The sequence below is a fragment of the Arvicanthis niloticus genome, chromosome 6 (genome assembly GCF_011762505.2).
Source record: "Arvicanthis niloticus isolate mArvNil1 chromosome 6, mArvNil1.pat.X, whole genome shotgun sequence".
NCBI lineage: Eukaryota > Metazoa > Chordata > Mammalia > Rodentia > Muridae > Arvicanthis > Arvicanthis niloticus.
This window is the reverse complement of record NC_047663.1, coordinates 67770797-67914522: the sequence shown is the minus strand read 5'-3', so window position 1 is coordinate 67914522 and position 143726 is coordinate 67770797. Positions and strand designations below refer to the sequence as shown.

The 143726-nt window shown below is 41.3% G+C and overlaps 5 protein-coding genes and 2 pseudogenes across 7 annotated transcripts; 4 read left to right on the top strand and 3 right to left on the bottom strand.

Annotated features, from left to right (window-relative positions):
- Positions 1-17736: 17736 nt before the first annotated feature.
- On the top strand, positions 17737-26948 carry Zcchc10 (zinc finger CCHC-type containing 10). 2 transcript variants are annotated; one of them, XM_034506417.2, is made up of 4 exons: positions 17737-17804; positions 20745-20903; positions 24302-24343; positions 25957-26948. In XM_034506417.2, exons 1-4 carry the CDS (start codon positions 17764-17766, stop codon positions 26222-26224), a joined length of 510 nt encoding a protein of 169 aa, XP_034362308.1. In that variant the 5' UTR covers positions 17737-17763; the 3' UTR covers positions 26225-26948. The 2 variants fall into 2 exon arrangements, with proteins under 2 accessions (XP_034362308.1, XP_076792975.1); XM_076936860.1 differs by having other exon boundaries at positions 17747-17798.
- A 16930-nt stretch (positions 26949-43878) lies between these two features.
- Aff4 (ALF transcription elongation factor 4) lies at positions 43879-115961 on the top strand. Its single transcript, XM_034506947.2, is given in 22 exon segments — positions 43879-44288; positions 64713-64839; positions 68486-69262; positions 72033-72077; positions 76856-76942; positions 86328-86364; positions 88458-88506; positions 91543-91597; positions 92635-92672; positions 92979-93141; positions 93756-94673; positions 96596-96684; positions 97676-97916; positions 100620-100714; positions 101782-101815; positions 101817-101846; positions 101963-102099; positions 102339-102410; positions 103919-104012; positions 105631-105674; positions 106569-106789; positions 110121-115961. Coding segments are annotated over 21 exon segments (3477 nt in total). The 5' UTR covers positions 43879-44288; positions 64713-64716; the 3' UTR covers positions 110249-115961.
- On the bottom strand, positions 47597-48753 carry LOC117710321 (small nuclear ribonucleoprotein G pseudogene; annotated as a pseudogene).
- On the top strand, positions 61976-63049 carry LOC117710320 (large ribosomal subunit protein uL16-like; annotated as a pseudogene).
- On the bottom strand, positions 108900-117946 carry Leap2 (liver enriched antimicrobial peptide 2). 2 transcript variants are annotated; one of them, XM_076936859.1, is made up of 3 exons: positions 117813-117946; positions 117504-117640; positions 108900-109120 (listed from the first exon to the last, which is right to left on the bottom strand). In XM_076936859.1, the coding sequence occupies exons 1-3, from the start codon at positions 117867-117869 to the stop codon at positions 109057-109059; spliced, it is 258 nt and encodes an 85-aa protein (XP_076792974.1). In that variant the 5' UTR covers positions 117870-117946; the 3' UTR covers positions 108900-109056. The 2 variants fall into 2 exon arrangements, with proteins under 2 accessions (XP_076792974.1, XP_034362839.1); XM_034506948.2 differs by lacking the exon at positions 108900-109120 and adding an exon at positions 116950-117218.
- Positions 117947-123217: 5271 nt separating this feature from the next.
- Uqcrq (ubiquinol-cytochrome c reductase complex III subunit VII) lies at positions 123218-125313 on the bottom strand. Its single transcript, XM_034504349.2, has 3 exons — positions 125195-125313; positions 124946-125112; positions 123218-123413 (listed from the first exon to the last, which is right to left on the bottom strand). The coding sequence occupies exons 2-3, from the start codon at positions 125097-125099 to the stop codon at positions 123319-123321; spliced, it is 249 nt and encodes an 82-aa protein (XP_034360240.1). The 5' UTR covers positions 125100-125112; positions 125195-125313; the 3' UTR covers positions 123218-123318.
- A 286-nt stretch (positions 125314-125599) lies between these two features.
- On the top strand, positions 125600-132345 carry Gdf9 (growth differentiation factor 9). The gene is made up of 2 exons (XM_034504347.2): positions 125600-128176; positions 131063-132345. Exons 1-2 carry the CDS (start codon positions 127780-127782, stop codon positions 131995-131997), a joined length of 1332 nt encoding a protein of 443 aa, XP_034360238.1. The 5' UTR covers positions 125600-127779; the 3' UTR covers positions 131998-132345.
- The last annotated feature ends 11381 nt before the right edge of the window (positions 132346-143726 follow it).

Below are 143726 nucleotides of genomic sequence, written 5' to 3'. Positions count from 1 at the left end.
TCTTTTATCCCAGCACTCAGGGACAGAGGCAGATAAATATTTGAGAGTTTAAGGCCAGCTAGGTCTACATAGTGAGAGCCTGTGCCAAAACAAACAATAAAGAATGAATGAAACTGATACAAGCAACAACATGGGTGAACACTGAAACATGACAAAGGAAAGAACCTGAACTCCACTGGAAAAATGTGCATGACTCCACTCTGTGACAAACCGAGGATGGCCTAATGGGATACTTACTGATTGCAACAGGCTGCTGAGTAGAAACCCTGAGGAGTTACTGTGTCAGAACAGTTTCCTGTATGATGAAAATTTCAGTAATGTTGGTGCAACAACACTGGTGTGAAAATTTAAGGCAGGGTCACATGTAGCCCAGGTTGGTTTTAAACTCTGGGTTTTTTGGGGAGCAAGAGAAATGTTTTGATTTTGAGTTTGGGGTTGTTGTTGTTGTTGTTGTTGTTGTTGTTGTTGTTGTTGTTGTTGTTGTTCAGAGACAGGGTTTTTCTGTTTAATAGAGCCCTGGCTGTCCTGGAACCTACTCTGTAGATCAGGCTGTCCTTAAACGCAGAGATCCACCTGCCTCTGCCTCCCTAGTGCTAAGATTAAAGGCATGTGCCACCCACCTGACTAAAATGGTAAATTGTATGTTACAGATTTCCTTAAATTTTTTCAGTTTTACTTTATGTATGTGAGTGATTTCCCTGCATTTATGTCTGTGTACCATGTGTATGCCTGGTACCCTCAAAGGTCAGAAGATGGATCCCAAGGGCTGGAGAGCTGGCTCAGGGTTAAGAGCACTGACTGCTCTTCCAGAGGTCCTGAGTTCAATTCCCAGCAACCACATGGTGGCTCACAACCATCTGTAATGAGATCTGATGCCCTCTTCTGGTGTGTGTCTGAAGACAACTACAGTGTGCTCAAATAAGGAAAAAAAAAAAAAAAAAAGATGGATCCCAAGAAACTGGCCTTGGGGACAGTTGTGAGCTACCATGTGGGCTCTGGGAGTCAAACCCAGATCTACAAGAATTCTTAACAGCAGAGCAATCTCTCCAGCCCTTACATTTTTTTTTTTCAATTTATTTGCTATGTATGGGTGTTTTACCTGCATGTATGTATATGCAGTTGTGCCTGCAGAGACCAAGAGAGGGTATCAGATTTCCAGAACTGGAGTTTAGAAATGATTGTGAGTTGCCTTTTGGGTGCTAGAAATCAAGCAATGGTCCTCTGGAAGAGTGGCCAGTGTTTTTAACCACTGAGTATTCTTTCCAACCATGTTACATACTTTGTATCACAATTTTTAGAGGTTTGAGGAAGTCAGTGTGGATGGAATCATATACCAGTTATTTGGAAAGCTAAGCAAAAAGTTTCCTTGAAAGACAATCCTGGCAAACAGCCATAATCCTGAAACTTAGAGAAAGTATCAGAATCAGAACTTCAAGATCAGTCTCAATTGCTTCAAAAATTCAAGGTCAGCCTGGTCAACAGAGATTCTGTCTTAATTTTGTTGTTTGTTTTTGGATTTGTTTATTCAGGGGGGGCAGGATTGTAATATGCAAACCCAGCTAGCTTGGAACTCACTATATAGAAAAGGCAGGCCCTGAACTCACAGATCTGGGTGCCTCTGCCACACAAGTACTGGGTTTATAAGCAAACACCACCATTCCTATGAGACCTTGTAAAACAAACAAAAAAATCCTTTGGACACAAGAGTTCAATGCTAGCCTGGTTAACATAGCAAGAAACACCTCAAAAAATAAAATCAGCTAACCTTTTTAAAGGTTGGCCTTGATTGTCCTTCCTCTGAGTTTTGTCCTGCCTGTAGGAGGAGATAAGAGCCCTTATGACTGTAGGTTTTACCTCGGACAGAGTCCTGCCTCATCTGAGTTATCAAGTGCTGGGCAGAGTCCAGGCTGCCTGGCCCAAAGTGTCCTCACAACCTGAAAGATTTAATGACCTGGTAGCAGAGATGTTTAATTCAAGCACTTGGGAGGCAGAGGCAAGGAAGGTCTTTGTGAGTCCAAGGCCAGCCTGGTCTACATGGTAAGTTGCAGTCCAATTAATCAAAGCTATGGAGTAAAACTGTTAAAATTAAAGAAGAAGGGAAAAAGCTGAGACTCTCTATCCGCCTTCTCTTGGAAGCCTTCCTCCAACCATTGGCTAAACCACTAAAAAATTATAATTTTTTTTTTTATATATCACAGCTTTGTACCCAACATTCCCTGATGGCCCTACTATTCTTTTCCATTTAGAATGTCACAGCCCAAGCTGGGCATAGTGGTGCACATCTTTAATCCCAGCACTCAGGAAGAACTCTGTGAGTTCAAGGCCATCGTGGTCTACAAATTGAGGACAGCCAGGGCTGTTACACAGAGAAACCCTGCCAGAGAAACAAAAACAAACAAAACAAAACACCTCATAGCCCTATCTTTTTAAACAATTTGTCTTTCTCAAATAAAATAGATCAGTCACAGAGTACTCATCCTGCCAAAAATAGTTTCCTGGATCATCAAACTTATAGCTCAAGAGGCTATTCTGGGATATTTAAATACACAAAGTCAAAAAAGTTATTTGAGAATTGTGAAGAATCTGAATGGCAGGGTTCCCAGAGTCTCAACTGCACAGCCGTGGAGCTTCCGGGACGTGTGGTGCTGGAGGCTCTGTGAAAACTCATGTCAGCACACAGGTTTTCATCTAGCAAGTATCCTGAAAACTTTAGAAACAGGAAGTTAACTGGTGTTTTTCTCTGGTTCAGCTTAGTTCTGGTTAAACTTAGTTCTAAGCAATCAAAAACAGTGCTTGTTTATTTTTAAACATACAGCATTCATAAGATACCCATCAAGAGACTAAAAGTTCTCAGTCACAGTCAGTTGAGAACTCATAATCCCCACCTACAGAGTGGTCACTGGAATCCTTGGCCTTCTGCCAATCACTAGTGTCCTGATGTAGCTCCGTGCTTGAGTAACATATCCTTCTGGCCTCCCCCATCTCACAGTGAGTAGAACAATGGGCTTCAGTCAAAGCAACTCCCTGTTCTTAAATTCCAGAACTCCAAGCTGGATGTGGTAGCCCACACCTGTAACCCAGCACTTTCAGAGGCCAAGCAAGAGAATGAGTGTGACAGCAGCTTAGGCTACATGGTAAATTCCAGTCCAGCCTGGGACCTACAAGAAGATTCTGTCTAAACAAACAACAAAACAACAAAAACAGGCCAGGCTGAGAAAAGGTGATTGAACAGAGTTGTTTTCACTGTAGCAGTTTCCTGTTATGCTTTTCTGATATAAACACTGGGCTGGGGGTACGGTTCAGTTGCTACAGTGCTTACAGGGCACGCACAAAGCTCCGAGTCCTATGCCCAAGTACTACATAAACTGACCTGAGGTTGCATTCATAAGCCTACCACAGGGTTGTCATCCACTACATAGTTTGAGGCCAGCCTGTGTTACATAAAACACAGACTACCACCACCACCACCACCACCACCACCAACAACAACAAACCCTATGGTTCAATTCCATCCCATACCAGTGACATCTTTAGGTCATTCTACTCAAACTGTCTACTGCCTCAGCAGCACTGTGTATCATTTAGTTCTTCCCCAAAGCCACTCACTTTTGCCCTTATTCAGGCTGCTCCTTGTATACATCTGCTCTGTAGTGTCATTAACAGTCTCAGCTCTTTGCCTCTTAATGATCCTAAAATGCCAGGTGAACTTTGCACAGACTTCTACGGGCCTTATAAGCTGATAGGATCCAATTTAACTCTAAGCCCTTTGATCACCAATAATTTTCCTGGTATGAGTCACAGTCTCTTTATCCATCCTTGCCTCAACCAGCCTCAGGCTGGGCCTTCTTCCATCTCCAGCAGCTGACATTCCAACTCTACGACTGAGTCCTGTCTGTTGGCCTTGTCAGCTGACAGCAGAACCTGCTCACTCCAGCTACCCCCAACCCCAGCAGCAGCCACTATCTAATTTCTACAATTTAAAGTTTCTGGGCCATTTTTAATTTTGATGCTCAGATTAATCAGCATCATATCCTGGGCTGGTTTCCATCCGGCCAAACCACAGGCCTCTTATCTCAGAAGGCAACACTCTTTGGTTCTTGATTAGTAAGAATGATTTTAAGGCCTTGTGACCCTTGTAATAGATTCACTTCCAGAATTCTCTCAAAGTGTGAGCAAGGGGCCTAGGTATTGTTCAGTGATAGAACATTTACACAGCATGTAGGAGGAACACAAGTCTAATCCCTAGAATTGAAGGCGAGACAGAGATGGAGACAGAGACAGAAGCACGCACACACACACACACACACACACACACACACACACGGGATGGGGGGAGGCAAGTTAGAGAGCCTGTAATCTGATACAGGATCAGAGCTATGTGGACTAGCAGCAAGTTCACATGGCTCTCAGCCCAGACATTGCTTCACAACCAAAGGGGGACCATTTATTTTCCTGTTGTCATCTGCTAATGTGCAAATGCAGTGTGAGTTCAAAATCTAAATATATCCCAGACGCTTACAGTTTGACACTTGGACAGAGCAGTGCACGCCCTAACTTGGTCTCTAGGGAATGGCACAGAAATCCAGTTGTAGCTAAAGGCAGGAGCAGAAACACTGTGCAAGGAGATTACAAGCTGGGCTCCATGGGAGTCTTCCTGCAAGTCAAAAGCAAAGCCTCAAACAGAAAACAAACAGAATCCAAAAGCAGCTTCTACTACAGAGATACTGCAAAGTAAAAAGTGCAAGAGCATCTGTGCTCTTGACATGCTTTGAAAAATAAACTCAAGAAGCTATCCAGCAAAGAGAGGAAATGTAATAGAATCATTTTTCTTCAGAAATAGGTAACTGAAGCTGGGTGTGGAGGCACAGACCTGGGATTCCAGAATTCGGGGCTGTGGAGGTTGGAGGATCAGAAGTTCAAGATCATGACCAGCTCTATAGTGAGTTCAAAGCCAGTCAGTAAAACTGGCGCACAGACAGACACACACACACAGACACACAGACACACAGACACACACACAGACAAACACATACACACAGACACACACACAGACACACACACACAGACAAACACACACACAGACACACAGACATACACACACAGACACACAGACACACACACAGACAAACACATACAGACACACACACACAGACAAACACACACACAGACACACAGACATACACACACAGACACACAGACACACACACAGACAAACACATACACACAGACACACACAGACAAACACACACAGACAAACACACACACAGACACACAGACACACAGACATACACACACAGACACAGACACACAGACAAACACACACAGACACACACACAGACAAACACACACACAGACACACAGACATATACACACAGACAAACACACACAGACACACACACACCACACACAGACAGACACACACACAGGTAATTGCCTTTTAGGAATACTTTGTAGTCCACTAAAAATGGATATTTATTTATGCCATTTCAGTCAATGTCAAAGGTTTGTTTATTTGGGAGCAGGGGAGGGCTGAAGAGTTGGCTCCATGGTTAAGAGTACTTGCTGCTCTTTCAGGCATCCTGAGTTCAGTTCCCACACACCCACCTTTAATTGCTTACAAGCACATGTAGCTATACTTCTGAGGGGTTCAGCAACTCTCTTTCGGTCTCAATGGGCTCCTGCACATATGGGGCGCACACACACATAGACATAAACACAAATAAAAAATTTTAAGTACTTATTTTTTATCTTGAAAGTGTCATAGTTCAGTTGTCAACTTGACAAGAACCTAGAGTCACTTGGAACAAAGGAATCTCAATAGAATAATTGCTCAGATCAGTTTAGGCTGTGACTTTTTCTTAAGGGCTAACTGAGGTAGGACAGCCCAGCCTAGTGTGGGTGATTCCATTGCTGGGCGTGTGGAAGGAAGCCGCTTTCTGTACATGCTGTCCACACTTAACCACATCACATCCAGAGGAAGGCTTTAACAACTCTAGAGCCTGACCCAGGGAAGACTTTGCTAACTAACAATGGGTCTGAGGCACTGGGACATTTAACAGGGCCATATCCATGTCAACAACAGGCATTCACTAAGGACAGTGATGTCTTCGTGGTACTTGCTACCTAGCTTGACAATTTGAACTGAATCCCGAGACCTACATGATGAAAAGAGAAAACTAACTCCAACAAGCTGTCCTGTAACTTCCCTGCACACACACACACACAAACACACACACACGCACTCACAGGCACACGAGGACATACACATGTTTAAAAATGCAAAAATAGTTTTTAAGAGTAATTATCGGAGTCATCTAGTTCTTCCAAGGGAATAGGTAGACAGACCCTAAACATTTGCTCCAGCATCAAGATTCCATATGCCCTGTGCTCACTAAGAGAGGCTCACCAACTCTGAATAAAGAAAGTAAAGGAATTCCAGGCTGTAATAGACCCATTGGTTGAATTACAAACTCATAGAGATACACCAGTCTTTGCTTCTAGAGTGCTGAGATTAAAGGCATGTACCACAAACTCAGCCCTGTTAGTTTTTATAATAAGGTTGTTTTTGTCAGGGTTACTACTGCTGTGACGAAAAAGCAAAACTACGAGGTCTATGTAGTTTTGGCTGTCCTGAGTTTTGATATGTAGATCAGACTGGCCTTGAACTTTCAGAGATATGTCTGCCTCTGTCTCTAAATGGAATGAAGAACTATGCCTTCATGCCCAGTTTAGCCTGCTTTCTTACAGAACCCAGAACAACCAGCCCAAAGGAGGCCCCACCCACATTAATCATTACATAAAATGCTCAGCAGACTTGCCTACAGCCCAATCTTACGGAGACAAAAGACTAAGCCCTCACTGGTTTGCAGTTTTCTATGTACCTCAGGCTTAGAGCTTGTAGTAATGGGATTACAGGTGTGCAATGCCACACCCAGCCTTCCGTTCTAATTGCCTTTCTTTAATGAATAGTGATCATAAGGAGATTAGAAAAAAAAAAAACCTTTGAGAGAAGGTTGTCACCTTCTATCCTGTGGATTCTGGAGATCAAACAAAAGTCATGAAGATGGGGAGTAATAGCCGTCTCGCCAGCTCTCTTTATGGAATACTTTCTACGTAGCTCAGGCTGACCACAAACTCATCAGTCTCCTGCAGAAGCCTAATGAACATTGGGATTGCAGCTATAGATCATCACAATCAACCAGAAACTTTGGAATCAACTACTTGTTTTGTTTCAAGACTGGGTTTCTTTGTGTTTCTTTCCTGGCTGTCATGAAACTCACTCTGTAGACCAGTCTAGCCTTGAATTTACAGAGATCCACCTGCCTCTGCCTCCAGAGTGCTAGGATTGAAGCACCATGCTGGTTAGTTATCTCTTTATAAATAAACTTGCACCACCATCACCACCACACACACTTGTGTTCTCTTTTTCCCCACCCTCACCCCTACCTCACCCCCTGGCGTGGCCCCCTTTCCCCTCATCCTATGCATTGGCTTCTCCTTGGCTCTCAAAGTGCATACAGGACTAGCTCTAAATAAGCATGGAAATCGGAGACCTGCGGTTTTTGTTTTCCTAGAAGGGGTTCTCACTCTGTTGCTGCTCTAGCTGGCCTGGAACTTGGTATGAAAAGTGCAAAAAATGTAAATCTTTGCCTCCCCCCACCCTCCCCCCCAAAACAAGTGAGTTCCAGTGAGAGAATCTGATTCATCAGCTCAGATGAGTCAAGCTGGATCAGGTGTAACTGGGGGTACAGGGAGAGCTACAAGAGGTAGAAGAAAACACCCCCAAAATGTGTGACAGTTACTTTAAGAGGAGAAAGGGTGTGCACAGGTTTCCTGCTAGCTAAGGAATCTAGACAGGCCTGGGCAGGCTTTGAAAAAGCATGGGATGGGATGGAGACAGACTCCGACTTCCCTAAGGTCTTAGGGAGCCTCAGAGGCCTGGGAAGGAGTAGGGAAGCCTTGATTGGAAGGAAGTAAAGAAGGACATTGAGACTCAGAAGCAGGGCGTAGGGGATGGCATCTGCCTTTCTCTGCAGCCCACAAATAAAAACCATGATGTTTTTGGATTTGGGAGAACAGCAAAGAAGGATCTAGCTTCCTATCTGGATGAGACACATAGGACAGAAGTAGACGCCTAAGGAAACTGACAATGAAAATGCTGGGGTGAGGGTGGGGCAGAGGCCCTAGGCTTAATTTAGGATTTTCTGTTGGAACAGGTTCCTTTTCATGCTTCTCTCTTCCTCCCCCACTCCCTGCCCCCCCCCCCTTCACAGGTTCCTGAAGACGGCCTTGAACTGATGATTGTTCTGCCTCTACCCGCTAAATTCTGGGTCACAGTCCTATGCTACCTAGCTCAGAAAAAGAAGAGGAAGAAGAGGAGGAGGAAGGTTTGCTTTCTATATAAACTTAATGTTTTAAAATAATAAATGAGAAAATAAACTTTTAAAAGTTAGACATGATAGCAAATCTTCTGCTATGTGCTGAATTTAAGGCCAGCCTGCTATACATAATGTCCTGTCTTAAAAATAATAAATAAATAAATAAATAAATAAATAAAGCAAGCCAGGGCTTCATGTTTGCTCCTATAGTCCCAGCATTTCAGGCAGAAATATTGCCAAGCTCGAGGCCAACCAGAGCTAGATTCTATGCCCATTTCAAAATAAGTTATTCCTCCCTTGGAGCCCTTTCTACTCTTGGGAATTTCTTCTCACTTTTCCTTAATAAATCTATGTTCTCTCTGTTCAAAATTAATTAGCTAATTAATTATAAATCTTCAAAGTAAACAAAGGAGGGACTGGAGAGATGGGTCAGCACTTAAGAGAGCTGCTACTCTTCCAAAGGACCAGGGCTCCATTCCAAGCTGGCAACTGTCTTCAACCTCGGTCCCAGAGGATCCAACAACGTTTTCTGGTCTCTAAAAGCACTGCACATGCATGCGCACAAACATACATTAAGGTAAAATACCCATATAAATAAAAATAATTTAAATGAAAAGTAAAACCCAAAAAAGGAAACAATAAAATAATTGATAAAAAAAAATTAAAAAACAAGTATGTTAGCTGGGCATGGCAGAGTTTGTCTCTAATCCCAGCACTCCAGAGACAGAGGCAGTCAGACCTCTAGTCAGAGGCTAGCCTGGTTTATATTAGTGAGTTCCAGGACACCCAAGGATATGTAGAGAGAGGCTGTCTCGAAAAACCAAACGTGAAACCAAGTATGATGATGATTCATACCTGTAACCCTAGCATTTGAGAGTAGGAAGTAAAGAGGTCTGTGAGTTCAAGGACAACCTCGTCTAGAAGTGAATCCCAGGCCAACCAGGGTTGCATAGTGAGACCCTTATCTGGAAACACACACTCTCTCACACACACACACACTCAGAGCATTTGACAGGAAAGGCCTCCAGTTTATTGCAAACACAAGCTCTTCCTCAGGATTAGGTCAGCCTGCCCTGGCGCTTTGTTGACCTGTGTCAGAAATTCCCTTTCCTTGTCTCATAAACTGTGTAAACCATTAGCTGAACTATTTGTCCTCTGGAACTGGCTAGACTTGAAGATAAATATTTCCTGTCTGGCTGACCAACTGAGACTCCCCCTGAGTACAAAACAGCTAAGTTGCTAATGGCTACTAAAGAAGAAGAATGTGTTAACTATCCCAGAGCCAGTTTTGAGGCTACACTGATAAGCTCCTCTTTGAACCCCAGGCCTAGCACATGCTAGGCAAGGGCTCTACCACTGAGTCAGATTAGGTGGTCCTTGCCCATCTAGAGTTAGCAGAGCTTCAGAAATCTATCTATAGTGGAAAATAATATGATCTTCCCCCAAACTAATTTCTCCAAAAACAAAGTTACGATAAAAAAAGAGATTTATTTTATTTGCATGGCTGTTTTGCCTGTATGTATCACATGCTTGCAGAAGTCCAGTAGAGGGGTTGAAAGTCTTGCATATAGAGTTACAGGGGGTTGTTGGCCACCACATGGATGCTGGGAACCAAACCCAGGGCTTCTGCAAGGGTGGAAAATACTCTTAACTGTTAAGCCATCTCTACAACCTGAGGTTTTGTTTTGTTTTGTTTTGTTTTTTAAAAAACTGTCACAGCTGGACACCGTGATGCACACTTTTAATCTCAGCACTTAGGAGGCAGAGGCAGGCAGATCTCTGTGAGTTTGAAGTTAACTTGGTCTACACAGTGAGTTCCCAGACAGCCATGCTATTTAGAGAGATTCTATCTCAAAAACCAAACAAACAAACTGTCACAGAGATGCCAATTAGAATAAAGTCATTAGATCCCCAGGCTCATTGCATCCAAGTGGGTGACCAGAGTAGTACAAAAACTGGGGACAAGATGTGGAACTTGCACATACACGTCAGTCTCTGATTTGGCAAATCAAACACCTGGATGAAGAGTACAGAGTTGGTTGTTCTTGTCAGGAAGAGTCAGTAGGGGCTTCCCTTCTGTTCAGCTGGTTTCCTCTTCTGCATGCCAGATCAAATGGTTTGACTGAGAAGCCTTTGCTGCACAGCGTCAGTTCTCTGCCCTTGTCATTTTACACACAGATTTTGCAGGAAGGTCTTCTTCCAGCATGGAGTGTGTCTCCTTGGATGTACTGAACAGCATTTTTTTCTTGGCACGTTTCTATACTTTTCTACATTGCAGTGACCTGTTACTAATGGAACCTCATGCCTCACTACAGGGTGATTGACAGTTCAAAGCAAGCCTGGTCTACCAACCTAAACTCTGTTTCCAAAAGAAAAAAATAATGATGCATACCTTTAATCTCAGTACTCAGGAGGCAGCCACAGGCAGATATCTGTGAGTTCAAGGCTACTTTGGTCCACACAGAGAGTTCCAGGCTAGCTAAGGCTACTTCTCATTTTTTTTTTTTTTCTTTAAAACAACAACAACAAAAGAACTGGGCTGGACACATAGCTCATTTGGTCAAATGCAAGACTAGCATGCAAGAAGCCCTCCTTTCAATCCCCAGCACCAAATGAATTTAAAATCATTGTTGATAAAAGCAATCTTAGCACAGACTTGGAGGAAGAGATTCAGAATTTCAAGTTTATTCTGTGCAGAGAATTGGAAACCAGTCTGGACTGTGCATATCCTTGTCTCAAGAAACAAAAGAAAGAAGGGAGAATTAATTTATTGTAAGGAAGTTGTGATAATTAACAATCAAAGGACAGGACAGCCAAGTTTGGGAAGATCTATTTCTGATTCTTTGGCATGTCAAGTTCTTTCTCTATTACTGCAGACAAGCTCCCTTGCAGAGCTATTTATTATCTATCTTTGTGGTTTTTGTTTTTTGAGACTGAGGCTCAATTAGTTTCAGCTGGCCTCAAGCTCATTATGCATTCAAAGATGACCATGGATCCCTAATCTTTTCAGACCCGTGCCACCATTCTGGCTCTGCAGACAAGCCCATCCTGAACTTGCGCTCGGAAAGCTGCATGCTCACTCACTCTGTGCAGTGCCTCACAGCAGAGGACTGCAGTATAATTTAAGGACTCTGAGGAGCATGAGCAGCTTCTTCTGAAGATGAGAGACTTGGTTACAAAGTACTTTTGTGTACTTTGCTTCCAAGGCTCTCTTAAAAGTAGAAAGCCCGCCGGGCGGTGGTGGCATACGCCTTTAATCCTAGCACTTGGGAGGCAGAGGCAGGCAGATTTCTGAGTTCGAGGCCAGCCTGGTCTACAGAGTGAGTTCCGGGACAGCCAGGGCTATACAGAGAAACCCTGTCTCAAAAAACAAAACAAAACAAAACAAAAAAAAAAAACAAAAACAAAAACAAAAAAAAAGTAGAAAGTCCAGCATGGTGCCGCATGCCTTTAGTCCAGCACCCAGGAAGCAGAGATACACAGATTTCTGTGAGTTCCAGGCCAGGGGGAGATACAGAGTGAGACACTGTCTCAAATTAAATAAGGAAGGAAGGAAGGGAAGTGTTTAAAACAAGATGTCACTCCAGGAGTTTCAGGTCCTACTCTGACCTCCTAACCCAGAGAGCCTCATCCATACCCTAAGGCCCAGGATATCTATCCATATTCCCTTTGCCTGCCACTGCTTTAAAATTAATTAATTGAACTCCTAGTTAGGGTTTTTTATTTCTATAAGGGAACACCATGACCAAAAGCAAGTTGGGGAGAAAAGAGCTTCAGGTTACACTTGCACATTGCTGTTCATCACCAAAGGAAGCCAAGATGGGGACCTCACACAGGACAAAAACCTAGAGGCAGGAGCTAATACAGAGGCCATGAGGGATGCTGCTTATTCGGTTGCTCAGCCTGCTTTCTTATAGAACCCAGGACGACCTGCTCAGGGATGGCACCATCTGCAATGGGTTAGACTCTCTCTCAAGCAGAGCTTGGAGCCAGCTGGAACTAACTGAGACCCAGCCTCAAGAAAATGCCGTACAGCTGGATCTCATGGGGACATTTTCTCAGCTGAGGTTCCCTCCGCTCTGATGACTCTAGCTTGTGTCAAGTTGACACAAAACCAACCAGTGCAATTAATTAATTATTTTTTTATTTGCTCAAATTTTATGTATACTATTTTACTTTCTTTACTTCATGTTTTTATATTTTGTTTACATGTAAGTACAAGTAAGATGGTGTGCTGGTGGAGGCCGGAGACCTATGAGATCTATGAGATCATGAGGGTAGGAGTCAAGTCTCTCCTTCCACCATATGGTTCAGGGGGCAAACTCAGGTCAGGCTTGTTGGCAGCAAGTGTCTTTAGCCTTTAAGAATTCTCCCTAGCTTGTGGTCACTGCTCTTTACAAAAACAAATGTCCAGCCTGCTCTAGTCTCTACTGTTTAACCAGGCTAGTCAGCTTCTTTCCTGCTGCTATAAAAAGGCACAAGTGATGGCACAGCAGATGTTGGATTTGGTCTCAAGAGCCAGTTTTACCAGTTACATCACTGAGGTTTCTTGAAGTTACTGTTAACTAGTTGTATAAAAGAATAAAAGGGTCAAAAAAGCCATTTAAAAACCATCCTATCAACCTCAAGGAAAGAGGTTAGTTGTGAACTCTAAAAGTTAGTTCTCTCCTTTTACCACATAGGATCTGGAAATTGAACTCGGGTCTTTAGGCAGCAAGAATCTTTATCTGCTGGGCCTTATCACCTTCTTCTGATCCTTATGGTTTACATTGTGTTCAGGATCTCACAGGGTCATCCAGAAAATTCTCAGTATTAGGAATGGCTGTATAACTTGTAGGGACTACAAAAGTCCAATGCAATGCCTCCTTCAGCACTTGGGAGGCAAAGATAGGCAGATCTCTGTAAATTTGAGGAGCCTGGTCTACAGATTGAGTTCCAAGATACTAGTGCTACACACAGTAACTCCTGTCTCAAAACAAAGCAAAAAAGTCTGAATGTGAGGTGTGGGTGGTGGTACATGCTTTAATCCCAGCACTTGGGAGGCAGAGGCAGGCAGATCTGTGCGAATTTGAAACTAGTCTACATAATAAGTTCCAGGATAGCCAGGGCTATGTAGAGAAATCCTGTCTCAAAAACAAAACAGCTAAAAACAAAACAAAGAGAATAACAAAAAGAAGATAGCATAATATCAAATAAGGTATGGGGCATTCTTACTTATGGGGCTCTCTGTGACCACATTATTTACCTCCTAAGACCAGGCACAGTGGCCATAACTCTAATCCAAAATCTTAACACTTAGGAGGGAGGCAGGAGGACCAGAAATCAAGGTCGTCCTCAGCTACACAGCAAGTGTCAGACCAGCATGGACTTTATGAGACCCTATGTAAAAATTATTAAATTAAATTAAAACCAAACCAAAACAACTACAACAAAAACTAGCCTTTTTTTCTGTTCATCTTTCATTGTAACCATGGGAATGTGTAATAAATAGGCCAGAGACGCAACTACCTGTACCCCAGGCCTTTTCGTTCTCTCTGTTTTTATTAAGGCATCTATTTTAAAAATATTATTTATTTATTTTTATCTATATGAGTACACTATAGCTGTCTTCAGAGACACCAGAAGAGTATGCATTGGATCCCATTACAGATGGTTGTGAGCCACCATTGTAGTTGCTGGGAATTGAACTCAGGACCACTAGAAGAGCAGTCAGTGCTCTTAACCACTGAGCCATCTCTCCAGCCCTTATTAAAGCACCTTATAAAACCAGAATATGCATTAGAAACCCACCCCAGAATAAAGAAAGAGTCAGCTTTATGTCTAGTTAAGTATTCACTCATGCTGCATAGAAATCGTTGGTAGCATCTTCATGGGGTTTTAATTTCTTTTTTCAGCAGTATTTACAAAATCATGGTATCCAAAATTTAGCCTCATTCTGGACCAAAGCTCTGGAAAACAGCTATATTGGGTTAGTCTTCCCCTGAGTATACACATAATTATTGTGTTTGAATACATGTGTGGTTAACCTCTAGGCTCAAGTGTCTAGGAGGGCTCTTAGTTAATTTTCATAGTCTTTCCAAACTGTACAACCCAAATATTGCAACAAAAACATCTGCCTCCTCTTTCCTATTTATTTTACATCATTCTGTCTCTTGCACTGTCATACTTGCTCTAATAGAAATCCTTTTAAAATTGGCTAACAAGGAAGGACTAGATGATCCAGTGGGCAAAGCTGCTCACAGCCAAGTCGGACAACCAGAGTTTAATCCCTGGGACTCACGGGGTGGAAGGAGAGAAATGTCTACAGTAAATTGTACTCTGATATCCACACAAGTGGCAAGGCACACTTGAGTTCACACATGTACATGCACAATAAATAAATAAATAAATAAATAAATAAATACTTTTTAGAAATTATCTAATAAGAGCAGGGTGTGATGGCACATAATTCTCCCAGTACTCAAGAGGCAGAGGCAGGCAAACGTGTGATTTTTGAGGCCAAACTGATCTACATAGTGAGTTCCAGGATAGAAAAGTCTTAATATTATTGTTAATATTAGTTGGGGTTTGTATTGCTATGAAGAGACACCATGACCACAGCAACTCTTATAAAGGAAACCATTTCATTGGGGCTGGAGAGAGTTTCAGAGGTTTAATCCATTATCATCACGGTGGGCAGTCACGGTGCTGGGGAAGGAGCAGAGTGTTCTTAAATTTGATCCACAAGCAGCAGAAGGAGACTGGCACACTAGGCCTACCTTAAACAAATGAGACCTCAAAGCCTGCCTCCACAGTAACACATTTCTTCCAACAAGGCCACATCTGCATCAGCAAGGGCACGCCTCCTAATAGTGCCACTCCCTATGGGCCAGAATTCATACATATGTCTTTGGGGGCCATTCCTTTTCAAACCATCACAATTATTTTGTAGGAACCTTGAAAGTTTTATACCGTAGTGTGTGTCTGCGGGTGCGCGCGCATGTGTGTGTAATGTGTGTGTGTGTTGCTAGGCAGATGAAGCCAGGGCTTTATACATACTGTGTAAAAACTCTACCATTGAGCTACATCTCAAGCCCCAAACTTTCACTCAAGAAATTCATCTGGAGGGGGGAAGCTTGCAAGAAGTGCGGATAAGAGGGGATGGGGAAACAAGCAGGCCTGGATGTATGATGTGAAACCCACAAAGAATCAATTAAAAGTTAAAAAAAAAAAAAAAAAGATTTTATCTAGGAAAACAAACGCCTAAAAGCAATAAATCAGGTGTGGGGTGGGGGAAGGAATAATGAGGAGTGATTTGGTTTTGTAGATATAAAAATGACTTAAGGGGCTGGAGAGATGGCTCAGTGGTTAAGAGCACTGACTGCTCTTCCAGAGGTCCTGAGTTCAAATCCCAGCAACCACATGGTGGCTCACAACCATCTGTAATGGGATCAAATGCCCTCTTCTGGTGTGTCTGAAGACAGATACAGTGTACTCACATACATAAAAATAAATAAATAGTAAAAAAAAAATGACTTAAACTCAAAATAATGAGACAGTGATGAAGGCAGCATAATTTCAAAGTTGGACAACCAGAGTTTTTTTTTTTTCTTTTTAAAAAACTTTGTGTTAATACAAGGTCTCATGTAGACCAGGCTGGCCTCAGATTTGCTATAAAGCCCAGGTTGGCCTTGACCTCCTTGTCCTCCTTTCCCTACATCTTGAATCCTGAGGTTAGAAACTTGTGTCATAACTTGGGAATTAGACTAGTCTGAGCTAAGTTTCTGGCCAGCCTGGAAAATTAAAGATGTTATTTTTAAAAATAAAAAATAAGGAAGAGGGGGCTGAGAGCTGAGCCAATGGTTAAGAGCACTTGCTGTTGCTCCTGCAGAAGATGTGGGTTCAGTTCTTTGCACATCATCCATAATTCCAGTAGCAGGTCACCTACAGCCCTGCTCTGACCCCCTCAGCACCGGCCATGCACATATGATGCACAAGCACATACATACATGCAGACAAAACATCCATACACTTTTTTTTTGTTGTTTTTTTGTTTTTTTTTTTTTTCAAGACAGGGTTTCTCTGTGTAGTCCTGGCTGTCCTGGAACTCACTCTGTAGACCAGGCTGGCCTCAAACTCAGAAATCCGTCTGCCTCTGCCTCCCAAGTGCTGGGATCAAAGGTGTGTGCCACCACTGCCCGGCTCCATCCACATTTTAAAAAAAGAGATCTAATAAATAAATACTAACAGTGAGGCAAATACTGATCCAAACAGAGCTGAAAATGTATCTTTTATTTACTAGATGTAATTGTCATCACAGAGGTTTACTGCTGAATAAAAATCCTTTCTAATTCCTTCTAACTCTGACTGGTTGGTTCAGCCTAAACTCCTCTCTGAGGCGACGGATTAACTTGCTTCTCTCATCTTCTGACAGAATTGCTCTGCTTGGCCTCAAACTAACTCTAGCAATTGGTTCTAATCTTCTGGTCCTTCTCCTCTCTGGCTCATTCTGTCTTCACTTGCAACCTGCCTCTGTGAAACTATCCTGATAAAACTGCTCACTAACTCTGTCTCCTTCTCCCCCAGTCCCCTCCTACTTTCTTAAACCACTGACTCAACCAAACTGACTAGATCTGCATGCCTTGGTCTCCTGAGTGCTGGGATTAAAGGCTTGTGCCACCACACCTGGATATATATATATATATATATATATATATATATATATATATATGTTTATGTTTATGTTTATATTTATATTTATATTTTAACCTGAAACTTGCTCACTTGCTCTGTACCATGCTAGCCTGGAACCCATATCCATATTCCAGCCAGTTATGATTCCTTTCCAGAGCATGTTGCTGGATTAAAATTCCACTACACAGATCTTTGAAGGGAGAAAAAAAAAACAAAAAAAAAACAGAATGATCCAGTCATCATGATGACACCTGTAATTTCTTGTGGGTTTTGAGTCAAGAGTTTCCGTGTGCAACTTTGGTTTTCCTGGAACTCGCTGTGTAGACGAGTTTGGCTGTGAGTCCCAGCAAGTGTTGGAATTAAAGATGTGGGCCATTACTGCCTGGCTTTGTTGTTGTTGTTTTGTTTTTGAGCTACATAGCAATCCTCTTGCCTCAGCCTCCAAAATACTGGGATTACAGGATTTTTTAGTGCTACACAATTCCACTGTATATGGATTACAGATCCCTCGTTTGAGATCACCACCCTTCAAGGCCCTATTCATGCTGAACACACTAAGACCCACATTAGAGACAACAAACCAGCTAGAGGCCACCAGTCTCTGTTGGGATGAACTCGTCTGGCCCCGCCCAGGACCGCAAAGGTTTTTAAGGACCCGCCCTCCCGTCCGAGTTTCCCAAAATCCCATGCGGCAGACTCCGGCCGCTCTAAGATGGCGACTCCCATGCATCGGCTCATAGCTCGGAGGCAAGCGTAAGTCAGACGCCTAGTGGGGTCTGCCGGTGGGCTGGGGGCGTGCAGATGCAGGTTGCAGGACTGAGCGGGATCTGAAGAGAGTCCAATGAATCCAAGAGTTGGTCGCTGGGTGGTTTGTGTCCCTCTGTCCGTTCCACACGTCAAGGGTAGCCTGGATGCATGGTTCTACATCTTCCCTCTCAAGTACCCAAACTTTTCTCTCTGCAGCGTTTCCCGCCTCCTTTCTATAACCTTTCCTAGACAGAAGCCTGTCTGCAATGCCTATTCATTTCCCATCTACCGTCTCACTTTCTGCGGTTCTCTCAGTAAATAATTATTTTAAGTACTATTACTCCTTGACAGTTTTATTGTGAAGAAAAGTGTATTCAAGACACGCAGTTTACAGTCTTACTGTGGATCCTGTTGATACTCTAAACAAGTACAGCTGGTGGTTTAAATAGCTTTGTAGGAGCACTACCGTGGTGGTGGTGGTGCTTCCAGCACTCAGGAGGCAGAGGCAGGCAGATTTCTGAATTCGGGGTCAGCCTGGTCTACAGAGTAAGTTCCAGGACAGCCAGGGCTATAGAAAGAAGCTCCGTATATCTATTAACAAAACAAAATTAAACATAGGAAATAAGACTGTGATGAGGAAAGGCAAAGGCCTGTTTCAAGTTAGTAGGACTAGAAATGCATCTGCGAGGAGATGACATTTGAAGACATACTAAAAGCCATAGAAAGGACCGGGTCACCAGAAGATTTGGGGAAAGATAGAGACAGTGGTATAATTGCTTTGAGTCTGTTAGAATTTGGGGGTAGTGGGGTGAGGTGGGCAGATTTAGGGACAGGGTTTCTCTGTGTAGCCCTGGCTGTCCTAGAACATCTGTAGACTAGGCTGGCCTTAAACTCAAGATATCTGCCTGCCTTCTGTGTGATGGGAGTAAAAACATGTGCCACCATGCCCAGCTTAAATAAAAAAAAATTTTTTTTTTGAATCTCAGTAACTATCAGTCCTGGTGGCAGATGCCTTTAATCCGAGCACTGGAGAAACAAAAGCAGGTGGAGCATTGTGAGTCAAAGCCAACCTGGTCTACATAGCAAACCACAGGCCAGCCACGGCTGTTTAGGGAGACCTTGTCTCCAAAAAGAAAAAAACAAACCAACTCAGTAACTACCCATTCAGAGGTGTAAGCTACTTAAGGGGCTGAGACCTGTTACTTGAACATGAATTTGAGTCCAGCCTGGGCAACATGATAAGACTTCATCTTAAAACAAGAACCCTCCAGCAATGTTACACTCTCTGTATGGCCGTGTATTGCTTTTCTTAACAAGCTTATCTTCATTTTTGCTAAACATTTTCTTGTTAGATTTAATACGCAGTTCCATTGTCCAGGCTTTTTGGTTTGTGGCTTGTCACCCATCATATTCCCTGTGCCATCTGTTTTGTTTACGACAGATCTCCAATCATTGTGTTCCTGGTCCTGCCTCACCCCCCGGGATCCTAGGATTACAGGAGTGCACTATGCCCAGCTTTAAAATAGCTTAACTTTCTTTATAGAATATTTTTAGAGGCTGAAACTTAGGAGTGATGTACATCAAGCAAAAGTTCCACAACAAAGCTGTCTCCCTGACATCCCTCTCTATGTGCCAGTCTTTAAAACATTTTTAAAAGATAACTGTTTTGGCTGCTTGTCATCTCTACAGTATGTGTGCCTGGTGCCCTTGGAAGTCAGAAGAGGGGGTCAGATCCCTTGGAACTGGAGTGATAGATGATTATAAGCCACCATATGGAATCTTGGAACCAAACTGTTGGTCTTTTGCAGTAGCAGCAAGTGCTCTTAACTGTTAAACCTTTTCTCCAGCTCTAAATATGCTTGTTTTTTGACTGTAGCTTGTTATATGTCAAGTATAAAATCTCCCATTTGTGGTGCTTTGGTGCTCAAAAAAAGTGTTACATTTTGAAGTATTTAGGTTTTAAATGTTTGATTAGGAATGTTCAACCTGTATTGCAAAAGGGTCTCACCCATAAAACTTATCAGTAGGCAAAAAAAATTTTTTTGGAAGCCTAAAGACTATTTTCTTAATGTACAAGCTGGGTTCGGTGGCTTACACCATTAATCCTAGTATTGTGTGACAAGTGCCTTTAACCCACTGAGCTATCTCACCACCACCATTTTTCATTAGTAAGTAAAAAAGGAATAGCCAGGCACAGTGGCCCACGCCTTTAATCCCAGTACTTGGGAGGAAGAGGCAAATCTATGAGTTTAAGGCCAACCTTGTCTACAGATTGAGTTCCAGGAAAAAAAAAAATCAAAAGCAGAATTAACCAAACAAACAAACTTTTTTATTTGTATGTGAATAGGAGTAGAGGTTAGAGGACAACTTGTTGGGGTCAGATTTTCTTTTTCCACTATACATTTCTAGGGATTCAACTCAGATCTTTGGGCTTGCAGCAAACACCCTTACCCACCCAGCCATTTCCCAGCCTTAAAAGTGTTTTAGTGGGTTAGGGGTCTGGCTCAGTAGTGGAGGATTTGTGAAGGAGGCTCTGAGTTTAATATCTAGCATTACAACAAAGAAAATCTTTATTATTCTTTGAATTCTGAGCTAAAAATGTTGGTCCAAATACATTATTACTGGAATGGAAAAACTTAAAATTTTTGTTTTTATATATCTGTTTTGCTTTGTTGAGATAGGGTCTCTCGCTCTGCGGCTCAGGCTAACTTTGAACTCAGAACCATCCTCCTACTTTGGCCTGAAAAGTGAAAGATTATAAGCATGAAATACAGTGCTGGGCTTAGAGAGGAAGACTCAACTTCTTCTGTTGAACCTCAAGATGCATCAATCACTGAAGTATACTGTTTCTACTAGAGTCAACATCACTTGATACTTATGCTCTTTCAGTCAGAATGTTTCCCAAGGCAAAACTTCTAAAGCTTATATTCTGTTTTTTCTTTGTAGTGAAGCCAATAAGCAACATGTAAGATGTCAGAAATGCTTGGAATTTGGACATTGGACTTATGAATGCAAAGGGAAAAGAAAGTACTTACATAGGCCTTCAAGAACGGCAGAGCTGAAGAAAGCTCTAAAAGAAAAAGAAAATAGATTATTGCAGCAAAGGTAGGTTTGCATGTGGTATCCAGGGGAGCTTACAAAAATATTTACAGAATCAGTTAAGGGGCTGAAACTTTCATTATAATGCTAGCTGATATTTTTGTTTATTTTGAGTTTTGTAGACCTTCTCACAATGTAGCTCAGGCTGTCCTCAAGTTTGCAGTCTTCCTGTGTCAGTCTCCTGAGTGCTGGGATTACAGGAGTGCACCGCCACATCCAGCTTACAATACTATCAGCTGATTTTTAATGAATGGTTACTCTGTGTCCAGGCCCTATCTTATGTATGCTCTTTATAAGTCTTAGCGTATTTAAACCTCAAATCTCTACTAGTAAGGTAGCTATTATTAACCTATTTGTATGCATATACATATGTGTGTGTACATATATATATGAGTGTGGACACACATACAAATTTTAAAAAATAATAGATCACCAAATTAATAATTTTTCCATTCATGCTTTTTCCAAAAAGAAATCTGTAAGAACTTGTCTCTTGGTTTTCTTTTTTGACTTCCTCCTCCCCTGCCCCTTATTATAAATTAAAAATCTGGAGAGGCCCTTAGTCTCACCCAAAGATCCTGTAGAGAACACTGAAAGATGATGTCCTGTAGGCACTGGTCCCACTCTTACAGGACAGGGGAATCCTCACATGGCCAGTGACCCGGGCCTATAAAATTAGTTACCATGCAGAATTTATAGCTTAATTTCTACACTGGACAGGAAGGAATAAGAGTGAATTGTCCTTAGATAGTCCTCCTGACTGGATTCCTATGTTTTCAAGTTCAGAAGACACAGCATTTCTGTTTCATCCACATAAGCTAAGTGTGTGTACACCTGTAATCCTAGCATTTACGGAGTCATCCTTGGCTACATAGTAAGCCAAAGCAAGCCTGGACTAGAGAAGGGTCATCCTTGGCTACACAGTAAGCCAAAGCAAGCCTGGACTATAGTGACCCTATCTCCAAAGCTGACAAATAGAGCCAGGTATGGTGGTCTGATCTTTAATATTAGCACTTGCAAGGCAGAGGCAGGTGGGTCTTTCCATTTGAGGCCAGCCAGTGTTATATAGTGACATCCTATCTTCAAAAACACTCCTCCTCTTAAATTGACAAAAAAGACATTAAAACAAAACAACCCAACCTACTAATTGGACCGGGATCTTTGACTGTTAAGAACTGATATTTAGAGTATGCAAAGAACTAAAATCACTACACAAGAAAATAGCCCAATTTTAAAATTTGGACTAAGGAATTTAATAGTTACAAAAAATACAAATGGCTAATGAATATTTTTTAAAAGTGTCCAACATCCTTAGCCATCAGGGAAATGCAAATTAAAACTAGGTTGATCCTTAGTCTCACCCGGACAGAATGGCCACCCATCAAGAAGACAAAAGCTGGCAAGGATTTGGGTAAAGGGCAGCCTTATTCACTATTGATGGGAGTGTAAGCCAGTGCTGTGGCTACTATGGAAATCAGTGTGGGCTCTAAAAGTAAAAAAAAAAAAAAAACCTAAATAGAATCTCCATGTGACCTAGTTATAGTATTCTGGGCATGTACCCAAATGGTCCTAATCCTGCCACAGAGATGCTTTAACTGCCATGTTTAATGCTACTCTATCCACCATAGCAAGCAAATAGAATCACCAATGGGGGAGAAAAAAAGAGGCTTTAAGAGAGAGAAGTAGGGCAGGTATGGAACACTTGAGATGTGAAAGGGCCATACAGGGATGAGAATGCAAAAGGACATAAGAGACAGAGCAGCAGGAAGACAGACACAGAACTAGTATTCTCACTGTAGGCTAAGGATGCAGCTAAGGAGTAAGTGCCTGCTTAGCATGCCTCAGCTCTCCACCTCCTAGCACCACACATCCTCCCTTTCCCTCTGGCCCTCCCCTTCCTCCACTCCCTGTCTTCCTCCTCCCTCTCCCTCTAACTCTCTCTATAAATAATAGATAATTGTGTGGCTTTTTTCTCTATCAAAACTTCATCTCTTTGGGCAAGTCATGTTTCTCAAGAATGAATGTCAAGATTAAAGTTAGAAACTGAGTTAATACTAAACTTTGCCAGATTCTAACAATAAATATCTACTCAGCCAGTTTGATAGCTCACACCTTTAATCTCAGCACTCAGGAGGCAGAAGCAGGTAGATTTCTATAATTTCAAGGTCCATCTGGTGTGCATAACTAAATCCATGTTACCTGGAGCTATGTAGTCATACTCTGTCTAGAATTAACTCATTATTCAGCTATACCAGGGATGGTCTAATGTCTGACATACCACTGAAAGCTTTCCTGTAGTGTGGTCTCTCACAAAATAAGGCAGTTCCTGCTCGCAGCAAATAGAATCACCTTCTGTTATTCCTCAGAAAATGGAAATGTGCACAGCTGTGCAAAGTTTGAACTAAAATTCTCTCTTGAGATTGGTTAGAATGAAACAATATGTCTGCAGGGCCTGCGGTAGCTCTGTGTGGTGAATATGTCTGTGGCAGGATTGAGCCTACTTTCCTAATCAAGGAGCAGAAACTTGTTTTGAAAACCTTTAAGGTACAAGCACAGGGTAGAAGTTGGGCTGATATGTAGCTCAGTTTGCAGAGTGCTTGCCCAGCATGCACAAGGTTCTGAGTTCCATCCATGACGCTGCATTAAAGGGAAGCGGAAGGGTCAAGAGGTCAGTGTCATCTGCAGGTAGTAGATGTGTTCAGGCTTTGCCCAGGCTGCATAAAACCTTCTCTCAAGAAAAAAGAAAAGAAAAGAAACTTCACTATTTAGAATTAATTTGAAAAAGAAAAGAGTGAAATTGTGTAAGGTAAAGAGGGCTTGCCCAGCATGTGCCAGCCCTGGATTTGAACTCTGTACCAAGTGTTGTGGTAATAGGAGCAGTTCTGTAATCTGAAAGCTGGATCAGTGGACATGCTGATGGCTCCTGCTCCACTGCCCTTTATGGTGTCAGGGAACAGTCTGCAGCATAGAGTTTTTGTGGTTTTGTTTTAAACAATAACTAAAGTTTTGGAACCTGTACAGAAATTAAATTTGCTTTTGTAAAAGTTAGAAATGGCCACGTGTAATTCTAGGAAGTCAGATCACAGCTGTTGTGCTGTTGTTGGCCTTGCTTGTTCAGTAAGTAAAGTTCTAAACAGAACAAAGAAACAAGTCTGTGTGCTCCATCATCTTAACTACTAACAGGCTTTGATGGTACAAGAGATAAAATGCGTTGTTGAAGCACAAAGTCGATCATATGCACTGTGTATAGCCTGTCCCTGGGAGGGAAGCTTTTTATTTGATTAGAGCAAGAAATTCTGTGCCCTTGAGCATATGCAATGAAGAACAGAATTGGTCTGAGGGTAGCAGAGGAGTTTGTTTTTCACTCTTGTTAAAAGGAGCTTTTGTTTCCCTTTGTATCTTAGCACCGGAGAGACCAACATAGAGAGAAAGACCAAGAAGAAGAGGTAGGTGACTTTCAGTGACACTACCTGGGGGAGGAAGGTTGATCTGAAGTCTTTGTTTGCAATCTTTTTTTTTTTTTTTAAAGATTTATTTGTTTTATACATTTGAGGACACTGTCGATGTTTTCAGACACACCAGAAAAGGGCATCAGATCCCACTACAGATGGTTGTGAGCCACCACGAGAGCTGGGAATTGAACTTAGGACCTCAGGATGAGCAGTCAGTACTCTTAACTACTAAACCATTCCTCCAGTCCCTGTTTGCAATTCTTGATTTTCATTGTGTTTTCTAGTATTTTTCTCTTAGTGTGGAATTTATTGGCTCCATTTTTCCTTTTTCCATAACATTCTAAAATCCTTATACCTGAAAATAATACTGCTACCCCGTCTTGACCTAACAGTAAAATCTTACAAGACTTTGCTAAAGGGGACTGGGAAAATGGCCCAGTTGGTAAAGTGCTTGCCAAACATGGAAGCAAATAGCTAGGTGCAGCAGCAGGGGGTTCCTGCAGCCACAGTGCTGGGGAGGTAGAGATGGGCGGATCCCAGTGAATCACTGAGCACCCAGCCCAGCTGTGTTAGTGAGCTCCTGGTTCAATGAGAATGTCTCTCTCCAAAGTGTAGAGCGATTGAGAAGAGCACCTGATGTTGACTGCTGGTCTTCATGCACAGACATACATGTCTTCCTAATGGCATGTACTTATGTATGCATGCATACCACATAAAGACATACATGAAAATACAATGTTTTGTTAAAGTCAAGGCATGGTTGTCCTCACTATGTAGCCCTGGGGCCTGGAACTGGCTGGCTATGTAGACCAGGCTGGCTTCAATCTCAGAGATCTGCCTGGCTTGTTTGGGATCTTTTATTTGGTTTTGCGCTTTTTTTTTTTATGAGGTTTTTTGTTGTTGTTGTTGTGGTTGTTTTTTTTTTTTTTTTTTTTTTTTTTTTTTTTTTTTGATTTATTTTATGTATATGTCTGTATAGGGGTGCCTCTAGATGCCAGAAGTGGACATTCTGGATCCCTTGGAGCTGAAATTATTGGTATTTTTGAGCTGCCAGGTATGGGTGCTGGGATCTGAATTCCCTGACAGGCCTCTGACAGAACAGTAAAGCCTCTAAATGCTGAGCCTTCCCTTTAGCCCTTGTTTTATTTTTGGGAGACTAGATCTCACTTTGTAGCCCAGGCAGGCCTCAAATTCATGGTGATCCTCTTACTTCAGCTTCTTAAGTGCTAGGGTTACAGCCACCATGTCCTGCTTGTGTTTATTTTTCTTTTCTTTCTTTTTTTTTTTTTTTCTTTGTGTGGGTGGGGGGGGGCGGGGGGAGACTAGCCTTGATCTTACTGTGTTGCTGAGGGTGACCTTGACCTCCTGGCCTTCATGTCTCTACTTCTTAGAATCACAGGCTTGTGCTCAGTGTATTGTAGTATGGAGGTACACCTTATGAACTCCAAAAGAATTGCTGAAATGACAGAGAGTTTGTAAAGTGTTTCAGAGTTGGGCAATCCCCAAACATTGGACCTAGGGCTAGCTGCAGGAGCTCAAGGTGAGCATTTCATGGCACTGAGTTAAATGTCAGTTTCCCATGTGTGCACTTTGTGTAACTTTAATAGGTCTAAGAGTGTCACGAGTTCCAGTACCTCTAGCAGTGACAGCTCGGCCAGTGAATCTTCATCAGACAGTGAGACATCTGCCTCATCTTCTTCAGAGGACAGTGACTCAGAAGAAAGCCTCTCTAGCTCCTCCTCCTCAGCCTATTCTTCTTCCTCTTCCTCCTCATCCTCGGACTCGGACTCAGACTCCAGCTCCTCCAGCAGCAGCAGCAGCAGCACCGAGAGCAGCTCTGAAGATGAGCCACCAAAGAAGAGGAAAAAGAAATAGAACTCTCTGTACACCGGAACAATGGATCCAAAGCATCTGTGACTCCCAGGGGAATTGAAAATTGCTCAAGCAAGCAAGTTAGCTGGTCAAACTTGTTAAAATCCAGAGCTTTCTAAGTATTCACCATTGTATAGGATATTTTAAAAATATGTTATATATATATATATATATATATATATATATATATATAAAGATGTTTATTTTAGGAATGAATATTGGATTTTTGTTGTTGGTTTTCTTTTTGTAAAAACTGGCATCTCATTTTGTAGGTCTGGCTGGCCTTCACTTCAGAGAGATCTACCTCTCTCTGCTTCTTTTAATGTTGGGACTAAAGAAAAGTTCCACCATGCTTAGCTTTTATTGTTAACATTTTTTTTTAAATATTTGAAGTCTATCTGTAGTACATAATCAAAGCTGAAAACCAGGAAGGAACTCTTTTCAGTGACAGACAAAAGTCATTTTTTTTCCTGCCTATGAAATGAATGCTCTATGTGGGTATATGTTAAGCTGTGTATGGGACAGTCTTTGACGAGACTGCATCAGAATATCAAGAAGTTTCCTGTGCTCTTTGGGCTATGTTTATTATGTGAGATTTAATGCATTGTTATTGTAAGTAGTTTTCCTACTGTTAATAAATGTACTCTATTTTTATGTTTGTATCAAAAAATTGTTTTGATTTTTTTTTATATCCTGAATATATAAATTCAAATAACCTAATACAGCACATTGGAATGATGTAAGTTACAAGTTTTTTCTTTGATTTTTTCTTTAAGATTTATTTATTTGTATATGTGTGTGCCTGTGTGAGTTCCTGTGCACTGCACTTCTCTGAGAGCATGTAGAGGCCCAAGAGAACATAGGACGCCCTGCAGTGACTGGAGCTACAGGTAGTTGGAAACTGCTATGTGGGTGCTGCAAGGCAAACCCGGGTCTTAGGCAGGAGCAGCAAGTGTTCACAACTGCTGAGACTTCTCTCCAGCAAGCTACGGCGCTTTGTCATTCCTTTCCATCTGGATTCTTAAGTTCTTTTGGGTGTATTTTTCCACATGTACTAGCTACTTTTTTATTAGATATTAGTTTTCAGTCAGGGTATATGAAGATTCAGCCTTAGTTCATGAATAGAACTGAGCATTTGGTTATTTAGAGGAGTGCAGACTCTTCTATACCGGCCCTTCTGGGACCTGCACATCACTAATGCATGTGTTTCTGCTAAGAAAGATAGCAGCTGAAGAACACATGGGTGCCAGCACCACATTAACCCAGGTGTACTCTTTTCTCTTGTTGATGGACTTGTTGGGCATAATCTCAGCGTATACTATTGGGTATAAACTCAGTGCTCCACCTTTGGGGTTGGAATGTCTCCCAGTTTAACATCCATGAGTTTCTTTGGAGTCTTGGCTGAAGAACCACACATCTTGGAGGCTTTTGGGAAGTTTTTTTGTTTTTGTTTTCAAGATTTATTTATCGCCAGCCCGTGGTGGTGCACGCCTTTAATCCCAGCACTTGGGAGGCAGAGGCAGGCAGATTTCTGAGTTCCAGGCCAGCCTGGTCTACAGAGTGAGTTCCAAGATAACCAGGGCTACACAGAGAAACCCTGTCTCGAAAAACCAAGAAAAAAAAAAGATTTATTTATCGTACGTATATGAGTACACCATTGTCGTCTTCAGACACACCAGAAAAGGGCATCAGATCTCGTTACAGATGGTTGTGAGCCACCATGTGGTTGCTGGTATTGAACTCAGTACCTCTGGAAAAGCAGCCAGTGCTCTTTACCACTGAGCCATTTCTCCAGCCCCCCCCCCCCATATTTTTATTTTTACATGCATGGGTGTGTATGTGTGTGTGTATGTGTGTGTATGTGCCTATGTGCACTACGTATGTGTGGGCCAAAGGAGGACGTGGGAACTAGAACTGGGGTTACAGGCAGTTGTGAGCTGTGGATTTGGATGCTTGGAACTGAACTCAAATCCTCTGCAAACGAGTTTGCTTAACTGCTGGACTATTCCAGCCACCAGTTACTTTATATTTAAAAGAGTTTTTTTTAAGGGTGAGAGCAATGGCTCAGTCAAGTAAAATGCTTGCTGTACAAGCATGAGGATCTGAGTTTGGTCCCCAGCACCCACATAAAAGCAGGGCACAGTCAGGTCACCTTGTAACTCTAACACCAGGAGGGATTGAGGTAGACAGATCCCTGGTGCTCGTTGGTCAGCCAACCTAGTCAGTCAGTGAGCTCCAGACTCAGTGAGACAGTGTTCTAAATGAGGTGGAGAGAAGTGCAACTGATAGCATGTGACATTGACTTCAGCCCACACATACAAGTGAACTTGTACATACAATTAGCTTCCATAAACATCAAATCTTATAAAAAAAAAAGTTTAGGGTTAGAACCTGAGGCCTGTTGAATGCTAGCAAGCCCTTAACCCATATCCCCAGCCTTGCCTCTTAATAGTTCTGTATGACAGTTTATATGATAACTGATCTTATATGACTTTATAAATATGAATAGGGAGATGGCGCTCTAGCAACAATCGGGAAATACTGTACAATATTTTAAAAAGTAAACTATAATTTCCTACAATGTCAAATTTAGCAACATTATTCTGTGGCCCTAGGCTTTTTAGAAAATCAACCATCTTGATTTGGGGACAGGGGATGTACCTCAGTGGGTGGAGTGTTTGCCTAGCATGCAGGAAGGTTTGGGTTCAATTCTTAGCAGTACATATACTGGGCATGATGGCATATGCTTGATTTCTTTGAGATAGGACCTCACTCTGTAGACCAGGCTGACCTCCATTCAAAGAGATCCTCCTGCCTTTGCCTCCCGAGTACTAGGAGTAAAGGTGTGCACTGCTATGCCCTTCTGCTGTAAGGCTGTGAGAATTCCAGCACTCCGGAGATGGAGGCAAGAAGACCAAGAATTCACAATATATCGTATCAAATTAAATATATACAGAATGTAACAATGTAGTAAGAGTTTTGGTTTCTTTTAAGATTCAGTTCTGAATTTTTTTGTTTGTCCACAGCCATTAACTGTGATTGTCTCCTGCTTTTGGGGGGGGGGGGGGTAGGTGTCAGCTGCAGATAGTTTAATTCTGGGAACTCTGGAGAAGATATACATTCAAGAGCCCTGAGCGGGCCTGTGGCAGCAGCTTTTCCCCTGGGTGCTGCCCCTCTGTTCCGGCTCTGCTCCCCCACTGCTTTTCCTCTCTCTACCCACTGCTCCCACTGCTGTCCCCTTCCTCCCCTGACTCCACTCCTTCCCCACCCTGCTATTCCCACTGTTCCCTCCAGCCCCCCACCCCTGCCCTGCTGCCCCTACTCCTCCCCCACTGCTGCTGGTTCCTTGTGTTTTCCATTGCTGGTTTGCTAGCCTGCTGGATATCCTGACACAGAGACAGGACAGGTCCTGAGGGAGGAGCCAGACAAAGCTAATCATCAGGAAATAGTAGCCTGGAAGTAGCAGCCTGTAGAGGTCTACGCCCCCTTTCCCCTCTAACCTTTTTTTCCTACCTAGTGTTGGGGGTCTGGAAGAAATTAGGGTGGGATAAGTGTTGGGAGAGAGGAAGGGGTATACGATAATAATAATTAATAATGAAATAATGAAATAAATCCACCAACAGAAGGAGGAATAAACAAGGTCATTTGTTTAGTAAAGTGGTCAGGGTCTCACTATGGAGCCCAGCCTTTGAGTGCTAGGATTAACATTCAACACCACATCCAGCTTAGAAAGTTATGTTAACTAGTGAATATGAAAGCTCCAAACATCCGTATTCCTGGGATGTCAGTAAAGGAATGTCAGTAAAGTAGGCGAAACAACGCATAACCCTGAATTTAATTTTTGGCTTTTATTGTTCTTTTTGACACAGGGACTCACCCTTCCTAGTGACAGGATGAAAACTATGAGCCACCTTACCTGGCTGTGACTCTAAATTCTAGGGGAGTGGAGGGGAATGGCTAAAACAAATGACCTCAGTTTGTATCTTTAGAAATTAGGAAAATAAGAATAAATCCTGGAATAAGCAAAAGGAAGGAATTTATTAATTCCTTAATTTATTAATTAATAAATTAATTAATTAATAATTAATTTATTTATTAATATCCTTAATTCCTTAATTTATTAATTAATAAATTAATTCCAAATTTATTAATTTGATGTTTATTAACATCAAATTAAGGCCAGGCGTGGTGGCACACACCTTTAATCTCAGCACTCCATTGGGGTGGGGGTGGGGCAGAAGCAGGTGGATCTCTGAGTTCGAGGCTAGCCTGGTCTATATGATGAGACCCTGTCTCAAAAAAAAAAAAAAAAAATTAAAAATCAGTTAAATAGAGGAACTGGAAAAATAGATCGGCAGTTAAGACTGCTCTCAGCAGACATGAGGACTAGGTGTTCTGGTCCTGGCACCCACATGGCATCCACAGGAGGAGCAAACCTGTGTTCCTGTAAGCGCCTATAAGCCTGGCTTGGTGGAGGGTACAGGGGTATAGGAGGCTCACAGGGGCATGTTGGCTCCAGCCTACCTAGGACTCTGCCTCGGGTTTAGGAAGAAAGCCTGCCTCAGAGGAACAGTTGGAGAGATGGAGGAGGACACCCTGGTCTCTGCACACACACAGCAGGAAATGCTTAAGGCCCTGGATTCAAGTGCCAGCATCACATTCATCCACTGTGATGAAGCAAACCTGTTATCCCAGCACCCTGAAAGAGGAGGGTCAGAAGTTCAAAGTCGTTCTTGGCTCTCAAGACCAGCCTCAGCCGGTGCTAGTGGCTCAAGCTTTTGAGCTACCCAGCACCCAGGAAGTGGATCTGAGACCAGCCTGGTCTACAGAGCAAGTTTCAGGACAGTCAGGGAAACAGAAAAACCCTGTCTTAAAAAGAAGAGACCATTCTGGGCTATGTGAGACTTTGTCTAAAGAGAGGGGGGGGAGAGTGAGAGAGAGAAGGAAGAAGGAGAAGAAGGAGAAGGAGGAGAAGAAGAAAAAGAAAGGATAAGTCAACAAATCTAAAGATGTTTTTATGAGATTATTTAATTAAACCAATGAACCACAGCCAAAATGCTCAATCAAAATGAAACAAATTACCAATATCAGGAATACAGGAATAACAGGTAACATTACTGCAGATACCACAGATGTTAAAAGGTGGGGTACTGATCATGAATAGCTTTACTGGTTGTTACATGACAGTACTAAATAGTTGGGGTTTTTTTGTTTTTTGTTTTTTCAAGACAGGGTTTCTCTCTTAGCCTTGACTTGGCTGTCCTGGAACTCACTCTGTAGCCCAGGCTGGCCTCAAACTCAGAAATCCACCTGCCTCCTGCCTCCCAAGTGCTGGGATTAAAGGCATGCGCCACCACCGCCCGGCCTGGTTTTGGTTTTTCAAGACTGGGTTTCTTTGTATAGTTTTGGCTGTCTTGGAACTTGCTTTGTAAACCAGACTGGCCTCTCAGATCCGCCTGCCTCTGCTTAGCAAGTGCTGGGATCAAAGGTACGCATCACCATCTCTGAAAATTTTCTTACAAGATGCCTCTGGATACTACCTACCCTATCTTGAACTGATAGGCTCAGTGACTCTCAAATTACCTGCTGTGATCTTGAACTGATATGATCAGATGCTTCTCATTCCTCACTCCCGAGTAGCTGGGGCTACAGGTGTGCACCGCTGTGCCTAGCCCTGGAAAAGTTCCTCGAAAGACAATCTACTGAGACTCACTAAAACGCAAACGGGTACTGACCTAGATTAAACTCAATCTACAGTTTAAAACCTTAGCCATCAAGAGCTCCATCTATTAAATGTGGTTTTGGAATTTCAAGTTAAGTACTTAAATATATATATACTAAGAGGAAATAAACTTTGGACTGGGGGTAATAATAATGTACATAGGATGAGCAGATGCATGTCGATAAGGAAAGAATTTGTTTTTAAATAAACCTCTTTGCTGGATCCGTGATTATGGAAGTCAATAACCAGTAGGCAATATAGTCTAACATTTCCCTCATTTGTCCATTGTCTATTTTTTGCTAATATAAAATATTCCATGTCAAGAGTCAACAATATGTTTCAAGATTTTCTTTAACTTTGTATGCTACAAGCACTCAATATTCAAGTAGTTGTGATCTGGCTTCTGCAGACATATTTGCTCTCATGCACGCGAGTGTGCACACCCACTCACACATGCACACACCAACAATGTAAAATTAATAAAAATCTTTCAGGACAAAGTGTCAAAGACTATGTGACTTTACATTCAACCAGCTCCTGAAGCAATGTAAAAGTTTGAGTGTTGTCGTTAATAGGTTCCCTGGCCCTGTGTAACAGGTTGAAATCATTCTAAAGATATGAGAGAAAATGCTGCCAAGGTGACTCTTTTTCCAAGCATACGTTATCTTGTGTAATCCCGCCTCATAATTGAATCAGGGCTAATCTATGTGGACAGACTGGAACAAAGGTCTCTTAAAACAACCTAGGATAATCCAGTCTCTTGAGATGAACAAATTCAAGGCAACCATGTGGAGATGCCTCTGGAGGAGGTGCTGAGGCCTCTGACCCAGTAACCAGCACTGACCTGTCAGAAATGTCAGAGATCATATGGGAACCAAGCCTTCCATTCTCAGTGAAGCTTTATAATAACTGTAATCTAAGACCCCCAAACCAGACCTGAATCCCTGACCCACAGAAACTACGAAATGATGAACAGTGTCTTGTTTAGTCGTTTGTTTATTTTTGAGACAAGGTTTCTTTGTAGAATCCTGGCTGTCCTAGAACTTACTCTGTAGACCAGGCTGGCTTCGAATTTGGAGATTCACCTGCCTCTGCTTCCCAAGTGTGTTCTACCACCACTGGGAAAATTCTGCTATTTTAAGCCACTAGGCTTTGAGTAATTTGTTATGCAATAATAATATTTTAAAGACCTACTGTTTCTATATTTTGAAGTCTATATTGAAAATCTACATTCAGATCTCCATTCAAAATTTGTCTGTGAAAGGTTCTCCTTGACAGCTTACCCAAATCTCTCCTCTGATTCAATTCCTTTGTTTGGTTGGTTGGTTGGTTGTTTTTTGGTTTTTGGGTTTTTTGTTTGTTTTTTTTTTTTTTTTTTTTTGGTTTTGGGGTTTTGTTTTTTGTTTTTTGTTTTTCAAGACAGGGTTTCTCTGTGTAGCCCTGGCTATCCTGGAGCTCACTCTGTAAACCAGGCTGGCCTCGAACTCAGAAATCTTCAGAAATCTGCCGCCTCTGCCTCCCAAGTGCTGGGATTAAAGGCGTGTACCACCAATGCTTTTAATTCTTTGACATGATTTTCCCTCACTTACACTTGACTGTTTGTTATGTGACTTAGTGTGTGTGTGTCGTGTGTGTGTGTGTGTGTGTGTGTGTGTGTGTGAGAGAGAGAGAGAGAGAGAGAGAGAGAGAGAGAGAGAGAGAGAGAGAGAGAATGTGTGTGTGTGGTTCACAAGTGTGTTTTCTCCTAATGGAGAAAATATAGCAATTCAATTTTACAAAGATAAGGATTTAACTTTGCTCACTCTTGTCTCTGGGGCTGGGACTGTTACCTAGCATATAAAAGGAACTCAATGAGTCAACTGTTGGCAGAAGAAATAAATGGATTAGGATAAAGCCATCAGCATTCATATTTGCCTTAGTGTTGTTTGACTTCTTAGTTGAACGAGGGAAGTATTTAGGCTGTGAGCCTGTGTGAACTGGCACTAAATGTTGACATTAAATCCTTATAACAAAATTTTACTTTTATTTTTACATTTTAATTATCTTTTAAGTATGTATGGGTATGGGTGTTCTGCTTGCACAAATGTCTATGCACAACTGATGTGCCTGCCTGGTAGGTAGCTCTAGAGGCCAAGGCAAAGTATCACATCCTCCTAGAATAGATTTACAGATGGTTTGTGAGCCTCTTCGTAGGTGCTGGGAATTGAACCCAGGTCCTTTGGAAGAGCAGCCAGTGCTCTTAACTCCTGAACCATTTTTCCAGCCCCTCCTCCATTTTTCTTTTTAAGAAATGGAAAATAGATCCTATACACCTTTTATCTGAGCAATGGGAGGCAGAGGCAGGAGGACCTCTGAGTTTGAGGCCAGCCTGGTGTACAGATTGAGTTCCAGGACAGTCACAGATACACAGAGAAACCCTGTGTGGGAGGAAAAAAAGAAAAAAAAAATGACGAATGAGACTATGGATGTGACACTGGCTAGAATGATTGCCTAGCACTCACAAGGACCTGGTTTTTGATCCCTAGCACCTCAAAAATAGAGTATAGCATTTTAGTGACAGAGGCAAAGAGTATCGGAGGCTCAGGGTCCAAGTGGACCACATGAGACAGTCTCAAAGCAACAACAGTGTTTACAAGTGCATCTTCTGTTGATTCACTTTCCCTCCTACAATATTGTGGTTGGTAGCCTGTAAACTGGCCTTTGGTGATCCCTGCCACCTGACACTTTCCATCCTCTCGCATACCAAATATGACTGACTTACACAACCAATGGGATATTGCAGAATGAAATGTGACTGAATCATAAGACCCTGAGAATTCTCATAGAATACCTCATCATAACTGAATTTCTTTACAAAAAGTAAAAAAGGAAAAGGCTACTATCTTTCTGTCTGCCTCCTCTTTTTGAGACAGGGTCTCATTATGTAGCCCAGGCTACCCTTGAACTTATTATGTAGTCCAGGCTATCTTCAAACTCTCCATCTTCCTACTTCAGCCTACCAAGTCCTGGGATGACAGGTATACACCACAGTAAGTTTCTGAATGACTCACTTGGCAGCCAAAGAATGATAGCCATTTACCGATTCAGAGTTAATCATTAAATCATATTAGATTGCAACAGCCAGAAAATACATATACAGACATGATACTCTTATTAAAGGCAGGCTAAATCCAAAAGTGTCCTGGCAGAGTAGTTAATATATTTGTTTTAAAACTGTTGCTCTTTGGCTATAGTAAATAATGTGAGATCAGAATTATTATTATTATTATTTTTTTTTTTTTTTTTTTTTTTTTTTTTTTTTTTTGGTTTTTCGAGACAGGGTTTCTCTGTGTAGCCCTGGCTGTCCTGGAACTCACTCTGTAGACCAGGCTGGCCTCGAACTCAGAAATCCGTCTGCCTCTGCCTCCCAAGTGCTGGGATTAAAGACATGTGCTACCACAGCCCAGCAAGATCTGAAATTCTTAGGAGAACTACCCAACCACTGTTACTGGATCCTAAATAATTATGCAAATTAGCTTTTGCTGAAGATGTGAAATTTGTTTAAGGAGTTTAGCCAGAAATTAAAATATTCCTCTGTGAAGCTTTTACTGGGGTAATTAATGTCAGTGTAGCAACCAATCAGTTTGAATCACAGGACTGTTGAGTTGCTGTACAAGCTTCTTGTCACAGTCAAAAGAAGAATATGTCCATGCCACACACTCACTACAGGCATATTTTCAGAACCCACACTAAGGCACACATAGCCGGTCTTAGGCATAAAGGAGGTGGTGACTCGAGAATCCGGAATCCCAGGCTGGTGGGAGCAAGGTAACAAATTCAAGGCCAACTTGGGCTATGTAAGACCTCTCACAGAACCAGAAAAAAAAATCCATTTAGCTACATAAGATTTTTTATTTTTATTATTCTTAATTATGCACAGGTGTGTACAGCTGATGCCCTTGTGTAGATACCCCAGAGCTGGAGCTGCCATTTCGAATGAGCTACCTGGTATAAGTGCTGGGAACTGAACCTGTGTCTTCTTGAAGAACAGACAGTACTTTTAACTGAGCCCCCACTCCTTTTCTTCCTGATTCTGAGACTGAACATAATGATGTGATTGCAAAGAAGACTGTAAAATGAGGTGTTACATCTAAGTGGAAATATATCAAGTGGAAATAGGTCAGATGTGGTTATATGTACTTATGAGCCCCTTAGCCAATATTTCACGCCTGTGATTGGCTGGCTGGCTGATGTCTCACTACTCTGGTAGTTCAGAGGTTTCCTGTTTGTTTTGTGTCTAACTTACTGTTTGTGTACAAGGTCAAGAACCTTTAGCTGCTTCCAGGTTACTACTAACCTCTGAGCCATCTGTTGAGCTCCCCACCCAGTGTGTACTTGGAGTTGATCACTTTGCCACGTACTATGTGCTGATAAGAAGAATCTAAGAGAGTTGGACATTTTTCTTTCAAGCAAGAGACATCCTATGCTAGCGGCTTAATAGTAGCTATCTGGTGGTTTGTTTTTGTACGTAAACCTATTTCAAAAGTGAAATGCAGAAGTTGTCTACGCTCCTGTGAATAACCACTCACCCATGCTTCTGTAAGCAACACTAAATTAAACTCATTAGGCCTCACAGCTCCCCTCCTCCCCCAGAAAAGGCCATGAAAGTAAGAGGGAGGACAGGCTGGGAAGAGAAAGGCAATTAGTGAGAGAGCAGGGAGGGTCACAAAAGAGAGTATGTGGATGAGTATGACCAGAATATACCCAGGAGTGAAATGTCATTCTCCTCATTAGATCTAATTAATGCATGCTAATAAGAGCTATGGTGCTCAGCATGCGGCTTAGTTGGTAGAATGCTAACCTAGCAGGCAGGAAGGCCTGGGTTCCAGCCCACTGTGTCAACAGGGAATAGGGGTGTGTGATATTCAGTTGTAACCCCCAGCATTCTGGAGATGGAGCAGAAATTCAAGATCTATCTTCAGGCACAGCAGGAGTTTGAGCCTGGGATACATGAGATCCTGTCTTAAAGAAAGAACAATCTCATGACAGTTCAGCTTTTGTAGAAGAAGATATAAAATCATTTTGTGTGTGTGCTAGCATGTGCTTGTGTGTGTGCTAGCATGTGCTTGTGTGTGTGCATTTGTGCGTGTGGGTGGGTGTGGGTGTACATGTGCGTGTGTGTGTGTGTGTGTGTGTGTGTATGTGGACACACATGTGCAGGTCTGTGTGGAGACAGAAGTTGATGTTGGATTTTTTTTTGATGCCTTCCCCACTTTATTTATGGAGGCAGAATTGCTTACCAAATCCAGAGCTCACCAATTCCAGCCAGTCTGACCAGCCAGTCTGCCCTGGGATCTCTTGATCAGCCAGGCCACCATGCACACCTGTTCCAGGAGTGATCTGGGATCCAAACTCTGGTTCTTACACTTGTAGAAGTAGTGTAAGTTCTTTATCCATTGAGCCATCTCTCTAGGCCTGAAATCACTTTTGATGTTGTTGCTGTTGTTGTTGTTGTTGTTGGTGGTGGTGGTGGTGTGTGTGTGTGTGTGTGTGTGTGTGTATAGGTACATGTGCAACAATAAATGAGTAGAGGTCAGAGGCCAATGTTGGGGAGTCAGTTCTTTCTGTGTTCACATGGGTGGGATCCAGGGATTAAAGTTAGCTTGCCCTGCTTTCTCAGCAAGCTCCTTTACCCACCGGGCCATTTTGTTACCCGTTCTTTTTGTTGTTGTTGGTTCTTTTGTTTGTTAGTTCTTGTTTTGAGACAGGATCTTGACAGATGACCCTGGTTGATCATTTGCTCAGTAAGTACTCTAGGATCCCTCACTCTCTGTCTCTTGAGTACTGGGATTATAGGTAGGAATGACCCACCTCACTGGTCTTAAAATCACTTTTGCTGATAGAAAACATTTCCTTGGGATTATAATTAGTGCCATATTTTCACCTGATAAAACTACTTCATCGGGGCGGTAGTGGCGCACACCTTTAATCCCAGCACTTGGGAGGCAGAGGCAGGTGGATTTCTGAGTTCAAGGCCAGCCTGGTCTACAGAGTGAGTTCCAGGACAGCCAGGGCTACACAGAGAAACCCTGTTTCGAAAAACAAAAACAAACAAATAAAACAACAACAAACTATTTCATTTTACTCAGCGGTAATACTGAATTACCAAATTTAATTGGCTGTCATATTTTGTATTTATCAATACAGGTTTTATGGAACTATTCACATTATAATTAGCTGCATAAAATCTTTGTTTTTTTTTTTTCCACTTGGCTTTAAAAGTTTAAAATATTTTAAGTAGCTTTATGTGTGTTATGTATGTGATGTGTTCACATGTCTGTGTGGCCAAAGGAGGGTGTTGTTATCATTTTCAGCCTCTTGAGAAGGGGAGTTTTTGTTCTGCTCTGAGCCTAAGTGTTTAACAGCTGAGCCATCTCTCTAGTGCTGGAGCTTGTGTTTGTTAACTAAGCTGGCAGCTAGCGTGCTTTGCCACCTCTCACCTCCTCCTGGCTCAGTGCCAGGGTTGTACACTTTGGTGGGACCATTCTTGGCTTTTTACATGAGTGCTGGGATCTGAACTTCCATCTTTACAATTGTGCCACAAGTGCTCCTAAGGTATCTCTCCAGCTCCCACAAAACATTGTAGGCCCAAATGCATGGTGATACACACCTGTGACTCTGACACTTGCCAGATTTAGTTAAGAGGATTGCCACAAGTTTGAGGTAAGCCCTGGAGTACATAATAAACATCACACCTTCCTGAGCTATAGAATGAAACCCTGTCACAGAAAGATAAAAAAATAGGGCAGACTATGCAATTCACCAGCACACATGCAAAATAAATAAGTAAATAAATTAAAAAGTTATGATAAATAAATAAATTTGGGCCTGCAAGCTGGTTCAGTGGCACTGGTTGGCAAGTCTGACAACCTGAATTCAATCCCTGGGACCTGCATGAGAGAGAACTGACACCTGCAAGCTTTTCTTCTATCTCTACAAATAAACACGCACAAACACATAAATGTGCTTTTTTAAGTTGCCCCAGATATATTGAAAATATTAATTACAGACTAGATTTAAACAGCTTCACAAGGCATTTTGAAATTCATCCCAACTGTAGGCTAAGTGACAGGCAGGTTGGAGAGCCTGCCAAAGTCATTTCAGTCGTTTCTTGGAGTCAAGATTTACCTCAGTTATCTTTTGATCTAGGGCTGGAAACCTGCAGAACATGCTTATCTCCTATCTCTTTTCCTCCTGCACTTGATCGAGCTCTCCCAGGACCTCTCTGAATCTGTTTCATCAGATGTGTGACTGCTGGTTATCTTGTTGTGGGGATGTGGTTGGGGGTGGGGTTGGGGAGGAAGCAGGACATGGTACACAGTATTAAGGTGATCTCCTCACACAGCCCTCCCCCCCCCATGGTAGGGAAGTCATTACCCAGGCTTGTTCTTGGTGATAACCCCCAGCTGCCCTCTTCACAGTCTTTGTGTGAATGTTTCTCACGTTGGTGGGTCTCAGTAAAAAAAGTGTTTTTTGTTTTGTTTTGTTTGTTTTTTAGAAAAATTGTAGAAGAAAGAGACACTACTGAGTCTCAAAGAAAAGAAGTAGTGATAGCAAAAAAAAAAAAAAAAGAACTAAAAATGTTAGGCCTTTGTAGAAAGATTTTGCTAACCCTGGTGTCTAGATAAAGATAACACAGGGAGAGAGAGAGAGAGAGAGAGAGAGAGAGAGAGAGAGAGAGAGAGAGAGAGAGAGAGAGAGAGAATGTCTGAAGATAAGTTTTGTGTCAGCTCTGAAATCAGGAACAGATGGAAGAGTGCCAGCAAATAAGAGGCAGCCAGGCAGTGGGGGAAAGCAAGCAAACAAACCCACAAGGTGTGGCGCTCAGGCCAGACAGAGACCTGGAGGGCTCAGAGGAATGAGAAGGAACAGAGGCTGGTTCACCTGAGGCTGCTTAAGCCTATCCTATCTATCATGGGCTGTGGAGAATTTTGTCACAAATAAGCAAAATTCACTACTGAGATCATCTATGTTAAGACAAGATTCTTTCTTAAATTAATGCTTTTAGTTTGGATTTCTTTGAAGCAGTATCTCACTGTGTATTCTTGGCTGACCTGGAACTCATGGTGGCAGACCAAGTTGGCCTTAAACTCCTAAGACTTTCCTGCCTCTGCCTCCTTACTGCTGGGAGGCATTCGCAAGTCTTGGCAAATAAGACTGTTAAAACAGCAGCAATTATACTTAAGGCCTACCCTCATGTAATCTTTAACTTCATTACTTTCCCAGTTGTGACCTTGTAACTTTCTTAAAAATCTCACAATCAAGATTGCAAACTTTGTTGATGGTTAAAACACATCTGAACTGTGACCTAGTATGGCAAGGATTCCTCAGATACAAGACCTGTGGATTGCTGCTTTTTTAGGTGTGTGTGTGTGTGTGTGTGTGTGTGTGTGTGTGTGTATGTTCTACATGTATGTGTATCTGTGCACCACATGCACACTGGTTCGTAAGAAGGCTAGAAAGGGGTGTCAGATCTCCTGGAACTAGAGTAACAGTAGTAAGGGGCTACATAGGTGTTTGAAATCAAACCCGTGTCCTCTAAATAGAGCACCAAGTGATCGTCATGGTTGGTTGTGTCTTTCCTGCAGCTCAGGTCTGTAGTTTTATCTCATCAGGCTCTACCCATATCTAGGGCATCACAGGAACCAATCTAGGATCTGATTAACTAAAAGAAACAAAGTTCCTTAGAAACTTTTAAAACAATGTATCTCTAGAAACTGTTGCCATTGACAAATCACTTAAAACTGGGCATGGTGGGGTGTGATTTCAATCCCAGCACTCAGGAGGTAGGGAATGGAAGTTTAGGTGTTGTAATACCTGGACTACACGACTACACGAGACTATTTCAAACAAACAAAAACCGTTTTCAATGAACTCACTAACTTGACTCTGAACTGATATCTTGAAAATCTCTTTTCTGGGGGAGGGGGTTAAGGTGTCTCTAGTGCCCTAAATGGACCTTGAACTTCCTCTGCACCTGAAAATGACCTTAAACTCCTGATCCTTTTGCTTCCACATCTGAGTGCTAAGATTATAGGCATGCAATGTCACACTTGGTTTTGCCATGTTGGGGATGGAATAAGTTACTTTCATAAGTGGGAAGCACTCTTCTATCAGCTTTCCCACTATATCTTCTCCCAGACTACCCAAGCCTATTAGAACTCAGATGAGCCATTACAAGCCCTGGATACTGAACACGAAGCTGCAAGAGTTGCTATCAGCCCTGCTGCATTTTGGTCTTGCTTTGGTCTGATCTTTTCTTGCTGTTTTCCTGTTCCCCACTTCGGGAATGTGAATGCTTTCTCTATATCCGTCGTGTAATGGAAGAACATAACTTGTTGTTCATTTTACAGGAGCATCTAGAAGACTACCCCAAGTCTCAGGTCTTTGAACAATGGTAGAATTGTTAAGCCAAGCATAAGTGTGCATATCTATAATCCCAGCAAAGAGATGCAGAGGCAGGAGGACCAGATTTTCAAGTCCATTCTCAGCTACATAGTGAGTTCTAGGCTCTCCTGAGGCTGTGTCTCCCAAGTGTTGGTACCATCACACCATGCTGTGTTAATTTTTTATTGTTAACTTGATTAGATTAAGAAATGCCTGGGACATTTTAAAGGTATTTTGTGTGTGTCTCTGCCTTGTGTTTCCAGAGATGATTAACATCCTGAATGTAGTTGGCACCATCTCATGGGCTTGGGTACCAGAGTGAATAAAAAGAGGAAAATGAGACAGTAGCTTAGTCCCAGCATTTTTTTTTTCCTTTGGTTTTTCCAGACAGGGTTTCTCTGTATAGCCTTGGCTGTCCTGAAACTCACTGGGTAGACCAGGCTGGCCTCCAGCTCAGAAATCTGCCTGCCTCTGCCTCCCAAGTGCTGGGATTAAAGGCATTCGCCACCACTGCCTGGCTGAGTCCCAGCTTTTATCTCTCTCCCTCCTGATCTGCCCAAATTGTGAACAACTGCACTAGGCTCTGGCTACCATATCTTCCTTGGCCAACACAGAAGAGTGTACTTTCTTAAGTAATAAGCCAGGTGTCTTTCATCACGTTGCTTCATCACAGCAATAAGAAAAGTAACCACAGGCAGGCAGTGGTGGTGCAGGACTTTAATCCCAGCACTAGGGAGGCAGAGGCAGGCAGATCTCTGAGTTGGAGGCCAGCCTGGTCTACAGAGGGAGTTCTAGGAAAGACAGCGAGATGAACACAGAGAAACTGTCTTGAACTCTGCCCCCTCCCCCCAATGTAATAACTAGCCCCTTCCCATGCTTTTCCCTCCCCTATTTTAGTTTGAAACAGGACTTTGTTAAATTACTCAGGTTGGCTTCAAACTTGCTATATAGCTTAGGAATATTTGTTGAATTTGCAATCCTCCTGCCTCATGCTGCTGAGTAGCTGAGGTTACATCCATGTGCCACCATCCTCAGTTTGAGATCCTTTTGTAGCATTCAAGTGGGTGTCTGTGTGTGATGTGTGGGTGCACCTGTTGAGGTAAGACATTTATGTGTGTTACAGGGATTGAATTTAGGTTGCCAAGATTGTGTGGCAAGTGCCTTTTAAGCCACTGAACTATCTCATCACCATCAATATTCTTCATAAGAAAGTAAAAAAGATGGTCAGGCACACTGACAAATGTCTTTAATCCCAGCACTTGGGAGGAAGAGGTAGAGGCAGGCAGATCTCTGAGCTCGAGGCCAGCCTGGTCTACAAAGTGAATTCCAGGACATCCAGGGCTACATAGAGAAAATTTTATGTAAAACCTAAGATTTATTTAGTGTTTTTTGAGACAGGATCTCACTATGTGGCCTTGGCTGGCCCAGAACTGGACATGTATATCAGGTTAACCTTAAAGTCACAGCCATCCCCCTGCCTCTGCCTCCAGAGTGGTGGGATTAGAGGTATTCACTGCCAGGCCATCCCTAGTTAGTGTTTTTGAGACCTGGCTTAGAACTCAAGTGTGTAGTTGAGTGGATTTCCAAGGTGTGAGATTACAAACTACAAACATAATTTAAAAATAACGAGCGAAGTGTTTCAAGATTTTAGTAGTGGAAAATCTTCATGAGGTGCCATCAAATAAAGAAAGGTAAGAGACATGTGACACCAATGACAGGATTGTATGTTTTTCAGATATAGAGGAAGAGGACATCTTTCTTGCACTACTATTACTGAGTTCTAGGAGACCTTAAAACCTTGTCTGTCTAATCACTGATTCCAATTAAATTATGGCTTGTCTCGACTAGCAGGATGTTAAGAGGCGATGGAGTGTATATATGTGTATGTGTGTTTGCCCGCGTGTGTTGTTTTGACAGTGTTTTGTTAGTAGCTCAGACTGGCCTTGAATCCACTAAGTAGCCCACAGAGGCCGAATTCATGGCGATCCTGATGGCTTTAGCCGCCCAAGTGCTGGGATTACAGGCCTGCCACGACGCCTTGCTTCACGAGTTTTTTTTTTTTTTTTTTTTTTTTTAGATGATGCAGGGCCGGCTCATCCTCCCACAGTAAGTCACACGCAGCAGTGGACGACGTGCTGCGGACATCCACGTCACCCTTCCCTCCCTACCCCTGCGGAGCGCTGCGGGACTCGGGCGGCCAGGCCCCTGCCTTCACCTGCACCCCAAAACCGGTCGGTCGGGCTGCGCCCCGCCCCACCCCACGGCGCCTCCCTAGCGGGCTGCGCAGGAGGGCGTGTGCCCCGGGTCCAGTTCTGTCCCCGGGTCTGACGCCGGTGCGGCCCCGCGGAATCCGCGGCGGCCTGCGCTTCGCATCCCCGGGCCCCGGGTCCAGGTGCCCCGCACGTCAGCCCGCACGTCAGCCCCGCGGACGCCGCCTCCGGAGCAGCAGGCCCGCAGCCCCCGCGCTGCTTGCGGGAGGGGCGCGGCCTGGTCACGTGACGCTCGCAGCAGCCCGGCCCCGGTCACATGGGCCGCGGCCACTGCGTCAGTCCCAGTCCTGGCTTTGGGAGTCGAGTCGTCGTCGCCGCCGCCGCCGCCCCCGCCCCCAGCGGACGGGGCGGGGATCTCGGTGCCAGGGCCCCGTCAGTCCGCCCCCGCCACCGCCTCAGTCACCCGTCCGGGGCTCGGCCGGGCCGTCATGGAGCGGGGCGGAACCCTGGCGTCCGCCGTGTGAGGTTCGCCGCCTCGGCTCCCCGTGGCCTCCGGATCCGCCGCTGCCCCTCGCCCTAGGCAGCCGGTCGCCGCCTCCTGGGCGGGCCCCAATGCGCGTCCGGTGAAGGTGCAGGCCGGGCGCCGCCACCGCCGCCGCCGCCGCCGCGGTCGGGAGATGGTTCGGGCCTAGCGGAGCGGGGACTGGAGGTGAGAAGCCGCCAGACTGACTGACGTCTGACTGAGGCGCGGCCGTGCCGCGGGGAAGGCGAGGCTCGGGCCGCTGACGCTGGCGGAGACCCGCGGGGAGGGGGGCCGCTCAATCCGGCTTCGCCCTCCGTCTTCTTGTCCCATTTTCTCTCCGAATAAATTTCAAACAAGAAAAAATATATATATATTTTATTTTTAAAGGCGGACCCATCCTATCCAACATTCCGGATGCCCATCATCTGGTTGTTTCTTTTTTTCCCCCAACCCTGTCGTCCCTTCCTCCATTCCTCCCTTAGATTCTGTCGGCGGATTTATCCTTTGAAAAATTTATCCTTCGCCCGACTTAAGTCATTTCTTGTTAAAGAGAAAAATAGGCCCAGATTCTGGCCATCATTTCTCAACTAGTTCTCGCCTTCCTTCTCGCGATCCTGCGCACCTCCCCCCACCCCCACTCTCCCATCTCCCCTCCACCGAAAGAAAAAAAAGGGGGGGGGGGCTGGGGGAATTTCCGTCCTTGATGGTCGATGGGGTTTGAGTGAAAAAAATGGGAACCCGGGTTGGAATACAAGAAACCCTCCTTCCCACTCGGAACCGGCCTGGTACCTGGCGATCGCAATGGCCGGGCTTTGGGTATTGATGTTTAGGCCTCCCCAGCTGCCTGTGCGCAGGGTTAATCTCGTAATTGACGTCAGTGCTTTGTTCCTTCCACTTTGCTGTTGCTTCCACTCTCTGAGAACGGATCATGGAGTACAGTAGTCCCGGGTGTTTGTGGGGTCTCCTTATTAGCCTTTTCGTCCACGGATGACACCTTTACAGGGAGTCGAGAGTCCTGATCTGAAAATGGTTGTGAGTGAAGTTCGAACCAAGAGTTCGATTCAGGGTTCTCCAGGTTTCGTCAGTTGCCAGTCAGAATTCTGCTTTTTCTTCCCCGCTGAGGTTTTAAACTGAAGCTAGCCCCCTTTCCAGTGCCGGAATCTAAGCCCTAGGTGCCCGTGAATAGGCTGTTTGTGTGACATTTAAAATGTGTGCTTTTTGTGGGGCCGAAGGGGGGGAGGTTCAAATTGTGAAAAGCATAAAGCTTTGTTTCCATATTGATTCTCCGAAGCCTTATAAAATCTTTTGTTTGGACGGTCCTTTAACTTATCAATATTGAAATGTTTGTGAGATCTTTCTTAATTCGAGATTTGATGAGAAGCTGATGTGGACCGAGAGGAAACCTAGACTCCGCCGTCTTTGGTCACATATGCATAAAGAAGTGTTGGCAAGTGGCCACTTGGTTTTTAACAAAGCTGGCTTCTTAACTTCTTAAGGTTTATGTTCCTTATCACTACTTTTCTCAGCCCTCAGTCTCCAAACAAAAAACCTCAAAAAATCATTCTTAAAAAAGTTATTTTCAAAAAGTTGCCTTTCATGATGAACTTCCTGAAAACCTAGAAGCAGTCTTTCTTTTCTTTTCTTTTTTAATTAATACCAGCAGTTGTCATTCAGTTTGTGGCCATCTACAGGCTGATTTTTTTGTTTGCTCTGTAGGAACAGTAGGCACATTTTAAGTAAAAATTTGCTTCAAGTGGAGACAAGGTAGGGTGTCTTGAGAATAGCCAAATCTCTACTATTTGGTTGGGGTGGGCTTAGCTATGTGTGATTCGAATTGAACTGGGTGTAAGGTGGCTTACAGTGCTTGAAGTTGTGTGGTTAATTCCTATGAAAAGAATGTTTTTATTTTAGTTAATGTTCTGTGTGTCATAGTTTTACATTCGGATTCATGTAGTCTCTTCTGTCTTCAGGTTACTGTATCCCTTTTGGAACAATGAATCCACTTGCATGTTGTAATTTTCTTAAAGATCTATTGTAGTGTCTTCAGAATGAGTTTATTCTCTTTATCCTCTCCAGTATTTATGTAGTTAGATTGAATTTGATAGCATTTTGAGGTTGAAATTGTTTGTCTATACGATCTAAGATTTTACAGATAACTTAAAGTTACACAAACAAGTGATCAGTATCTGAAAGGGGGAAAAACGGGGATTAGCTTCAGAAAGTGTCATGGAAAATGAAGACTGCTAAAAGCTATGGATCTACTTTTTTCTGAGGTGGTAAGGTAGAAGTCATGGTTTTGTGTGTACCTGGAAGGAACAAAGAAAACAGGTGTTTGTCAGGTATTTCTTTTTGACTACTTACTGGCTTATAATGGAGTTCAAAATGTATGGAAACTCCCCCCCCCCCCTTTTTTTTTGTAGTACCTTTCATAAAAATAAAAGAAGGTTTTTGTTTTGTTTTTGTGACAGGGACTCATTTTGTGTCCACAACTGGATTGGAACTTGGCTGTAGACCATGCTGGCCTTGAATTCATAGAGATCCACCTGCCTCTGCTTTTCAAGTGCTGAGATTAAAGGTTTGTGCCACTATGCCCAGCTTGTAATTTGGCCTCCCCAATACATTCTAGATTCCACAAACATTCTAGATAAAAACCTTTGCTGCATGTTATAAATAAGGTTTTACAGCTTTCTGTAACCCTTATATTTTTACTGTTTCCTTTTTTATTTCCTCTGATAAATTGAAACAATGAATTCATTTCTGGGAGGTGTTTGCTAGTCTGTTGCTGTGAATACATTGTAGCTAAAGGTTCAAATCTGAGTAGCTACACTTCTTGTTACTTTGTTACTCTATGAGCCATCTCCGTTCATTTGGAGCGACTGTCTAGTACATGGACTAGGAATGATAAATATTCATCTTATTAACTCTTGCCTTACCACCTGATCCATTTTGTCTTGATGTTCATTTTCAGTGGCAGTCTTTGTTTTGTTTGTTTTGTTTGATACAAGTCTGTGTCACTTTGACTGGCCTCAAAGTTTCAGCTCTCTTCCTGCTTCAGCCTCTTTCTTGAGTTCTAGAATTATAGACATGTACCATCATGCCTGACCAAACCTTGAGAATTTTAGTGATACTGACACACAGAGAGAAGGAGAGCCAAATAAATTTAGTTTAATGTTGGAATTAGCTTTTAATCTTATTTTTAAATTAAAGTTTTTTGAAACAGTGTCTTATATAGCCCAGGCTGTCCTCAAACTGGATGTATAGCTGGTGCTGGCCTTGAATTTCTCTCTCTCTTCTCTCTTCTCTCTTCTCTCTTCTCTCTTCTCTCTTCTCTCTCTCTCTCTCTCTTTCTCTCTCTTTCTCTCTTGCTCGATCTCCATTTCTTTTTGCTTTTGTTGGTTTTTTCCCCTCTCTGAGTATCACAAAAATATATTTAGCAAAGTTTCATATGAAAATGTCCATGACCCAGTTAGACAGGGCCTTTGGGGAGTCTCTTGGGGCCCTTTTGGACTCCTCCGTGAACAGCCATTGTTTAGACTCTTTCCGAGGCATCTGACATGATGCTGCTGTCTCCTTGTATGACCACCATTCTGATGTTATCCTGTTGTCTACTAGTTGTTATTTCCACACACTCAATCACAAGGTTCCTAGAAGGGCCTGATAGTATTTCTTGTACATGTCTGCCAGTGAGCGTTAACTTCAATGATAATCTCTTGTCTATAAATTTCTTCAGTTTGGGAGGGTGGCCCTTGTTTATGATAACTCATGGTTTAGCAAGATGTGGGAGGACTGATTGGTCCTGACCTTGAATTCTCATACTCTTGAATTTACCTCTTAAATGCTGGGAATACTGTGAACCTCCATGGTTTAAGATTTGTGGAATTTTTTTTTTCTTTTTAAAATTTTTAAAATTTGGGTTTTTTTTTTTTTTTTTTTTTTTTTTTTTTTTGTTTTTGTTGTTTTTTCGAGACAGGGTTTCTCTGTGTAGCCCTGGTAGCCCTGGCTGTCCTGGAACACTTACTCTGTAGACCAGGCTGGCCTCGAACTTAGAAATCCGCCTGCCTCTGCCTCCCAAGTGCTGGGATTAAAGGAGTGTGCCACCACCGCCCGGCTTTAAAATTTGTTTTATTTAGACAGGGCCTCACTATAGATTTCTGGCTGTCCTGGAACTCATGGAGATCTGCCTACCTCTCCAGTGGTGGGAATATGAAGATATTCATTACCAAGCCAGGCTTTTGAAATTTCACAGCCTGGATGTATCCCTTTGGTTTTATACAGTATGTTTTTCTGGTCCCTGTATTTTCTATATATTGTATTTATATGAATAAGCTAGATTTAGGTCACACTAGAAGTTTTTTTTTCTTGGTGGTTTTTTGAGACAGGGTCTCATGTATAACCCAGGCCAACTTGAACTCACTCTGCAGCTGAGGATGACTTTGAACCCTAATCTTCCTACCTATGTCTCCATATGTTGGAAATGACAGGTATATACCACTGATTTTACTTTTGATGGGCAAAAGAGGTAGTGTTGTGCACTTCTTCACTCCTGAATCTTCAACCTGGTTTCTCACTCATCTACCAGTTGATTACCAAGTCCTGTAATCCTATGTGCCCCAACTCTGTGGTCATTGCTTAGTCCCTTACTTCTTCCCATACTTGCTGTTCTCTTATTCCTCTGTACTGTTTCCTTCCTTAGCTTCTGAGGCCGCTGTTGTTCCTTAGTAGTCGTTCTCCTTTAAACACAGTTATTGATTTAGAGACAGGATCTCTCTATGTATCCCTGGCTGTCATAGCACTTTATGTAGATCAGGCTAGCCTCAAACTTGGAGATCTGCCTGCCTCTGTCTTCTGGTATTAAAGATATGCACCACCATGCCTACTCCTTTGCTGACTCTTCATTCTCTGATTAACCCTTTGATTTTGGTAGGTCTGGAATTTTTTTTTTAGATAGCTTTATTTATTTATTTATTTATTTATTTATTAAGTGTATATGAATACACTGTCACTGTCTTCAGACACACCAGAAGAAGGCATTGGATCACATTATAGATGGTTGTGAGCCACCATGTCATTGCTGGGAATTGAACTCAGGACCTTTGGAAGAGCAGTCAGTGCTCTTAACCACCAAGCCATCGCTCCAGCCCTGGAATTTTTTTTTTTTAATTTATTTTAACATTGGTCTTCTGCCTCCATGTATGTCTGTGTGAGGGTGTCAGATCCTCTGGAACTGGAATTATAGACAGTTTTGAACTGCCATATGAGCACTGGGATTTGAATGTGGGTCCTTTGGAAGAACAACCAGTGCCATTGAGTCCTTTCTCCAGCTCTAGTATAATCTTGGACTTCCTCATTTAGTCTTCTGAGTTGATCACTTTTTTTTTTTTTTTTTTTTTTTTTTTTAAGTTTCCTTAGTTGTTGCTAGCTTTCCATTGCTGTGACAAAATGTGTTCTGGGGCATGTTGGTAACATCTTTAATCCTAGCACTTCTGGAGGCAGTGACAAATGGATCTCTGTGAGTTTGAGGCCTGCCTAGTCTACATGAGTTCCAGGCCAGCCAAGGCTACATGGTGAGACTTTGTCTCAGAAAAATAAAAAAGAAAGAAAGAAGGAAAGGAAGGTTTGTTTTGGTTCGGGGTTTCAGAAGTTTCAGTGCTTATTTTTTTCACTGTTACTTTTGGGACTGTGGTGAGGAAATAAATCATAGTAGAGGGTCAGAGTGTCAGAAACCAATTCACCTTATGACAGCCATGAGGAAGAGAAAAGAAGGGAAAGAAATGAAAGAAAGGAGAAGGAAGGGAAGGGAGGGAGGCCCACAAAGATTTCCCTAATGACCCAGTTTGCTTTCACTAGGCCTTGCCTGCTAAAGCCGCTGCCATCCCCAGTGATACAGACTGGGGATTAGACTCTTAGCACAAGAACCTTTGGGGACTACCTAACTATATCATCTTATCAAGAACTCAAGAGTGGTTTCATCCAAGGGGTTTAAAATGTGTTCAGGAGTAGTTCTTTATCATTTGAGATGTATTCAGTTTTCTATTGTTGCAACCTGAATTTATCAACTGAATTCAAAATGTTAGATTTCCTGTTATCATAGTGAGAGTAGGCTAACTCTCAGTCCCAAATCCATTTTCACACTGTCTACTTTAGTGATCTGTCTTGTATTAACATACAGATACATCACATGAAAGAAATGGAGTAAAAGGCATTCTATACCATTTATTTCTTGTCTGTCTAATACACATATACAATCCTACTTTTTCCCATATGGAATAAATTTTTTAACATTCTGACTACATACATCAGCAAACAATTTCATTCTTTTCTAGGCTATTACCCAAATTTAACTTAAACACATTTAAAGGTTACTGTTCTCTTAGATACTGATATTAATATCCTCTTAAAAGTTTATTTTTATTATATTTTAAATTATGTGTGTTGTGTCTGTCCCCTGGAGCTGGAGTTAGAGGCAATTTGAGCTACCCAAAATGGGTGCTGAGAACCAAACTCTGGTCCTCTGGAAGAACAGGTAATCATCTCCTCAGTTCCTGATGTCTTACTTACAAGTCTGAAAACTATGAGCTAAAATGCTAAGTGTAATTATTTCTGATATAGCTGATAAGCAATAGTGGGGGGAAAAACTTGTTAGGTTGGGTTGAGTTTGGTTTTACAGTATTGAAATTGAACTCAGGATTTATATATGGTAGGTAGGTCCTCTTCTCCTGAGCTACCTCCACATTTCTAAAATAAGCTCTTTCAGGGAAGGGATTAGGTATTATTCTCGCACTGATATATATATACACTGATCTTGACGTTACTGGATACATGGTAAGAAAGCCACATGATATAAACAGCAACTTTATTGACTTTCTTGCAAATAAGTGACTTTTTTGATTAGTCAAGAAAGATTTTCTGTTCTATCAACTGAAATATTTTCCTTGCTTTTTTGTTTGCTTTTGTTTTGTTTTGTCTTACATTAAAATTAACACTGAAAGGATATTTGGAATGGTTAGGTGAGTGCAGTTCTATGTGGTTTTAGTAGTTAGCTGAAAAGGGTCAGCAAACTATGGCCAGTAGACCCAGTGTAACCTACTGCCTGCTTTTGTGCAGCCTATGAGGTAAGAATAGCTTTTATATTTTTATTTTGTTTTGTGTTTTTAAATAGTAGCAAAGAATCAAAAATTACTTGGGAAGAGAATATTATTGGGAGCTCAAATTTCAGTATCCATAAATAAGATTGTACTGGAACCCAGTCAACCCATTTGTTTATGTATTGTCTGTGGCTGAGTTTTGCTGTTCTGAGAACAGAGTTGAGTGACTATGGACTGCTAAACCTAATATACTATCTGGCCTTAAACAAGGTTGGTGATTCTTGCTTTAGCAGATCAAATAGGTTATAATGGATATATCGGAATAGCTCTGGTGTAAGTTACAAGGTCCCTAGTTTACTGTAGTGGCTGTTGGTGATTTTATTTATAGGATATATATATGCGCACACACATATACATACACTATTTGCACACATAATATGCATTATGTAATATAGTAGATATTTTACATAATATGTAATATTGAATATAATATTTTATATTGAATAGTATATATAAAATTTATAACCATATAGCATAATAGGCATTACTATACCATATACCATATAAAACAGGTAGGGGCTGAGCATTGTCTTAGCTATATGTTGTATTCTTAGGGTAAGGTCATGGTACAGATGTCTGCTTTTAGTACAGCTCTGTGAATTGGGTGCAATCCACAAAGACTGAGGTTGAGATAAGGCTAGAAGCGGTCAGATCATTATGTGCATATAGCTATACCATCTCTTTATGCCTTCACCTCCAAATTCTACTATTTGCTCTGGGGAATGCCACTGCTGTCATCATTTTTTCCTATAAATTGTCCCTCTTCTGTCTTACTTCTCACATCTGAGTGTAATCTAAGATTCTACTTCCTTAACACACTTGAATTCAACCCTTTTTTAAATTAAATTAAGGTTTTTTTTTTTGGTTTGGTTTTTTTTTTTTTTTTTTTTTTTTTTTTTTTGTCTTTCAAGACAGGGTTTCTCTGAGTAGCCCTGGCTGTCCTGGAAGTCACTCTGTAGACCAGGCTGGCCTCGAACTCAGAAATCCGCCTGCCTCTGCCTCCCAAGTGCTGGGATTAAAGGCGTGCGCCACCACCGCAAGTTTTAATTTCTTAATATTCCTTTTTGTTTTTAAAAGTTTATTTTGCCTAGCAGTAGTGGCACATGCCTTTAATCCCAGTACTTGGGAGGGGAAGCAGGAAGATCAATGAGTTGAGTCCAGCCTGGTCTACAGAGTGAGTTCCACAGCAGGCAGGGCTACACAGAGGAACCCTGTCTTGAAAAACAAAAGAAGAAAAGTTTATTTTTATATGTCTTTATTAGCATATTATCTAAGACTTTATAGCCTCATACTCCCTTGGGGGCTTTTTTTGTGTGCCATGTTTAGATTATTTATTTATTGTGTTTGTGATGTCTTAGTGTGTTAACTAATGATTTTGTAGTGGCTTCTGGGAAGGATGTTGGATAAAATTGGATTATAACATGGAATATGTTACTTATTGCAGGTAGAACAAGTCTGAAGGAACCCTGGCATAGCATTAGTGACATGCTTTTGATGTATGTGGCTATTGATGTATGTGTATCATTTTTGTAGTTAATAAACTGTGAAACTGTTTCCACAGAGTGTTAACAAACTTTAGCAGTGTACTAGAAACAGTCTGGCTCTTACTCATAAGTGAAAAAGTGGAACTCCCCAAGTCACAGGTGAAGCCTCTTTATAAATTAGTGTTTAAGAACTGCCAGCTATCCTGGCATGGTGGTGCAAGCCTATAATCGCAGAGGATGAAGTCAAGAGATTAGCAGTTTAAGGCCAAACCAGCAAAGCTGTCCCAACACCATAAGAAACCTTAGAAGCTGATATGGTACTGTCAGATTAGATTTCCATGAAGTAGTATATAAAGGCTTAAAGTTGTTATTATTTCAGTTGAGACAGGGTTTCTCTGTGTAACAGCCCAGGCTGTCCTGGAACTCACATTGTAGACTAGACTGACCTCAAACTCAAAGAGATCCACCTGCCTCTGCCTCCTGAGAGCTGGAGTTATGCACTACCATGCCTGACTGCCTGCCTGCCTGCCTGCCTAAGGCTTATAGTTACTAAACCTGTTTAATGTAACATTTATGCATGTTAAATATTAGTATTATTGAAATCAAGTTACAAATTATGGAACCCAGAGCTGGGAATATAGCTCAGTGATAAATTACTTCGCATATATATGTGTGTCTGTATGGTATATAAATATTAAAAATATACATTTAAATATAATATATATTGTATATAACATTTAAAAATATAAAATCAATCCTAAATCTACATATTTTTATACTTAAATGTTGGTCTAGTTTTTGCAAAACTCATTTGTTACATGCTTATTTTAAACTTGGGCTTGGGGTTTAGTTATATAAGCTATAATGATGAATTTATGGCTATTTGAATATGTATACTATCTTTAATCACTGAAGTCAGCACTTAGATTTTGAGATATTTCATTTTCACTGAGATAGTATCTTTCGCTGTAAGATTTGAGAGACAAACTTACTGGTCAGTTCAGGCCCTGAATGTTCTCATTCATGTCTTTTGTTTTGCATCTCTGTTCCTCAAACCTATTTTCTAACTACACTTGGTCCACATCCACTCCCTGGGTATGCCTTTCCTCCCTGTTCTTCATTTTTGTTGCACAGGTTCTTTGCCTACAACTCATATAGCCCTCTTTTTTCCTCCTGCCTTTAATCAGACTAGCTGCAACCAAAGATGAAAGGAGCTTTTATTTCTTAAATTTTTAGTCTAGTATAGTATATGGCTAGTATATGCACTAAGTAGTTGTTGAATTAAGTACAGGGTTAGCACTGCTTTATATTTCCAGGCTGGGGATGAAGCTTAGGTGGTAGAGTGCTTGATACTCACCCAGCAGCATGTAAACTAGAGTTGGTGATTATGTCTATAATCCCAGTTCTCCCACAATTTGAGAAGTGAAGGCAGGAGGATCAGAAATTCAAGGTTGTCTTAAACAATACATCTAGTTTGAAGCTAGCTTGGATTATTTGAGACCCTATCTCAAATAAACAAACAGTCCACATTTATCTGCCTATGTATGTGTGTATGCATCCATATTTATGTGTTCTATGTTCAGGTACCCTGGAGAGACAGCATTTATTTATGTTTGGTGAATTTTTGAAAACTTCATTTTACACTGTTGTTGTTTTCTTTTCCTTTTTTTTTTCTTTCCTGTTTTGAGACAGGGTCTCTCTCCATAGCCCTGGCTGTCCTAGAACTCATTTTATATGTAGGGATTAAAGACTTTCACTACTAGGGCCCAGCAAGCATAGGGCATTAAGGAAAAGTAAAAACTGTGTTTTTTTTTTTTATTATTATTATTATTTGTGTTTATTGTGTTTTATTTATTATTTGTGGTCTTTCTTTTCCCTGTAAACATAGAACCTGCTGACTTTGAACTTTTTTGTTGATTATCTTGTCTTGCTTCTTGAGTGCTGGGATTACTCATGTGTGATGTTACACCTGACAGTGCACATAGTTTTATTGTGTAGAGATGTTGGTTTTCTATTAGGTATAAACTTTAAGAAAAGTTGCCTTAAAAACAAAATTTATAAATTGTTATTGTCAGTGCTTTTATTGAATAATAATAATTTTAGGAGAAGCCTTGCCTTTCACTCTTCTCAGATGTCACGGTAGAGAAGAAGGGTGACTTGGTATTCTGAAACCAGCCTTAGTGAGTACTCCAGACATAGTCTTTTTGAGGCAGTAACCTTTCAGTTGTGACTTTTATAAAAATCACAGTTTGTTTTGAATTTCTGTATGCTGGTCACTGAGTTGAGCATTGGAGGGAAGAAAGTAGAAATTAAAATAACAGCCACGGTAGTTGTTCTCCAGAGCCTGTGATGTGAGGATGGGTTCCTACTAAGGAGATGGAGTAATAGTAAATACAGCAACTCTACTGGAGGGAAGTGCTAAGTGTCAAAGAGATACAAAGAAATGCTTTGGGAATTAAGTGATGTTAGTGACACAGAAGTCTCCGAAGGTTTGTAGAAGAAGTGGGTATGTGGTGTTTGTGGTGGATGTATTGGAAGCTGGGAGGGTGAAGGATGTTCATCTCAGTAAAGAGAACAGTCTGGGTACAGACATGGATCTGAATGTTTGTAGGGTATTTTCAGACCCATACATTTTGTTTTATTTTTTGAGACAGGGTTATTTTTTGAGACAGGGTTATTCTGTGTCACTCTGGAACTCGCCCTGTTCTCGAGCTGGTTTCGAACTTAGAAATCCACTTATCTTTGCCTCTTGAGTGCTGGGATTAAAAGTGTTCACTACCACTACCCAGCCAGATTCATAATTTTTTTTTTGTTTTGTTATGTTTTGTTGTTTTTGTTTTGTTTTTCAAGACAGGGTTTCTCTGTATAAGCCTGGATGTCCTGGAACTCACTCTGTAGACCAGGCTGGCCTCAAACTCAGAAATCCACCTGTCTCTGCCTCCCAAGTGCTGAGATTAAAGGCGTGTGCCACCACCGCTGGCCAGATTCATAAAATGTAAAGGGTTTATATAATAGGTAAAATAGGTAAAGTTGAATAATTAGAATTTTGGACTTAGGTTTTAGAGCAGAATAACTTTCTGGTTTTGAGACAAGGTCTCAAAATATCCCAAACTGGCTAAGAACTTGATCATCCTCTTTCAACCTCCCAGGTAACTACATAAATTTGTGTTATTATGAAAGCCTCAAATGAGATACCCTTTTTTGTTTGTCTGTTTGTTTTGTTTTTACTTTTGTCCTTTTGAGACAAGATCTCTCTGTGTAGCCCTGACTGGTCTGGACTTCTCTGTATAAACCAGGCTGGCCTTGAACTCATTGAAATCTGCCTGCTTCTGCCTCTCCAGTGCTCAGATTAAAGATGTGCACCACCGTAAAGAAGGAAAGTATATTTCAGTGCTGATGGATAGGATTAAAAGGGTTCAACTGAGAGGAGGAAGGTGAAGCTGTTTCATGGATGGTAGGAACTTTGGAAGATCCAGAAGATAGCAAGTTGTGGGAGATTGTTTTTGATAGAAAGAACTATTTTTCTTGTTGTTTTTTTGTAACCAGGAGGAAAGAAGAGAATGGGCTCAGATGATGACACTCTGAGAACTGATGGGAGATAAGGTATTGTTTTAAATTTTGTTGTCTTTTAAAGGCAGGGTTTCTCCATGTAGCCCTGTCATGTAACTGGCTCTGTAGACCAGGCTAATATTGAACATAGAGATTCACCTACCTTTGCCTCCTGAGTGCTGAGATCAAAGGTGTGCACTACCACACCTGACCCCTGTCTTTTATTTTTAATATTCTGTTTCTTGTTCTTTGTCTCATAAGAGAAAGTCATTTGTGGAATAAGTTAGAATCAGGGAAAATCATAGGACTCAATCGGATACTTTTTGAAATAGGAAAGAGAAAGACTATGCAACTTTGAGGAAGCCTTGAACCTAGTTGAGAATGATTTATGAGACACGCTAATAGAAAGTTGAAGTGACAGACATTTGGTTAAGAGGTGGGTGTGGTGGCACAAATCTATTTTCCCAGCAGTTGAGAAGTGGAAGCAAGAGGGTCAGGTGTTCATGATCATCCTGAGTTCTGTAGCCATTTTGAGAAAGGCCTGGGTTACATGATACCCTGACTTAAAAAAAAAAAAAAAAAAAGGAAAAGAAAAAGACAGTTTTGATTAAAAAAAAATAGAAATGACATGCTAAGGAGATAACTCAGTGGGAAAGTTTCCCAGGACTGGGGAAGGAGGAGGACAGGCAGATTTCTGTAGCTCCTCTGTTCAGTGAGACATCCTGACTCAAAAAATAATGTAAAAAGCAATTGAGAAAGTCACCCAGAATTGACCTCTGGTCTCCATAGGCACACATATCCACAAAATACAACACACACAATGGCAAAATGCTATAGAATTATTATCTTTGTTTTAATAATTTTTACTGTATTTTACATCTGAAGGTAAGAGACTAGTGGTAAGGTCAATAGTGGATTTTTTTCTTTTTTCTTTTTTCTTAGCATTACTGAAGCACTAGGTTAATTCTCCAGCACTGAGAAGACAAAAGAAACTAAAAACTACAACTTCTCAGCACTGGCTCTTGGACAAGAGCCTTTCTGTATAAAATATTGTCTTGGGACCTGATGTTTTGTTAGTTTGGCTTTGATCTCCAGGTGTGTACTGTTTCCTTACCTGGTAGGAAGTGATCTCTTCACAAGTTCTCATGGGTAGAGAAATCCTGCAAATGAGGCCAAGAGGGGTTTTGGGTCCATAAGGCTTTGTGCTTTAACATAGTACGTTGTGGTAAAGTTAAAATAGCAGTTGTTTGAAAATAATTGAAATATCAGCTCAAGTCTCATTTTGACATTTGGAGTTTAAACCATCAATAATCTGATAGTTGAATGACCTTTTTTTTTTTAAGTAGGATAATTGTTATAAGATAGTAATGGGGGTAGAGACAACAAATTCTGAACTTCACTTGAAAGGGCCCTGTTAAAGCAATACTTTACTATTTGTTTGTTTGTTTGCTTAGAGATAGGATCTTTCTAAATACCCAGCTGTCCTGAAACTATATTTGCCATGCCAGCTAAATTCACAGACATCCACCTGCCTCTGGTTTCTAAGTACTGAGGCTTGTACTGACAGGCCTGGCCCAACATTATTTTAAACTATTTTAAAATTTTAACCTAAAATTTATATTAAAAAAAAACTATAAAATTAATGTAATTATAAAAATAGATTATTTCTGATTAGTTGGGAGTGCATAGTTAGATTTTTATTTTTACCATATGCTTCTTGGATTCTTTTTAATTAAAAAAGCTTATTTTGATGGTTAGAATGATAGCTCAGTGGTTAAGAGCACTGTCTGCTCTTCCAGAGGACCCAGGTTCAATTCCCAGCACCCACATGGCAGCTTCATAACAGTCTATAATTTAGTTCCAGGGGATCAAATGCCCTCATCTGCTTCATAGGATCCTACTTAGATGTGGACACTTAAGCTCACCCCCCCCCACAGAGACACATAAAAAAAAAAAAAAGAAATAATTTATTCTCTGGTAGTTTCATACATACACACAATGTAATTCTATACATAATGTATTTGTCCCTGTTGGATTAATTATGGGAAAACACATGTAGTATAAAATGTTACTATTTTAGTCACTTTATGTATAGAACTCATGGTATATTCACAGTGTTGTATAACCATTAGCACTGTTGTTTTCTAGAGTTTTTCATCATCCCAGGCAGACATTCTGGTGTACTATAAAATGGTGTTTTCCCAGCGTCCTTACCTCTATTCTTCTGGTTTTTATGAATTTGTCCATTCTGGGTATCCTGCTAATTGGAATTATATGATATATGTCTATCAGAGTCTGCCTTATTTCACATAGCCTAATGTTTTCAGGGATCATCTTTGTTGTAGCAGAGTTTCATTTACTTTTGTGGCTGAAGATACTCTATTCTATGTAGATGTCACAGTTTGCTTATGTTGATGAACACTTACCTTGGCTTCCATCTTTTGATTACTGTGAATGAGGCTTCTGTGAATGTTGGTGTGCAAGGATCTTAGTGTTTACTTTCCATTGCTTAGAGTGTATACCTAGAAGTAAAATAACTACACCATTTGGTAATTCTGTTAAAAGTTTTTAAATTTTTAAAAAATATTTTTTATTTTATGTGCATGAGTATTTTCCCCACATGTATGTATATGTACCACAATATGTGCCTCATGTTCATGGAGGTCAGAAGAGGGATTGGATCCCCTGAACTTGGAGTTATAAATGGTTGTGGATCTCTTATGTGAGTTCTGGGAACTGAGCCTGGGTCCTCTGCAAGAGGGGCAAGTGCTCTTCACCACTGAGCTATATCTCTTGCCCTCATATTAAAGTTTTGTTTTCTTTTTGATTTTTAGATTTTACTTACTTTTATGTGTTGATCAGAATGTCCGTCTGTATATCATGTGTGTGCAGTACCTGCAGAGGCAAGAAAAGGACATTGGATCCTCTGGAACTGGAGTTATAGACATGTTAGGTGCCATGTAGGTCCTCTGGAGGAGCAGTTAGTGTTCTTAATGGCCGAGCGGTCTCTCCAGTCCGTGTGCTAAAGGTTTTGAGGGCTCACTAAACAGCTTTTCCATAGTATGTGCTCCATTTGTGTGTTCTCACAGCAGTGCACAAGGGACACCAGTTCCTCTGTATCTCACCAGCACTGTGGTGTTTGAATGAGAATGGCCTCCAGAGGCTCACAGATTTGAATGCTTGGTCTCCGGTTGGTGGAACTATTTGGGAAGAATCAGGATATATGGTTTTATTGGAAGAGGTTTGTCACTAGGGTGGTTTTTGAGGTTTCAAATGCCTAAGCATTTTCTAATTAGCACTCTTTCTCCTAATTGCGGATATGGAGAGATACAAGCTTTTAGTTATTGCCTCAGTCCCATGCCTTTCTGCTGTCATGCTTCCTACCTGATGGAACCATGAACCCCAAATGAAACCCTTCTTTTATAAGTTGTCTTGGTCATGGTGTCTCTTCATAGCATTAGAAAAGTGACTAAGACACTTAACTTTTCTCTCTCTCTTTTTTTTTTTTTTTTTTTTTTTTAAGATTTATTTTATATATTTAGTTCTTTGCTTGCATGTATGCCTACATGCCACAGGAGGGCATCAGACCACAGGAGGGCATCAGATCACAGATGGTTGTGAGCCACTGTATAGTTGCTAGGAACTAAACTCAGTGCTCTTAACCCCTGAGTCATCTCTCCAGCCTCCTTTCTGCTTTTATTTTGTAAAAAGTTTTGAGCTGGATTGCATCATGCCCAGTTTTTTTTTTTCTTAATTTTTTGTTTATTTTATGTATATATGTGCCTGTGTGTCTTGTTAATTGTACTATGCACATGCAATGCTCACAGAGGCCAGAAGAGGGCATCATAGCCCCTGGAACTGGAGTTAAGGGAGCTTGTTAATTGCCAGATGTGTGCCAGAACTGGCTGAACTCTGTCTCTCTGGCAGAGTAGTAATTACGCTTAGCCACTGAACTCTTTCCAGCCCCAATTTTTTCTTTCATGAAGTTGATGTTTAATGCATCTCACAAATTTTGCTATATTTTGTTTTTGTTTTTGTTAGTTTATAGGATACCTTATTTCCTTTGAACTTTCTTTTTAACCCCTTTGTTCTTTAGGAATGTATTAATTCCACATATTTGTGATTTCCTCAAATGTTCTTTGGCTATTGACTTTTACCTTCATTCCAATGTGGTTAGAGAATACCCTTAGATTCCTTTTAGGTTTATTGAGACTTGCTTTATTGTCTAACATGCAATTCTATACTGGAGAATGGTCTATGTGTATGTGAGAAGGTTGTGTCTTCTTTCTTTCTTTCTTTCTTTCTTTCTTTCTTTATTGGTTTTTCGAGACAGGGTTTCTCTGTGTAGTCCTGGCTGTCCTGGAACTCACTCTGTAGACCAGGCTGGCCTTGAACTCAGAAATCCGCCTGCCTCTGCCTCCCAAGTGCTGGGATTAAAGGCGTGCACCACCACTGCCTGGCTTAGGTTGTGTCTTCTTTTGTTGAAGTGTTGTTTAGTAATTATTAGATCTATTTGGCATATATAATGTTAGTTCAATATATCAATTGGGAGATTATAAGATTTTTTTCTCTTCATGACCTTTATTTCTTGAGTAATGTTAGAATATTTCAGTGATATGAGACAATAGTTGTTTCTGATAGTTTTAAGTTTAAGTAGAAGGGTTTGGGAACCTGAATTACTTTCAGTGGTTCATTGGTATAAAACCTATCAGTAAGGTCAGGAAGATGTAGAAAGAGAAATGACAGTAACTAAGGAGTCTCCTTTAAGATGATAATAACCTTTCTTTAAAAAGAAAAATAGGGGGACTGGATACCTCAGTGGTTAAGAGCATTGGCTATTTTGCCAAAGGACCTGGGTTCAATTCCCAGCATTCCAATAGCAGCTCACAGCTGTCTGTAAGTCCAGATTCAGGGGATCTAAGACATGAACATGCAGGCAGAACACTCATATACATAAACCAAACAAAGTCAGGCAGTGGCGGTGCACAGCTTTTTAATCCCAGCACTTGGGAGGCAGAGGAAGGCAGACCTCTGAGTTCGAGGCCAGCCTGGTCTACAGAGTGAATTCCAGGACAGCCAAGGCTATACAGAGTTCCTCTGTCTTGAAAAACAAAAAATAACAAACAAAACCCATAAAACATAAAGGTATTTTCTTTCTTTCTTTCTTTCTTTCTTTCTTTCTTTCTTTCCTTCTTCCTTTCTTTCTTTCTTTCCTTCTTCTTCCTCTTCCTCCTCCTCCTCCTCTTCTTCATCTTCCTCTTTTTTTCTTCTTTTCTTCTTCTTCTCCTCCTCCTCCTCCTCTTTTTTTTTCCCCCCCAAGACAGGGTTTTTTCATAAAGCTTGGCTTTCCTGGAACTACCTTTGTAGATCAAACTTGCCTTGAACTCATAGACATTCACCTGCCTGTGCCTCCCAAGTGCTGGGATTAAAGGCATACTTTACCACCGCCTGGCTCTGGTGAAATTTTTTTTAATGCTGTTTGACATTTAACATTAAGTATTTTTATTCTTTTTTCACATATTCTGACCTTTGTTTTTGTTGATGGGGATGAAACTCATAAGTGTAAGCATGATGACCATGCACTTCACTGGTGATTTCCACCCCAGCCTCATTTTTCAGGATTTGAATTTAGGAAATTGGTAGTTAGTCTGCCCTTTAGACTGCAAATAGCTTTGTATTTGAGTGGTGCCTTAATTCAAAGTCCTAACTGAAACTTGATTGTTAATGCAATAACATTTATCAATTTGTAAAAATATGCTAATGGATTTTTTCTTTGGTTTTATCCTCTGACAACAGTATTTGTCTTCTATAACAGTATTTTTGTGTACTTAAGTAGGTTGTATACTAGCTAGACCAGAATATTATACACACACATAAGAAACAATCTGAGGGCCAGGGAAATGGCTCAGTGGGTAAAAGCACTTATTCCCAAACATGACACTTTTAAGGTCAATCTCTAGAACCCACCCAGTAGGAGAAAACTGACCCCCATAAGTTGTCCTTGTGTGCACTAGCATGCATGTACACACATCACACAAATGTAAAAAAAAAAAAAAATCTTGTATTTTAAAAGAAACAACTTGTCTCTTTTCCTCCAGTGAGCCATTGAAGGTCCTATTGTCATCACGGACAGCCTTCCTACCCAGTGTTAATTGGTATTGTAAGAACAGGCCATACCCAAAGTTTCCCTTCGGATGAGGGACCCCTGATGCTAAGATCTGCATTTTTGACTTGGGACAGAAGAAGGCACAAGTTGATAAATGTCTAATTTGTGGCCACAGAGTATCAGATGAATAGAGTAATTCTCTTCTGAAGTCCTGGAGGTTGCCCATATTTGTGCCAACAAATACATGGTAAAGAGTTATTGCAAGGATGGCTTTCATATTCGAGTGAGACTCCAACCTTTCCATATCATCCAAATCAACGAGATGTTGTCCTGTGCTGGGCTGACAGGTTCCAGACAATTATGTGTAGTACCTTTGGGAAACCCCAGATCACAGTGGCCAGGGTTCACATTGACCAGGTCCTTCTGCACGCACCAAACTGCAGAATGAGGGACATATGATTGAGGCTTAATAAAACCAAGTTCAGGATCCCAGACTGCCAGAAGATCCACGTCTTAAAGAAGTGGGGCTTTACTAAGTTTAATGCAGATGAATGTGAAGACATGGCCACTGAGAAGTGGCTCATTCCTGATGCTTGTGGAGTCAGATATATCCGAGGTCCTTTGGACAAGTGGCAGCCCCTGTACTTCCTAGGGCTTCCATAGTGCTCTGCTGTACTCTACCAAATCATGTTCAGTAAGAAACCTCACATCTAGTCTGAAAAACCTAAAAGGAAATAACTTGAACACAATTTGAAACACTTAGAATCTCTCTCTCTCTCTCTCTCCATGTATTTATTATTATTCAGAAATGTTTTGTCTGCGTGTATGTATGTACACTCTGTTGCTTGTTTGGTATCTGATGAGACCAAAAGAGGGTGTCAGGTTCCCTAAGCTGAAGTTTTGTGAAACACTGGATTTTGGGAACTGAATCTTGGACCTATGTAAGAACAGTGGTGCTTTTAACCATAGAATCTTCTCTTCAGTCCCAAGAATGTATTGGTTTTACTGCTCATTGTAAATAAGTGAGACATGTTTTCTTGGTCTGACTGACTTGTTTTCCTTTTTCTCTCCCTCTCCCCCCACCTCTTCTTTGTTGTTTTGTTGTTGTTGGTTGGTTGGTTGGTTTTTGTTGTTCTTGTTTTGTTTTGAGACAGGACTTCTCTGTGTAGCCTTGGCTATTCAGTAGACCAGGCTGGCCTTCAACTCAGAGATTCACCTGCCTCTGCCCCCCAAGCATTGGGATTAAAGGAGTCTGCCAGACTTGACTTCTTTTTTCTTATTTGGTTTAAAATAGATTCCACAGATATATACTGATTTTCCCCTTTGGTTGCTCTGTTTCTTTGCACCTCTCTTTTTTCCTCTTTTAAAACAAAATCAAGATAGAGGTTTAATTCTTAATTCAACTTCAGGGACAGGAAGGAGCAGCAGAGGTCTTGGTGTCACTTACTTAGCATTTTGTAATTTCTTTTATTATTGTCTATTCAGACAAAAGTTTCTGCTGTTCATAAACAAATAAGCCATTCTTCTCGGTTTATTTTAGTGACAATATAGTACTATCAAGATCTCAGAAATGACAATCCCAATTTTTTCCTTTGACTACAAATACGTTTTCCTTTTTAATACAGTTTTAGTTTTACTTACTAACACATGCTAATTTTAGATCCTATCACTGAAAGCCTCAGTTTGCCATTGAGGCATTAATTGAAATATTAATATATTTAGAGCAGAACTGTCATTTTTTTAGGGAATCTAGAACAGCAAAGCTGAGGTCAAACTTCTATAAGGATGGACATCAAAGAAGCTGTGTTTGGGACAAAAAGAAATCAAGATAAGGTAGATGCAAAGTAGAGAAAAAAGCTGGGCATTGGGGTTTGAGAAGTAGATGGGAGTGGGTTATATGCCACCAAAGGTATGGCAGTTAGCACTGTGAAGAGGAAATACTGACAAATCCTTTCCCTCTGAATGTACCAGTTTTAGCTCACTTTCAGATAGCAGAATATTTGAAAAATTGTCATGTTTAGGGTAGGGGAGTTGAAGAATGCTTGCCTAGAATAGGCAAGGCTCTGGGTTCAATTCCTAGCACTGGGGGAAAAAAATGAGGTTTTGATGGAGTAGTGGTTTCTCATATTGTAGCGGATGTTTTCTTTCTGGGTGACTGTCGAAGATGATAGTGCTTAGTGCCAGAATCCTGCTTCAGCACTAATGCCTGTTAAGTACCCAGAAGCTGACAGAAATTGAAATCTCAATTTGGAGTGTTAAATTGACAGTCAGTACAGAATGTTCAATTTCTATTTTTGTGATGTAAAACTTGTGCTTCTCCTCATAGCAACATGAACCGTGAAGATCGGAATGTGCTGCGCATGAAAGAAAGGGAAAGGCGGAATCAGGAAATTCAGCAGGGTGAAGACGCCTTCCCACCTAGCTCTCCTCTCTTTGCTGAGCCGTACAAAGTTGTAAGTTATCTTTTTATCTTTCACCCTACTTACATGACATTTGTGCTTCTAGGATTTTTTTAAAAAAATTCATTTGTGTGTGTGTGTGTGTGTGTGTGTGTGTGTGTGTGTGTGTGTGTCTTCCAGGCATACTCTCTGGTCTCTGCAGAGGACAGAAGAGGATGTCAGGTGCCCTGAATCTGGAGTTACAGCCATCCTACATGGGTGCTGTGAATCAAATTCAGGTCTTCTGGAAGAGTAATACATGCTCTTAACCATTGGGCTATCTCTTTAGCCCAGTGCATGCCTTTAACTAAAGCATTCTGTGAGGTGGAGACAGGCTGGATTTCTTAGGTCAAGGCAAGGCAGACTACATAGAGCAACTCTGTCTCAAAAGAATTTTTTGGCCAGTAGTCTACGTTCTCTACTGTTTATTAGGTATTCTGTATTGTTTGGTAATAACATCAATCAAAGATACTTTCACAGATGCTGTGTTTCTCCCTGTTTCTTGCCTTTGCTTAGTTAGTAGGTTTTATTGACTGTTGGTATGTTGAGATTTTTTTATGAATGTTCATTTGTGTTATCAAAGATTAAATTCTCTGATATTTCTTCTAATGTATTTAATCATTATCAGTTACATTGGAGTATGTTGTTGGAGGCATTCAATAAATCGAAGAGGGGCTAAAGAGATGGCTCAGCAGTTAAGAGTATTTCATTTGTTCATTTTGTGTGGGACCCAGTTTAATTCTCAGCACCCACATGGAGGTTCATAACCATTGGGAACTCCATTTTAGGGGATCTGATGCACTCTTCTGATCTCTGCAGACACCAGGCATACATGTGGTGCACATGCATACATGTAGACAAAACACTCACACATAAAATGAATAAATAAAATAAATGAATTAAAAAAAAAAAAGAACAAAAAACCCAGGGTCTCTTTATACAGCCCTGGCTGTCCTAGAACTCACCATTTAGAATAAATCTTTTAAAAAATTAAGAAAAATAAGTTGGATCAATTGCTATTTTAATTTTAAAAATTTTTTGTTTGTTTTGTTTTTATTTTCTGTATATGAGTATTTCTACTCCCAGTATGTCTGTACACTACATGTGTGTATTGCTGGAAGAAGCCAGAAGAGAGCATTACATCTGAGACTGGAGTTCGAGACAATTATAAGCTGCCATGTGGGTGCTGGGATTTGAACTCTGGTCCTTTGGAAGAGTCAAGTACCCTTAATTACTGAGCCATCTCTTCAAACCCAATACCTATTTTTTCTTAAATTCATTTATCTATTTTATGTATATGAATATACTTTAGCTGTCTTCAGACACACCAGAAGAGGGCATCAGATCCCATTACAGATGGTTGTGAGCCACCATGTGGTTGCTGGGAATTGAACTCAGGACCTCTGGAAGAGCAGTCAGTGTTCTTAACCGCTGAGCTATCTAGCTAGCCCCCATTACTATTTTTAATTACTTTCATTGCCCTTAAATTGAAATTACTAAGAAAGAACACTAGTAATAATTCTCATGACTCTGATGTAGCTTTAGTGGAGACATCTTTCAAGCATTTCATTTGCCTTTGCGTTTTATTCGACAGTTGTTAAACTTTAAGGCTTATGCTATCTGTGGATCACAGCTTTAGTACCTATTATACACTATGCCATTAATGGCCATTGCTGGTTTATAATAAGAGATTAAGAGGGTATTTCGATTTCTCTTTTTCCTTCCTTCCTTCCTTCCTTCCTTCCTTCCTTCCTTCCTATCTGTCCTTTTGTCTGTCTGTTTTTTTCAAGACCGTATATTTTTATGTAACCCTGGCTATCCTAGAACTCAATCTGTAGACCAGGCTGGCTTTGAACTCAGAGATCCATCCACCTGCCTCTGCCTCCCAAGACTTAAAGGTGTGCACTACCACTGCCCTGTTTGATTTTATTTTTCTGATAAAATATTGACAGGCTGAAGAGATGGCTCAGGGATTAAGAGCAGTCATTGCTCTTGTAGAGAACCCAGGTTCAGTTCCTCACACTCACATGACGGCTTCAGTAATGCTGGTTTCAAGGGATCGGATTTCCTCTTATGACCCCCCCGTTTCTGACTTCTGCACATATGTAGTGCACATAAATTCGGGGAAAATACTCATACCTAAAATTTAAAAGAAAAAAGAACTATTAACACAGTAATAACATACCCTTTTTATCCCTGCATGTCTGGTATATATAGAAACCCTTTATATACTACATAAAGCCATATACCTAGAGTTTTTAAGGGATATATCAACTTAAAAACTGTCATATTAATATCATTTATTTGAGTATATCACAAAGCCTATAGTAATTTGTGATTATGGATTAAATCAGAGATGAAAAGCTTTTTGTTGGTTTTGTTTTGTTTTTTTGAGACAGGATTTCTCTGTGTAGCCTTGGTTATCCTGAAACTCAATCTGTAGACCAGGTTGGCCTTGAACTCAGATATCCTTTTGCTCCTGTCTCCAGACCACCACAACGAAAGGTATGTGCCACCACCACCCAGCTAAAAAACGCCTTTGAAATAAATCAAGAGTTATGAACCACACTACTATTCACTTCATGATTATAAAAATAGTAAATTGGACTTGTTTTTGATGTTGATGTTCTTAGCCAATAGCTATATATGTATTGTGATTCCTTAAGATTGATAGATTTTTCAAACAATATAAAGTTATTATTAATGTATTTTCATTCTCAAAATAAATAGTGGTAGTTCAGTTGGGTTTTTTGTTTTATTTTTCTTTTTAAAGATAACATTGATAGTTTTCCAGGCCTAAAACTCAATATGTGGCCAGGGATGACCTTGAACTTATCATCCTCCCTAGTGCTGGGAATATGTTACCAAGTCAATTTATTTGTTGTTGGGGATTGAACCCAACCCAGGGATATGTACATGCCATGCAAGCATCTGGGCTTCATCCCCAGCCCTAGTTATTTAGTTTTGATTTTTTAAAAATATTATTTATTTATTTTTATTTATACAAGTACACTGTAGCTGTCTTCAGACACACACCAGAAGAGTGCATCAGATCCCATTACAGATGGTTGTAAGCCATCATGTGGTTGCTGGGAATTGAACTCAGGACCTCTGGAAGAGCAGTCAGTGCTCTTAACTGCTGAGCCGTCTCTCCAGCCCTTTAAAAAAGTGTGTATCCTCGGCTGGCCTCAAACTCCAGATCCTTCTGCCTCTGCCTCCTTCAGCAAATCCTACTGGACTGCACCGCCAGTACCAGCTTGACTTCTTTTTAATACAATCTTTAGACTTTCTTTTGTATTTTAGCATGGTTATTTTCATATACTTTTTTGTGGGTTTTTAAATTTCAGATATTTTTAATAAACCTTTTTCACTGTGAGAAATATATATGTGGTAGTCAGCAGTAGAGTATTCAGTAGCGTGTGAGAGGGAATGCTCACTCTGCATGTGAAAGGTTCTAGTTTTTGCTGGTGTGTGTGTGTGTATTGGGTGATTTTTTTTGTAGATGTTAACTTTAATATAAAAAGTGAGATTTATCTTTAAAAACACATCTTCTGTCTGAAGATTATAAAGTGAGTTTGGAAGAATATTTGGCTTCACATTATACTAATTTTATATTTTACTTTTTGCTTTCCTTTTTTTTTTTTTTTTTTTTTGTTTGTAGACTAGCAAAGAAGATAAATTATCAAGTCGGATTCAGAGTATGCTTGGAAACTACGATGAGATGAAGGATTACATAGGAGACAGATCTATACCAAAGCTTGTTGCAATTCCCAAGCCTGCAGTACCAACAACAGACGAGAAAGCAAGCCCAAATTTTTTTGAACAGAGACACGGAGGATCTCATCAGAGTAGCAAATGGACTCCTGTAGGACCTGCTCCCAGCACCTCTCAGTCTCAGAAACGCTCCTCGGGCTTGCAGAGTGGACACAGTAGCCAGCGGAGCAGTGCAGGTGGGAGTGGCGCTAGCAGTAGTGGCCAGAGGCATGACCGTGACTCCTACAGCAGTAGCAGGAAAAAAGGCCAGCACAGCTCAGAGCACTCCAAATCTCGATCCTCAAGCCCTGGAAAACCCCAGGCTGTTTCTTCATTAAGTTCTAGTCATTCCAGGTCTCACGGGAATGATCACCATAGCAAGGAACATCAGCGCTCCAAATCACCTCGGGACCCTGATGCCAACTGGGATTCTCCTTCTCGCGTACCTTTTTCAAGTGGGCAACATTCAAGTCAGTCTTTCCCACCTTCTTTGATGTCAAAATCTAGTTCAATGTTACAGAAACCCACTGCCTATGTAAGGCCCATGGATGGACAGGAGTCTGTGGAACCAAAGCTGTCCTCTGAGCACTACAGCGGCCAGTCTCATGGTACTAACGTGACTGAGCTGAAGTCCAGCAGCAAAGCACACCTCACCAAGCTGAAAATACCTTCCCGACCTTTGGATGTGAGTCTCACACTTACAGTGTTTAGCAGTGTGTCTGAAAAAAGTAATTCATAGAGACTTCAGTGAGTCGCACCTGTCTTTTTGCTTTACTAGTAAGCAATATAAAACTTTTAAAAGCTTAGGAAGAAAAGGTTTAAAGAACAACTTGGGAATTGACCCCATGTGGGTCCATATTGCTGTGTACTTTCTTTCTTGGTAATAGAGAAAATATCATTCATAGTTTGTCAAGTATTAAAATGACAAATCAAAGTATAGACTAAAAGTAAGATTTATCAGTAGCTCATGCTTCCTCCTCTTGGTTTTATGGGATAGTATGTATAGCTTGTTTCTTTTTACTTAAAAAGAAAATTACCTTTGCTATTATAGCATTACAGATAAATGCAGGTCATGGTTTATGGTGACAAATGTTGGAACTTTTGAATCCACAGAAATGATAATACTGTGTAGTTCTGATGCTGCTTTCCCATGCTCACAGCTAAAAAAAAAAAAGAAAAAAAAAAAAAAGCTAAAAAAGCTGTAACTGTGTATAAAAGTTGACATTCAGAATAACCAGAGAGCCGGGCAGTGGTGGCGCACGCCTTTAATCCCAGCACTTGGGAGGCAGAGGCAGGCGGATTTCTGAGTTCGAGGCCAGCCTGGTCTACAGAGTGAGTTCCAGGACAGCCAGGACTACACAGAGAAACCCTGTCTCAAAAAAAAAAAAAAAAAAAAAAAAACAAAACCCAAAAAAACCAGAATAACCAGAGAACTAAGTTGAAATTGTTCTTCTTTTTTAACATATACTAAATTGTCAGAATAATAGGTTTCAGTAAAACATTGTCAAATAGGCAAGATTTATTTTATTTTGGTATTTTATGTGTATGAATGTCTCTCCTGTATATGATGCACCTTTGTGTATCCTGGTGTCTATAAAGGACAGAAAAGGGCCTCCGATCCCCAGGACCTGGAGTTATGAATGTTGTGAGCTGCCACTTGACTGCTTGGAATCAAACCTGGCTCCTCTGAAAGAATAGGCAATACTCTTAACCTGAGACATTTCTCTAGCGCTTCAAGGTGTATCTTTTTTTCTTCCTTCTTTTATTTATTTATTTATTTATTTATTTTGTTTGTTTGTTTGTTTGTTTGTTTTTTTGTTTTTGTTTTTTGAAACAGGGTTTCTCTGTGTAGCCCTGGCTGTCCTGGAACTCACTCTGTAGACCAGGCTGGTCTCGAACTCAGAAATCCTCCTGCCTCTGCCTCCCAAGCCCTGGGACTAAAGGCATGCACCACGACTGCCCGGCTAAGGTTTTTCTTTTAATGTAGTTTATACAGTAAAAAAGTTGAAAAGACAAAAGGCATAGCTCAGAATTCAGAATGGCAGAAGAAGGAATCAAAGTCAGCAAGATAGCTCAATGGATGAAGTATAAACCTGACAATTTGTTCAGTGCCTGGATCCCACAGGGGAAGGAGACAACCAACTCCTAAGAGTTGTTTTCTGAACCTCCGCCCCACATGGCTCACCCTTACACACACACATATACACTAATGGAATTAAATCAAAAAGAATCTTGGGGCCTGAAAAGATTGCTTACTGGTTAAGGGCACTTTCTACTCTTACAGAGGACTTGTGTTGCTTCTCAGACACAGAGAAGTGGTAATTTGTTCTTTCTTCAAACACATCAATTTTTGGGACTAAATTTGAGTTTAGTTTTTTGATTTTTTTTTTATGCCTTAAAATTATCAGTCTGCCTTCTACAGTTTATGAAATGCTAGATTAAAATGTGCATTGTAGTCCATATCACTAATCTTTCAAAAGCTCATTTTACTAAGTTTGTGAGGAACTATGTCTCTATGTCATATTATATTTTGTATATGAATAACTTTAGAAATTTTTAGGAAGTTTGATTACCTAAAAAGGTTACATTAAAAAAAAAATGTAAGAGTTGAGATGATTCAAGGGCCAAGAACAGTGGCTGTTCTTCTGGAGGATCTGAATTCAATTCCAAGCACCCATATAGTGGCTCACAGCTGTCTCTAACTCTAGTTTCAGGGGATCATATTCCTTCTTCTGGCTTCCACAGGCACTAGGTAAGCATGTAGTGCACAGACCTACATACATGCAAAGCACTATATACATAAAATAAAAATCTAGGGCCTAGAAAGAGGTCTCAGTGGTCTCAGTGGTTAGGATCACTGGCTGCTCTTCTAGAGGGAGAGGCCCACCTTCTATTCCTAGCATAAGCACAATGGTTCACTACTGTCTAATATTCCAGAACCAGAAAATTTAGTGCCTCTGCAGGACTAGGCAGGCATACAGCATGCATATATATATATATAATATAATACATAATATATAATATATAATATATAATATATAATATATAATATATAATATATAATATATAATACACATTTATATTTATTTATATATTTCTTTATATATAATATATATTTATTTATATATAATTTATATTTATAATTTATTTATAATTTATTTTATATATATATATATATATATATATATATATATACACACATATATACATATATATATAAAATCTCCAGCCAAAACTATTACATATATAAAATAAATAAAAAATTTAAAAAGCTTTGTTTAGGAAATCTATCTTAAAAATTCTAGCTAGTGTTTTGAGTGCTCTGACTTAAAATAATGAGATTATAATAATTCTTCAAATTTTATGTAATTTCTAATGTTTTTGATATGTTTAGTAAATACTAAAAATCTAACAACAAATTACTTCAAATCTAATGTCTTTTTTTTTCTCTTAAGGCATCAGTTTCTGGTGATGTAAGCTGTGTGGATGAAATACTTAAAGTAAGTTTGTTTTTAATTATTTTGATAATGTTTAGTAATGATAATAATTTAATTATGATACCTATATTACCAACTCTGTTTCATATATCTAATTCCTTTGTAGCACAGATTGCTTATATGTGTAACTTGATTATGTCATATCCATCATTAATGACTGACTCTTCTGAGGTTCTAGTCACATGCTTTGTTGACTGTGTGTAAATAAAATAAATCCTAGTTTTACTCTTGAAAACAGGAAGAAACAAATTACACCTACATTTCTTTAGACTTATCAGCTAGTAATTTAAAGGCCTTTAAAAAAAAAAAAACTCAGTAGTTACCAAGCCATTGGTGACAGTAGTTTGGTTTGTAATTCACCTGTGCTTTTTGCTCAGATGCTAAAGTAAAGCTGTCTTCTGAGTATTGATCTGGAGTTGTTATTAGACACACTTAAAATTTTTTGATAATCAAAAAAGTGCATTTCTCTGCTGGAAGAAGGAAAGAAAAGTTAGGGAATGACAGTTACTGCTTTTTTGCTCCTAAGAGAAAAACATCAGTCACACATAACTTGTACTGCTTTTTGGAAGCTACTGAATTATTGTCTGTACTTGGGTTTTATGGCATTTTCCTCTGAGACTGCCTGTCTTAGCCTGTTTCTATGATCTGTTCTCACCATTGAATCTCCCACTCCTTTCTTTAGCTGCTATAATCTCCCTTTACCATTTTGCTGAACCTGTTTTTCTCATGTCCTTCTCTTGTCCTTTGACTGGGGTATAATGCCTATAAGAAGTCATCTTCTTTCTTTCTTGTCTCTGCTGTTTGAGAGTTTTACATTTTCCTTTGGGAAACTTTGTCACTGTGCTTTGTTGTTTGGTTTCCTGTCTGCCTTTCCTACTTCCTTTGCTACTACTGTGGCTTCTCTTCTCTTTCCTTCTTTTCATACTCTTCCTCCCCTTGTCTACCATCCTTAGCTTTATCAGATGACTAGCTGCTCGGTCCTTCTCTCCTCCTTGATCTCCTATAGGTTTTGGTTTATGTCTCTTAGGAACTCCTCTTAGTCTGTCCATATTTACAAATGTAGAATCCTTGTTCTCTCTGTCTTCCACATATTCTGTCTAACTGTTAAAGTAGGCTTAGACTTAAAATTTCTCTGCAAAATCTTTATTCTTTCCATTTCTTCCAAACTTCAGTAGTTTTAAAAAATCCTCACTTGGGCCAGTAAGATGGCTCAGCAGGAAAAAGTGTTTTTCACACCAGCCTGATAATCTGAATTCAATCCTCCAGAGTCCACACTGGGAGTATCGCCCACTCTCACCTCTACATGGCACACTCTCTGACATCAAATGCGTGCCATAGCCACATGCCCACACACACTAGTTTTTCTGTTTTTGTTTTGTAGTACTTGAAGGCAAGGTTTCTGTATGCAGCCCTACCTGTCCTTGAACTCGCTCTGTAGACCAGGCTGGCCTCAACTCAAAGAGACCCGCCTGCCTCTGTCTCCAGCATGCTGGGATTAAAGGTGTGTGTCACCACTGCTCAGCTCACAAAGTAGCTCACAAAGTAGTACTAGCACTACTAATAAAAACATTATAGTAGTCTTAATTATTATAGTAGTCTTAATTATTATAGTAGTCTTAATTATTATAGTAGTCTTAATTATTTTTGTTTCTACCTTTTAAATCTCCCAACTGTCTTTTTATATTGCTTCAAGTCTTCCCTTAGTCCCTGGCCTTCATAGCTTGACTTCTTTGCTAGAGGTAATCAGTGGCTCCTCTCTCTCAAGACTGAGATGGCTAAGACCATCATTCAGAGGCAGAATGTAAGATCTCAGACATCCCATAGCCAGTCCTCAGCTCTCCTGCTGCTGACTGACCACTTTGCCAAACTAGTTTCCCTAAGCCATACCCTTTTTTTTTTTTTTTTTTTTAAATAGGCTTTCTTATAGTGGGTGCTGGCTTTGAATGAACTTCTTTCCTCCTGCTTCACATTGCACTGGTAGTAGAGGCTTGTAATTCCACAGAAGATTTTATCACTTCCTTAAAGTAAAATTCCTTGAAACACTACTCTCCTTTCTCTGTATAATAGTACATACTTAGTTGTCTTCTATAGAATCCCAGAAAAATTTTTACTTCTTCCTGTGTCAGGCCACCATTTTCTCCTTTAACTCCTCCTCTCCCCACCAAACTTATTTAATTGATGTCTTGTCTGCATATATGTTTGTGCACTATGTGTGTTTATTGCCCAAATAAGTCAGAATGAGCTGTCAGATCCACTGCAGTTGGAGATACAGACAGTTGTTAGTTGCCATATAAGTGCTGGGAATTGAACCTAGGTACTTTGTTTGGAAGAACAGCCAGTGAGTACACTTAACCACTGAGCCATCTCTTCATCCCAAGCATTCACTTTTTTAAAAGACACACACACACACACACACACACACACACACACACACACACAGAGTCTTGTGCATAAGAAATGCTAATGTGTATGTGTTTTACTGTTTTTTTTTTGGTTTGGCTAGTTTTTAGGGTGGCGTGTGTGTGTGTGTGTGTGTGTGTGTATGTGTGTGTATGTATTCTATGGGAACATACATGTTTCCCTCTGAAGTTTTAGCAGTGTATAGAACTTTAGTACCTGGAAGACTTTCTTTGTCTCCCTGTTTTCACTAAATATTTAGCCTACATTTTTTATGTATAACCTTGATACATGGCCTTGAGTGTTTTAGTGCCCAGCCAGCTTGATTGTTGAAACAATTAACAGTTGCACATATTTTGGTATTTGATTTGTGAAATGACAGTACTAGAAACCTGAGGTGCAGAAGTTTCCATGTTCCTTTCATAGGTTTTTTTTTTTTTTTTCCATTCAACTTGCAATCACAGTTTCTAGGAACTCGATTATGAACATAAGGAAGAAATCTGTCTAAAAAGAATATATATTTATTGAAAAAATTCCTTTGTCAGTTATTCACCTATTATGTGTCAAGTGTTAGTAGTGTGGCAGTGATACTAATTGTACTATTTAAGCTGACCTTCTAGAGCTGGGTATAGGAATTAATACAGGAATTTTAAGAGAATAGAGAACAATTACATGCAAGTAACTAGTGCTTTATTGTTGTTATTTGTTTTTCCACTTTTTTATTAGTTCTTTGTGTATTTTGTATAATGTATTTTGATCATGCTTACTTCGCAGCTCCCCCTTCCGTGCCCACTCAACTTCAGGTCTTTTTCTTTTCCCCAGCAAGTCCAGCTTGTGCTGCTCATATATTTTTGGGTATGTGCTGACCACTGCGGCTTAGCTGACTTACCAAGGGCCACGCCCTGAAAGAAAACTGACTCTTTTGTCAGTCGCTCCTCAGCTCAGGATGGGGCTTTGTGCCTACCTCCCTCTCTGCCCATGCAAGAGGCTGCTTATAAGAGCTTGTAGTAGACACTGTTTCTTCCCAATTTTGTCATTCTGTTGCCCAAATGTAGCCACTGTAACGCATCCTTCCAGACACTTGACTTTTCATATATAAATATTTACTAGGGTGTAGACTGTGATTTGTGTTTGACACTAATATGCTATGGATATCATTTCATATCATAGTTGAATTTCTCATTTTAATGTCTGTCTGGTGTTCCATTTTTGTATGTCTGCTTATTTGTTTAATCAATACTGTGTTGTTGCACATCAGAGTTTTTAACATTTTTTTTTAAATCTATGAGTCCTTGGAATCTTTTAATGTATGTTTATATAACTGTGGTTATAGCCACAGTATAAATTTCTAGCTATCACAAGTCAACTTTAATTTACCTAATGGCTAAGTTTGAACAAAATGCTGGAAATAAAATACACCCTTATTCTAACTGATACCTCTGATATACACATTGATCCTCTGATATACACATTGTTACCTAGATTTACTTGGCCCTTTTTTTTTCCCTCTTAGACAGGGTGTCATTAGCCCAGGCTGCCTTGAATTCTTCCTCTTAAGAGTTAAGATTAGAGGCACATGCCACCATGCTCAGATGTTTATAGCATGATTATATAGAAGGCATTAAATAAAATCAGACCCAGGGTCTTTCTTACTTGTTTTCTTCCTAATATGCTTTTGAAATCTCTCTTCTGTTTCTTCACATGACCAAAATTTTCAATCAGCTTGTGAACTCTGAGGTCAGACTTCCTCAATGAAAGGTCAGACTTTCCTATAATGAAATTCTGTGTCCATTATTTACTGAGCATGCCACCGTGAGTAAATAACGTTGACCTTGTTCTTCAGTTTCACTTTAAATAGTTAGGATAATATTTACCTCAAGACTTGAAGAAATGATTGACAAGCAAAACATTTATCATAGTTTCTGATCTATTAATAGTAAAGATTAATGTTAGCTGTTTTCCTTATTGTCATCTTCTTCCTTCCATTCCCACAGCAAGATCTTTTCTGAGTAGCATTACATAATATGAGTTTGTTAGGCATGGTGGCTCATCCTCTAATCTAGCACTTAGGAGGCAGAGGCAGGAGGATCAGCACAAATTCAAGGCTCTTGTATTTCATTACAGGCTGATTTCTATAACTGTTCACAAATTTCATCATTCTACTCACAGACCCCTTAAAGTCAGAGAGGATTTGTTACTTCCTGCCCCATTGCCCGCTGTACCACTTGCACACAGTTGTGCTTTACTAATATCCATTGGCTCACTATGCATAGTTTTGGAAGATTGATCATAAAACCAGTATTTGTAAGTAAAATCTGGTTTTTAGCTGTATAGATTTGTAACCTTGTCCTGGTTGAAAACAAACTGTAATAATTACATTTCAGGAGATGACGCATTCATGGCCTCCCCCTCTAACGGCTATTCATACACCATGCAAAACAGAACCTTCCAAATTTCCTTTTCCAACTAAGGTAAGTAAATAAAATGTGTATTTGATGTAAGAAAACTCTAAATGACTCAACTAAAATTACATGAGTTCAAAATTTTCTTGCCATTCCCTGCTGGGAAACACAATAAACAAACAAAGAAGTAATTTAAGTAGTAATGATTTCTATGAAGAAATTTTAAAATAATAATAGAATTGAGAGTATCTTTGACTAAGAGATACATAAGAAAATTTGGAAGGCACTATGGGGGGAGAGTTAGGAAAAAAGGCATTGTTATTGCAAATTCATGGTATTCTAGACTGCAGGTGGCTAGGGCTGTTCAGGTTGTTTTCTGAGTAGCCTCAGAACCTTGCCACAAACATAGTTACATCTTATGAAAAAGAGCCCTCACACAACTGTCTTCAGCCCATCTAAACTCTCCAGATTAATTTTTTAAACATGAATTTATATGTAAACAATACAAAAAATATTAAAAAAACAATATAAAATGCTGGGTGTGGAAGCTTACACTTGTGATCCCCAGAACTATGCAAGCAAAGACATGAGGATTAGAAGTTTAAGGCCAATCTGGCTACATTCAGAATTCAAAAATCCCCCTCCCCCACAAACAGCCAGACCAAAAAATACATTCTTATATAAAAGTTTGTTTAGGACTCCTAATACCAGCTCTCCCCTTTCTTATTTTATAGGTCATCCAATTTCATATGTCTTTGAAAACCTTTTCATACCATTTGCATGCATGTGTACAACTCATAAGTGTGTGCTCACTTCATATCAGTATGTTATTCCTATTTAGATAAACTGTTCTGTAGCATTAGCCGGTAAGCAGTGGTCCTGGAGCCCTTGTCATGTTGTTTACTTAGAAGGATTTAATACCTTTTTAATTCACCTAAAGTATAAATTATCTGACTTTACTTAGCCATTTCTCTTTAGTGTTTGTTACCATCAGTTTTTAGTACTATAAAAGTGTGTGTGTGTATGTGTGTGTGTGTGTGTGTGTGTGTGTGTGTGTGTGTGTGTGATGTGTGCTATGAACTGGTTCCTTCCACCATCTGGTATCAGGGATGGCACTTAGGTTGTCAGGCTTGGCAACAAGCACCTTTTCCATTGATCCATCTCATAAGTTCTCATTTAACAAAATATGGGCAAATGCTAGTTTTGAGCATATGTATACATTTGTGTGTGTGTATATGAAGAGGTGCACATCCTGTGCTTTTGGGTGTGGAAGCTGGGAACTACATCAGTGTTTTTCTCTCTTGTCCTTCTCCCCCAACCCCCCGTGAAGGTGTTTCTCTGTGTAGCCCCAGCTCTCCTGGAACTTGCTCTGTAGACCAGGTTGGTCTTGAACTCAGATATAACTGCCTCTGCCTCCCAAGTGCTGGAACATATGCCACCACTACCCAGCTGTTTTTTACTTATTGGCACAGTGTTTCGTGTAGCCCAGACTGCCTGTGAACCCTGTATAGCTTATAATGATCTTGAACTTGTTTTTAAATGTATGTTTGTGTGTGTACCCATGTATGTGCAGGTATACACACCCATTCATGTGTGTAGAAGGTAGAGGGAGACAGGTGATGTCCTCTTCCTATATGGCTTTCTGCCTTACACCCTGGACATTGGCTTTCTCTGAATCTCAAGCTCACTATTTTTCTGAGAGGCTAGTAGACAGCAAGCCTCAGTGATCTTACTGTTGTCATCACAACCATCCTTGCACATGTGTGTGTGTGTGTGTGTGTGTGTGTGTGTGTGTATGTATGTGTATCTGTGTGCATGCATGCACTGGAGATAGAACTCAGGCCCAAGAAAAGAAGCTGTCTTCCCTGTTCTTGAGTATATCAGTAAGTTTTTTTTTTTTTTCTCCTAGAAAGCTTTTAATGAAAATACCAAAATTTCTTTATCCATTAAATTGTTGAATATATAAGTTATCTTCACTTTTAGGCTGTTAAATATCTATAAACATTATTGTGTATATTGTAGACTTCTGGTTTGGTTTTTTTCTCATTGGTAAATGCTAGTGATATGGTGAAAATTATTGCTGAATTGTGTGGTAAATATATATTCCACTTATAAGATGCTGAGCACTGTTCTTTAAAATAGCTGTAACATCCTTGCTTTACCCCTCCCTACCAGTCAACAGTGTGTGATGGTCTACTTATTCTGTCTGTGCCTCCAGCTTAGAATTGTTGATCTATTTGCTTTTACTCATTTTAGCAGGTGTATTAGAGGTATGTCATTCTAAACTTAATTTATACTTTCTTTAAGACTGATGATATTGAACTATCTTTTTTCTTGTGTTTATTGGCTCTTACTCTATGGGTTGCATAATTACATATGTTTGGAGTCAGAAGTGTTTCAGACTTTAAATTTTAAATTAAAATTGCTTTACTGAAGTATGAACACAAAATTGATTTATGTTTTATATAGACCTTATACATGCAGCTTGAAAGTAATTTTGTGCATCTTTAGTTTTTTTTAAAGATTTATTTTATGTGAGTACATTGTAGTTGTCTTCAGATACACCAGAAGAGGGCGCCAGATCACATTGCAGATGGTTGTGAGCCACCCACCATGTGGTTGCTGGGAATTGAACTCAGGACCTTTGGAAGAGCGGTCAGTGCTCTTAACCACTGAGCCATCTCTCTAGCCCTGTGCATCTTTATTTCACTGGCATTTTGACTGTATCCATCATAGAAGGTTAGGTAACTGTATCTCTCTTATAAGGTTAGGCAACTGTGTCCATCATACAAGGTTAGGTAACTGTATCCCTCTTATAAGGTTAGGCAACTGTATCCCTCTTATAAGGTTAGGCAACTGTATCTCTCTTATAAGGTTAGGTGACTGTATCCATCATAGAAGGTTAGGTGGCTGTATCTATCATAGAAGGTTAGGTGACTGTATCTATCATAGAAGGTTAGGTAACTGAATCCATCATAGAAGATTAGGTGACTGTATCCATCATAGAAGGTTAGGTGGCTGTATCTATCATAGAAGGTTAGGTGACTGTATCCATCATAGAAGGTTAGGTAACTGAATCCATCATAGAAGATTAGGTGACTGTATCCATCATAGAAGGTTAGGTAACTGAATCCATCATACAAGGTTAGGTAACTGTATCCATCTTATAAGGTTAGGCAACTGTATCCATTATATAAGGTTGTGTAACTGTATCCATCATACAAGGTTAGGCAACTGTATCCATTATATAAGGTTTGGTAACTGTATCTATCATACAAGGTTAGGCAACTGTATCCATTATATAAGGTTTGGTAACTGTATCCATCATACAAGGTTAGGCAACTGTATCCATTATATAAGGTTTGGTAACTGTATCTATCATGCAAGGTTAGGTAACTGTATCCATCTTATAAGGTTAGGCGACTGTATCCATTATATAAGGTTAGCGACTGTATCCATCATAGAAGGTTAGTCGACTGTATCCATCATAGAAGGTTAGGTGACTGTATCCATCATAGAAGGTTAGGTAACTGTATCCATCTTATAAGGTTAGGCAACTGTATCCATTATATAAGGTTAGGTAACTGTATTCATCATAGAAGGCTAGGTAACTCTGTCATATAAGGTTAGGTAACTGTATCCAACATATAAGGTTAGGTGACTATTCATCATATATAGGTATGTAATTTTCCTTAAGTTGCTTTGGTCAGGAATTTTGTCACAGCAAGAAAAATCACCAGTGCCGGGCAGTGGCAGCACATGAGTTTAATCTGAACACTTGGGAGGCAGTGCAGGTGGATCCCTGTGAGTTTGAGGCCAGCCTACTCTACAGAGTGAGTTCCAGGACAGCCAGGGAGGACTACACAGAGAAACCCTGTCTAGAAAAACAAAAAACAAAAGAAAAGTCACCAATGTGATTAACAAATATGAGAATATGAAAACAAGGACTGAGGCCAACGAAATGATTTAATAGGTTAAGGTGCTTGCTACCAAGCTTGATAGCCTGAGTTTGATTTCTGGGATCTATATAGTGGAAGAAGAAAGCTGACTCCCACAGCTTTGTCCTCTGTTTAGTCCCGGCTGTCCTGAATCTCACTATGTAGACTAGACTGGACTTGAACTCAGAGATCTGTTTGCCTCTGTCTCCCAAGCACTGGGATTAAAGGTGTGCCCCACCACTGCCTGGCACAAATTGTCCTCTTATCTCCACATATGCAAGATGGTTTGTGTATATATCTGCACAAAATAAATAAATAAAAATATAAATTTTTAAAAAGGACTGTGAGGATTTATCCTTGTTTTTTACTAAAAAGTTTCAGTTTCTTCCCTTGCTAGAAGGGTACCCACTCTATAGCTTTTCATTTCTCTGTATTCACATCTTCACTGCCATAGTCTAAGCTAGCATTATCCCTCTTCTGGACCATGGAGGTCTACAATCTAAAATGTTCTAAAATATCTGCTTCAGAGCCCTTCCAACACTACTGCTTAGAACCAACAGGATGAAATAAAGAATCATGCTCCTGACTGAACACTGTCAGTGCATCTTAGTGAACTTGGTACAAACATCCAAACCCTTGTGCTCACTAAGAAGATTTCAAATCACCTGGGTCTTCTGTTGGTTTCTTCAATATTCTCAGAATCCACTTGTCTTCACACTATCTACTTATTGTTTTCTTCCTCATGCCAGTCACAGCCAACTCTCTTCATTGTCAAAACACAAGTTTCCCTTTATCTCAGGCCCCTGACTAAGGTTCCTCTTTATTGTTGCTCATTTTGTGTATTGACTGTGTCTAGGTGCTACAACTTCAGCTTTGCAAAAGCAAATGCACAGTAGCTTTTTGTTTTATTATTGTGCTCAGAGTCTGTGCTGGGATTAAAGGCGTTACATTTCTGTTTTTAACGTTGACAATTTGTCTTTTTCTGATAGCTTTCTAGAGTTTGTTTTATTAATCTCAGTTTTATTCCCTAGGTTTTTTTTCATTTCTATCATATTTTTTTTAATTTATTTTTTTAAGATTTATTTATTTATTTTATGTATATGAGTACACTGTAGCTGTCTTCAGACACACCAGAAGAGGGCATCAGATCCCATTACAGATGATTGTGAGCCTCCATGTGGTTGCTGGGAATTGAACTCAGGACCTCTGGAAGAGCAGCCAGTGCTCTTAACCACTGAGCCATCTTTCCAGGCCGCCCGTACCCCCTTTAGGGTTTTTCTTCTGCTTTCATTTTAAAAACTATTTTTTTCCATGAAGTGGAAAGTAGTAATATTAAAACGTGGTTTTCCTTACCTTTTTATATAAATATTCTTTTAAACAAAGCATCACAAATTTTAATATTTTGTACTTTAATTTTTTATGGCTTCTTTTCTTTTTTTTTTTCAGTGAGTTAAATAATTTTTATTATATTCCTATTGGAACAAATGCTTTTTTTTTTTTTTTTTTTTTTTTTTTTTTTTTTGATTTTTCTAGACAGGGTTTCTCTGTGTAGTTCTGGTTGTTCTGGAACTCACTCTGTAGACCAGGCTGGCCTCGAACTCAGAAATCTGCCTGCCTCTGCCTCCCAAGTGCTGGGATTAAAGGTGTGCGCCACCACTGCCCTGCTGGAACAAATGCTTTTTTTTTTTTTTTTTTTTTGGTTTTTTTTGAGACAGGGTTTCTCTGTGTAGTCCTGGCTGTCCTAGAACTCACTCTGTAGACCAGGCTAGCCTCGAACTCAGAAATCCGCCTGCCTCTGCCTCCCAAGTGCTGGGATTAAAGGCGTGCGCCACCACCGCCTGGCGAACAAATGCTTTTATGGCAAGGGTTACTTTTTATTTTTTATTTATTTATTTTATTTTTTTGGATATTTTATATATTTTATTTACATTTCAGATGCCATCCCCTTTCCCCCTTTCCCCTTTCTAGGAAACCCCTATCCCATGCCCCCTTATGGCTTATTTTCAAGGTTTTATTTTAATGTTTTATAGTTTTCAAGTATTTGAGAGATTTTTTTTCAAATGTTACTGATTCGTGGATTAATTCTGTTTGGGTTAGAAAGTCTAGAAATTAAGGTTTATAAATTTGTTTGTGGTACTTCTAGAAAATTTCAAGTTTATATCTGTATAAACAGTAGGGACATATTCAGAGGTCATGTATGCTCAGCCCTGAAAAATGGTTCATTGCACTGGGCAGTGGCGGTGGCGGTGGCGGTGGCGGTGGCGGTGGCGGTGGCGGTGGCGGTGGCGGTGGTGGCGGTGGCTGCAACGCATGCCTTTAATCCCAGCACTTGGGAAGCAGAGGCAGATGGATCTCTGAGTTTGAGGCCAACCTGGTCTACAGAGTAAGTTCTAGGACAGCCAAGGCTATATCGAGAATGTCTCCCACTCCCAAAAGGTTCTTTGGTATTTTTGCCACTCCCTTGAACAAGCATATACAAACCATATCACTGGGCATTTATTTATTTCATTATTTATTTAATTATTTATTTATTGAGATTGGTTGTCTCTCTATAGCTCTGGCTGGGCTGGCCTTGATCTCGAAGAGATCCTCTTAACTCTGCCTCCCAGGTCTGGAATTAAAGATGTATACCACCATCTCCCCCACTCTGTTTGGTCTTCTTAAAAACAACCAACCTCCTTTCCTCTCTTTTTCTCCTTACCCCTCCCTGCTCACTTCAGGACATGGTTTCTCTGCATAGTTCTAACTGAATTGGAACTCACTCTGTAGCCTGGCCTCAAACACAGAGATCTGCTTGCCTCTGGGACCACAGATTTAAGCTACCATTCCTGTGCATGGCAGGAGTTTCCATTTTTTAACATAATTCACAAAAAAACCTTCTTAGCTGCTTCTCTATTTACTAAGGTAGTTCATATGTAGTGAGATTTTGTTACATCTAAAAGTAATAATTTACTGACAATGTAATTAATCTATTTAGTATTATAGTTCGGTGGTTTCAACATATTTATTTACAAGTGCAGCTGTTGCCACGGAAGTGGCACAGACCATCTTTGTCACCTTTGTCATAAAGAAATTTTATTCCCTTTAACTATTTTTTTCCTTACTTCTCTGCCCTAAATAAGTGAAATCTAAGAATATGTGGTCTTTAATGGCTATAAACCTATCTAGTATAGACTTCTACAATGAAATAAATGTAGTATAGACTTCTACAATGAAATAAATGTCACTGTCTTCAGACACACCAGAAGAGGGCATCGAATCCCATTACAGATGGCTGTGAGCCATGTGGTTGCTGGGAATTGAACTCAGAACCTGTGGAAGAGCAGTCAGTGCTCTTAACCACTGAGCCATCTCTCCAGCCCTGTGCCTCAGCATCTTGACACTATAAATATATATCATTCTTTTTTCACTTTCTTGGTGTTTACGTGTGTGTGTGTGTGTGTGTGTGTGTGTGTTGTGAGTTGCATGTGTTGTGTATGTTGTGTGTTTTGAATGACTTGGTCCAGGTGCTCTTCAGTGATAGGATCTTTACCACTGCACGATATCCTTAGCTTTAAATCCTCTTGTCTCAGCCTAATTGCTAGGATGACAGACATGTGTACTATCACTTTCTTTTTTTGATGGTGTCCTTTGAAACGTAAGTTCTTAATTTTAATAAAATCCAATCCATGTGTTTTTATATGTATATGATATATTACGACAAGAATTCTCTGCTAAATGCAAAGTAAGATTTGGCACTATTTTCTTTAGCTCTTATATTAGCTTTATTCTTTTGGCTGTGGCTCTTTGTTATCTTGACACAATTTGTTGAAAAGGTTATTTCTTCATTGAATGATCATTGCATCCTTTTTGAAAATTAATTGACTTCTTTTTAACAGCAAATATATATTTAGTTTTATTATTTTGGTTGCTCTTTCCCAGAAAATTCTGCCATTAAAAGAAGATTTTTAAGTAGGCCTTTTAATGGATCTGTATATAAGTTTGGTATTATATCTTCAGCATATATTTTGTACATGAAGTTATTTGGAAAGTTATGCTTCTGTTTTGCTAAAGCGTCTCTAGTGCCAGGTTCTGTACTATCATAGAGCTTTCCTTTTCTTTCTCTCTCTTTTTTTTTTTTTTTAAAGTATGTGCTCATCATGGGGGAGGCAGAGACAGGAAGATCTCTGAATTTAAGGGCTTCCTTGTCTACATAGAGTTGCAGACCAGCCAGAGCTTCATATTAAGACCTTATCTGAAAAAGAACAAGCCAATAAATAATAAAAAGAAGTATGTGACAGTTTGTTCTTTACAATGCTATTAGCTTATAAGAAACTAGGGACAGAAAGTAGGAAGGGAGTGGAGTGACAAGGGATGGGACACCCATGTGGGAGCTGTGTTTTCTTTGTAGAGATGTAGTATATTTTGAATTTGAATGTATTATAGATTGCACAGCTATTTTTATTTAGTTTTCTTTCTTTCTTTCTTTCTTTTTTTTTTTTTTTTTTTTTTTAGACAGGCTCTTAGATAGCACAGGCTATCCTTTTTTTTTTTTTTTTTCAAGATTTATTTATGTATGTGAGTACACTGTAGCTCTCTTCAGACACACACAAGAGGGCATTGGATCCCATTACAGATGGTTGTGAGTCACCATGTGGTTGCTGGGAATTGAACTCAGGACCTCTGGAAGAGCAGTCAGTGCTCTTAACCACTGAGCCGTCTCTCCAGCTGCCAGCACAGGCTAACCTTGAATTCACAATGTAGCTCAGGGTAACCTTCAATTCCCAGTTTTTCAGCCTCTATCTATCAAGTACTGGCATTATAGTTATAAGCCACTGCTCTTGGGTTCATGCATGCTAGACAAGTACTGTATCAACTGAGCTCAATCCCTAGCTCTCTCTCTTATTTCCTTTAAGTCTTTTCTTTACTCTGGGATTGAACCCAGGACCCTGAGTATAGTTAGCAAGTGCTGTCTACTATTTACTCGCATTGTAGTCCAAGCATTTTCTCAAGACCAAGAATTAAAGATGTATTTTTATAAGTGTGTGTGTGTGTGTGTGTGTGTGTGTGTGTGTGTGTGTGTGTGTGTAAGTACGTGGTCTATGCCAGTAGGCTCAGGTACCCAAGAACGATATAAGAGGGTGTCTTATCTTTTGAAGCTGAAATTATAGTGGGATGTGATCTGTGCAACATGGGTGCCAACCAAGTACTGAACTCAGATCATCATCAAGAGCCTACTCTTAACACTGAACCATTTTTCTAAGCCCTAAGATCATACATCTTGAAAGTATGTGAACTCACTAGGTCTCTGAATTAGATTATGAGTATCGTGGATGTTGTTGAAAAGAAATGGAGACTCTTTGATGGCCTTGTGCTCTTTCCGTAAGCTCTAATAGTCTATGTAGATGGGGCCACCACATTCTTCCAGTTTTTTCTTTTTCATATGTTGAAGCATTTTTATCACTTGGAGCTTTTCTCACTAATAGATTTTTCTCTCATACCATCACTTTGAGTAACTGTATGTTCCTTTCTCTTAGGAGTCTCAGCAGTCTAACTTTGGCCCTGGAGAACAAAGTAAGTATTTCTTTTTCTTGTTGATTTTCAAATTAACCTATTTATTGGGTATTTTATCCATATAGCTATACCTTATAGTGCTTCCTAACAATTTTTATATGTGTCTTACCCTGATTTTATGATCTGGTAAATAACAATCTGAGCTCAGTCTTAAGAAAATTTAAGAACTGTAGGTCATTAAAAGTGAAAATAAGCTAGATATAGTAATGCATGCCTTTAATTCTCCTTGTACTTAGTAGCCAGAGGCAGGCTGATCTCTATGAGTTTAAGGCCAGCTTGGTCTACATAGTGAACTCCAGTCTAGCCAGGGATATGTAGAGAGACCCTGTCTCAAAAAAAGCAAGCAAACAAAAAAATCAAAATAAACTTACTTATTTGAACTAACAGTTAGAATTTCATAAAATCTATTTGGTGGGCACCAAATGAAGTAAGAACCATTTTTCTGCCTTTCCATTTCCTTCATGATATCGGTTTTGTAGTGATAAAACTGTAGGCAAGAATGGTCGTGTTAGCACTACCACAGGCTGTTTGTGCATTTCTTACTTATTCTTCCTGAGTCTCCTGGTCTGGATAGTAAGGAATGCATAAAGAGCCTGTGGGTCCTCTGCAGCCTCTTTGTCACCTCCACTCTTCATTTCTCAGACTCTTGTGGAAGATGGCTGTAGAGAATATATGCACCAGGAAGTGTGTAGATTGACACTGGTGAGGTTGGCCATTGCAGATGTTGTGAGTGTTACCATGAAGCTCTTGAACAAAAAATACCTAGGAACAACCACTTATGAGATAGATTATGCTGGCTTAAGAGTATTCTGAATGATGTAGAAAAATTTGACCTTTTGCTAGTTGTGTGTGTGATCTTAATGCAAGAGATAAAACAAGAATTTATCGTTCTATGTTTACTTATTTATTCTGTGTGTAGAAGGCATAGGAAAGCTATAGGACACAATGTGGAGGTCAGAAGACAGCTTATAGCAGCCATACTTTAAGTCTGCGTACTTACTTAGTCCTACTGTGTAGCTGTAGTTATAGATAAAGGAAAATGACCGCGAGGTTTGTTTGTGGGTTTTTGTTTTTGAGATTGGATTTCTCTGTGTAGCCCTGGCTGTCCTGGAACTTATGCTATAGACCAGGCTGCTCTTGAACTTACAGAGATCTGTCTGCCCCTGCTTTCTTCATGTTGAGATTAAAGGCATTCACCACCACTGCCTGGGTCTGACAATGGTTTTTAAAGCAGGCTCTCACTTTGCAGTCCAAGCTGGTTTGGTACTCAGAGATCCTCCTGTCTCTATGTATGATTCCTAGAATTACAGACGTGCACTACCACACTCAGCTTTGAGATGTTCACATGCTGAAATAGCTAGCTAGAAACCCTAACATTTTCTCTTAAGAATGTCTCCTTCTTACTTCTACCTACCCTCATTTACTTCCCCAGTGTTTAATTATGGCAAATGGGATCATGCGTTTCTTCTGATTGTTAATACTTGGTATTTTTTTTTTTTTAACTGGGTTTTCTCTAAGTGTTTATCAGTATGTAATTCTAGTTCACTCTTATAATATTAAACTATGTCACATGAAATAATTACAATCAATTAGTCTCCTACTAATAGACATATATTTTATTTTCTAGCTTTTGCTGTTAAAGCTATGCTATTATAATGCTGAATGTGGTGACACATTCTTGTGACTCTGACTCTGGGTCAGCCGAGCCAGAAAGATTGCAAGTTCAAGGCCAGTCCAGGCTCTGCATTGTGAATTTGAGCCAGCCCGGGCTGTATAGTAAGACTCTGTCTCCAAAAAATATACATAAAGCCATATTATTATGAGCATTATGTCTGTATTTATTTCTCCAGTTAGTGGGTAGATTCCTTTCATTGAACCAGATCAGTAGCAGCATAGTTACAGTACTGATAAAGTGATGTGAGCACATTGCTTTCTAAAATGGCTGTGGAAGATCAGTGCCTGAGGATGCCTGTGTCTTTTGTCTACCTTGTGCAATGCATTTTATTTATATATCTGAAGATAGACATTTTATATAGATATTTCATAATCTAAATAAACAACTCAGTTGCTCACTTTTATATTTTTTGTTTCAGAAAGATACAATACTTCTGCTAAAACGTCAAATGGACACCAGTCAAAATCGTAAGTTTGTTACTTAATGGATGTCTTTTTTTCCTAGAAGTTATCTGTAATAGCTGGCTATTTTAAATGCTAGAAATATTACTTTTTTGTTTTTTAAATTTAAATTACCATTTATTTTGTATGTGTTTGTGTGTATGGAGAGGCTTGTGGAGATCAGAGGACAACTTGTGGAAGTCAGTTCTCTGGTCCTAGAGATTAAGTTCAGGTTGTTAGTTGTAGTGGCAAGCCCCTTTACCCTCTGAGCCAGCTCATTGGATCTTGTGCATGCTAAACTCATATTTCACTATTGAGCTACATACATTCCCATGTAGAAACTCTAATTTTTAAGACAGATATAAGCTAACTTTGCCTGTAAAAAGGTAGAGATTATAGATTTTAAAGACCATATAGCCTGTGTCTGAAATACTCACTTCTATCATTTGATATAAAAGCTGTATAGACTACAGATATAGCTGTGTTCTATCTAATAACACTAACCTTGTTGTTTTGTTTTTTGAGACTGAGTCTCATGTAGTCTGGGCTGTCCCTCAAACTCAGCACATGTAGTCAAAGATGAGTTGGACTTGATCTTCTTGCCTCTGCCTCCCAAGTGTTCAGATTATATATAGGCACATGTTGTTATTCCTCGGTTTTCTCTCCTTTTTGGTGGTGATAGAGATTGATCACAGGATCTTGCACACGTTGAACCAGATCAGTACCATACTACTGAAAAGTATCTCCAGTCTGATAAAAATTTCTTTACAAAACAGCAGTGGAATACTGGCTATGGAAATAAGTATCTATAATCCTAGCACTCAGAAGGCTGAGTTGGGAGAATTACCATTAATTTAAAGCCAACCAGGGCTACAAAGCAAGTTGGACCAACCTGGGCTATGTATAGTAATACCCTTTCTCCAAAACAACAAGCATCTTAAAAAAATGAAAGGAAAAGAAGAAAACACTAGTAGCCTAAGTTCACCCACCCTTACTCTGAGTTCACAGTTTACAGTTAATAAAGAAACTGTGTTAAATATAGGATTCTTCTTAGTAAACCTTCCATTTAGTTACTGAGTGCTGTACACTAAAGCAACATTGTTTATACTATCTTTACATTTTTCTATTTTTTTATATTTTGTAGGTAGAATCAAAAATCTATACCACAGTAGGGGTAGGCTATTAGATATTGACAAATTACATCTAGAGAGTGAGTACCTGTACTCCTAAGATCACAGGTTAACACAGTGGTTAGAGCAAGTTCCAAAGGAACAGCCACTATGTGGCTTCCTGTGCCATAGCCACAGACTAAATAGCTTGACAGCCTCTTCGTGTAACAAAAGGAGGACTGAGGAAGAAATACACTAATAAAAACACATCCCATACACTTCTGAGAAACTCAAAGATTCCTTTTATCATATCTGTATGAAAAACTTATAATGCATGTCTGCTGTATACCATGTATACCATGGGCATACCGCTTTGGCTGCTGAGGAAACTAGAACATATGCTGAACCCAGAGCAGTGTGGTAAAGGCTCTGACAGACTCACATATGTAAGCAGGTTCATTGAGCTGCCATTATTAAATCATAAGGGCTGAGAGAATTCAGAGTAAGTACATTTTCCTTACTGGAAATCAGTCATAGAGATACACTAAGCTTTGTACAAAAGGAAACTTTCCAAAATTTTCATTTACTGAACTAATTTTAAAACCCTTCTCATATTATATAGTCATTGAGTTGCTTTATTTCCAGGTGATTTTTGTGTATGTTTTGAATTCATGGTCAGATTTAGAAATCAGATTAGTCTTTGAGGGGAGAGTGCAGGTAAAGAAAGAAGACTTCTTCCAACTGCCTGGACACTCAGAACGCTTTATAAAAAGGTAATGGAACGCCTTGTGATAAAAAAGGAAACACTGTCTAGGTACAGGTCTCCCAAACTTCATGTTAAACAACACAATGTTTTGAGTTACTTTGATTTTAAGTTTAATAATTTTAGACTTAGGGAAAACTTCAATCTTTCACATTACTTTGAAAACAAATTGTAGAAATTGTCAGCTTATTGTATTTATATATTTTAAATTCAATTTGAATTTTGGTAAAGGGAGACTTAGAAGTTGAAGTTTGAAAATTTGTACATGGTCATTTCTTACTTAAAACTCTCCTGCTTTTGTCTACTTGTCTTCTTAGCCAGGCAATCATGAACCACAAGTTTGACTCTGGAATTATGTTGTGGTTTTCAAAGTTATCTAATCTCTAGAAGTTACTCAGGTCCCTCTCTGTGGATTATTGGAGACAAAGAAGGAATTGCTTGATGCTTTGACTTTATCTTGCTTCTCTTTAGGAGTCTTATCTAGTGGACCAAAGCTCTATTAACATATATGTTACAATTAGAGACAAGGTTTTTGTAACAGGAATGTATATAAGTTTAACTAGAAAACAAACTTGAATGTTTTACCTGTGGAGCCAGCAGTCCTTCTGTTCCTACCAAGCCTATTGCTATCTTTGCAGAACACTAAATTCTGTTCTCTTTAAAAGTAATTTTTGGCTAGGCAGTGGTGGCACATGCCTTTTACCCTAGCATTTAGGAGGCAGAGGCAGGCACATCTCTGAGTCTGAGGCCAGCCTGATCTATAAAGTGATTTACAGGAGATCCAGGCCTACACAGAGAAACCCTGTCTTGAAAAAACAATAAAAAATGAAAAAAAATTTCCCCCAAGACAGGCTTTCCTTGTGTAAGGCTTGGCTGTCCTAGAAGTAGTTCTATAAACTAGGCTGACATAAAAAATTTTTTTAATGCATGGAAAGTTTAAGGCTTATAAAAATGGTTGATTTCCTTTAAAATGTTTTAGTATAATGTGAACAATTCCAAACAGAGAGAGAGAGAGAGAGAGAGAGAGAGAGAGAGAGAGAGAGTGTGTGTGTGTGTGTGTGTGTGTGTGTGTGTGTGTGTTTCAATTAAATTTTTGGCTAACACAATGATTATTCCTAGAGTTATTGGTAAATATTTAGGACTCTGGCCTGCTGTGACTAATTAATGCTTCTTTCTGCCTTTTTTCTCTAGTATGTTAAAAGATGACTTAAAACTAAGCAGCAGTGAAGATAGTGATGGGGAACAGGTATGTCAGTCCTATACGTTACTGTTTCATTGTGTCTTGGTTTAGGATCCAGTACCTTTTCTTTTTATAAGTTTTCTGACACTGAATGATTGCAGCCTTCTGTAATGTTTTTGAGCAGCTGCAGCTGCTGCTGCTGCTTCTCCTCCTTCTTCTAAATTGACATGTTTCATTAATACTTATTGTGGACCAAAACATTTTTGAAGCAGGAGATTGCTTACAAGAAATATTGATTGATTGATTGATTGATTGATTGATTGTATGTGAGTACACTGTACCTGTTTGTCTTCAGACACACCAGAAGAGGGCATCGATCCTGTTACAGATGGTTATGAGCCACCTTGTGGTTGCTGGGAACTGAATTCAGGTCTTCTGGAAGAGCAGTCAGTGCTCTTAACTGCTGAGCCATCTCTCCAGCCCCAGTTTTTTTTTTTTTTTTTTTTTTTTTTTTTTTTTAAAAAAAACAAAAAACAAAAAACATTTGTTAATATGCATGGGCTCCTTGGAACTGGAATTCCAGATGGTTGTGAGCACTATGTGGATGTTGGGAATTGAACCTGGATCCTCTGTAAGAGCAGCCTCTGCTCTTAACTGATAAGCCATCTCTCCAACCCCAATTTTTTTTTTTTTTTTAAGAATTATCCTAGAGACTCTTTTTTTTTTTTTTTTTTTTTTTAAATTTATTTTTATTTATTTATTTTTGTTAGTAGTGCTATTGGGCACTGAGCTATGCAAACTCTACTTCTTTAAGTGAAAACAGGGTCCTGGCTTGTTACTGTTTGTATGTTTGTGGAGTTTTGGTTGTTAGTTTTGTTTTGGAGCAGTCTCACCAAGGCCCAGGCTAGCCTCAGATTCATGATCCTGCTGCTTCTGCTTTCTGGGTGCTAAAAGTATTCTGTAATTTTTTTTTTAATCACTGTATTAAGTAAATATTAATTCATTTGTTAAAGGAGCCAGCTTGGTTTTATTTTTTAGTTCAGACATTTGTATTATTTAAATAGAGTATTATTCATTTATAATTTCTTATGCTTCATTTTTAGGATTGTGATAAGACAATGCCAAGGAGTACACCAGGAAGGTGGGGGATCTTTTTATTTTGTGGTTTGTGGTTGGTGGTTTGATAATTGAGGTTAGTCTGATTTATCATTGTGGGGCTGTGTCATTAGCAGCCTTATAAATAATGTCCATTGTAATGGTTGTATCATTGTAGAAATTAACAAAAATTGATTAATTTACATACTCAAACTGGGTGAATTTTAATGTTAAATCTGAGTATTATTAGCAGAGTGGTACACCAGAGACTTTTGGGGGATATCTACTTCATTTGTTTTGGATTCCTTATCTTACATCGTTAATATTGTCATTTCTCTTTTATCTCCTTCAGTAACTCTGAACCTTCACACCATAACAGTGAGGGAGCAGATAACTCCAGGGATGACTCGAGCAGCCACAGTGGATCTGAGAGCAGCTCTGGGTCTGACTCAGAGAGCGAAAGCAGCTCCAGTGACAGTGAGGCGAACGAGCCGTCCCAGAGCGCATCTCCTGAGGTGAGAGGGAAGGAGGGACACCTCGTACTTAAGCTCTGCTGACAGCTACTCCAGCCACCACTGCAGATTATCATCAAAGATACACAAGCCATGTGTCTGATAGAAAACTTAGACTTTTTTGGCTTACTTATTTTTGAAAAACTTGTTTTTAAACTTGTTTTAAAAGAGGATTTGCCTCTTAACAGGAGATTTATGCTATATAGTCACTGTGACTAAAATGAGTCTTATATCGTGTAATTGTACCATAGATTGGTACAGTGCAACTGAAAGTCTCTCCTAATACCTACATCATATGTTTACTTTCTAGAATTAAATCATTTGCAATACTGGCTTTCAAGTTGAACTCCTAACTGGAATAATGATTATTTAAAGGCCATTTGTAATAAGCTCTTCTTGTTGGTTCCATGTGTATACTCCAGCACTCAGGAGGCCAAGTGACTAGAGCCAATAATATTTTACCTGTGTTTTGATCCTGGCAGAAACATGACAAACAAATGCTTGTCACTTTAAGCATTTTTCTCTTTCCTCTTACTTGACTTTATAAAGAGGGGGAAAGCTTCAATATTGAGAAAACCCTACATCTATATATTTATCTGTTTTCTTTTCATTTTCAGCCTGAACCACCACCAACAAACAAGTGGCAACTTGATAATTGGTTGAACAAAGTGAACCCACATAAAGTATCTCCAGCTTCCTCTGTAGACAGCAACATCCCATCATCTCAAGCCTACAAGAAAGAAGGCCGGGAACAGGGCACAACCAGTAACTACACAGATCCAGGGGGCCCGAAAGAAACGAGCTCTGCCACCCCAGGACGAGACTCTAAAACCATCCAAAAGGGATCAGAAAGTGGCCGTGGGAGGCAGAAGTCTCCTGCACAGAGTGACAGCACCACACAGAGGAGAACTGTCGGCAAAAAACAACCCAAAAAACCTGAGAAGTCAGCTGCCGAAGAGCCTCGAGGAGGCCTGAAGATAGAAAGTGAGACTCCTGTAGACATGGCTACCAGCATGCCTTCTAGCAGACACAAAGCAGCCACCAAGGGCTCACGGAAACCTAACATCAAAAAGGAGTCGAAATCTTCCCCTCGACCTACAGCAGAGAAAAAGAAATATAAGTCAGCAAGTAAATCGTCCCAGAAATCTCGGGAAATCATAGAAACAGATACCTCGTCCTCAGATTCAGATGAGAGTGAGAGCCTCCCTCCCTCCTCACAGACTCCTAAGTACCCTGAAAGCAATAGGACTCCTGTCAAACCCTCCTCAGTGGAGGAAGAAGATAGCTTTTTTCGGCAACGCATGTTCTCTCCTATGGAAGAGAAGGAGCTCCTTTCCCCACTCAGTGAGCCTGATGACAGGTATCCACTTATTGTGAAGATTGACCTGAATCTTTTGACTAGAATACCCGGGAAGCCTTACAAAGAAACAGAGCCACCCAAGGGGGAAAAGAAAAATGTTCCAGAAAAACACCCGAGAGAGGTACAGAAGCAAGCCTCAGAAAAAGCTTCCAACAAAGGCAAGAGGAAACACAAGGTCTGTATCAGGTTGATGGTTCTTTTTCATTTTTAGAAATATTTTTTCTTATTTTCCATATCCTTAAGTATCTTAATATTAAAATACTAGCTATTTTTAAAATAATTTTATTTATGTGTCTATGAGTGTGTGTTTTATGTGTCTGTCTGTCTCTATCTGTTGTCTGTTTACTTGTCTGTGTCTGTGTGTATCTATGTCTGTATATTCACTCAGGCTGTTGTATGCTCCTGTGGAGGCCAGTGGAGGATGTCAAATTTTCTGGAGCCAGTTACAGCCAGTTGTAAGCTGCCTGACACTGTTACTAGTATCTTACCTTTGGTCCTGCTTGAAGAGTAACAAGTATCCTTAACTGCTGAGCCATCTTATCCCCAAGTACTTGCTATTTTGACTTTACATTACGTAGTCACTGTTGCTTTTGAATTATATTTTATTGACTTGTGTGTATATGCACATATTTACACTATAGTGCATAACTGGAAACCAGAGAAGACCTTGTGGGAGCCGATTCTTTCCTTCTGCCATGTGATCCCAGGGACTGAGCTCAGGTTGCCAGTCTTTACCCACTGAGACATCTTGCCAGTCCCTATTGTTCATTTTTAGATACCAGCATCTGAAATGCTATGGAAATATAGTTTATGGATCAGGAGCTGTAAGGGAAAATAGTGATTGAGCACAAAGCCCCATTGAGACTACATGTGGAACAGTTTCTCTTAGTGTTCTGTCTCCTTAAATAAAGCAAGTTAGTTTCTTCTTAAATAAGACCTCTGAGCAGAGTGTATGGTGGCCAGGCTAAAAGTGGACTTTAATGTAATCCATGCATCCTTTGCTGTCTTAGCCTCAAGTCAACTGACTCACTAATTTTCTGACAGATACGTTCATAAGAATTTTACCCATCCAATATTTACTTATGTGCCTAGCTTTTTTCCATTAACACAGGTCAGAACTGAGAACATTCCCCAGGGCTAAGTATGTAGCTTAATGGTAGAGCTCTTGCTGAGCATGTGTAAAACCCTGGATGCAGTTCCAAGAAGAAGGAAAAGTCTGTGAGTTCATAGCCTGCTCTCATCTTAAATACTTCCAAGATAAAAGCATGGCTTTGTATAAGATCAGCTTTATACAGAGCGTATATTTATGTATGTGCATCATCTTGTGCCAAGGGATCAAAAAAAGGTATTGGATGCCCTGGAATTTGAGTTACAGATGGTTATGAGCCACCATGTGAGTGCTTAGAACTCCTAGAGGTTTTCTCTACAAGAGCAGCCAGTGGCTTTTAACCACTATGACATCTTTCCAGCCCTCCCCTAGAATTAGAATTTTGGTAAAGTATCAGGGCCAATTCCTGGATACTATACTGATAAGTACTATGAGGAGACCCTTAGTCACAGGTGCAGTCTGTAGATGACTTTTTCTCACGTCTTCATTTATCTGAATTTAATCATTTGACAGCAAACAGACTCGTCTGTTACATTAGGAGTAGAATATTTGTTTGTATTTTTATTGCTTATTACGTAAAGCAGTTGGAAAACTTAGATTCACCTATGGAAGTAACATCAACAGTAGATAGGTTTGCCACTTATAGTTCAGCCAAGAAATTTTTCAGAGATAAAGAGTCTTATCTGTTAGCAAGTACCAGTATGTTCAAGTGCTGATGAAACTACAGAGTTGGAACTTCTTTGCAGTGCTAGCAGAACTGTGAGATGCAGCTGCTTTGGATTACAGTTTGGCAGTTTCTCAAAAAAGCTGAATATATAGTTACCTTATGATCCATCAATTATAGTCCTAGGAATATATCCAAGAAAGAAATAGAAATATATATCCACACTAAAGTATTGTAGTGCTCACAGCCACATCCTTTCACTCTATGGATCTAACATAGGACACCCTTGTCAAGCTTACAACCTACTGTTTCTGTTTTTGTCCAGAATGATGATGATAACCGAGCCAGTGAGAGCAAAAAACCCAAAACGGAGGACAAGAACTCATCAGGCCACAAGCCATCCAGCAATAGAGAGTATGTTTCCAAATCATGTTGCATGACCATATTGGCTATGTTTATTGTTTGTTGTTTGGTACTTTTTGAAATGCTTCAGAGTATTCTTTTTAGTTGACTGAATGTCATACATATATGTGCACACATCGATAGTAAGAGCTGTGCATTTAGCTAATAGAGATGGGAAGCTATTGCTCTTCTTTTTTTTAGTGAGATAAGAATATCTCCTAGTTAGGGTTTCTATTGCTGTGATGAAACACCATGACCAAAAGCAACTTGGGGAGGAAAGGGTTTATTTGGCTTATTCTTCCATATCACTTTAACTGTTCATCATAGAAGGAAGTCAGGATAGGGACTCAAACAAAGCAGGAACCTGGAGGTAGAAGTTGATGCAGAGGCCACAGAGGAGTGGTGGCTACTGGCTTGCTCCTCATGGCTTGCTCAGACTGATTTCTTATAGAACCCAGGGCCACCAGACCAGAGATGGCACCACCCACAATGGGCTGGGTCCTCTCCAATATCAACCACTATTAAGAAAATGCTCTACAGGCTTCCCTGCAAGCCCAGTCTTATGGGATCATTTTCTCACTTGAGGCTCCCATGATTCTAGCCTGTGTTGAGTTGTTATAAAACTAGCCAGCACAGAATATGAGATAAAGAGTTACAGTAAAGCTTCATCATTTTCTGGGTAGCTTATCTGCAACTTGAAAGAGACTAGTAACTTGTAAGCATTAATCTTTTCACAATTTATCTATTTACTCAATTTTATTAAGCATTTATTTTGTGGCAGATTGTTCTAGGCACTGGGCATGATTGTGGAAAAGAGAATACAGATAAATTCCTACTTGATGGAATTTCGTCTTTTTGTTTTTGTAATCAGCATATGGAGAATGTATTTGCAAATTTGTCCTATAAGAAGGTGAAAAGAGATAGAAAAATCCTTTACTCTTGTATCACTATGCAGAAATAAGAGCACTTGGGATTTTTTTATTTTTTTATTTTTTGGGATCAGGTCATCTAAGCAGAGTAGTACAAAAGAAAAGGATTTGCTGCCTTCACCTGCTGGGCCTGTTCCTTCAAAAGATTCAAAAACAGAGCATGGCTCTCGGAAGAGGACTGTGAGTCAGTCGTCGTCCTTAAAGTCTAGCAGTACCAGTAACAAAGAGAACAGTGGTAGCAGCAAGAACAGCTCCTCCACGGCAAAGCAGAAGAAGACTGAAGGGAAGGTTTCCAGCAGCTCCAAAGAGGCCAAGGTATGGTGCTGGGGCTTCAGCCTTTGAAAATCACCCTCATGTCTTCCTGAGGTGATGCTGCTGTTTGTAAACAGCTCATTAAGACTATAGGCCTGTGCAGTTTTTAAAATGAATGGGGAGGAGACTGAGTCTCTGTCTGTCTGTCTGTCTGTCTGAGAGGACAACTTTCAGGAGTCAGTTCACATCTTTCATCTTGGAGTAGGATCTCCCTATTGCTGCTGCTGCATACCCTGGGTTAGCTGGGTGATTTTCCTCTATAGGAGAGGTGAGGCTGGACATCATGCCACCACATCTGGCTTTTTTTTTTTTTTTTTTTTTTTTTTTTTTGCGGTAGAGTCTCACTGTGTAGCTTTGGCTGGCCTGGAACTCACAGAGATCCGTTTGCCTCTGCCTCTTGAGTATTTGGACTGAAAGTGTGTGCTACCAAACCTGGCTTTCAAATGGTTGCCCTTAACATAGTAATGATACAATTGAATAGTCTTGGTGTTTATAGACTGAAATTTCGATCTAAGAAGGGTTTTCAAGGGTCTGCTTTATTGTTTGTTAGTTTGTTGAGACAGAATTTCTCTGTGTAGCCTTGGCTGGCCTGGAACCTGCTCTGTAGACCAGTCCACCCTGGAGTATATTCTTAAAAACTTAAATATATTCTTAATTGTTACTTAACTACTGTAATGTCATAGACTTGCTCTGACATGAACATCTTAGAAAGCGTATGACCGATCTAGTCACTTGGGAGGCTGGGTCAGGTGGGTCAGGTTTTGTTTCATGTGCAACTTAGGCTTCATAGTGAGATTCTGTCTTAAGAAAAAAAAGCAAAAACAAACAAACAAACAAAAAAACCCAAACGATTGCCAGGCAGTGGTGGTGCATACCTTAAATCCCAGCACTCAGGAGGCAGAGAGAGGTGGATCTCTGTGAGTTTGAGCCCTTGGGAGGCAGAGTCAGGAGGATCTCTGAGTTCAAGGACAGCTTGGTCTATGGAGTGAGTTCCAGAACAGTCAGGGCTACACAGAGAAAGTCTGTCTAAAAAACATATAGATATGTGTGTATGTATATATGGTATATTTATGTATATGATATATAATATAATTGTGTATATAAAATTCACAAGATTATTAAGTAAACAAAAGTTTGGAAAATGAGTATTCTAGACTGCTACATGCTGTTACAGCCTATTAAATGTGGTAGCTAAAGATTTTAAGTTTAAGTAAGTAGAATTACGAGCCTTTCAAGCTGAGTTGTACAGATAGATCTCCCTCCAAACAAGCAGCCTATTTCTTTAGGAACTTGGGGAGCTCACCAGCATCACGGGACAGTGCTCGTTTGCCAGTCTTCATTGCTCCTCCTCTTATATGCTTACCGGCTCTTCTGCCGTTTCGCAACCTTTTTGATACAGAATTGGAGGCTTCCATGTTAATTTCTGAGCTCACATGCTCATCAGGAGCTGGAGTTATACAGCAGTTATGAGCCACTGATCAAACTCAAGTCTCCTAGATGAGCAAGAAGTGCTCTCATTCCTGAACCATCTTTCCAGCCCCTTAGACTACCTTAAAACAACAGCAAAACCTATCTAACTCTTATTTCAGAAGGTAGCTGAAGAACTAACAACCATACTAAATAGTTAACTTAGGCTTTAGTAGTGAACCTCTTTTTGTTTTTCTTTTGTTTGTTTTTTGAGACAGGATCTCACTATGTAGCCCAGAACTTACTGCATAGACCGGGCTGTTTTTGAACTTACAGTTCAGTTGAGTGTTAGAATTAAAGGCATGTGCCACCACACCCAGGACCTATTTTCGTGAGTGGTACTGTGGTACTGCCTTTTACTTCTCTGTGTGTGTGCGCATGTGCATGCGTGCAGGCGCTTACGATGCAGCAGCACTCCGCACGCCCCCAGAGTGTGCCCATGCATGTGTGCAGAGGCCAAGGGAGGGCCTTTGGTGTTGTTTCCTATTAAACTTTATCTAATTTTTTTAGTTTTTAAGTTTTTGTTTTGTTTTGTTTTTATGTATGAGTGTTTTGCATGTGTGTATGTGTGATATGTACCACTTGTACGCCTGGTGCCAGAGGTCAAAAAAGGGTATTGGATCCCTTGAGCTAGAGTTACAGATGGTTGTGAGACATGATGTGGGTGCTTGGGACCAAACTCAGGTACTCTGCAACAGCAACTAGTGCTCTTAACTGCTGAGCCCTCTCCAGCCCTTTCTCTTATTGAGACAGGTTTTTTTTGTTTTTGTTTTTTTTGGACCTGAAGCTCGCACTATTTCAGCACTGCTGCTCCCTGCCTGTCTCATCCTCACAACCCTAGTGTTGTCAGAGCATGCAGCCACATCCAGCTCTTATGCAGAAACTCGGAATTTGAACTCAGGTTCTCTTGCTTCAAAGCACATGTGCTTACCCACTCAGCCATCTCCCCAACCAGTACTGCCATTTTGATACTCAGTTCATATCTTCCTTATGTTTTAACAAGTACCTAGCCTAAATCCCTTGCACATAGTAGACTCTTAATAAGTATAAAAATAAATCTTTTGGTTTATATAAAATGGACCCAGTGTGTTTGGTTATATAAAATGAACTCAATCTTCTGTTGGGTAGAAGCAATATAAAATTTAAAACTTGTCTTAGCAGTGGCTGAAGAAGTGAGATTAGCTTCATTTTTAAACTCCTGACAATTTTCAACTTAGTTGTGTCTATTCTTTTGGTCAGGAGAAGGCTCCAAATAGCTCCTCTAATTGTCCTCCGTCCACACCAACTCCTGATTCCTCAAAGCCTCGGAGAACAAAGCTTGCCTTTGATGACAGGTGAGATACATTTTGTGGGTTTTGTTTTTTTTGGTTTTTTTTGGTTTGTTTTGGTTTGGTTTTTTTTTGTTTTTTTGTTTGTTTTTTTTTTTTTGTTTTTTTTTTTTTGAGACAGAATTTTCTACTGGCCTGGAGCTCGGTGACCATGCTGGCTTCAAACTCTTAGAGGTTGGCCTGCTTCAGCCTCCTGAGTGTTTGGATTAAAGGCATGTACCACCAAGCCAGCTGTAAAGAGGTAAATATATTTTCATGTATGCATTTTAGAAATTCCAGTCAGCATATAATAAACACACTTAAGTACATCAGGTCCTATATGATTAATACTTGTATCTGACCTATGGAATATCAGACTGTAACATAAAAGTGTCTTTAGTCCAGCTCCTCCTTTAACAGCCAGTGGCTCTCCAGAGTGACAGGAAGGATGTTCTTCCTAGAGCTGTTCCTGCACTCAGTACCACTGCTGATAACAGCAGTCTTCTCAGATAAGCAGTGTTACTTTCTTTCTTTCTCTTGCCTTCTGTCAGAATGTACTACTCATATATATATGAGGATATATAAATAGGATATATATATATATATCCTATTTATCTATCTATCTATATCTATCTATATCTATCTATCTATATCTTTTTTATCTATCTATATCTATATCTATATATCTATATATCTATATCTATATCTATATCCTATTTACTCTTGATTAAAACAAAACATACCAAAAAAAAAAAAAAAACCTTGAGTAAGCTAATGTTTAATACTAGGGAACTTGATCTCTGTGTGTGTACTTGAGTAGAAGATTTGCCATAGTAGCCCATAATCTATGTTCTTAATCTATATACATTTGTCAAGAAATTGAAATGTTTGTTAATAGTTTATTATTGTTATAAAATGTTTAGTAATCATTCACTTCTTGAGAATGTGAAAGCTGTAAGATAGTAAAGACTAAAACAATAATTTTATTTTAGTAATTTTCTTAGGAAATGTTGACTAATTTAGGAAAATTTTATTTTAGTAATTTTCTTAGGAAATGTTGACCATTTTTATTTATAAAAAAATTTATTTTGCAGAAATTATTCAGCAGACCATTATTTACAAGAAGCAAAAAAAACTCAAACACAATGCAGATGCTTTGGTATGTAAATATTCTTCCTGATGTGCTTCATCAAGCTAATATTCAAGTTTTAACTCGTGTTCCCTTCAGTTGTCTATATTTGCAGTGGATCATTAATCAGCGTTGTTTTCCTTTAGTCTGATAGGTTTGAGAAAGCCGTGTACTACCTTGATGCTGTAGTGTCTTTCATTGAGTGTGGGAATGCATTAGAGAAGAACGCTCAGGAATCCAAGTCCCCATTCCCTATGTACTCAGACACGGTGGAGCTCATTAAGTAAGTGGGGACCTTGACGCTTCATTGGAATATCTTTATCATTTATTATTGTTACTTAGTTATTTGATTAACATAGTATAGTGAACTAGGAAGATACTTAGTGTTCCGTTTTCCTTAGGAAGATTTTAGTGGGTGTTTTATTTAGGGTTGATTTTGATTATTTTGAGAACATAAGAAGTTTTAAGATCAAGGTGAAATATTTCTGTTCTACTTGGTTTGTTTTTTATCCCAACTCATAGATACACTATGAAACTAAAGAATTATTTGGCACCAGATGCTACAGCTGCAGACAAGAGACTCACAGTACTTTGGTAAGTGTTTTGTCTTCTAGCCTTTGCTGGGAGATAGGCAGTTCTTTGATGAATTGTGCTGTGTGTGCTTTTATGAGTAGTATCCTTGAATCAGTCTTCTACAACTCCTTCATAAACCTTAACAGTCAAACAGGAAAGAGCTCAAACCATACTGAAAGGTTTTAGCTCCTGTCTTTAATCCACTGCCCTCTTGATGAAAGTGCAGGAGTAGAACCCTGCATTGAATTAAGTGACCACTTTTTAAAGCTCTTCTTTCTATATATGCCCCTTTTCTTAGTTAGGGTTTTCATTGTCTGAAGAGACACCATGACCAAGACCACTCATATAAAGGAAGACATTTAATTGGGGCTAACTTACAGTTTCAGAGGTTTAGTCCATTATCATCATGGCAGGAAGAAGCATGGCAGCAACCAGGCAGGCATGGTGCTGGAGAGGGAGCTGAGAGTTCTATATCTAGTTCTTTATCAGAAGGCATCCAGAAGGAGGCTCTCTTCCCACACTGTGCAGAGCTTGAGCATAGGACCTTAAAGCCCACCCCAACATGACACACTTCCTCCAATAAGGCTACACCTCCTAGTAGTGTCATTTCCCATGGGCCAAGCATATTCAACCCACCACACCTGTTTGTTTTTTTTTTTCAGAGAGATATCTGTTCATTTGTTCGAGTTGCATACTTGACCAGGCACTGTGTTTACACTAGAAATGTACCTGTGAACTGTTTGACATTACTCTGCACGTTATGGAGTCTAAACTCCAGTAAGAAGAGACAGAAACTAATCAATCACATGAATATGCAAACAAATTATTTGAAAGAAAAGAATACCCAGGCCAGGCATGGTAGCCCATACTTTTAATCCCAGTACTCAGGAGGTAGAGGCAGGTGGATCTCTGTGAGTTTGGGGTCAGACTGGTTTACATATGGAGAGTTTCAGGATTTCTAGGAAGATAGAATAGAGAGAGACCTTGTCTCAAAAAGTAAAGAATCTCTACTCTATAAGAGTAGATGGTTGGGAGATTGAAGACTTGCTCTGGAAGTGGCAGCATAGGCAGGGGCAGGACTGTGGGGAAGAATGGAAAAGTTGGAAGGAACTGAAAGACCAGTGAATGGGAAAGTGGCCTAAAGTGGTCTTTACTGGGTGTGTGAGCAGAAACAATAATTGTGTGGGCTGAACTATATGAGCTGAGTCAGTGTTGGTATATTCCGTCTCACTCATAGTGTTCAGTTTTCTACTTTCACTTTTTAACTCTTAAAAGGTATTTGAATTATGGTATGTTGGTGTAGTCTTAATTTTGAATGTCAGTAATAATGGAATGTTAGGAGTTCCTTAGCTACTTTCCTTTCCCTATGGTGTGTTCCATATTAAGCTGACATCTTGGTTTTATTTGAGAGCTAACATTGACCCTGGGCTATGATTGCTCACATAAAGCCAGTTCTATATTCCTACACAATGGAAAGACTGCTTGTCGATGTAGCATGTCTAAATACACTGCTCTTTCCCACTACCTAGCCTGAGATGCCAGTCCTTGTTGTACCTGAGGCTGTTCAAACTGAAGAAGGAGAACGCTCTGAAGTACTCCAAGACGCTAACTGAGCACCTGAAGGTAAGTATGTATAACGAAGTCCATTGCCTACCCAACAAAATGTGCAAACCTTCCCATCCCTGTCCCAGAGATACTCTCACATTTAGGCACAACATAACAAGAGAGGAACAAACTAACTACTGCTTGGAATTCTCAGATATGTTTGTGCTTTCTTGGGAAAGCCTTCAAATGTGTCTATTGGATTACAAAATTTTCATAGCTATAAACAATAGCCATGTCTATGCTGGAAAACGTTCATTATCACCTTTCTTCAAACTGTTACCTGGTTTTGTTTTGTTTCTTACACTACTAGGGATGGAGTCCAGTGCTTGCACATTCTAAGCAAGTGCCCAACCACTGAACCACACACCCAGCCCAAAGTTATTGTAGTATCCTAAATATCTTCTTTTTTGTTGTTGTTTTTAAGTTTCAAGCTAGTACCATATAAATTCCCCCAAATCCTGTTGTAGTTAGGACTTTAAAACTCCTCCATAACTCACTGTTGCCTATAGGCTCAAGGTCTAGCCTACAAGATCCTCAAGCATCTCTTATTCCTTGTCTAAACCCCTCTGTGTACAACCTAGATGGGTCATGGGTGTTCTCTTTTCTGCCTGGTTTTGTTTGTATATGACTTGTTTCCATGTGGTTTTTTTTTTTTTCTCTTCCTTTCATTTATCTCTGTGATTCATTGTTTTCCCTCCTCCTTTTTCTTTTTCTCCCCCAATTTTTTCTGCCCAGTCTGCCCACGTGTGGAACCCCTGCTCCCTGGGAACTCACCTCCCCACTCAGGGAGAGCCTGGTTAGGGCCGAGGGAGGCCCCAGTCTCAGACCTTCCCAGGGGCCCCCGAAGAGTGAGGAGCACTCAGCACCTGGCCTGGCTGATGAGCTTCCTCTGCCCCCAATTTTTCAAGACAGGGTTTCTCTGTGTAATAGTCCTGGCTGTCCTGGACTTGCTTTGTAGACTGGGCTAGCTTTGAGCTCACAGAGACCCACCTGCTTCTGTCTTTCGAGTGCTGTGATTAAAGTCATGCACCACCAAGCCCTCCTACTTGTAGTTTCTTTGCATCGTCTTTGAATTCTTCTAGAACAACCTAGCTTTTCACTTAGTAACTTCTTTCTGTTATGCATTCACTCATTCTGTATTGTTGTTTTTAAAGATTTTTTGGGTTTAAGAGTACTGGTTGCTATTCCAAAAAACCATATTCAATTCCCAGCATTCACATGACCACTTAGAACTCCCTGTGTACCATAGGCTCTGACATCCTCTGCCCTCTGATGACATCAGGACTGCATGTGATGCACTGATATACGTGTAGGCAAAACCACCTATACATTTAAAAAAATACTAAAACATTTGAAGTATCACTTGGAGTAGATCAGCTGCCCGGCTTGGGTGCTGAGATACAAAGCCAGGTCCTCTGGAAGAGTAACAGTTGCTCGTAACCACTGAGCCATTTCTAGTCTCATGTTACTTTTCTGTGATAGTGTCTCATCTAGTCTGAGCTGACCTCAAACTCACTATGGAGCCAGTTTTGTAAAGTTCTCAAGATTAACCCTAGCCCAACACTTTGGAAGATATTGAATGCTTCAAAAGTTATATATATATTGCTGTTAAATAAATTTATTTTTTTCCATGCAGAATTCTTACAGTAATTCTCAAGCGCCTTCACCTGGCTTGGGGAGGTAGGTACAATTTTCTTCTCTGAAATATTTCTGATTAATTATTTGTGGATCAGAGTAGAAATGGACAGTACAATGGTTACTACTTTTAAAGTATTACAATCTCTAGTAAGGTGTTTTAAATGTTATTTTTTGATGTTTGGAATTGAACCCAGGGCCTTTTGCATGCTTTCCTACTGTGTTTTGCCTCTAGAAAAGTATTTTTAAAATTATTCTTTCCAACTTAATAGTTTTAAATATAAAAAATTTTAGAAAGGTTAGAAATGAGACATGTCAACATTTCAGACATCTGAGTTGGCTTTTGGTTTGGTTTTGTTTCCCCCTCCTACCATATAGGCTCATAGATATGCTTATGTTGTCTGGCTTGGTGGCAAGCATTCTTATCCCTGAGCCATTTCTCTAGCCCCAGATAAGTTTTTATCAGTACCTCTAGTCTTCTCAGGTTTATTTTCATAGTTATTTAGATTTGTTACAGTGATTTTAACTTCACTCAGGTCTTTGCATTGCTAGAGTATAGTGGCTTGGTCTTGATTTATCTTCCATTTCCACATTAATGCCTTCCACCTACATATAAAAGGGGAACAAACACCCTGCAAACTTTTACATTTTCTTTTTCATTTTCTAAGTTTATCTATGGAGTCTTTGTGTTAATGTGAGTTGACATTCCATCTTATCTTTCCTTGTCTACCCACAAAACTCAGAGCCTTTGCATGCTAACAAGTGCTCTCCCACTGAGCCGTGTCCTTTTTAATTTGTTCTTTTGAGGTAGGCCCCCTCCCCCATGTGACTTTCATCATCCTGTAGTATGTTGATTTCATAGTATTCATTATGTATGTATGAATAAGCATCCTGGTTTTTTTTGTTTTTTGTTTTTTTTGTGTGTATGTGTGTGTGTAGCAAAGCTGTTGGGATGCCCTCCCCTGTTTCTCCAAAGCTGTCACCAGGCAATTCTGGAAGTTACTCTTCTGGGGGAAGTAGTGCTTCAGCAAGTGGCTCTTCGGTGACCATTCCACAGAAAATCCACCAGATGGCAGCAAGCTACGTCCAGGTTACATCCAACTTCCTCTATGCCACAGAAATTTGGGACCAAGCTGAACAGCTTTCCAAAGAACAGAAAGGTTTGTTGGGCACTTGATAAACTTTGATGATAGAATAGTTAAAAGAAATGTTTGTGATTTAGTCAAGTATGTAGAGACTATTTATTTTGTGGTTTAAAGACAATCATAATTTGCTAATAACCTCCTTTGCTTACATACTACATATTTGCCTCACATACTACATGTGACTAGATGTGGTTAAAATACCCTCGGGAGTATTTTAACCACATCTAGTCACATCTAGTCTATGTAGGAGTGCATAGCTCCTTGTTACATTACTTTCCCAGCATGCATAAGGCCCTGGGTTTGGCCCCTAACGTGAAGGATGGGGACAGATGGACTGATGTGGGGGAACAAAGACAAACAGCTTGTGTGGTACTAGTGACACCAGCTAAACTAGAAACAGTTCTTGGTTTAAGACAGATGTCTCTCTATTGTGACATATTGAATGTAGCTCAGGAGGCAGTACCTTGTCTACCATCAACTTTCCCTGTAGTCTCAAATATACCTTAAACAGAAGAGTAGTTGACACCTGCAGGATGGCTCATTAGGTAAAGGTGCTTACCACGAAGCCCGAGTTCAAGCCCCAGGACCTACTTGGTGAAAGGTGAAAAGAGACACCATAGAGTTCTCTTCTGACTCAACACAAGTACACTGACACATCCACAGACAGATAAATGTAAGAGAGAGAACCATTAAAAATATAGCAATGGATTTGTTTTATATAGTATCCAAGCAAGATTTAAATGCTGCATTTTGTAAGTGTCTTGAGTAGCTCTCCCCCTTATTTGGCCATGCCACTGGTGTTGAGAAGAAACTGGATCATAGACAATGTCATTCTACATAATGACCATTTCTTCCTCATGCTACCATTGCGTTTGTCATTTTATCTTTCTTAGTTCCTTCCTATTGATTAGATTCAAGTTTAGTATTTAGATATAATGCTCTAGGTGGTGCATCTTACATGACTATACCTAGTTACCTAAGGTATTGAGTTAGTGTTCTGTTGCTGTGAACAAACACCATGACTACTGCAACTCTTATTAATGAAACCATTTGATTGGGACTGACACAGTTCAGAGGTTCAGTCAATTATCATGACAGGAAGCATTGTGGCATACAGGCAGACATGGTGTTGGAGAAGTAGCTAAGAGTTCTACATCTGGCTTTTTAGGCAGCAGAAAGAAACAGTGATGCCACTAGGCCTGGCTTCGGCTTCTGAGGCCTTCAAGCTTGACCACAGAGCTAGACTTCCTCCAGCAAGACCACACCTATTCCAACAAGATCACATCTCCTAACTCATTCATGATGAGCTTATGGGATCCATTTTTTTCAAACCACCACAGGTATTTACCCTGTATTGATATTAAGATTCATCAGACCTGAGCCAGTTGATGTGGCACATGCCTTTAATCCCAGCACTTGGGAAGCCAAAGGCAGGTGAATCTTTGAGTTCAAGGCCAGCCTGGTCTAAGAGCAAGTTCCAGGATAGCCAAGACCCTTACACAGAGAAACCCTATTTCAAAAATACCAAATGAGTAAGTAAATAAGTACATAATCATCAGACTAAGCGTGGTGAAGTAGGCATATAGTCTCTGAAGGGATTGCAAGTTGAAAAACAGTCTGAACTACATTGCCCTGTCTTTAAAAAAATTTTTGACATTAATAGGTTATTATGTGGTGTCACTTTGATGAGCATGATATAACATTTCCTTTTAAACTTTAACTTACACTTTTTGACTTTAACTTACATTTTGACTATTGCCTAGGTCCATTATTAGGAAAAAAAATTCATTATGTGCCAGGTATAGTAGTGCCTGCCTGTAAGCTTAGATTTTTCAAAACCTTCTTTAATAAGGGCTCTCAAACATTTCGACCCCTCTTCTAGCCCACCGTCCAAAAGGGTAGGGGAGAAAAGATGGTAAATAGGACAAGGGGGTGTGGACCTGTTTGGAAGTGATTCTTTGGGGTGACTCCAATCTCTGTTGTCGGGATACCAGCCTCCTAGTTCAGTAGTGTCAGGATACCAACAGTCCAGTTCAAAAATGTCACCAAACAGCAGTGTTGGCACGATCCAGCAGATACAGCCAGGCCTTTGCCAAATCAGCACGAGTCAGTGGGAGTGACCAGGACCCGCTGGAATGCCAGGAGTTCTCTGCTGTGCCTCTCTCAATTAAGTGAAGATCAGTGAAGACAAAAGACCAACAAAGAGTTGCATAGCTAGCTATGCAAGCCCCGCCATCATTGACAATTGACAGTGTTCTCTCCAAACATCATGTGAGTCTGCATCACATGACACAATCAGAAACTTCCACTTCATCTGCTGGTAATTCCAGGAATTGGGAGCAGAAGCTGTAAGGATCAAGAGTTTGAGGTTATCATTGGGAGTTCAGGGCAGCCTGAGCTATGTAAAACCGTATTCAGGGAGGGAGTGAGCAAAGAAAAACCAGCAGCAATATTCTGTTCTGGTATTCCTTTGCATTTATTAGTTTGAATTTCTGTACAGACATTTTACCTTAAGTGTCTGATCATCTTGCCTTATTTGATTATTGGGTAGTCTTTAACAATCATTTTTCTCTGCATGTCTAAAAGCTTTGTCTTCAGAAAGTATCCAAGGACTCCATCCTGTCTGTTCCCAAAAAGTACACTGGGATCAAATCCTAGGACATTGTTCCCATTTATGCCTCTGTTGCTCATTGAAGAAGAATCTTTTGATTTCTGTCCTTTCAGTTTTTAAACTTCTGGCTAAATAGAAGGGATTTCTTGGTGGTGCAGGGCATCTGATAATAGCAGAGTGTTTGTTACAGACTTTCATGGAGCTACACAGGGGCTAGTGTGGGAACACACAAACATTGTTTCCTGTTTACTACTTTTTAAAAATGATTTATTTATTCTGTTTTATGTGCATTGGTGTTTTTGCCTGCATGTCTTATCTGAGGGTATCATAGTTCCTGGAATTGGAGTTAGTTACAGACAGTTGTGAGCTACCATGTGGGTGCTGGGAATTGAACCCAGGTTCACTGGAAGAGCAACCAGTGCTCTTAACCTCTGAGGTTTCTCTCCAGCCTTACTACTTACTTCTTGCACAAAAATAACATGTAGAGAGTGCTTTTGAATAATCTAATGGGGCACTGCACATGTACCAATGAGATTCCATTTTTAATGTGTAGTAGCAGTTGACCATTTTTTCATCAGTGGTATTCTCCTGGAATTCATTACCATGCATTCTGTTTAAAATGTATTACTTTCTGAACCTGAGACTCTGTAGAGACCTTTAGTGTGGAAGACCTGCTATTTTATAGTAAATCAGTGAAGAATGTGTGATACTTAATGAATGTTTTTAATTTTCTAGAATTCTTTGCTGAACTGGACAAAGTGATGGGCCCTCTCATCTTTAATGCAAGCATCATGACAGATCTGGCTCGTTACACCCGGCAGGGACTACATTGGCTTCGGCAGGATGCCAAGCTGATATCTTGAACTGAACATACTCTCGTTGCCTCTGATATTTTTCCACAACACTGTGTCACATCACAAAGGAAAACTGCCATAACACACCACCTAGTCGACACTAAGAATGAGGAATGGTTTTCTCCTCTTTGGTTTATTTTGTTGTTTCTATAACCCAAAGCTATCATATCAATTGACCCTTCAATATTTCCAATGTGACAAGTATTTAAATGCTTCTAAACCTGCAGTACATCAGCAAGATGGTTTTAGTAATTGGAATTCCAGTTGCAATTCATAAATAATCAAGTAAAATTCTATTTATTTTCATTTTTTCAAGTTCCCAGATTGGAGCTTGTTTAAAGCTTAGTATTTCTGCCTATAAATTTATTCTGTTAAATATTTAGCATAAATTTAATGTAGGCATTTTATTTATATATTTGGGAGCTGTGTTACTTAATGTCTTCTAAGATAAGAGTTGGCTTGTCCAAGACAGGACTTGTTCTTTCTACAGCTACTCACCTATGTTCTTTTAAGTCTTACTACAGTTTTATTATTGTAGGATTATGCTTGGTATTAAGGATGCTCTTCCACATGTGAAAAGTCATTTAAACATGAGAAGATGGCATTCTACATGGGTGCAGAAATGGAGTGGGTCTGGTTTGGTATGCATTATTTCAAAACTGTGAATGTCTGTTAGTAACACTAGCAATCACAAGGTGACTACATTGCATCTAATGCATTACAAAAAAGCAGATTTGCTGGGGAAGCACATGATACTGAATGGCTTCATAAAGGACAATCTTAAACTATGAGTTTATTAAAACCTTAGATTCTTTTTTGTTTTACTCTTGACACTTGATTGAAACAGAGTAAGTTACTCCTGGAAACAGTGATCCAGTTTCTGAAGGCTGCAGCCTTTATTCCTTGATAATGTTTGAAGGTTAAAGTCGTTGGATTTCCCCTATGGTGGAGAGACTATAATGCTCAGATATGACAGTTCAGTAACTGGAGCTTGACAGGAGGTGTCCCAATGCCTAATGTGGAGATAATGAATTTCTCTTTCCAAAGATCCTCATCAATGATGTATGCTTTTGACAGGATCAGAAAACTCACAATAGCATCTGGGCATGGTTGTGTATATCTGCAATCCCAGCACTGGGGAGTGATGACAAGAGGGTCAGGAGGTCAGGAATATCCTCAAGCTACATACAGTTAGACAGTGAGTTTGGGGCTAGCCTGAGCTACATGATCCTTTGTCATATCAAAGAAAGAAAGAAAATTTATACTAGAAAAGTACCTAACTTGGCTCAATGTGAGCTTTCTTGGAAAGGGGGAACATAGCGATAGTGCTTAGGAAGCCAGCTCTGTAACAGTTCCTTATCCAACTACTGTTCCCGACAAGGTGCGTACAGCAGTGAAGGGTGAGGAATGTCTCTCTTCCTGTATACTTCTCTTTAGTGACCCCATCATGTCTGGTGTGCCTTAAATCTTAACTTTAAATGATAACTCTACAGATTGTTTACAGATAAAGTTTTATGCTGGGACCAGATTAGCCATTCATGGTTGGTCCTCTACAATAATAATTTCAAGTTCTCTTTGAGTTTAAATTTTCCTTTAGAGTCACATTAAGATAGATTCCTTCAGAAAAGCTAGTACTTTGGTACCTGACTTAGTGTAATCAGTTGGGTAAAATGCTGCTTCAAAAAATGACTTTTCCTTCTCATTCCAAAAATCCATCCAATTAGGGAGAAAAATCCCCTATTATTAGCAGATGATCGTTCGGACTTGAATGGACAGGGGAAGACGGATAGAGATCTTGACTGCATCGGTGTCGCAAATCCTCTCCGACTCTCCTTCACCACCTGTTTCTGAAGATAGTGAACTTTGTCCTGCAGTCTCACATACACAGAGCTTAACTGCTTTGTGTCTCATTCTTACATAGTGTTGAGGGTTGATACCTACAGCTTATGCTGAATTTAACATTTTTCCCTTGGAGAAATTGCCTCTGTACCTTTCTAGTTTAATCGTAGTGTATTTAAGAAATACTTCTTCAGAGGCCATCGTTTCCTCTCGTGCTAGTGACCTCCGTGGTCTGTGTGTCCTGTCCTTGCTCCTCTCTCACTCTGGCTCCTTCACTTCAGGGAGGCCTTAGCAGTAGAACAAGCACCCTTCTTCTATGCTTTCAGCCTTCAGCAGCTGCAGGGCTGGAAGTCTGCTTTCCAGCTCTAGTCTGTGTGCAGCACACTCTAGAGCGACTGATGTCATGCTAAAGCAGAGTTTCCTCCATGTTTATGGTGCTGCTTTAAGATGTTTTTCCTTTAAAACTGTCAATTCTTGGAGAATGAAACTGTTAAACCTTTGATTGTGGAGGATTTTCCTCACCAGGCAGAAATGGGCAATGGATCAAAATCCGATCCTAAGCGATTGCATTTTTGATGTCATGTGTCTCTTCTCAGATGTTTTGTCTCAGTCATGTCCAGCACATACCTTGGACTCCTTTACAGGTGACCATCCCTCCCTTCTCAGTAGGTGCCCTCAGTGTTTTTTAGCCATTTAAAGCTGATTTGACAAGTGGCTACAAATTTAGTCTGAAACTTGTATTCACTGTATAGTTAGTATTAGAAATAGCAACTCCCGTTAATGCTCAGTTCACTGCTCTTAAGATCACATTTCTATGCCAGGAGGCAGCAGCATGCACCATTGGACTCTGGACAGGCTCCTCACACGACCACAGTGATGCAGCTGTCACAGCAGTCCTGCCCGGGAGAGGCTGGCTGTGGGGAGCACTTCTCTCCAGGCATTCAAGATCACACAGCCTAACCCATGTCCCATTCTGGCTGAAGAGCACCCAGCCCTTTCCTTGCTCAGTGACACCTTTTTCTGGGCAAGAAACTATGAAGTCACTTTATTATCAGTAAGTGCTTCAAATAAAGTCACAGTTATAGCTGCTGAAGGGAGAAGATAGACTGCTACTGATTTAATTCTCCAATATAAAAGCAATTCAGAGTAATGTGTGCACGTGTCCACAGTTGCTGTTTTTCTGGGAAGCTCTTGCACTAGAGATGTATAGGCATCTGGGCTGCACACACTTGAACGACACACTTGTGGCTTTAGAGTAGCTCTTGTTCTTTTGTTTTAAAATTGTTCTTCACTTCTTTTCATTAAAGGTTTAATCAGCCAGATTAGAAAGCATCATTTGTATTTAACAGCTGAAACTTTGGTACGTTGATGTTTAATGAATGAGCTTGCATTGTGTAGCCAGAGCCTACAAAGGCTCTTGTCAGGAATACAAGCACTGCCTGGGGCTGGTGCTCAGAGGAGTTTTTAGTGCAACCAGTAATAGCTCCATTGGGTGATGCCTAGCTCAGTTGAGAAGGGGGATGCTGTACACTCTTCTAGGTATGAGGGTATGCGACTTTGGATCTTAAAATTATGTACACATACACACTTTATATATATGTACGTATGTATGTATGAAAACATGGAATTAGTTTGTCAAAAATGTGTGTGTTTAGTATTTTAGCTTAGTGCAACTATTTCCACATTATTTATTAAATTGATCTAAGACACTTTGTTCTTGGCACCTTGAATATTAACATTCAAGGATGCAATGTGTATTCCTTTAGATTGTTAAAGCTTAATTACTATGATTTGTAGTAAATTAACTTTTGAAATATATTTGAGCCCTTCTGTAGTATAATAGGGCTCTTACAGGGTGGGAAGGATTTTAATTTTCCAATAGCTAATTGAACAAAATGGTTTCATATATTTTGATTTATGGGAGTCTGTAGGTGTCTGGGTCCCAAGGACATCTACTGAGAATGACTGTTTTAGGCGGTTGGAATGGTGTTTAGACTCTACCTAAGTGACTTAGAAAGCCAGAGCACCTTGTTCAAATCCAGACTCCTGTAACTCATGTTCCTCTAGGATGTGGAACACAATCCCATCCAGCTTCACATTTCAACTAGAAAGGCAGCCTTCTTTTTCAGTGATATTGTACACCTAGTGTTGCCATGAGTAAAATCAGTAGAAAAAATACTGATGAAGGTCTGGGAAAATACACTGACTCAGCCAGCTGTCACATTTGTAAATGTACCTTTCCCTTGCCTTCCAGTGGAGGCATTCAGCTGCGACTTTTCAGACCCCAAAACCAAGCCAGCAAGTAACACATTCTTAAGGTTAGAGAAGGCCAGGAGTGCTGGTGCATCCCCTGAGGCAAAGGTCAGCCTTTGCTAGATAGAGAGCCTGAGATCCTGAGACCCACTCCAAAAACTAGAGACATCTAAATGTTCCTTGGTGACCCAGTGTAGTAGTGCATGCTTTAGTTCTAGCTAGTCTGAGACCAGCATGCACCACACAGAAAGACCCTGGGAGAAAGCAAAGTGGAGCAAGAGGATGCTGGTCTGCAGAGCTCCTGTTTACAAGGACCCCATGGGTAATTAAAAAGAACTTGCTGTTTCCAAAGCCAAGGGATAAAAAAGAGGCTACACTTCTCTTGTAAATGGTATTTAGAACAAGGTGTTCAGGTGAAGTCTCAACTAGTCAGAGGTTTCAGCAGCTTACATTGCTAATATTTAAGAAGTTGATTTTCAGGAATGTCTGCATGCGCCTCTCTCCTTGCTGCCATTGATCAGCTCAGCAGAAGTCGTCATCCTTAAACATGGAGAAAGCTCTCAGATGAGCGTGGACAAGCTCCTACCCAGAAATCCTAATAATACTTGGTTTTGACTGTGCTGCTTCTGTGTTAGGTTTCTTCTCAGCTTTTAGCCACTGGGGTTTTCTGCCTGTTCTGTACCTCTCCGGAAGGTGTCAGTTTGGTAGTGCTGCCTTTCAAACCAATGCCGCCACGGTGTCCATACAGTTGAGCTTGCTGATTCAGAGGTGTCCCCATTATGCTCACACCTGGCACATCACTGACATGAACATTCAACAGTACGTGGGTGAGGGTAGGGGTGGGGCTAGCCAACAGCGCTGGCTCAATTGCCAGGGCCTGCAAAGGCCTCACTTGAGGGCCAGACACGAGGTTGGTAAGCACAGTTAGGGAAATTTCTACCTAGCCTCCGTTTTGAATGATTCTGAGAAATTTTATATATGGAGGGTGGAAATGCTTATATATTTATTGAAGATCTTTTTATTTGAAATTAAAATCATTTGGTAAATAACAGTTTAATATTTGGGGCGGGTTTTGGAGAGGAAGTAACATGGTTGATAAAGTGCAGGCCTGGTGACTCTTCTGAAAGGCACAGTTGCTGATAGGAGAGAGGCCTTTATCTTGTACATGATCCAATCTTTGTCTTATGTTTCTTTTATCGAAAATATCTAGGCATCTGACACTTTCAACCAAAATTTCAATTATATACTGTGATTTTTATTTGTTGCAATATGTTAAATTTCAGAGGTACTTTGGGGCTCAAAAGCTAGGATTTCTAAGTCAGTATGTGCATTTCACATAATAAGCTGTTAATGGTGAGCAAAGTATTATATACTAACTAGATTTTCCACATCTGTAGAGTATATTATATGTATTTTGTGGTATTGAGATTATAGAAAGTTTAGAGTGTCAAACATGCGTTTAATGTGTATTTTTAAACAAATTTATGGCAATTAAAATATTTGGAGACAAGGGTATCACATTTCAATTTGTAAAACTTTTTAACTCTACTGTGTCATTACGATGCTTTGTATAATGCCAAACCATAGCTGGAGAAACTAAGTTTAATAAATATCAGCTAGCTTTTCTGTATAGCGTTTACAAGCACTGTGCTCTCGCTTCTTCAGCTCCTACCGTGATCTTTTGTGTAGTTGCTTTGTGTCTTAGGGTCCGGTCTGACTCTGCAAAGGTCTGGTCCCACCAGCACAGGTCTCGCTTTTGGGTTACAGAAACTCTGGACTCAGGACTGGAGAGATGGCTTACAAGTTAAAGGCACTGCCTGCTCTTCCAGAGGACCCAGGTTCAAGTCTCAGCATTCACGTGGTAGCTCACAGCTGTCTGTGACTACAGTTCCCGGGGATCCAACACCTTTACACAGACATGAATACAGGCAAAACACCAATGCACATAAAGTAAATTTTAAAAACATTTTGGGCGCATGGTCATGCGTCCGTGTCCTTGATTCCAGTTGTCCTGCACCAACAGACATCCTCAATCCTTTCTTGATGCTCTTAAGACATAAACTATTATATATTTTTACTATTTATTTATTGGTGGTTTTTGGATTTTTCTGAGACAGGGTTTCTTTATGTAGCCCTGGCTAGCCTGCAACTCACTGTATACTTCTGGCTGTCCTTGAACCTACAGAGATCTTCCTGCCTCTGCCTTCACCTCCCTGGTACTGGGATTAAAGGCATATGCCACCATGCCTGGCTTATTTTATTAAGTCAGACCTTTTTTTTTGGGGGGGGGGGTTCTGTTTCATGTTCATAAAGTTACAGACAAACTTTACACATCCTAGGTGGCACATACCAGCCTAGAGTTACAGACAAACTTTACACATCCTCAGGTGGCACATACCAGCCTAAAGAGTTCTTTGCAGAGTAAAGAGCCACGACTTCTGCTTTGCCAGGACTGGCTGCTGTTAAGCTTCTGCATCGCCTCTATCCTGCTCACATGAGTCTTTGAAGAGTGGGTGCCCAGCACACTCCCAGGTGGAGCAGCACCACTGGTTAGGGAGCAACTACTGTTCCCTATAATGTATGAAGTTACTCAGTCAAGTGTCATTTCCAGACTGCCAGAACTTAGAACAGAGACATTTAATAGTATTTATAGAAAAATAAACTCTGACAAAGTTACGTCTATGTACAAATAAACAACATTCTAATAAGACATGGAGACCAGTTTAAAGCAAGGATCTGTCTTTGAATATTAAAAACACAAGATTGCTTCAGTTAAGTCTCTGCAACCAAAATGTGGTTAACAACATTCCACAGAACGGAGCACAGTTGGAGGTGACTCTGTGTATGACATCACTCCTGGGCCACACTTAGGGAACAGCGTCTTTTTCTGGGGGGGGGGGGAGAAAAGATGTTGATTAAGATTGGATGTAGACCTAAGGAGTCCCGGGACACCTCTGTTTCCTCCACCATTCCTTGTTTGATCTGTCCAGTGTTCTGGTTCCTGGCTGTCAAGGAACTTACTTCCATGGAGCTTGCAGCTTCATATAGCTTCCCCTGCTCCCACAAACTCTCTCAGCTCATCTTTACCCTTGGGTCTCTGTGTTTTCTGATCTCATCTCTCCCAGATTCCCAGTACTCTCTGGTCCACTCTGTACCCAGGATTATCAAATACCTGCATAGTCTTGTGACACACTCCGAATCATCCCGGCATGAGGCACCAATGGGCCTGAGGGAAACCCCTCTCCAAAATGGGGTCATTCTCCGGGATCTCTTTGCTGAACTCAGTTCTGGTACCGGGGAGCTATTGATCTGTAGAGCAAAGGCATATTCATTTTAGCTGAGGAAGCACCCACCCTCAGCTGCACACCCTTAGAAGAAGGGCTCTTTCCAGGTTACAGGAGATTGAACTGCATTTCTAAAGACCTGAGTCAGACTTTGAATTCCACGCCACTACTATGTCCACCTATGTTTCCTTTCTTACCTGGCCCAGCAGCAGCAGGCAAGTCAGGAGCACTGCAAAGAGTTTTAGCTGTAGCATCTTGGCAAAAGGAAGATGTTGGAGCCTGAAAGCCAGGGGCCAGTTCCCGTTTCCTTTTATAGACTGACACCTAGCTGCCTTTCTCATGGTTGCCAGCTGAGATGGGGCAAAGTTTGTTTGTAATCAGGATCAATGTAATAAGTTAATGTGTACCCAAGGAATGTTCTCAAGGACTACACTCCAGGCACATTGTGCTTACTGCTCCCTCATGGACTTTGATGGCGTTGCTGGTCTGGACCCTTACACCCATCTTATCAGAAATGAGCCTTGTCCCACCTTGCCTCTGAAAGCCACGGGAATCTATGAGGGAGACCAGGAACCCTGCCACAGTTTTAAGATAGCAGGCTGGGAATGTAACAGTGGGAGCAGGTATGATATCCTGGGTTCCATTCCCAGAACCAAGAAAAAAAATGCTAAAATAGCTCAGTGAGATGGTTATAATCAAAATAGGATTCTAATAAAGTCTTCAGGAGTAATGCTGACCTCTGGGCTTTTCTAGGCAAAAACCACTGACCTGTTGTGTACAGGCAATTAGGTATAGCTTTCTCTGGGAGGAGACTGTGTTCCTGTTCCAATTACCCCTCTCATGAGAGGCTGTCATCCTGTCAGTCTGCACCATCACCTTAGTAAATACTTGGCTATGAACTGTACCCTTCCTTGGGTTTTTGTTTTTAAAAACACGTGAGGGAGGAGGTAGCATAAACTCTTTAAGTTGGTGTCATTACAGTTTAGGTCCTGACAACACCAAATGAATCCTGTAGTTTGGGCTTTGGGAGAGCACATCCCCGAAGCCTCAGGGCAGCAGATGGTAGACTGAGTCTGAAGCCCAAACACTGGCTTCAGGAGGAATGAATCCCTGTACATTCCTAGATTAACACTTGACTGTACAGAATGTGAGTGGTTATGGGTACTAAATGACGAGACCTTTGATTTTGGGAACATCTTACCACATAGCCCAGGTTGGCCCAATTTTATAGTTCTGCCGCTGTCTTGGAAGTAGACCACCACACTCAGCCATGGGAATTTTAAAATTTTTGAGAGGGAAAGCTGAATTTGAAGTCAGGATATGCATAGGAACTTGGATCTCCATCTGGACATAAGAAACCACACACACAAAAACATTACAAGTAGATTTCTGACTCGCTGGTCCGATATCTTACATAACCCTTCCCAAGGTTGTTCTTGAGCATTTGGATAAAAGTCTGTTTTTAGTTTCTTTGTCCCAGCCAAAAACGGAGGAACTGCCGAAGTGCTGAAGATAGCAGTTGGTCACCAATCTAAGCAAACCTTCATTCCAAGGGAGAAGTATGATGGGCATCAGAACTGGGGTAGGTTGGGATTTAACTGCAAAGATCTGCAGAACCCCCCAGCATAAAGAGTCACTGAGTAAAGCCAGGCTGTGGTGGCAATGCACCTTTAATCCCAGCCCTTGGGAGGCAGAGGCAGGTTCAAGGACAGCCTGGTCTATAAAGTGAGTTCCCTGACGGCTACACAGAGAAACCCTATCTTAAAAACAAAAGTCTCTGAGTAGACCCGACTACCAAACATAACCAGTAAATCCTACCAGTTCAGGACTAGAAGACTATGGGAACTTGTGCAGAGTTGGGGACAGGCTGTGTGGTGACCCAGTGAGCATTGAGTAAGAGCACAGATGTGACTAGGTAAGCAAGACCGAACAAGGTGATGTCCTAGAACCAATTAGGTCCGTGGGCTCCGTGCCAGCCTCTCTCCTTCACTAGGGCTCAGACATGCAACTCATCCAAAAGACAAGCTCTTCCTCCACTCTTCTACTGCTGCCTTCCCTTGCCCCAAGCAAAATCAAAGTAGCCTTCGTGCCGTTCCTTAAGTTCATCATAGCCCAGTCAAGGGAAAGAGCCTGAAACCCCATGCCCTTTGCATGGGAAAATGATCATTCATCCTCATGGGCGCAGCATTGTCCAAGGCCTCCAGATCCGCAGGCCAGCCCTGCTCCCCAAAGAATGAGGTGTTAGGGGCAAGTCATTCAACATCTCAACAAAACCTGTGTTTAAAGGAAATGTGGAAGCTCTGCTCTGCCCAAAATGTAAACAATCCACCTGTGCTCTCCTGTCTGCTGCTAAATGAAGAGCTATGAGCTCCTTCCTCATAGGCCTCAGCTGTCCTCGGTTCAGCCATAACACAAGAACTCCTGACTGGGAGGCAGAAGCTGTGTGCTGCAGAGTATATCTGACTATCTGACCACAGGCCAGCCCTTCCTGTCTTTAGCTTTAGACTTTTGCTCTGACATAAAATGAGAGTAGGTAGGCCTCAAGCCTCAGGCCTAAGGGACACATTTTGGGATTCAAATGATTAATTTACAAGAAGAGAGAGATTAACGGGTTTGCTAGTGAGAGCTTCCTCACTCCAGGCACAACCCCAGCCGTTCAGAGAAGGTCGCTGGAGGAAAGGAGAAAGGGGAAACTCATGGATAGCTGTCTGAATGCCTTCCATGGGAAGTGTGGCTTCCACAGTTCCAGATCAGTAAGTCTGGGCAGTAGTGGGACACTGTGGTGTCATCCCTGAGCAAGAGGTGCCTATAAAAGGTGGAAGACTTTGAAATGGGAAAACGTTTCCAGGTAACATTTCAACAAAGGGTCAAAGTGTATTTGCTTTTGGGCTGGAACTGGCAGGTGTCTGGGCCTGTACTATGTAGGTCTGCCTATGTCCTGACTACAATACTGGCAGAATGAAGCAAGCTCTCTTTCCCAGATTGCAGCCCATAGGGGAGAGCCATCTGGGGGTAGGAGCATAGGACTTGCCAAAAACTTAAATGGAGCAAATGGTTGCATCCCAGCAGACGGAAGAGCCATATTGTAGGGCTGGAAGCTGTGGTTATCTGAGACATGGGACCATAGCAGCAGTCTTTCCTTCCTTAAAATGCTTGACTCAAGGAGATAGGAAAATGGCTTAGCTGGTAAAGTACTTGCCACACAAACTGGAGAACCTAAGTTCAGATCACCAACACCCATGCCAGCATCCACATAACAAGCCAGGAGCGGCATGACTGCAATCCTAGCTCTCGCTCGTGTGTGTGTGTGTGTGTGTGTGTGTGTGTGTGTGTGTGTGAGAGAGAGAGAGAGAAGGGGGAGGTTAATTTATATTGTTCTTTGTGAATCTCTATAAACAGAACAAATTTCTAGAGCTGGAAAGATAGCTCAAGGGTTAAGAGCAGTGGCTCCTCTTCCAGAGAACCCATGTTTAACTCGCAGCATCCAAATGGCAGCTCACAGCTGTCTGTAGCTCCAGTTCCAGGGATTCTGACACCCTCATATAGACATACATGCATGCAAAACACCAGTGGACACAAAATAATAAAGAAGTTTTTTTTAATGTAGTTTTTAAATAAAAGGAACAAGTCCCTAAAGTAGCTCCAGGTCCTCTATCACATAAAGTCAGAGTCACTGAACACCTGTCACACAGCTCAGACCCCTGCCTCTAAGCTCAAAGGAGAAAAGTCTGTGAGGGACAGGCCAAAACTAGCCTTAACAATATCAGCCATGAGCAGAACCTCTGAACACCAGAGCCCTGACATCAGGACCATCTCAGCAGATTCACAACGGTCAGAGGGATGGCACTGCAGAAAAGGTGCTCCCCATCCAAGTCCAGCCACCCAAGTGTGATCCCTGGAAGTCAGATAAAGGTGGGCAGAGAGAACGGACTTCACAGAGCTGCCTCTGACCTCCACATGCACACTGTGGCACATGTGTACACACATACAATAATATATATCATTACAAGGTCAGACCAAGAGCCTCATCTGCTCTGGGCTAAGAAAAGTTAGTTTTCTGAGCTGCTGTGTCCAAAGTCAAGATGGATGCAGCTGTATTTCTACCTCCTTGGGGCTTGCAGCTTATTTCAGGTTCTCTCTCTCTCTCTCTCTTTTTTTCTTTTGACTTGAGACAGGGTTTCTCTGTGTAATAGCCATGGCTGTCCTGGAACTCTCTTTGTAGGCCAGAGGCCTGCCCACCTGCCTCCTGAGTGCTGGGATTAAAGGCATACACCAAGCCTAGCTATTTCAGATTCTTAAGAGTCTGTGACTCATGTGTTTTAAGACCATTCAGAATAAGTCTGGATAAAGCCAAACAGGGGAATGGACTGGGTATGGTGTCCAGCCCTGGGGTCACTAATTTCACCATCTCCGACACAGACAACCCCAGCACTTTCTGTTGATACGTTTTTTAAGATAAGACACTTAAGGCTGCAGAAATGACAGTTTAAGGCAGTAGTTCTCACTCTGTGGATCACAACCCCTTTGGGGATCGAATGACCCTTTCACAGGGGTCACCTAGGAATGTCAGAAAACATTTACATTATTATTATTTATAACAGTAGCAAAATTTAGTTATGAAGTAGCAACAAAAATAATTTTATGGTTGGGGTCACCACAACATGAAGAACTGTATTAAAGGCTTGCGTTAGGGAGGTTGAGAACCAGTTTTAAGGATATGGGTGCATGACTATGTCAGAAACAGCCATTTCCCATCCTGCCTCACAGTCTAAGTAACTGTGGTTGCAAGTAATTTGTTCTCTTCTGAGAACTTTTGGTACTAGCTAGTGATCATCAGACAAAATCTGAGAGTAAGACGTTGTTACAGTCTGCCAAGTGACAGGGCCAGCTCAAGTCTGCCAATTACCCCACCTATCATCTTCAGGTGAAGAGAAGGTAGACATCAAAGGCTCGAGAGCATCTTTTCAGCCTCTGTGGTCCACATAGGACTAAAAGCCACTGTTGGACTGGCTCCATGACAGAAAACCAACCATGGTTCCCTGACCTTGGCTGTAGCAGTCAAGGGATTGCCTCATGATCTCCTTTCAAAGATGAAATCCCTTAGGCTAAGGAAGGCCTTCCCTGCCTAAGGAAGGCAGCATGGCTTGGTTTTAAGATCACACACTGGTACCTGGCTCTACCAACTCACTGTCATGTGATTCTGGGCAAAGGACTTAAACTATGATTCCTCATCAACAAAGGGATTAGAATGCTTACTTCAAAGGCTGCCGTGAGTTAAAAGTTCATCTGTATCTAGAAAGTACACCTGACGCCCTAATTACAGTGGTATCCCTAGACCTTACGGTTATGATGGGAGCAAAGGGTTGGGAACCTGCACTCAGGTTCCACGCCACTCACAGCTCCCCCAACCCGCTTCAGGACTTGTGCTGAGAGATTGTCATGAACTTGCATATTACCAGTCACATTAAGGACTCTGCTTGTAAAACAAAACAAAGTTATGAACACCATGACTTAGGAGGCAGAGGTAGACTTCTTAGATCCAGGCCAGTCAGGGACACACAGTGAGACTTTGTCTCAAATAAGGACACAAAGTCACAAAGGGGAGTTCTTAAGAAGTTTATTGTCTTCAAGACTACAGTGTAGATTACTCTCCCAGAGAAGGGTCTTCCAGAGGCAGGGGACTGTCATCCAGGTGCACGCTGCTCACTTGTCGTTTTCATACATGGCTGGATTCTTCCTTTTGGACTGCTCAAACTCCTGGTTGCCCCATGTGTAGATCAGGTAGACCACTACAAACGCTGTAGGAACCAAGAGAGCAAGCTGTGAGCACAGACTTTCTCTCAGCAGCTTTTAAATCTCACTATCTTGTGTGTTGGGGGGATGCTTTGTGTGCATGTGTGATTGTGCACCACATATACATGTAGTACCCTGGGGGCCAGATGATGTTGGATGCCCTGGAACTGGAGTTCTTCAGATGGTTGTGAGCCACCGTGTGGGTGCTGGGAATCACACCTGGGTCATCTCCATGAACAAGTACACGCACCACAACAACCAGTGTGCCAGCGCTCCGACTCCCAGTCCTTCTTATTTGCTATGGTCTCATTATGTAGACAGACTGGCCTCAAACAAGAGATCCAACCGCCTGGCATACACCACATCCTCAGTTCTGACTTTCAACCCATTCTCCTGTCCTTCTATTGTCCCTAGCCTCAACTTTTTGTTTGATTTTGAAGAAAGGGTTTCTTTCTCTGTGTAGCCCTGGCTGTCACTGCCTCCTAAGTGCTGAGATTAGTGTCTTTTTTTTATGACCATGTAGCTCAGACAATGTAGACCAGGCTGTCCTTGAACTCAGATCTGTCTGCCTCTGCCTCCTGAGCATTGGGATTAAAGGCGTGCATGCCTGGCCTTTGCTTTTGATATTTTATGAGTGTTTCACCTGTATATATGTTTGTGCAACTACATGCATGCCCTGTGCTATGACTCAGGGCATAATGAGGTGACTAAGGTAGTAAGAGAATGTCAAATCCCTTAGGACTGAAGTCACAGATGGTTGTAAGCCACCATCTGGGTGCTGAAAATGGAATTCGGATCCTCTGAAAGAGCTGAAAAGACGTTGAGCCATTCCCAGCCCTAAGTTTCTGTTGCTGTATTAAGACAGGCTCTCAGTATAAGGCCTTTGCTGGCCTGGAACTCCCTCAAACTACACAGATCCACCTGCTTCTGTCTCAGGATCACTGGGATTAACTGCAGGCACCATTATGACCAGAAACTACTTTTAATATGAGGTTCAAAATGGTTACATTACACAACCATTTTATAAGCAACCAAAACAAAGATATCAACACAGAAAGATTTGGCCCTCACTTTCCTAGTCACTCTCCTACTTAACACCAAATAAAAAAATTTCCTGAAATTCACCTAACGTAATCTTCATCATTTTAAAAAGTATTGTTGTGCTGGCGCATGCCTACAATCCCAGCCAACTGTCCTGAGAACAAGGCAGTAAAATCTTAAGTTTGAGGCCAGTTTGGCTTCTACAGCAAGATCGGGCCTCAACCTCTCCATCAAATTTAAGTGCACCTTCCATGGGTTCTTCCCATATTCACAATGCCATGAAGCCGTCAGCAAAATCGGCCGCAAATCTAACACAAGTCACTAATTGCATCAGTCTTTCATCACTGATAGTGGACAGCGATGACCTCAGAGGGAGACGTTGGAGTCACCCAAGTGACCTTAGGCCAGTCATTTCGATATGATAAGAACCCCATGTCTGTCCAGGATGTTGGAAGGAAAGGTGCGCGCGGCCGTACCCCGCCCGCCCCGCACTCACGCGGCGCCACGCGCAGGATGCGCTCGCGGGTGCGGCGCAGCACGTTGGGGACGCCTTTGCTGAAATAGTTCGGGAAGGCGCGCTGCTCAAAGGGCGACAAGCTGTAGGAGATCACGTGCCGTATCCGCGTCAGGTTCCCAAACTCGCGGCCCATGGTGGCGGCGCCCCTGAGAACGGAAGATAGGTGCGTGGCTCAGTCTCGCAAAAAACTCCCACCACCCCACACTTTTTGTACCGGGTCACCTCTACCTCCACAGCGCTGAGCCCGGCTTTCGCACGTCACTTCCGGGAAAGGCGGAAGCCAAATCACGGAGATCGTGAGGTCATCTCCGGAAGCTACCATTTTTCTTCTATCTCGAGGGGGAGACGCGAAAATAAATAGCAGTTGACCTGGGTGGGCGTGGCCTGACCGTCTAGGTAGCCGGAAAGGACCAGTACTAAGAAGGCTGGGGCGGGACTTAGAGGCGTCCGGTGCAAAACCGACCCTTCGAGAGACACGTGGGTGGGGCTTCTGGGCTTACGGGAGTGTAGGGGACGCACGGGAGAGGCGGATGCTGCTGAGGGGCGGGGCTTGAGGAGGAATGGGGACCTGGTGGGTGCGTGTGCCTGGCTTTTGGGAGCGAGTGGGCGGGGTTTCAAAGCCCCCTAGGGATCCTAGGTGGTTATTCCCGTAAGGTCCCTGTATAGAGGGTGCAAGGAGTGGGGTTTATCGTTGCATGGGGCGTGGATTAGGGTGATGGGTGGGGTTTAGGAGCACCTGGGTGTTCCGAGGGGCGGTCCTTTCCGCTCAGTACCTGGCCTTTGAGTAACTCAGCTGGGAGTTGCTTAAAAATAAAGAAAGGACTTGTTCTCCTAGTTCTCCTGCTGTCCCTTAGCCTCCGCCAGGTATATGTGGTCCCTGGAACCAGAAGGGGGCTGTGCTGTTATCAGGCCCTCACCAACCGCAGTACAAAATTAGGAACACGAATCTAAAGCTTCGGTACACACTGCCTAGCAAGCCACTAGCAGGCTGTAGACTTAACCAAGAAGTGACAGTTCGGCCACTAGTCTGGCAGTTGTCAGACGCGGATAGTGGTGATGGGAGCCTAGGAGAAAGTGGTGGGTTTGGGCTGGGTGTGTCATCAAACCCAGACTCTCTAAGGAGCTGTTGTATTTTCCCTAAAGTGCATTCTGATATTATCCTGTGGGACTCACCGACCTTTCTCCTCCTCTTAGTGGTTGTAAATGGGATGACTGGCCGTCAATAATCTGGCCATCAAACGCGGGCGGTTTGGCAGTGAGCTTCAGTTTTGCAGGGCATTTCAGCTTTATCAATCTAGTGCAGGGCAAACTGATTTTTTTTTTATCCTGTGTCATTAGCGTGTTTTGACTTTCTCCCAAGAGATAGTCTCTTTCCAAGGGGGACGCTAGATAGCTCCTCCTTTCATGGTGCACCTGCATCCCCTCCTGCGTCCCCCTCCCCAGTTTTCCTTAAACGTTATCTAGTTGGACTTCGCCTCCAAGGTAGGAACACAAATACTTCATCAAGGACTAAAACGCTGTCGTGATTGCTGCCATCTGGTTAAAAAATAAATAAGACGTTTATTTAATAGCACTTGCTGATATCTCAAAACTTTTCAACCAAAGTATGGTCGAGTGAATTATAGACCAAAACAAGAGCATCAGGATATTGTACTTTCATTACATTTAAAAAATATGTATTTAGTATGCGAGGGATAGAGGACAATCTGTAGGAGTCTCTTTTCCCCTTTTACCGTATGGGTCACAGGGGTTGAATTCAGGCCTTTAGGACTGAGTTTTTGGTCATTAGGCTTGGTGGCAAGTTGCCATTCCAGCTAGATACTGTGGTTTTTTTTAATTTGTTTATTTTCATTTTATAATGGGTGTTTTGCATCCTAAGGATGCCAGAGAAAGGCATTGGATCCCCTGAAAGTAGAGTTACAAACGGTCATGAGCCTAATAGTTTGTTCTAGGAAGAGCAACCAGTGCCCTTAACTGCCAAGTCACCATCTCTCTGGACCCAAGATGTTATATTTTTTAATTGGACAGGGCTAAAGGTGATGTCCTCTTTTTATTTTGAGACAGGGTCACCACATTGTGTAGCTCTGACTGTCCTAGAACTCTCTATGTAGACCAGGCTGGCCTTGAACCCACAGAGATCCACCTGCCTGTGTCTCTTAAATGCTGGGATTAAAGGTGTGAGCCTCTACACCTGACCCCTGATATGCTCCTTTAAAGCACATTGCAAGTAGCTATTGTCTTGTGCCAACCTTACATCCCCTATACTAAGCCACCTGGACAGGCTGAACAGACTAACGTCACTGGAATTCTGGAACCCATTGTAACTTTCTGTCTCTCGGATTCACTGTGCAGTAAGCAATCAGTTATTCTAAGTACCTGGAAGTGGGAGCTGTGGAGATAGGTGATGAATCAAGAGAAAAAAAAAATATTTCTGCAGTTACATCTCCAGCCCTAAAAGGTTTTGTTTTATAATTCCTTGGTTTTCTGTTGGACTCTCAGCTATATAAGTAGTCCATTAGGGTGGTGATACTTGGTGGGTTTGAGGTAAATGTCAGGAGAAGCAGAGAAAAAGCTAAATAAGTGGATAAATCTGTATCTAATGAGAACAAATGGAATGAAACTGTGTTGTCAGCTGACTGCTGTAGAGCTGATAAAAACTGATGTACAGCTATGCATCCTTGAGGTCTGATTACAGAAGTGAAGTTAGTCTTCCACACCTAGATTTTATTTAAGGATCACGCCAGGGCCTTCCCGACCTTTAGAAAGAAGACTGGGGCCTAGGGAGATGCGTTCCTTCTTAGTTCTCCCAAGCCATGGCACTTCCCAGCAAATTCCTGTTGGGGGTTTGCTGCTTTGTCTGGCTGTGTTTTCTTATTAGACTTAGCTCTCAGGCTTCTATGGGAGAATCCCAGATTGGAGCCAGTGAGAATCTGGAGTCTGAGGCGGACCCCTGGTCCTTGCTGCTGCCCACAGATGGGAATGACAGTCCTGGCCTCTTGCCTCCCCTCTTTAAGGTTCTATCTGATAGGCGAGGTGAGACCCCTAAGCTGCAACCTGACTCCAGAGCACTCTACTACATGAAAAAGCTCTATAAGACATATGCTACCAAAGAGGGGGTTCCTAAACCCAGCAGAAGTCACCTCTACAATACCGTCCGGCTCTTCAGCCCCTGTGCCCAGCAGGAGCAGGCTCCCAGTAACCAGGCGACAGGTGGGTAAGAAGAGATTGTTCAACTGGGCTCAGGGGACAAGACAGGGGCTTTAGTGTTTCTGTTACTAAAAGGGGCCACGCTTTGATTTGGGTTTGTTGGTTTGTTTTGAGGCATGATCTTACCCTGTTACTCAGGCTATGCTCAAAACTGTATCCTCCTGCCTCAGCTCCTTGAATACTAGAATCACACAGGTTTTCACCATTGTGTGAATTTTATTTTGCATGATTTGTGTCCAACTGAAACTTTTTTTAAAAAGTTAACACATTTTAGAAAGTTTAAAATATATATATATACATATATATACATATATATGTATATATACATATGTATATATACATATATATATATATATATATATATATATATATATATATAGTGATCCTAAAGATTAAATTGGGGATGAGGGGGCTTACATATGCCAGCTATGCCCTCTGCTTCTACATCCCTGACCAATAGCATTGATTACACTGTTTTCTACACCATCTTTAGTTAAGTAACTAATATGATAGATTTATCTTGTTCGAGTTCCCTTTTTTTTATGGAAGATAATTTTATATTTATGTACAGAAAACCCAAGTGTACATTTTTAACCCAGTTTAGTGGCGAGTTCTTTAGCTTTTGCCTTCTCCAGCTTGGCAATGCGAGCCACAGACTTAGGACCCAGGACGTTGCCTCCCCAGTGGCTGCGGATCTCGTCGTATCTGTCATTATAATTGGTCCTAATGGCTTCCACCAGCTTAGCTAGAGCACCCTTGTCTTCCGAGTTAACCTGTGTGAAGGCAACAGTGGTGCATGTCTTCCTGTGGACCAGGCGCCCCAGCCTGGCCTTTCCCTTGATGATGCAGTAAGGCACCCCCATCTTTCGACACAGGGCAGGCATGAAAACCACCAGCTCAATGGGGTCTACATCATGGGCAATCACCACCAGCTGAGCCTTCTTGTTCTCCACCAAGGTGGTGACTGTATTGACTCCTGCTCGGAAGACAGGTGGTCTCTTAGTTGGGACGTCCCCTTTGCCAGCAGCCTTCTTCTCAGCATGGGCCAGTAGCCTTTGCTTCTTCTCTTGCTTCGTCTCTGGCCTGTACTTGTGGGCAAGCTTAAGCAGCTGAGTAGCTGTTTGCCTGTCCAGGGCCTGGGTGAACTGGTTAATGGCAGGAGGTACTTTGAGCCGCTTGTAGAGGATGGCTCTTTGCCGCTGCAGCCTGATGTATCGGGGCCCACTTAACGAAGCGTGTTAGATCTCTTTTGGGCTGGATGTCCTGCCCAATGCCAAAGTTCTTGGGCCTTTTCTCGAACAGTGGATTGACCATCTTTTTGGCCTCCTGTTTCTTGACGACGGCGGGGGCCGGGGCCACCTTCTTCCCCCTGGCCTTCTTTCCTTTGGGCATCTTGCTCGGCTGGAGGAGAGAGAAAGAAGCGAGTTCCCTTTTTTTTTAATTTTATTTTTTAAGGCTGTCTCAAACTGGCAGTGACTCTCTTGCTTCAGCCACTCTAGTGCTGGAATTACAGAAACACACCAGATCAATATGGTAAGGCTAAAAAAGACTAATGTCTTGAAATGACAAAGAAAGTTCTGGAAGTAGCTAGCATCTCTTTTATTCTACCAAGCTGTTGGCCTAGTATTGTGCCTAAAACCTGCCTTTGATCCAGTGGTGGGTGATGTGGGACATTTCCCCTTGTTTGTTTTCCCAGAAGAGGAAAGTTTTGGTCTCCATCTGCACAGTACATCATCTTTAATAATTAAAGTATGGTTGAGATGTGGTACCATTTATGTCCTATATTCCAGGTGCCTGGAATTTGACCTCCAATACCAACAAGACAAAACAAAACTCACGTGGGGTGTGGTGACACATGACTTTAATTCCAACCCTCAGGAGGCAGGAGCAGGCTAATCTGAGTTCAGGGCCAGCTGGGTCTACAGAGTGAGTTCCAGGACAGCTAGGGCTACACAGACCCTGTCTCAACAACAAAAGAGCAAACAAACCCCCAAACATCCAAGCATTAGACAACAATGGGGACCTGTTTAGTAAGAAAGAGGAGTTGTGCTTTAAAAACCAAAAGGAGCAAGCAAAACCCTCAGGGCTTTGGAGAAAGTTCTGGAAGTAGCTAGCAACTCTTTTATTCTACCAAGCTGTTAGCCTAGCATGGTGCCTAAAACCTGCCTTTGATCCAGTGGTGGATCAAAGCTTGGTGGATGAAGGCTGCTTCTACCAAGCCTGACAAGACCCAGCTTCTTCAAGCTGTCTTTTGACCTCCATATGTGCTCAACGGAGAGAGTGTGCCCATTGACACCCCCTCCCCTCCAAACACAGACACACACATACACCGGCCACCAGTTCATGAAAGCCAGCATAACTGTACAGGGCAGTTGTGGCAGTTTAAAGCCACCCTCCCCACCCCCAGCCCATTTTTACTGCATCAGCCTTATAGCCTCCATGTGTTTCCAATCTCAGAACATGTGATTACCGCGGCAGGCAAATGTTCTCAATTGACTTGTTTCATATGGGCCTAGAACGTCTTCCAGACTTAGCAAATGTTGCTGTCAGTTCCTGGCTGTGTCTGTAGGGTTCCTCTCCTCTGCTGTCTGTGTTTGCAGCGAGTGTGTGTGTGTGTGTGTATTTGAGGCAGTCTTGTTATATAGCGGAGGCTGGTGGCAATCCTTTTGCCTTAGCCTCCAAAGTGATGGTATTACAAAAACAGACCTCCCTGCCCAACCCAAAGCATGACTCCAGGCATACAGGCAAGTGCTCTGCCACTGAGTAACACCCTGGATCCTCTAGGTTGTCTCTGTTATCTCCCTTCTTTAAGTACTAATCCTCCCGTCTCACTTCCTGCTTTCTCCAGTTTGCTTGCAAGCATTACTTACTGGTGGCTTCTCTTCTCAGGACCCCTGCCGATGACGGACCTGCTGTTTAACCTGGACCGGGTGACTGTCATGGAACACTTACTCAAATCAGTCTTGCTCTACACTCTGAACAATTCAGCTGCTTCCTCCTCCACTGTGACCTGTGTGTGTGACCTTGTGGTAAAGGAGCCCATGTCTTCTGGCAGGGCTCCCCCAAGAGCACCATACTCATTTACACTGAAGAGACACAGATGGATTGAGATTGATGTGACCTCCCTTCTTCAGCCCCTGGTGGCCTCGAGCGAGAGGAGCATTCACATGTCTGTCAATTTTACATGCACAAAAGACCAGGCCCCAGAGGATGGAGTGTTTAACATGCCTCTCTCAGTGCCTCCCTCCCTCATCTTGTATCTCAACGACACGAGTACCCAGGCCTACCATTCATGGCAGTCCCTTCAGTCCACCTGGAGGCCTTCACAGCATCCCAGCCAGGGCAGTGTGGCTGCCCATCCTGTGAAAGAGGAGGCTTCTGAAGTGGAAAAATCTCCCCGGCACAGGCACCGTCGAGGGCAGAAAGCCATCAGCTCAGAAGCAAAGGGGCCACTTCTTACAGCATCCTTCAACCTCAGTGAGTACTTCAAACAGTTTCTTTTCCCCCAAAACGAGTGCGAACTCCATGACTTCAGACTGAGTTTTAGTCAGCTCAAATGGGACAACTGGATCGTGGCCCCGCACAGATACAACCCTAGGTACTGTAAAGGGGACTGTCCCAGGGCAGTCAGGCATCGGTATGGCTCTCCTGTGCACACCATGGTCCAGAATATCATCTATGAGAAGCTGGACTCCTCAGTACCAAGGCCTTCATGTGTGCCCGGCAAATACAGCCCTTTGAGTGTGCTGACCATTGAACCCGACGGCTCCATTGCTTACAAAGAATACGAAGATATGATTGCCACGAGGTGCACCTGTCGTTAGCGTGTTAGCATGGGGTCTGCTATGAGCCTGTCTGGCAGAGCAATGCTGTGGGCCTTAGAGTGCCTGGGCAGAGCTTCATGTGACCAGTCTCTCCGTGCCACTCAGTGCACATTGTGTGTGCAGGGGTCGGGGGAGTGTGTATGAGCATGTAGTGTACAGTATCCATAGGTATAGAGGACACACTGGCCGTTGGTGGAAACCAAGTGAACTGTAGCTCATTTGGAGGTCTCTTTCTTCCCACGAGTGTGGTTTTCAATTGACAAGTTTATTAGCACAAGTCTTGAGTGGACATGGAGCTGTGAACACTTCAGAGTGCTGTGGTTTTACATAATGGAAGAATAAACTGTTGATGGCATAAATTGTGTGTGTTCTATTGAAAGACTACTTCTACCTGATGGTTTAAGGGTGGGGCATCCTGATAGCCAGCCTTGGCTTGCCTTTAGCAAAAGGGAGGTGAACTTGGCTGCTGATTGCTAAGAGAGTCAGTGGAACTATAGTTAGGATGGATGGGCAGTGTCCACTAAGTGTGACTTGGATGCCCACAGTGTTAATCCTGCCCATGGCCGGCTTACAGCAATTGGTTGTGTCACATAAAATAATATAAACATGTGTCCCATGCATTAAGGGAAACTGGCTTTCTGGTTTTTCCATGAGAACCTATACTCAAAGATTTTTGTTAAATTTCGAGAGAGGGTCTCACAATGTAGCTCTGGCTATCTTGGAACTCACTGTGTAGACCAGGCTAGCCTCAAACTCCCAGAAATCTGCCTGCCTCTGCCTCCCAAGTGCTGCGAAGGATGGTGTACACTACCACACCTGATTTAATGTTCAGTTTTTAAAATGTGCATTGGTGTTTTGCCTGAATGTGTCTGTGTGAGGATGTCAGCTCCCCTGGGACTGGAATTACAGGCATGTGGATATTGGGAATTGAACCTCAGTCCTCTGAAAGAGCAGCTAGTGCTCTTAACCCCTGAGCTATCTCTCTAGACTTCAATGTTTTTAGTTTTGTTCTTTTAGAACTTTTTACAAAGGTATAATGTATTATTGCCCTAAGCTTTGGTTTTACTCTGGGTAGGATTTTTTTTTTCAGTTTTGTTGTTGTTCATTTGTTTGTTTAGTTGTTTGAGGTAGGGTCTCATGTAGTTTAGGCTAGCCTCAAACTCTCTGTGTAACCCTAGGTTGCCTTAAACTGGTGATCCTTCTGCCTCTGTCTCTCAAGTGTTGAGATTACAGGCGTGTGTATTAAAGATTCCTTATAATGTATGGTGTGTGTGTGTGTGTGTGTGTGTGTGTGTGTGTGTGTGTGTAGGGTGAATGCCTGCCACAGTGCACACGTGGAGATCAGAGGGCAATCTTTAGACTCGGTTTTTGCTTTCCACCCTCATGTGAGTCCTGGAGCTTGAACTTGGTTCTTCCACTTATACAAGGGCTTTGCCCTCTGAACCTCTCACTGGGCCTAGATTGACAATTGTAAAAGTGTTTTCATCTGTATCTCTTTAAAACTCATACCCTGATAGAAAGAAGCCACGGACATTTTGAGTTACTGTTTTTTTGTGGTTTATTTTTGTCCCTCAGTCCCATGCCACACCTCCTTCCAGGTGGGCTCAGCCCTGCTCTGATTCGGACCCTAGAGCTTTTGTGGGGTTTTCATTAGGAAAGAGACTTGGAGGTACTGATTTCTTACATAAATAAAATGTAAAGCAATTTTTTATCTGAGTGCTTTGCCTGCGTGTATGTATAAGCACTGGATGCATACCTAGTGCATGTGGAGCTCAGAAGTTGAGCCTCACAGAACTAGATGTACTAGGTTATGAGCCACCATGTGGAAGCTGGGAACCTCTGCAAGAGCAAGTGCTCTTCACCTCTGAGCTTTCTCTCCAGACCCAGGTTCTTTTTCTTTTTCTTTTTTTTTTTTTCTCTCTAGCTATTTTTACTTTGTGTGGGGGTGCTTTGTCTGAATGCATGTCTATGCACCATGTGTGTGCCTGATGCCCACTGAGGGCAATGGATTCCATCAAATTGGAGTTACAGAAGATTATGATCCACCGTGTGGGTGCTGGGAATCGAACCAAAGCCCTTTGGAAGAAAGCCAGTGCCCCTGACCTCTGACCATTGTTCAAGCCCCATTTTTGCCACAGTGAATAATCAAATGAAGTCTGTGCTTCATTTTTCTTGGATCTATCCCTAGGAGAAGCGCTGGCTTATGTCTTCCATCTCCCTCCTTTTTGTTCTTGAGAAGACAGAGTCTCATGTAGCCCAGACTGGCCTTATACTCAGAGGTACCCGCTGCCTCTGCCTCCCCAGTACTGGGATTAAAGGTGTGTGCCACCAAACCTCATGTAAACAACTCTGGCCTCAAACTCATAACCTTTCTGCTTCAGATTCCCAATGCTAGGATTATGTGACCAAGCAGCCAGGCAGCGCTATGGTGTCTCTTTGGCCATTTGAGGATGCACTGCACTATTTCCCCCAAGAAACTTCAACAGTGTAGGGAGGTCCTACTGTCCCTGCATCCTCCCACATGTGAAACAGTATCTGTGTGATTTGGGTTAGCACCATTGTAAAGACGATGTTGGGGTGTCTCTGCCGTTGCACACTCGTAAAGACGATGTTGGGGTGTCTCTGCCGTTATCAGCCACTTGTATCTGTTCTCTGGGGCTGAGACTATTTAGCCACTGAGAGTTCTCGTTACTCCTCTAGAGGACCTGGGTTTAGCTCCCAGCAACCATGCTGGATGGCTCACAGTTCCCTGTAAGTCCTGGGAATCCAACAGACACCTCTGGTTAAAAGTAAAATCTTAAAAAGAAATGTCTGTCCAGGTCCTTTACCTGCTTTCTAATTGGATCATTTGTGTCTTATGAGTTGAAGAGTTCTTTATATATTCAAAGTATGGGTTCCAACCCTCCCCCACACACTCTATGGGTTGTCTTTTCCCTTTAAGATACGTTTTAATGGATTTACTTTTATTGCTAAGGGTGTTTTCCTGTGTGTATGTCTGTGTACGAGTGCTTGATCAAAAGAGCAAAGAGACCAGCAGAGGGCGCTGGCTTTCCTGGGGCTAGAGTTACCAACCATTTGAAAGCTGAGAATTGAACCCAGGTCCTCTAGAAGAGCAACTAGTGCTCTTAATTCCCTAGTTACCAATCCAGCACCTGGTTGGCAGATCTCTGTGTTTGGTCTCCACAGTGAGTTCCAGGCCAGCCAGAGATATATAATGAGATCCTGTTTCCCCCCACCCCCAAAAAAAGAAAAAGAAAAAAAGTGTGTTTATGCCTCGGTGTGTGTCAGACTGTAACTTTCAGGAATTGATTCTCTCCTTTCATCTTGTGGGTCCCCAAATGTCACTTGTGAAGGGCTAGCCTGCCCTCGTAAGCCCTATTCTATGCTGTCTATGAACTAGTCTCTTCTGGGATCTCCTGGCCGTGTTGTCATTCGGGATTCCCTCTGTCTTATTTTACTTAGTGTGACATTTTTCAATGCACTCTATATCAGCATTTTGCCCCAGGCTGGCCTCCAACTTACAGTCTTCCTGCCTCAGCCTAGTTCAAAGTTATCCTAGGCGGCTTAGTGATGAAGACCCAGCCTCAAAACAACAAAGTTAGAATTCATTTGTAAGTGTATCCGTATCCAGGAGAAGCGTGATTCTTTGGGGCTGTTACAGCTCCTAACTTTAAACTTCGAAGTCTCTCATACATTCAGGGAGAGCACAGCGGGCCCCCACCTCCCCCACTGTACTAAACCTACTTCAGTTACTCTTCTAAAAGCCACGACTTTAGAAAGCAGATGAGAATGGACAGTGGAGATTTAAATCTGAAATTCAAGGAGGAAGCTTCCACTGCCTTAAATAGATGTCCTGAGCTTTGGTATTTAGTCCAGATGAGATAGGCGGTCACCACACTGCCGAGGGCCTCGGAAGGCAGAGGGACAATGCTCAGGGACGGAGCTGCTGTTACCTTCAGTTTCCTGCTCTTATCTGCGCATGGATGTTTTGTGTCAGCTGGAAGGCCAGCAGCCTCTCTTAGTTTAGGGCTCGGTGCAGCCAGCCTGTGGAGAAAGCAAGGCTGCTCTTTGTGGGGAAAGGAGAATGTATTTAGTTACACAAATTGGAGCAGGGAGCCAGCTTGGAGAAGTGACTTAGCTTCTAAAAATGTTTTAGTAGGCAACTTTCATTTTAACTTTGAGGGCAAAGTCTTATATAAAATGACAAAGTGAAAAATGAAATCAATGTATTTTTATTTACTTGGGGTTTTTTTTGTTGTTTTTGTGTTGTTTTGTTTTGAGACAGGGATTCATGTAGCCCAGACTTGCCCTGGAAATCACTGTATAGCCAAAAATGGCCTCTAATTCTAATCCTCCTGCCTCCACCTTCCAACCCAAATGCTAGGATTTCAGATACATAATCTGTGTTTTAAACTCACCATTAAATGTTGATTTATCAGTCCTTCCACTCTGTCTTAGGTATATAAAGTGGTTGAATGGAGTCCCTAGCAAGACACTCTGCTTCACCTATGAACTGATTCCTTGCTAAAGGGAAAGAAGTCAAGGACTATAGATGACTCACCCTTCACCAGAGTGGAAGGGTCAAGCAGGGTCTCTTCACATGGATGTGAGCCTCCTCAGCTGAAGGTTTGATCCTGTACCTCAGCCCTGGGAAGTGTGCCCCAAGCCCCACAATGGAGGCTCAAGACCACATGTAGCACTGCACCCAGTGTGACCAGTGGTTTTCTCCTGTTCATGCTCTTCAGGTTTGTTTGGCTTTTTAAATTATCTTAACATTTATTTGTGGAGGAGGCATACCTCCTCCACGTGGAGGCCTTACATGTGCACACATAGGCCTTAGAGGAAACTTGCTGGACTTCCTGGAGTCTGTTCTCTCCTTCTACCTTGGGGGCTCTGTAAACTGAACACAAGCCATCAGATATGGTAACAAGCACCTTTACCTCCTCAGCCTTCTCACGGCTTCAGTGATGTCAACGTGTTTTAAAATCTATCTTATTTTTATGTGTATGTGTGTGCCCATGTGTAGGTATGATCACATGAGTGCAGTTGCCAAGAGAGGGCAGAGGTTGTTGGGTCTCTTGGAGTAGTGTGCACCCTTAATGGCTGAGCCATCTCTTCAGATTCAGGTAACACTGAATTTAAATGAGGCATAATAGCTGGGGGAGGGGGGGTGGCATACGCCTTTAATCCCAGCACTCTCAGGAAGAGGCAGGAAGATACGTATGAGTTCGAGGCCAGCCTGGTCTACAGAGTGAGTTCTAGGACAGCCAGGGCTACACAGAGAAACCCTGTCTCAGAACAATAAAAAAACAAAAGCAAATGGGACACAGCAGCATGGTGAGAGATGAGCAGCAATTTCTAGGAAAGTAGGATTATTACCAGGCTGGAGAGAGGACTCATCAGATAAGAGCACTGACTGTTCTTCAGAGAACCCACGCTCTATTCCCAGTACCCACATGGTATCTCAAACCATTTGAAATTCCAGTTCCAAGGGATCCAGTGCCCTATTCTGGACATGAGGTACTTAAATATACATGCAGGCAAAACACCCATATATATATAAAATATAAATGATTCTCAAAATATTTTTTTTAAAAATAGAATTATAACTATATTCTGTAATAGCTATGTGAATCCCTCTGTCTGTCTGTCCATCTGTCTTGGGTGCCAGCTCAGTTAACTATGGCTGTCCCACTGTGTTTGTACTTAGGGAATGCTTACTTAGTCACAGTTCCAAAGGGCAGGAGAGGCTCCTGAGTGCAAGCAGGTCCTAGCAGAGCTGCCGAGTAAGAGGGGGATGCTCTTGATGGAAGGAGAAGAATCACACACTAAGGTTGCTAAGACCCGTGGTGAAAGCAATTCTTCTACCTATGAAATTGCAAAGAGGGAGAAGCTCACACTAGTTTTCTGTTTGAGGGTTTTACATGTGCAGGTGTAGAGGCTGGAGGCCTATGCTAGGTGTTTTCAGTCCTTCTGAAGTAGGAACAAGATCTCCCACTGAGCCTGGAGCTTCGGATTCAGCTGGATTGGCTGCCTGGGAGCTCCAGAGATCCCCTGTTTTCACCCTTGCTCCAGATCTGAGATCACAGGTGTGTGTCACCAGGCCTGGCTCCCCACATGCCTGGCTCCCCACACAGCTGTTGGGGGTGGGTGGCTAAGGTCTTCAAGCTTACAAATCAGCTTCTGTATTGACTGGATCATCTCTCTCTCTCTCTCTCTCTCTCTCTCTCTCTCTCTCTCTCTCTCTCTCTCTCTCTCAGTCTTACTCTAAAGTTAAGCCTACCCTGGAACTCAGGCTGACCTCTAACTTTTGGTGGTCTCTTGCCTCTGCCTCTCCTGGGATTGCAGTTGTGTTCCCAACCCGTAATTGGTGCCAACTTCGATACCTTACTGACTAGAGGTTATTGAAACTGAAGAAAGCTAAACTGCAGATACAGAGGATGACAACGTTCTGACCCAGCATGTGCAAGGCCTTGGAGTCTGCTGTCTGTATCACATAAACTACATGTGATGGTCCACACTGTAATCTCAGCATCTGGGAGGTGGAGGCAAAAGACCAGGAGTACATAGTCATCTTTGACTACATGGTGATTTTAGGGCCAGCCTGGGAATATAGGAGACCTGATATTTTAAAAAGAGTGGAGCTGGAGAGATAGCTTAGCAGTTAAGAGCACTGACTACTCTTTCACAGAACTTGAGTTTGGTTCATAGCACTATGTTAAGTAGCTTACAACTAACTACCTGTTACTCCAGCTCTGAGGGATCCAATGCCTTCTTCTGGCCTCTGAGGACACCCACAGATACATGGCACTCCCACACAGAGGTACATACATGTGCATAAATAACAATAAACATTTTTAAGGAAGGGGGCTTACTGCATTCATCAGTTTTTGGCAAGAACCCTGGCTTGTTAAGACCAGGAGCATTTCAGTGTCTATCAGAAGAGCAAGATTTAAATTTTCTGTGGTACAGAGGTTTGACCTGCAAGGATGTCTTTGCACCACATGTGTCCAATGCCTGCAGAGGTCAGAAGGAGGTATAGGAACCTAGAGTTACATACAGATGGTGGCGAGCCACCTTGTGGGTATTGGGAATTGAACTCAGGTCATCTGGAAGAGTAGTAAGTACTCTTAACTACTGACCCATCTCTCCAGCCCCTATAAAAGCAAAATTTCTATGAATGGTCTGGCATAGTTTTTTTTTTTTTTTTTTTTTTTTTTTTTTTTTTTGTCCTACTTTATGCAATTTTTGTAAAAAGAACTGAATAAAATAGACATGAGAGTCAGAGTCAATTTGTGGTTTAAGGCTCTGTTGCTTTAAGAATGAGGGCTTTGTGAATCGCTTAGCTGCTTATACATCCCTTTTATGCTGGTGTTTCTCCATTTCCAACACTCTGACCAGAAACGCTACAAGTCCTTTACAGCCTATGTCTGGCTGGCATCTTGGCTCTCTCAAAAATAATGAGCTTACTGAATAAATATTTATTGAACACTGTCTACAGGCCATGCACAACAAGGAACAGAGTCCAATGTCCTCGGCTCCAATAAAACCATGTCACCTTCCTCTGTCACCCCAAGTCCCTTCCACAGAGGGATGCACTTCAGGATGATCCCACGTGAGCAGACTGAAAGAAGACTAGTGGATCTCATTGTGGATTTGACTTGCTAAAACCTAATCTGTAAGATGAAGCATGTCTATAGGTAATTTCCAGAGATAATACAGAGCCAAGCATGACAGTGCATGCCTTGGATCCCAGCACTATGGAGGCAGAGGTAGACAGATCTCTGAGATGCTATATCAAAAGACAGATAATACAGAGGTCCCTGTAGAATCCCTGATGCAGTTCCTTTGATAACATCCTGAGCAGAGGACCAGGGGAATGCTTGGCTAGTAAAGAGCTTGTCTTGAAAGCATGAGTCCTAATTCTAGCACTCAGGAGGCAGAGGCAGGCAGATCTCCGTGAGTTCAAGGACAACCTGGTCTACAGAGTGAGTTCTAGGACAGCCAGGGCTACTCAGAGAAACTGTCTAAAAGAAAAAGAGAAAAAAAAGAAAAAAGAGCTGGAGAGATGGCTCAGAGGTCGAGAGCACTGACTGTTTTTCCAGAGGTCCTGAGTTCAATTCCCAGCAACCCCATGGTGGCTCACAACCATCTGTAATGGGATCCGACACCCTCTTCTGGTGTGTCTGAAGGCAGCTACAGTGTACTCATATACATACAATAAATAAATTGTAAAATAAATAAATAAATAAATAAAAGAAAAAAGCCACTACCACCAACAAAAACCCAAAGAAGATGGGTTGCACCTAAGAAATGACAGCCAAGGTTGTCTTGTGCACACAGCTGTAACATCACAGGGCCACCAGGAGACTGACATTGCTGGAATGGGGTTTTCCAGATTGGAACCTACTTGGAGGCTGGGGTGTGCTGCCCTAGGCGGAGCGTTCCCTAGCATGCACAAAGTACCAGGTTCCATCTACAGCACATGCGTGTCATCTTAGTGTTCTCACCATTAGCCACCCCTCGAGTCCTATTAACCTGGGCAAAAAGTGCCACCTCCCTGGACCTGTTGATCTTGACATGAGTAGAGGTTATACACTTTACAGGAATCTACCAGATGCTTTACTATCTTTGCTTATATATACCATGTTACCTTTGAACTTTGAGCCTTTTGATCTCTCATCTGATCTTTTTAATATTCTCACCATAAGAGATGATAATTTTTAAAAAGATGACATAAGCTTAACTTGATCTGAACATTATTCAATTCATTAATATATCAAAACACCACCTAGCAGGACTAGTGAAGTACCTCAGAGGGTCAAAGAGCCTGCCACCAAAAGTGAACAACTCTAGTTCAACCTCTAGGGCCCATGCAGCAGGACAGAAGTGAATCCCTCAGGTTGTACTATGACAGCAACCCATGTGCCACTGCACAGACACACACACACACACACACACACACACACACAAGTCAATAAATATAAAAACAACCAAATAGTAATCCACAAATAGATATAATTTTCAAGCACATTAGAATTAAAATTAATTTTAAAAGTAAAAACTTGAGCTAGGTATAGTGGTGCACACCTTTAATCCCAGCACTCCGGCGGAGGCTGAGGCAGGCAGATCTCTGAATTTGAGGTCAGCCTGGTCTACAGGGCAAGTTCTGGGACAGGCAGGGCTACACTGAGAAAGTTATATCTTTAAAAAAAAAAAAAAAAAAAAACAACACAACAAAACAAACATCCCCCATCTTGGGAAAAAAAAAAAAAAAAAGCAAAACTAACTTGAATGTGTGAACAGTACCTGAGAGATGATGTTCTTGCAGATGTTGTGAGAACAGGGGAAATTCTATTTATGGGCCAGCAAGATGGCTCAGTGGGTAAAAGTGTTTGCCTTCATTGGGTTCCCAGAAAGCACAGAAAGGTAGAAAAGAGCTCACTCCCAAAAGTTGTCCTCTTACTGGTGTGGTGGCACACAGAGTTAATCCCAGCACTAGGGAGGCAGTGGCAGGTAGATCTCTGTGTTCAAGGCCAGCTTGGTCTACATAGTATATACCTGGACATCCAGGGCTGAGTAAAGACACTCTGCTCAATAAAATAAAAAAATAAAACAAAATAGGCTGTAGAGATGACTCCGTAGTCAAAGTGCTTGCCCTACAAGGTCGCAGACCAGAGCTCAGATCCCCAGAAATCTATGTGAAATCCTGGGTGAGCAGGAGCTCACCTATAACATCGGCCTTGGAAGGCAGAGAGACAGGGGTCCCAGAGCAAGCTGGCTGGCCAGTAAGACTAGCCAAATACTTAAGCTCTGGTTTTGATTGACAGACCCTGCCTTAATGAATAAAGTGAAGAATGATTGAGGGCAGATCTTAACATCAACACTTTGACACATGTGTCCACACATATGTAAAAAAAACAACTCATGCATAACACACACATACATACACACAAACATGTACACATGCAAGTACACATGCACACACAAATGAAAAGTGGAAAAGAGAGACACAAAAAACTAGAAGCAGGTGTAACAGTTTGTTGGTCAGAGGGGACAATGCCACCCAAGCTCCCTCACCACACTCCAGCAAAGTCTGTGCAGGATTGCACGAACCATCAGCACCATAAGTTTTCATTGTGTCCCTGCCCTTGACCTGTGCCTATGAAATATGTGTCAAGGGCTGGATGAGGCAGAGATGACAGCGTCTTAGGGTTTGACGGAATGCACGTCAAGCATTTCCTGGGCCTGAAGCGCCCATGACTCCACATTATCAGCAAAAAGGATTCCAGCAGGGTGAGGCTTGCTCTGTCACAGGATGAGCTCAGCAGTAGGACATGTCCCAGGGAGGAGTTGAGCTAAACACACCAGCTTTGGGGAATCCTGGCTGTAACTTGAGACAGATGAGTCAACCTCTCTGAAACTCTTTTACCTTTCCTTAGATGGGATGATGCTAACATCCGTGTCATGGGGTTGCATGGGGGTTAAACAAACTTCTACATGTAAAGTACTCAGAGCAGTCAGGCCTATAAGTCCCAGCGGCAGAAGCGGGAGGATGTCCTGCCTGGCTGACTAATTAAGACCTTGTCTTACAGTTATTTTTTCCTTTTCCCTTTTTATCTCTTTGTCCTATTATTTATTTTTACTTACATGTACGTGTGGGAGACACTGGTCTGTATGTGTACTACACATGTCCAAGTATTCAGCCTTGCTTCAGCCGTTATAAATATTTCACAGGTTCTGGGTCAAGGGGCCACGAACACAGAGCAAACACAGTCCAGGGCAGTGCTGACAGTTTGTGCAATAGTACCCTGGTGTGCAAAGTCGAAGCACAGGCTTTCCCGAACAGAAGGGTAGACAGAGTGGGAATGGATGGTGCTGGATTACAAGTAGTGAGTCAGCTGACTGGTGTGGATGCTAGGAAATGGATCCAGGTCCAGACAGCCGAGCCGTCTTCTCTCCAGAGTCTTCTCTCCAGAGAGAATAAACTAACATCATGTTGATACATTTTATATATGGCCTCAAACTCTTTACCCAGCTGGGGATGGCCTTGAACTTCAGATCCTGTCTCTGTCTCTCTCTCTCTCTCTCTCGCTCTCTCTCTCTCTCTCTCTCTGTTTTTTTTTTTTTTTCAAGACAGGGTTTCTCTGTGTAGTCCTGGCTGTCTTGGAACTCACTCTGTAGACCAGGCTGGCCTCGAACTCAGAAATCCACCTGCCTCTGCCTCCCCAGTGCTGGGACTAAAGATGTGCGCCACCACTGCTGGGCCCTTTACTTTTTTCAAATTTACCTGAAGGCTCTGCCTTCATCACTTAAGTGCTGGGTTATCAGCATGCACCATCATGTCCAGTTTTATGTGATGCGGGGATCAGACACAGGATATTCGAATCAGGTACGTTAGCAACTGAGATATATCTCGAGCTCCTGGTTTACTAAAATGAATTTTACCTCTTTTACTTGTGTGTTGCTATGAACTAAACCCAGGGTCTTGCATACAATAGACAAACATTGAGTTACATCCCAGCTTTTTTTTTTTTTTTTTTTTTTTTTTTTTTTTTTTTTGAAGCAGGTTTTCTTTACATATCCCTGGCTGTCCTTGAACTCACTCTGTAGGCCTTGAATTCAGAGAAATCCACCTGTGTCTGCCTCCCAAGTGCTAGGATTAAAGGCATGCACTACCACTGCTGGGCTCGTTACTTTTTCAAATTTACCTGTTAATTTAAGTATAC

Excerpts from the sequence above, each read along its gene's own strand:
- Zcchc10 (XM_034506417.2), top strand. The coding sequence starts at position 17,764 with ATGGCGACTCCCATGCATCGGCTCATAGCTCGGAGGCAAGC. Across the intron at positions 17,805-20,744 it reads CTCATAGCTCGGAGGCAAGC|TGAAGCCAATAAGCAACATG; the intron begins GTAAGTCAGACG and ends TTTTCTTTGTAG. Across the intron at positions 20,904-24,301 it reads AATAGATTATTGCAGCAAAG|CACCGGAGAGACCAACATAG; the intron begins GTAGGTTTGCAT and ends TTTGTATCTTAG.
- Leap2 (XM_076936859.1), bottom strand. The coding sequence starts at position 117,869 with ATGCTACAGCTAAAACTCTTTGCAGTGCTCCTGACTTGCCTGCTGCTG. Across the intron at positions 117,641-117,812 it reads GCCTGCTGCTGCTGGGCCAG|ATCAATAGCTCCCCGGTACC; the intron begins GTAAGAAAGGAA and ends TTTGCTCTACAG. Across the intron at positions 109,121-117,503 it reads TGTGTCACAAGACTATGCAG|CTTCTGCTCCCAATTCCTGG; the intron begins GTATTTGATAAT and ends TGATCCTTACAG.
- Uqcrq (XM_034504349.2), bottom strand. The coding sequence starts at position 125,099 with ATGGGCCGCGAGTTTGGGAACCTGACGCGGATACGGCACGTGATCTCC. Across the intron at positions 123,414-124,945 it reads CATCCTGCGCGTGGCGCCGC|CGTTTGTAGTGGTCTACCTG; the intron begins GTGAGTGCGGGG and ends TGGTTCCTACAG.
- Gdf9 (XM_034504347.2), top strand. The coding sequence starts at position 127,780 with ATGGCACTTCCCAGCAAATTCCTGTTGGGGGTTTGCTGCTTTGTCTGG. Across the intron at positions 128,177-131,062 it reads TCCCAGTAACCAGGCGACAG|GACCCCTGCCGATGACGGAC; the intron begins GTGGGTAAGAAG and ends TTCTCTTCTCAG.